The sequence below is a fragment of the Panicum virgatum genome, chromosome 2N, assembly GCF_016808335.1.
Source record: "Panicum virgatum strain AP13 chromosome 2N, P.virgatum_v5, whole genome shotgun sequence".
Classification (NCBI taxonomy): Eukaryota; Viridiplantae; Streptophyta; class Magnoliopsida; order Poales; family Poaceae; genus Panicum; species Panicum virgatum.
In genome coordinates, this window is record NC_053146.1 from 54385663 (window position 1) to 54525455 (window position 139793).

The following is a 139793-nucleotide window of genomic DNA, read 5'->3' on the forward strand; positions in this document are numbered from 1 at the left end:
GAAACCAAGAGGATCAGGAAGCTGCAAGTAATCATCGCCCCAGAGGTGGCCAACCACAAGCAAATCAAGCTCCTGGCCCTCAGCCAAACCTCAACAACAACAACCGTGGGAACAACAGGGAAGAGGTAGCCGATTCCATTGTGGACACACGGGACATCATCAACGCAAGACGCAGAGCGCAACTTGCGGACAACTCCGACCGCTTCCAAGCCCTGAGCAAGGTTTTCGACAACATCGAGTACCCGAAGGATTTCAAGCCTACGAACATCCAAAAGTATGACGGTAAGCAAGACCCTGCTCAATGGTTACGTTTATACTCGACCACTATTAGTGTTGCAGGGGAAGACACCAACACCAAGGTCCTCTACTTCCCGATAGCCCTGGAGCCCGCACCCCTCACGTGGCTCGAAAGCTTGGCGCGCGAGTCAATACACTCGTGGGAGGACCTCAAGAAGGCGTTCGTCGACAACTTCCAAGGGTCGCTACATCGAGTAGCTACTCGTCACGCCCTATCCATGATCAAGCAGGAGCAAGGCGAGTCAATCAGATCCTACATCAAGCGCTTCTTCGACACAAGAGCCACCATCCCCAACATCACCGCCGACGACGTCATCGACTACTCCCAGAGCGGCATCACCGTCTAGTCACTATACCGCGATTTTGGGCGTAATCGGCCCAAAACAGTGGTAGATCTACGTGACATGATGCAGCGCTGGGCAGATGAAGAGGAGCAAGAACGCAGTCGCTTTCCCCATCGCAATAGCAACAACAACAGGAAGCGCCACAACGACCGTGGAGGGCCCAGCAACTAGCGGGATCCTACACGTAAGCATAAGCCTGACAACACTGTCGGCACTATGGATTGCACACCGCGCGGTAAGAAGGGCAACAAACTGCATGACCAGTTCGACAAGATACTTCACAACAAAAGATGTCCAATCCACCCCAAGAGCAACCACTCGATGTGGGAGTACACGATCCTATGCAAATCCTTCCAGTCAGCACCTGCAACTGCTCCAAAGAAAGAACAAGACAAAGATGATGAAGACGACAAGAAAGACCGTGACGGTTTCCAACAGCAGCAAAACGTCGTCAACGTCATATTTGGAGGAGATTCTACCTTCTCCAAGCGAGCTCAGAAGCTCCTACTCAGAGAGATCCTCTCAGTCTAACCAGCAATTCAGAGGCCACTCAAATATAGCGAGGTCCCCATTACCTTCTCCAGGGAGGATCAGTGGACCAGCTTCTCTGAACCTGGAACATTCCCGCTAGTACTCGATCTAGTCGTTCAGGGCTCCAAGCTTACTCAAGTACTCATCGACGGCGGAAGTGGGCTCAACCTAATCTTTGCAAGCACATTGGTAAAGATGGGCCTCAACTATATGAATCTGCTTAATCCAAGCAAGGCACCGTTCTATGGCATCGTCCCCGAAAATTCCTCTACTCCAATTGGCTCAGTTACCCTCCCAGTCACATTTGGTACAGAATAGAACTTCCGGACAGAGTACATTAAATTCGAAGTAGCCAACTTCGAGTCCTCTTATCATGCTATCTTAGGAAGACCTGCACTAGCCAAGTTCATGGCAGTACCGCACTATGTCTACCTGCTCCTCAAGATGCCAGGCAACAAAGGAGTCCTTTCACTATGGGGAGACCTCCTCAAGTCCTTCGAGTGCGACAAGGAAGCAATAGATCATGCTTCCACTATCCGGGTTCCTAGCTCTGTCAGCGAAATACTTGCCGCTGCTAAAGAACTCTCACTCAAGGAGCCGATGCCTTCCAAGAAGCCAAGCCAATTATCGGTTAAACCAACCAATGGTATGGGCACCAAGACTATCCAGCTACAAGAGGGAGACGACTCCAAAACAGCGATCATCGGAGTAGGACTGGGTGACAAATAGGGACTCGAGCTCGTCAACTTCCTTAGGGCCAACCGAGACGTATTCGCGTGGAAACCAACGGATATGCCAGGGGTGCCCAAGGAGTTGATCGAGCAAGCCTTGAAGGTCGACCCTAAAGCAACACCAAAAAAACAACAGTTACGGCAGTTCTCATCGGACAAGCGAGAAGCCATCAAGAAAGAGATGGCAAAACTACTCGCAGCTGGGTTCATCAAGGAAGTCTACCACCCTGATTGGTTGGCCAACCCTGTGCTCGTCCAGAAGAAGAAGAACAACGAGTGGAGGATGTGCGTCGACTACACTGATCTAAACAAGCATTGCCCGAAGGATCCTTTTGGGCTGCCACGTATCGATCAAGTAATCGACTCGACAGCAGGATGTGTCCTGATATCCTTCCTCGACTGCTACTCAGGGTATCATCAGATCACCCTAAAAGAAGAAGACCAAATCAAGACGGCCTTCATCACCCCTTATGGGGCATACGCCTACAAGACCATGTCCTTCGGGTTGAAAAATGCTGGCGCTACTTACCAGCGTGCGATACAGCTATGCTTCTCCGATCAGCTACATCGCAATGTTGAAGCTTATGTTGATGACATCGTTGTCAAAACAAAGACCCAGGATCAATTCATTACTGACCTGGAAGAGACCTTCAACAGCCTCCGGAAATTCCACTGGAAGCTCAACCCAACCAAGTGTGTCTTTGGTGTACCCTCTGGAAAACTACTCGGATTCATCGTCAGTAACCGAGGAATTGAGGCTAATCCAGAGAAGATCAATGCCATCATGGCCATGGACGCTCCAGCTACTATCAACGATGTCCAGAAGCTTACAGGCTTCATGGCAGCCTTGAATCGATTCTTGTCCAGAATTGGCGAACGGGGTTTACCCTTCTTCAAACCCTTAAAGCGACAAGACAAATTAGAGTGGACTACAGAAGCCACGGAAGCACTCGAGAATCTCAAGTATCATCTCCAGTCACCGCCGATTCTAACAGCTCCACTACTCGGTGAGGAATTACTCCTCTACATTACTGCGACTACCCATGTAGTTAGTACGGCGATAGTAGTCGAACGCCCAGAGGAAGGCCACGCTTACGGTGTTCAGAGACCAGTCTACTTCATCAGCGAAGTACTCTCTGCATCAAAGGTTAGATACTCATCAATTCAGAAACTTCTGTATGGAATTCTAATCACCTCCAGGAAGCTCCGGCATTACTTCGACGAATACAAGATCTCAGTCATAACTGACTTCCCATTGGGGATATACTCCACAATCGGGATGCCACTGGACGAATCTCAAAGTGGGCAGTTGAACTGGGAGCTTTGGAAATCAACTTCAAGCCAAGAACAACAATCAAGTCACAGGCACTAGTCGACTTCTTGGCTGAATGGCGGAAAAATCAAATTCCAGCACCCCAGAATATTCCAAAGCATTGGGTGATGTACTTCGATGGTTCACTCAAGATCGATGGAGGCAGCGCAGGAGTTTTGTTCATCTCCCCCAAGGGAGAACAATTAAAGTATGTGTTCCAAATTTTGTTCAAGGTCTCCAACAATGAACCTGAATATGAGGCATTGCTACACGGCCTCCGACTAGCAGTATCTCTCGGCATCAAGTGACTACTCGTCTACGGCGATTCTCTACTCGTCGTTCAACAAGTCAATAAAGAATGGGACGTCAACAAGGATACAATGGACGCATACATTGCAGAAATCAGAAAGCTCAAAAACAAGTTCTCAGGATTGGAAATCCACCACGTCGATCGCAACAATAACGTGGGAGCTGATGTCCTTTCCAAACTTGGGTCCACTCGAGCAGCTGTTCCACCATGAGTTTTTGTCCATGAACTTCACCATCCTTCAGTCAAGGAACAAAGCCAACAAGCCACTGACACGGAGGCCCCGGCCACAGTCAGAGAAGTGCTAATGATTGATGAAGATTGGCGAACTCAGTTTATTGATTTCATCAAGGAATTCAAGCTTCCACCACATGTTGATCCTAAAAGCGCTGAAGCTGCCCGCATCACCAAGCGCAACAAGGGTTTCGTCCTCGTCGGCGACAACCTATACAAGCGCTCTGCTTCAGGCATCCTCATAAAGTGTTTTACCCTTGAAGAAGGCAAAGACATCCTACGAGAAATACACGAAGGAGTTTGCAGCAATCACACTGCATCAAGGACACTAGTCGGCAAGGCGTATAGGTCGGAATTCTTCTGGCCAACCGCTGTTTCGGACACAGAAGACTTGGTCAGATGGTGCCCTGGCTGCCAATTCTTTGGCAAGAAGACTCATGTCCCAGCACACAAACTTGATAACAATCCCTCCATCATTGCCGTTCTCCTGTTGGAGTTTGGATATGATCGAACCATTAATTGTCTCTCCAGGAGGATTCAATCATGTGCTGGTAGCAGTCGACAAGTTTACCAAGTGGATCGAGTACAAGCCTATTGTCAAGATCTCATCAAATAGAGCAGTGGACTTCATCTCCGACATTATCCATCGGTTTGGTTTTCCTCACACTATTATTACAGAACTTGGCTCCAACTTCACGTCATAATCATTTTGGGATTTCTGTGACAACTCCTGCATCGAGGTCAATTATGCTTCCGTGGCTCATCCTCGGGCAAATGGTCAAGTTGAGCGCATCAATGGTTTAGTACTCAACGTCTTGAAGAAAAGACTCTACGACGCCAACACCAAGAAAGGTGGCAAGTGGATTCAAGAACTACCTCATGTAGTCTGGGGGGCTGCGAACCCAGCCTAGCAAAGCAACCGGACAACCTCCTTTCTTCCTTACCTATTGGTCAGAGGCTATACTACCCGCGGATATCATGTGGAGATCCCCAAGAGTAGAAGCCTATCAAGAAGGAGAAGCAGACGAAGCTCGACAACTGGAGCTAGATTCAGTCGAAGTGGCCAGAGTCAACGCCTTAACTCAATCGGCTAGATATCTTCAAGGAGTCAGACGCTATCATGACCGCAACGTCCAGCAAAGATCCTTCAACATTGGAGATCTAGTACTTCGCCGGATTCAGGATGAAACATGACTGCACAAGTTAAATTCCAGATGGGAAGGTCCCTTCATCGTAACTAAGGTTACAAGACCAGGTTCATACAGAATCACGGATGCAGATGGCAATGAGGTACTGAATTCTTGGAACATTGAGCACTTGCGCAAGTTTTATCCTTGATCCAAGCAGACTAGTGGTGTTAGTTGATTTCTTTAATAAAGTGAGGATTCTTATCGACATATCGACTACATTAAAGGCAATCTTACAGCATCACCAGTCCAGGATAAGTTTATACAGTTTTTCATCAGAACAACTAAACAAGCCGCATCCTTTCCTTTAAAGGGCACAACCTACTCGCCTAGCTCGAGAAGGTGAATGGATACCTTTACTAGTTGTCCATCTTGGATAACTCGACGGAGTTCATCCTAACAGGTCAACTATGAGGAACTCCAGCATTGCTGTCAATGCAAAACTACTCGCTCGCTCGAGTACGTTATGGATACTACTACATTTTGTTCATTTTGGGCAACCCGACGGGGTTCGCCCTAACAGGTCAATCTTAGTAGTTACTCCAGTCTACAAGTTAGACACCTTACTCGCCTTGCTCCAGTAAGTTTTGGATATCTTTCTGGCATTTACGTCTTGGACAACCCGACGGGGTTCGTACCTAACAGTTTTGCCTTAAGGATTAGTCCAGTCCTTGATTAAAGGACACCTTACTCGCTTTGCTCGAGTAAGCCTTGGATATCCCTATGACATTTACGTCTTGGGTAGCCCGACGGGGTTTGTACCTAACAGTTTTGTCTTACGGATTACTCCAGTCCTTGGTAAGGACACACTACTCGCCTGATCGAGTAGTTCATGGGTATCTTTACAAGTTTTTTTCTATTTGGATAGTCCAAACGGGACTCATCCTAACTGATTAACTTTAAGGATTACTCCATGCGGGTATTCTACTCGATTGATCGACTAGTTCATACTTATCCTATGGTATTAGATTATGCTTCTGAAGACACACCAACAGGATACAAGCTATGAACAACGACAAGAGCTCACTGAAGGTTATAAGAGTTGTTACAAGCAGTCTACTCTGCCATGTTCTTCAGAATTTCCTCTGCAATCACTTTTGATTCCTTACAATACTCTCGGAATTTCTCATCAGAGCAACAGGGAGCTATTCCTTTAGCTATCGGAGCTAAATTAAACTGAGGCAAGTATGACTTGACAACTCCTATCATGTGGGTTAGATAATTCTAGGAAGTAGCCGTCATAACATCAAAAAAATTTCTGAGGAGCTTCTTCCAAACACTCCACCAAGGACTTGCCACTTGATGATTCTTCTTCAGTATCAACCACATCCACAAGATCTTGAGCTGCTGCTATTAGTCGAGTATGGTCTTCAGGAGAACCTGATGGGAAGATATCTCAGATATTGATATGACAAAGCAAAATCAGGACAAAAGATCAAGTGCTTACAGGCTTGAGCAGTCTGCAATTGCTTCAAAAGCCTGGAATTTTCTTCTTGAAGCTTTGATCTTTCTTCCTCACGATTCTTAATCTAGCGCATCATGTCACAAACCTCCAGATGATGCTGCTGACTTGCCTCATAAAGTTTGTTTCGAGCAGCAAGGGCTTCATCCAATTGTTTGGCAATCATGGCCTTTTGCTCCTCTAAGATCTTTCGATTGTCTATAGTCTTATATAAAGCATGAGACTTCAAGAAAGAATGATTGGCTACATCCTGAAGTATACAAGGCAAACCTGGTCAGACATCAACAACTACTCGACGAAGAAAAATAGTGGCAGAAGTCTCACCTTGGTAAATTTAAAGCTCCACTGCATACAATCTGCAAGTTTCTTCATGTTGTCTAGAGACAACAGCGGATCATCAAACAGTTCTTTTCCCAACTCTTCCTGGGTTGACTGAGGCATAGATTGGAAGGGCACCAATCGAACGGAAGGACCTTTTGACCCTTCTGCTTCACTACTCCCAGATCCACCAGCTTTGGAGGCTCTTTCAGCAGCCGCAGGAGTATCAGATTTTTCAGGGCTTGGTGCGCTTGGTTTCTCAGCTGTGTCTGCACTCGGAAAACTGGCAGTCGGAGTCTCGATCAATCCAATTATAGGAGAATCGGGGGCTGATCGACTAGTTTCTTCCGAACCACTCGACACCCAGTTGCGGAAGTCTTGGATTTGATCTTTTTCATGCGACGAAAGATGTTGGGCCCTAAGCCAAGCAAGATTCTGAATAAAAAGCTGAGGCAAATGGGATACAATCAAGAAAATATTATATACTTACTCGCCGGTATCGAGACGAGGAATTTTCCTCTGCAATATTGATCCGGGAGCCACCTTCCATTTCTTGCTATCGTCAAAATCAGCATTTGCAGAAATCGGAGGCATACAATACCAGGATTTATAATTCTTCTACAGAAATAAGTCAATACTTAGTCAGAAGATCAAAACTGGTTAACTACAAGTACTCGACATGGTATCCAAAGCACGTACCCAGGCATTCTCGGGAGGATTTTGTGCCGAGAAGAGTGTTGGAAGCGTCAAAGACTTGTCGAAGTTATCGAGTACTTTGCAACATCTCTTTATTACTTCAGACTGTGCCAATGGCTCTAAGGACATCATAGTGGGATCCTGTGTACCTTCATATCTAAAGGAAGGATGCTTTCGCAGCTGGAGAGGCTGCGTCCGACGACTGATAAATGAGAAGACCACATGATCTTCAGTGACTCCTTTTTTCTTAATAATGGAAATCGCACGAAGAATGGCTTCAACTTGCTTGCCACCAGGTCCTCTACTCGACCAGATCTCCTAGACTTGGGGGGCACCAGCAGTCCTTTCTGGAAGAGAGGATTCAAAGTTTTCAACATGGAACCAGAATTTCTTCCACTCGGCTCCTTGACCTGACGGATCATAAGCCAAGTACTCGCCTCGGTCCTTAGGGCGGAGTACCAATTCACATCCCCCGACGACGGCAGGATTGGCGGCATTAGGGATTAGAACAAGAAAGAAGAAATGTTGGAAAAGATGGAAATGGGGGAGAAGTCCAAAGAATGCCTCACAGAAATGAGTGAAAATTGAAAGATGCAAGATGGATTGGGGAGTGAGATGGTGTAACTGAATTCCCCAAAACTGAAGAAGTCTATAGAAAAATTCTGACACGGGAAGAGTGAGACTACGTTCTACAAAATCGCGAAACATAATGGTTTCAAGGGTACCTTCCATGGGGTAATCTTCTCCTTCACCAGCGCGCCAATGGCTCACGTCCTGCTCTTGGAGGAGACCCATATTCTCTAACTCCCGGACCAATGATTCAGACATCTTGCTTTTACGCCAACCTATGGACATATTGGCGACAGTTCCCTCATCAACTTTGGATTTGTTCTTCTTGGGAGTCATCTCAAAGTCACGAGTTTTGGCTCGGGAGCTTCGAGAGGGGCTTTTGGATTTTGACTGAGAAGAGGCAAATGTGAAATCTAAGTTTGACGGCGGCCAGGAGTTCAAGAGGTGAAACCCTTGGAAGTTTTCAACTGGCTTTATACGGTCTTCAGGTGTAATTTTGTGAATATTTGGGATGCCAACGGATTCTCTCCTTCTCGGGGAAGTTTTCAGTTGTTGCCACGAGTTTACATTGATTCTTAAATCTAAATGGAGGGATTTAAATTCAAGACTCGGGGGCTGCAGAATATATGTATCAGAGATTTATTTTTCAATTTTTTTGAAAAATAAAGAAGAAGAAAAAGACTGAAGTGACCCTCAACCTGATTCTACGATTCAACCTAAGGCTCGGGGGCTACTCCATATGGAGCGCGAGTACTTCACGCACCATATATGATCAAGATTTCGGGGCTTGAGCACCTCATAGCCTCAAAGCAAACGGAAGTACTTAAAGGACTACTCGACGTATCTGAAGGAAGAGTCAGAAGCAACCAGAAGGATGTTCTGACTACTCGAAGATCTCGAAGACACCCAGCCAAGTATTCGACGCCTGCAAGACTCTGCTACGAAGAGCTCGGGGGCTTGTCAGACCCGGGGCAGCAGGACTGCTTACATACATAGAATGTTCTAGAGTAAGGGATAGTTCATGGATGTACCTTACCTCTTTTGTAACTATCCGAATAGGCGTAGAACTAGCTGCAGTACAAGAAAACTACCCGATCGTGTTGTAGAAGGACTCCAACTATATTCAGCTAAGACATTCCATGTAACCCTGTCCTCCCGGATATATAAGGGCAGGCAGGGACCCCCTCGAAACACATCAACACCTAAGGCAATACAAACCACCACACAGGACGTAGGGTATTACACAACTCGCAGCCCGAACCTGTCTAAATCTTCGTGTTCCTTGCACCATCGAGTTCCAGAGCCATCGATCCCTACCTACAAACCCTACTGCTAAGGGTATCCCTGAGTAGGCTTGGTGGTAAACACCAACATAATCCTTTCTCGCTAGTTGTCCTCCCAGCTGCTACCTCTCTAAGGTATAGAGTCTCCTGTGTGTCTATGGATGGCAACAGACACATTACCCATGGGTAAGGAGCGTACAGACCCGCACCCGCAAGGCTACCCTCAAACCCGTACCCGCACCCGCGACCCACGACGAGTGAAATGCTATGCCCGTACCCGTCACCCGCGGGTACACTGTACACGCGGGTACCCGCATACCCGCAATACCTAGGAGATCCATAGGGGCGGCGGACGGCTGGGCTCAGGCGCCAGTGGCCGCTCCCTGCTCGCCTCCTCCTCACGACCGCGCCTATCCTGGGGGCTTGAGGCCTGGGGGTTGGGGGCGGGCGAGCGGTGCAGGCTTGGAGGGTGGGCTGGCGGCGGTGGCGGCATGGAGGGTGGTCGGACGCCGAAGAGCAGGCCGGCGGCGGCGGCAGCTTGGAGGAGCTCGAGACGAGGGCGGACCGAGCGACCGGAGGCGGAGACGAGGGTCGGAGACGCGGAGTCGCTGACCGCCAGAGAGCCGGAGACGGTGGTGGGGCGGTCGGGGAATCAGGACCTCGGGGAACGAGGGAGATGCGGACGAGGTTGAATCAAGGTCACGTCATCGGGCAGCTGGCGGCGGCCACCTGGGGAGGGCCAGAGGGGCGGCGGCGGCGGGGAGGGCTAGAGCGGCGGGGGAGGCCGGAGCAGTGGCGGTAGTTGGGAGGACTGGAGGGGCGGCGGCGGGGAGGGCCAGAGGGGCAGCGGCAGTTGGGAGGACCGGAGGGGCGGCGGCGGTGGGAAGTTCTACATGGGCGGTGGCGGTGGGCAGATCGGAGGGGCGGCGGCGGTGGGGAGGGCCTGGGAGGTGGCTGGAATCGTGGGGGAGGAGTGAAATGGAAGCAACTCTAGAAAACTTGATGCTTCCCCATTATATATTTAATACACGAGGTCCACATGTCAGGGATCTTAAGCGGGTTCACGGGCACGGGTAGGACATTTCTGTGCCCACCATATTTGTACCCGCGGGCACAAATTGAAACCCATACCCGTACCCGTGGGTGTAAATTGAAACCCGTATCCTCGCCCTAGCGGGTTTTTACCCGCGGGCACGCGGGTAAACTGTGCCCGTTGCCATCCATATGTGTGTCAGATGGTCATAGACTGGCCATTTATCCTATCCGTTATCTGGCTTACCCCTGCTAAATTAGTCGGTTGATAGATCTAGTAAAGGTCATCACTATAATTTATGATACACTTTACCATAGTGCTTCCCTGAGGATTTTCACGATACCCCGGAATACTCCATGGTGAAGTGCTACACCGATGATTCTGTGCGCTTGCAGAATACCTATTCAAATTGAGCATAAGAGACACCAACAGTCGTCGTGCCTCCCCTGTTGGCGCGGCTCCGCCCCGCCGCCCACCCCTGCCAGCACAACACCGGGCCGCCGTGTCACCCCCCTCCAGCGAGGCTCGGCCCCGTCGCCCTCCCCTGCCGACCTGACTCCGTGCCACCGGCCCCCCCTCCAGCGAGGCTCGGCCCCATCGCCCTCCCCGGCCGGCCTGACTCCGTGCCGTCGCTCTTCCCCTGTCGGGTGCTGCTTGCGCAGGGCGGTGGCCGGTTCCGGCGAGATGGAGGAGGAAGATTGGACGAAGAAGATGATTTGAGTATAAATATACAATATTTTGGCTAATCTGTTGGTTTACTCAACCATTTAGGTAGCTATTTAGTTTTTACCTAGTTTTTTAGCTAGGATTTTTAGGTAATCTCTTGGAGATGCTCTAATGGTTAGGCCACGGTAAATTGTCGATGGTTAGGCCATAAATATTGGGTTTTCTTATTATTTTTATTTTTTTCTATAAATAATGATAAAGGTGGGTAATATTTTATAAAATAAAATAGATCTAATGGTTACAAGTTGCGATAGCCTACAGATTTGATGGCTTGATCTTTGTAATAAATGTGAGAATTTTAGCATTTATCTTTTTTTCTAGCGCATCCGGTAAGAATTAACGTGGAACCTCCAATTAGTAATAGGCAAAGGTGGGTAATTTTTTACAAAATAAAATAGACTAATGGTTACAGGCACTACTAGAGAAAGGACCATCAGTACCGGTTGAAAATGAGCCTAGGTACCGGTTTTACAACCGGTACTATGAAATTGAGACCAAATATGGCTGTCTAGAACACCGGGTAAATCACCCGGTACATAAGGTACCCTTTGCTACCGGTTGGTTAGCAACCAGTACCAACAGCCGCCACACCCATTACTCTCGCATCTCTCCCGTTTCCTGGTATCCTCTCCCATTTCCTGGTATCCTCTCCTGTTACGATCGGATCCCTCATCGGTAGTGCCAACAATCATTCGAAGAATCAACCACAAAATACTGAATCAATTGATACAAAATCTATAGATCCCACAAAATACTCAAGAATCATTTACAAGATTGATACAATCCATACAATCCACATGCATCTCTATTTCATAGAAGTTTCAAAAAAGAAGGAAAGAATGGCTCCCGCAGCGGCGGCCCGCGCGCCCGACAGCGGCGGCCCGTGGCTAGCTGCCCGCGCGCTCACCGAGCTACCGCCGGGCTCTCTTTATCTAGGGCCCCCGCGCGGCCAGAGGAAGGCTAGCACCGGCACCCAGCGCGGCGAGGCACGGCGACGACGGGTCCGGGGAGGCCGTTGCAACGGCAGGTCGGGGGAGGCCCTCGACACCCGACGGGGCTGCAACGCGGCGCAGCTCCCGCGTTCCTGCGCCCCACGGCAGCAGCGCCGTCCAGTTGGCTGGGCTCCTACACCCACGCCCACACGGTGACGGCGGTAGCGCCCAGCTGCCCACGCACTCCAAAGATAAGGTAGAGAGATGAGAGGTAGAGAAATGAGAGCGGTAAGAGAGAGGACGGTCAGGAACTTAGAAATATCTAGAAGGGAGAGGCCGCCCACAATCTTTTGGTCCCGGGTGGTTGTTTCCACCGGTGCTGAAACTCAACTTTTAGTGCTGGTGCGTGCTACCACCCGAGACTAAAAGGTATCTCTTTCATTAGTTCCGGGTTCTGGCATAAACCGATACCAATTCTTAATCATTGGCACCGGATTGTGCCATGACCCGGTGCCAAAGGCTCCCCTGGACACCTCGGGCTATTGGTCCATATCAAAAGTACCAGCTGTCGTTGTACCCGGTACTGATGCTCGTATTAGTACCGGGTGAAACAGCAGGTGGTATTTTTGATCTAGACCGATGGCCCGTTCTCTAGTAGTGAGGTCGCAAGAGGCTATAGGTTTGATGGCTAGATCTTTCTAATAAATGTGAAATTTTGAGTATTTATCTTTTTTTAGCGCATCTAGTAAGAATTAATGTGGAGCCTCCAATTAGTAATAGTCAGAGGTGGGTAATTTTTTATAAAATAAAATAGACTAATGGTTACAGATCGTGAGAGCCTATAGATTTGATGGCTAGATCTTTCTAATTAATGTGAGATTTTTTAGCATTTATCTTTTTTTTCTAGCGCAACAGAAATAACGTAGAGTCTCCAATTAGTAATAGTAAAAAATTTCTAGCACATCTGGTAAGAATTAATGTGGAACCTTCAATTAATAATAGTAAGACGTACCCTCTATAATTGCTAGCATGTGCTCTTAAAGCTGCACTGCGATCGTTTTCCATGCCAGATGGCATAGGTAGCCCACAACTCGGGCACACAGGCCATCAACCTTTGTAGCAATGCGTGAATGAGCAAACCTTATCGTCCAAACATCCTATAGATTAGTTGGGTTGTTTTTGTTGAAACATTCTATCAATGTCTTGTGCACACTATTTTGTAGTATGCTACACCAACACTATCCATGTTACTCATGCAAAATAGAAGATCATGAGTTGTGGCATCTGCATATATATGGCTTAATTGTAACCTTTCAATCATGTAAATTATATATAACAACATTCAATAATGACACAGATAAAATATATAATCACTCCGGAAAATAACCACACATCTCGCTTGTTTTAAAGTCAAAACATTTGAAATTTATTAACTATATATAACTAATATAATTTGTATAATGTTCAATAAGTATCATAAGATTTATCTTGTGATATAATTGTAAAATAAATTTATTGTAGAGATAAAAATGTTACAGTTTTTATATATGTATAGTAAAACATTAAAAAAGTTTGAGACTCCTTCAAAGCAAGAACTGCAGTTAGCTTAGTACGTTTGGAATACATATTCAAAGGTGGCACTCCGGGTGCGAATATTGGAACAAAAACAAAAAAGGAACCTTTCACAGTAGCTTTCATTCACATCCAAATCGTCGATTGATCTTCTGTTGTGGCTCTTCTACAATTTTGTCTCGGAGTTCCCGGTAGATCTGACTATACATAGCCATTATTTCTATGTTCATACGATACAATCCAAAACGAAACGGGGCAGATGCTACAAAAGTCTACTCCGTGATCGATCACGTTTGAAAAAAAAAGCTCTCCCAAGTCACATGATGCCCGTGCCCCTGAAGTCGTAGCAGAATACTCGATAAAGTAGTATTGAGTACACACAGGGGCGGAGCCAGGCTTGTTTGTCATGGTCAGCTGACGACCATGATTTCTTTAGCAATCAGTGACAAATCGCTGTTATGCCCTATTCATCAAGGGAATTGACAACGTTTTCTAACGGAGCTGACACCGGCGACTGCATCGGCTGGCTGCGCCCCTGGGCCTCTCTCTACGCATACGCCAACCGGCTCTGGCTCTGAATCAGACTATAGAGAGAGAGAGGCAGCAAACGCAGGGAGATTGACCGAGACATCACGTGCGCAGGAAGTCCACTGCCTCCCTGGAATTTTTATGGTTATCGCGAGAGCGACCCCCAACCGTTCCACATAAGTTGATGACCGAGTAAAGCGGACTCGCACCGGCCAAGTCACGCTCGCCGCTGTTCCCGTTCAAGTCGTGATCGCTGCCCGGCTGTGAGGACCTCCTAAGCGGAGCTAGGAAGTTGATTTTTTCATTATTAGAGGGGCCAATCATACAAATTTATATAAAAATTTAATCAAAATTTAAATTTCTAATATAAATTTGGAGACTATGGGGCCAGGCCCCTGTCCGCCCTCTGTCTCCGCCCCTGAGTACACACTTGCTTGAGTTTGCCTCTTCTAAGTTCTATCAATGCACGATCAAGCCTCCCAGCAACTAGTCACCTATAAACGCTCTCCAGCCAAGCTGATCGATCCCAGGCTACCTGCATGCTCTTTTTGCCATGGGTGTGTTATTAACGCTAATAGCTACTCTGGCCATGTTCCAGCCATGCCTGCACTTCCTGCACGCCAACGCCTCGAACTCCACTGGAGGTGTGCATCTATGGTCCCAGCAAGCGGCACTCCTCCAGTGGAAGTCCACCCTACGGACCTCACCGTCGTCGCTGCTGGACTCATGGCGGCCAGGGACCAGCCCGTGCGGCAGCAACTGGACAGGCGTTGTTTGCGATGCCGTGCACCATGGTCACCATGCCATGCCCCGGGCAGTGGTCCGCATCGACCTGCCGAACGCTGGCATCAACGGCCACCTCGGTGAGCTCAACTTCTCCGCGCTCCCGTTCCTCCAGTACATCGACCTCAGCTACAACAACCTTCTTGGTGAGATCCCACGGTCCATCGCCTCCTTAGGTGAACTCTCCCACCTTGATCTCACCGGCAACCGGCTCCATGGACAGATACCATGGGAGGTGGGCAACATGGGAAGCCTTAGCGTGTTGGAGCTTTCTCTGAACAACCTCACAGGAACCATCCCTGCATCCCTTGGCAACCTAACTAGGCTGGTTCAACTAATCATCCACCAAACCTTGCTCGCAGGGTCAATTCCTGAGGAGCTTGGCAAGCTCACCAGCCTAGAGTATTTACAGCTAAGTGGCGCCTTCTTGAGCGGCCGAATACCGGAAAGCCTAGGCAACTTAACCAAACTAAGCCTCCTACGCCTTTACTATAGCCAGCTATCAGGTCCAATTCCATCTACTCTAGGTAAGCTTATTCACTTGCAGAGTCTCCAGTTGAGCAGAAACCAGCTTGTTGGCCGTATTGCACCGAGCTTTGGGAACCTTAGTAGCCTCTACGAGATTTGGATGTATGAAAACAAGCTGGTGGGCTCAATCCCAGCTGAGATTGGTAGTTTGGTGGGCCTGCAAACATTGCATTTAGCCACTAATTTAATTTCAGGTTCAATTCCTGAAACTCTCACCAACCTCACGGATTTGAATATGTTTCAAATCTTTAGTAACAAGTTGTCCGGTTCCCTACCTCTAGGATTTTCAAATCTTACAAAGCTGGCAGTACTCGATCTTGCTAACAACTCTCTGTCGGGACAATTGCCCTCTGGGTTTTGCAGTCAGGGGAACCTCAAACAATTCACTGTTTCTGTAAACATGTTCACTGGCCCTATTCCTAGAGACATCGAGACTTGCAGGAGCCTGCTTATACTTGACATGGCATCAAACCAAATATCAGGAGACATAGCAAGTTTGGGGCCATACCCACACCTTTGGTTTGCAAACCTAGAGAGGAACAAACTTCATGGCCATTTATCTAAATCCTGGGCTTCAAGCATCAATTTGACCATCTTAGATATGGCAAGCAACATGATAACTGGAAGTTTGCCGCCTGAGTTATCAAGACTAGTAAAACTGGAGGAACTTCTACTCCACAATAACAACATGACTGGCAACATACCACCAGAATTAGGCAACCTAACCCACCTGTACAGTCTGAGCTTGTCACAAAACCAATTTTCTGGTCATATACCACCAGAATTTGGGCAGATGAGAAGTTTGCAGTACCTTGATGTATATATGAATAGGCTTACTGGGTCGATACCACAAGAGCTTGGCAGTTGCACGGAGCTGCTATTCTTGCGGATCAACAACAATGATTTGACTGGATATTTGCCAACAACCCTTGGTAGTCTATGGAAGCTGCAGATTGCATTGGATGCCAGCAACAACAAACTCACAGGCGGGATACCCGCACAGCTTGGGAACTTGGTGATCTTGGAGCTCTTAAACCTCTCCCATAACAAATTCAATGGGACCATACCTTCATCTTTCTCCAGCATGGTTAGCTTGTCAATCCTTGATGTGTCATACAACAACTTGGAAGGTCCTCTTCCAAGAGGACGAATATTTTCTAATGCCTCAATGGGATGGTTCGTCCACAACAAGGGCCTTTGTGGTAATCTCTCTGGCCTTCCAACATGCTTTTCATCTCCATCTATGGGTCGTGACAATTTTAGGACTCATGTCTTGGTTCCAGCCATTAGCATTCCTTTGTGCATACTTATGATTTTCACAATAGTTGGAGTTATTGCGACTATATGTAGAAGAAAGAAACCACAAAAGAAAACGACAACAGATACAAAAGATGTGTTATCAGTGTGGAATTTTGATGGGAAACTAGCATTTGAGGATATCATTAGAGCAACAGAAAATTTCAGTGAGAGGTACGTTGTTGGGTCAGGCGGATGTGGCACTGTCTACAAAGTCCAGCTACAAGGAGGGAGATTGGTTGCAGTTAAAAAGCTTCATGAAACTGGAGAGAGATTCATGAGTGAAATCGATGTGTTGACCAGGATCAGGCATCGAAGTATTGTAAAGTTATATGGGTTTTGCTCGCATTCAAAGTATAAATTTTTAGTGTATGATTATATTGATAGAGGGAGCCTTCATGCATGCTTGGAAAATGTGGAGATCGCAAAGGAGCTGAACTGGGAGAGACGAGTTGCCATTGCAAGAGACGTGGCTCAAGCTCTGTATTACTTACACCATGAATGCACCCCGCCAATAATTCACCGAGACATAACAAGTAACAATATCTTGCTTGACAATGATTTTAAGGCTTATGTTTCAGACTTTGGCATAGCAAAGATCATAAAGCCTGATTCATCAAATTGGAGTGAACTAGCAGGAACATATGGTTATATAGCCCCAGGTATGTGGTTATGTCTCTTTGCAGCTTGCTTTATAACCATGTTCCTCATTTCATTGTAGTGTTGTTATCTTTGTTGTAGAGCTTTCACACACACCAGTGGTGACAACGAAATGTGATGTCTACAGCTTTGGTGTGGTTCTGCTGGAGATAGTGATGGGGAGGTACCCTAGTGAGCTGCAGTCCCATACTTCCCTACAAGGACATCATCACAAGCTTGCAATGGAGACTTTGGACAAGCATCCACCATCGCCAACATTGGTGGAGAGGGGAGAAATTTCTCTGCTTGTCCAAGTAGCACTTGCATGCCTGGATCCTTCGCCTATGTCTAGACCAGAAATGCAGGAGGTTTATCAGAAACTGAAAGACCACCATTATTGTTCTTTTACCACATCTCCTTGTGACCTTACACTAGAAAGGCAAAAGGATGGAGAAGTGTAAACTAGTGTTACACATATGAGAAACAAGAAGGATTTCTGCTTTATTTTCACAATGAAATAGAATGGATGGAAACAATGAAATGATGGTGGTTGAGAGCACCTAAAATAAAAGTAACTTTGAGATAAGAAAAACCGATGTAATCTATACTATAAGGATCCTAAACTTTTAAAGTCACCATCTAAAAATATTTCCGCTACCCCTTACAGTATTCCCACCTGTTGGAAAGATGGACATTGAAATTCCACAAATTCACATAACCCTCCAGCCGGCCTAATCACCTCGCCCACGCAAATCACCGCCCTCGCAAATCACGCCGCCGCTTGCTCTAGTGCCGCGCGTCGCAGACCGCTCCCTGGTTCTACCCGGCCGAATCAATCCGGCGCTCACCGCTAGGCCTAATCGATCCACCGCGGCGCCGCGGCGCTCACCGCGCGTGCCGGGCCTAGCGTGGGTGGATGGCGGTCTTGAAGATGGAGCGCCGCCGCCGCTCGCTCTTAGGGTGGCGGTGGCTCCCCGCTCCACCTGCCCCCTCCCCCCCCCCCACCCCATGTTCCTGTGGCAGCCCCGCCTAAATTAATCCGGCTTAAGTGCGCTAACCATCACCGAAACAGTAACTAGGGTTAACACGCACTTAAAACGGAGTAATCCGGCAGTGCTATCGGGTAAAATCCCGATTAAACCACTTGAAACAGGATCAACAAAGCAGTCCAGAGAATGCAACATTCCACAAATTTTATAGTACAGAGTATGAAATTGAATTAATATTACAAACCAAGTTTGAATTTATAAAAAGACAACAAAGTTCAAGTGCAGCAGAAAAATACACGATAGTCTAGCGACGATAGAAGACGTCATGATGAAGCCCATACATGACATCAATCACATCCTCAGATGTACCACCTGAAAAACAAAGCCACAAGTAAGGCTGAGTACAATAATACTCAGCAAGGCTTACCCGACTAAGAGTATACTTAGCCCTTTATCTAGACATGCAAGGCTTTTTACTTGAGGGGTTTGTTTTGCCGAAAAGCATTAAGAGTAGATCCTTAATTTCAAATTTTAGCTTTCAGGTTCTAGTTCAATTAACCATTCTAGATGAGCATCTATCCAATAGCATACATGGTGGGAAACAATTATCTTTCAACATTCAACCAACCATATTCATCATCATCATCTTTCACTTCTTACTCTATGTAGCAGAAGGGTTAAGCAGTCCCAAACCGTGAGAAGCGGACGATTCGAATCGAATTTGTTAACCTTGCAAGGCAGACCTAAACACATATCACGTGGTTACTCACAGAGTCACACATGCAACATTTCCCCTTTCTTTCCAGGTTGTGGATCAGGGTCACCGTCCTCGACTACAGAGTACGACGACTCTGCACCCGCATGTGCGCGCATGAGAAACGACGTTCAAAGAAGGTGAGGGAGAAGTCCACTCGCCGGTCCAATCAGGTACTTAAGCTTACCGATTACCATATTCTCGGCATGTGTCTAGTACGTTCAAACGCTTAACCACCACTACCACACACTGCGGCCTTATCAAATTTCACTAAACAGACGGGGCATCACAAGTACCACAGCCCCGCCCGTAGGTCTTATAGTTGTAGCAGGTAGTAAACATCCAACTCCTATAATTCTTGCGAGTGACAGGAAATCACTCGACTTCTACCGAACATTAGCATAGCCAACTAGCGACCTACACATACTAGTGTTCAAACATCGGTACCTAAGATTATGCAACTAAGGTTCCAGTCAACTCCTGTAAACTTAAATGCACAAATAGATAGGAACAATAATAGATTGCATAAATTTAAAATAGTAGGACATGCTCCGGGGCTTGCCTGGAAATAACACTAGGTCAGTGTTAGTTAGAGAAAACTCGCTCGGCGAACATCTTCCTTCGGTCGTGCACATCGGGATCCATCCGTCCATCTTCTAGACGTGTCCACCATTCATCGTCTTCCGGCTCATCTCTGATATCACGTCATTCACGCGGTTCTTCTATCGTACCTAAATGAAATGCGACAATGCATATGTATGAATGCACAGTTTCGAGTTGCTCAACAATGTAGATGTTATTATTTTTCCTTCACGATAAAGTTGTAGTCCAACATGATGTGAGTTTGGAGAGGAAACTTATCAATTAATATTTCCTGGGCAGTCATTTATAGAGTAGTTATTTAAAACAACTTAGTTCATAAAATCAAAGTGGGGTTTTCATTATATACCAAAACATACAAAAGTTATTTCTTCTAACAAAACTAAAGATAACATGCTTTGTCCAAAACTATAATTACCCATAGCTCGTGGGGTTGAAATTTTGATGCAAGGAACAAAACTAAAGTACCAACTTACAATAAAATTTTCAGCTATTTTCATGAAGCAGATTAAACATGAACAATAAGTTAAACAACTTTTGCTGGGATAAAGATCTATTTTTACAGGACAAAGTAGGAAGTTATTGATTCTCAAAATTGGCATGCATGTTTATCTACTCAGAACCAAGCTCTAGTAAAACTATGAGATTTTTATAATGAAGGAAAGTAGGGTTTTTGATTTACAAAGTTTATTCATGAATAAAACAAAAGAACTAGTTATACATTACTAAAAATTCCCAAACTTTTTATATAGCATCTAAAAACAAATATAAGACTTCTGTAAAAATTTCAGCTCAAGAAAACTGATATAGAACCCTGTGGATTTAATTCTATTTAACATAGGCATAAACCAAGATTTAATGAAACCTATAGCTAGAGTTGTCAAAATGTTCTCAAATTTTTACAGTAAGCTATTCATATAAGGTGTAGTACACTGTCCAAAAACTAGAATTAGTTCATGACTACAACAGGAGATACATTTGTGTGCTATTTAATCTAATCTTTATCCTAGATTAAAATAGAAGCATAATATGAACATGTGACTGTAACAAAAGTTGTAGTTTTTTATCTAAGGATTCCAAAAAATTTTAGTTTGTATTTTTATGATTTTTCTACGATTTTATACGAATTTTCAAAATTCACTGCTTTGGAAAAGAAAAAGGAAAAAGGATCTCTTTTTGCGCAGAGGCCCCTGAACTTCTGTTTCTTCTAACTAGAGGTCCCTGGCAGACATTGGAGAACAGAGGAGAGTTTGCGCGGTGTTTTCCGGCGAGGAGAGGCACCGGCGGTGGGGGCTAGGTTGGGGAAAAGGTAGAGGGGACTGAGCCGCACCTCTGGGTACCCGGGATTGGGGTTGGGGCGGCCTGCGTCGGCGTGCCAGCGGAGAAGCAGAGGCGGCGGTGGGTCTGGACCGCGGCGGCGGCGCTCCGGTAGGCCTGGACGGAGGCAAGCGGGCCGGGGAGCTTCGTTGGGGGTGAGGTGAAGCCGTTCCCGCGGTCGGTTGGAGCCAAGGGAAAGCGGAGGTGGGAGCTCGACGGTGGCCTATGGGCGGCGGCGGCCCTGCTCACCGACGGCGGTGTTCCGGCGCGAGGGGGCGGTGATGGATGGGCTCGGAAGCTTCACGGGAATAAGAGGGTTTTGTTCCCGGGGTCAGCTCGGGGCGTGGATGGCCGGAGGTGGGGTCTCCGCGGTGAGCCCGAGCTCCGCGGCAGCAATAGCGGCGGCCATGGTCGTGCTTCTGGGCGAACTCGGCTCGGTTTGCTGGAGCCAGAGAGGGAGGGTGGAGAGGGAGGGCGGGAACGCGTGGTGCGCGAGCTCAAGGGAGAGAAGAGGGCCGAGAGCGCAAGGGAGATGGAGAAGTGGCGCACGGCACGGCTCGACGCGTCGTCGTCGTGGCGCGTCGAGCGGCCGTCCTCGACGTGCGTGCAGGGAGGTGGCGCCGCGTGGAGGGGCCGAGAGGCTTCGGGAGAACCCAAGGACGGGGAGGGCTGGGGGCGCGACGAGGGAGCGGCGCGTGGCCGACGGCGAGACGGCGACGCCGTCACGGCGGACAACAGAGCAAGGAGATGGACTGAGGGCAAAATAGTAAATAAAATGAAGTTTCAAAACTCCAGTTTATAAACTCAATTTTTCTCCCTATTCTAAAGGTCAAATGAAAAACTTTTGAATACCAAACTTGCTCAAAATTTCGAGATCTACAACTTTCGTTTTAGGCAAAAGTTCATTTGAGGTTTCTTTTAAAAGATAAAAATTGAAACTTGAATGCATTTGGAAATGTCGTATATGCTTCGGAAATCAACTTTTTCTCCCATTTTTGTGTAGAAACTCGCAAAACTTTGAACACGAAAGTTGTTCGTCTTTTGAAAAACTAAAACTTTGGTTTTGGACAAAAATTCATTTGAGCTTTATTTTAGGAATTATTTTTAAAGCATATTTGTTTAAAATTTGCAAGATTATTTAAAACCTCGAATAATATGGTTCATTTGACCTATCATTTTATGTGCAAAAAATTTCATATACACATAAACACACATACATACACATGCATGCACACATAAATGTATTCGATTCCAATTTTCTTGGTTGATTATGCATAAAATCATATTTAATATTTCTTGCTTAGTTTTTAAAACTCTGGGATGTCACAGTTCCTCTCCCAGATCCGGTCTTGGGGATATTTAGGGTGGCGGACGACGAGGCTGGCTGAAGGCCGGCGGCGCGGGCTTGGCACACTAGCGCGTGGAGGCCGGCGGCGGCCCGAGGCACGGCCCTAACCCGGTCCTAGGCATGATCAATAGTGCTTAGTGCCGGCCTGGCACGACGGCCTTTTAGTGCTTGGGCCGCCATCTCGATCTATAGTGCCGGCCCGAAGCACGGCCCAGCAGCCCACCTTCCCTTATCTCTTTCACTCCCACATATAAAATCATCAAACTCTAATTTCTACACTCTCTTCTTTCTCCCCACCCCAAGTCCCCAGCCGCCCTCCCTCTCCTCCGCACGCACCCCCACCCCCATCCCCCTCGCCGGCCACAGCGGTGCCGCCCGCCGCGGTCCCCGCCGCCTCCGGCCCCCGCGCGCCCTGGCTGGGTGCCCCCCTCGACCGTCGCCACCTCCGCCGCCGGCTCCGGCCCCCGCGCACCCCCTAGCCGAGCACCACCCCCTCGTCGGCCGTCGCCGCCTCCGCCCCGCGCGGTCGCGCACCGCCGGCCACCGCGCCCCCCCCCCCCCCTCCGGGCGCCGACTAATGGGGCTGCGGCTGTGTCGCTGCCGCCCCCCAAGCCGGGCCGGCCAAGCATGATGGGCCGACCACGGCACGATGGGCCGGCCGTGCCACTGGGCCGGCTTGGCACGAAAAGCAGGCCTTAGTGCGGGGCCTGGGTTGTGAGTTAGGCACGACGCCCGACACGGCCCGGCACGAAAAATTTATTGAGCCGGATAGTGCCGGGCCACATCGGGCTAGAGCCGGGCTAGGGCCGGGCGACCCATTTGGAATTCTATACGCGGAGCGTAGGTGCCGTGGGTGCAGTGCAGAGGAATAGCATGAGGACGGCAGCGAGGCAGCGGCTGAGGAGGAGAGGGAGGCGGAGAAGAAGAAGGCGACGTCGGCAGCGAGCAGCGCTGCCCAAACGGTGAAGAAGGCGCCCTACCGCAGCTGGAGAACGTCGAGGAGGTAGGCAGCCGCATGACCGATGGCAGGATGGCGAAGACAAGACAACCCTTCCGGATTGCGGTTTTCTTTGGACCGCTTCTGAATTTCAATCGGATAAGATAGATTGAAGGAATTCTGAAATTTTTGTTGTTTGGATAGACGAGTTCCTACTCTGGGCTTATTTTCATGGATTGGTTACCTGTCCTGTGCTCAACTTATTTTCTGCTTACTCGAGTTTTAGAGGCATGGAGGTAATTACTGTTTGATAATATGAGGTAAGAAAAATTCGTGTATTTTTTTAATCATCCAATATATACCTAGATTTATCTGCACCTTATTAGTTATGGTCAGTTTAAATTTAGAGAACATATCTAGTGAAAACCGCAATCTTACACGACAAAAAAATCATCTAAATTTACAAAAAAAAATCACACATGTAGATGATATGATGATACACAACTTTGTAAAATATTTTGTCCAAACTCGACTTTGTTTGTGAGATATAAAACAATAAATTTCAAGCCAGAAATTTGTCTAGATTTTTTGTTAGAAATTTATTATTTTTATATCTCATAAATAAAATTCAGTTTAGACGAGATATTTTACAAGTTGTCCCTAGTTTACGTTGAAGTCACAACAGCTGCGGATAGCACCGAGGGGACGTGCACACTGTGTAGCGCGCACATGGGCTTCGCCTGGGCTTGTTGAGCTCAGAATCTCGGATCAGCGAGCACTATCGAGTCTCTACTTCTGTGCTCCATTGTTCCTCACTTGTGTCTGTGGTAGCCAAACTAATGTGCTTTGATGATGATCGTATTATTTTTCTGCGCTTTTGTTCCGTTTTCTTATTTTATAATTACACAATGTAAATCAGACACTCACAACACACGGATACCACTTCTACAAACGTACGTACACAATTTCTATCCCTATAAGCATTTTTGAATACGGAGCCAGCAAATTATCAAAATCGGTGAAGTCACCATAAAAACATCGCTGTTGGCGGAAACATAGTCATTGTAAAATTCTAAAATATTCGCTTTGTCAGACAATCGAACCCAGGATGTGAGGAACCGAGGAAGGAAGAGAACATCGAACGTTGACCTTTCTACAGAAGGTCGGCCCCGATGAGCCCAAAATGAAACGTTGGGACCAAACTTCGCAAGGCTAGGCCGGAGGAGGGAGAGAGAGGACTCGGCGTGCTTAATGGCCCATGTGACGCCCTGTAACGGGCTGAATTCAGAAAACCAATGCAAAACTTACTTACTAGCAAGCCCACGCAGGACCTCGTCATGGGCTTCTTTTCAGAAAGAAAAAAGGGAAAAAAATCGTCGTGGGCAGCTCGGGCCCGTCCTTCTCGCCCAGAACTTTCGACGGTGAGCCGCCGCCTCCCAGCCCCTCCCCTTCCTCCTACTTACGTCATGGAAAGCGCCGCCCCCGAACCCTTCCGCCGCGGCGGGGAACGGCGTCGAAGCGTCGGTGGCCGGCGGGGAGCGGCCTGAGGACGCGTCCAAGCAGAACCTGGCGCAGGTGACCAGCTCGATCCAGAAGACGTTGGGCCTGCTCCACCAGCTCAACCTCACCGTCTCCTCCTTCAACTCCGCCTCCCAGCTCCCCCTCCTCCAGCGCCTGTGAGTCCTCCGAGGTCGCCCTATCCGGTTCCGCTTCGTCCTCTGCCTCTTTTTAGGCGCGCTGCTTCTGTGTGGGATGTGCTTGTTAGGGTTTGCGTTGCCGTTGACCGCTGCGTGCGACGTGCCTCAGGAACGCGCTCGTGGCGGAGCTCGACACGATGCAGAAGCTCACCGAGGGGTGCGACATCCAGGTGCCCATGGAGGTCGTCAAGTGAGCTCCTTGATTTCTTATCTTCACCCACCCTCCGACCCAATTGCGCTCTTGACTTGCACTATGGATCTGACTTGTACTGTGATTATGAATGGTTTGTGTTCTTTTAGTTTGATTGACGACGGGAAGAACCCCGATGAGTTTACAAGGGACGTGCTCAACAGCTGCATCGCCAAGAACCAGATTACCAAGGGCAAGACTGACGCTTTCAAGGTATGGATGCGTTGTATCACTTCAATCATTGCAGAGATTGGTTAGCACGGGCATATATGATAGCTTCTCAGCTGCTATGTAGAACTAATTATGACTGGTTAACACTTAACATGGACAAACATGCGAATTTTCAGCTGCTCTGTATAATTTGAATGAGAATACACATTGACATGTGACATATACAATTATGTACTAGGAATTATAGATACACACGGGCTGTTCTGGTTGTCTGGCTTTCTCAATAAATGATGATTCTGCGCCTTGGTGTTGTTTGGCACAAGTTATGACTTTCTTTTGAGATGATTCCATACCATGGTTTCTTGTGATATAGATCAGTAGAATTGCCAAAGTATTTTTTTCCTGTCCTTGGATTCCAGTTTATATTTTATACTTGCATTTGTATAAGAAGATACAAAGTGTGAATTGAAGGGAATGTGGATATGTGTATCTTTGTCTTAGATTTAAGCAGGACAGGGCCTATCTTGTTCATAGTTTGACATCAGAACTACTGATTTTTTGCACTCCTGAGATTTGTTATGTTTACAGTTTGTCATCTGCCTTCCCTCAAAAAGAAGACACCTGGTCAAACCATTATCATTTTTTACAGCTTTTACCAGCCCTTTTCATGACTTTCTATAATCTTTTATAGTTAAAGTTAGGTGAAACAGCACCAAACTCTTCTGTTGTATTGCTCATACAGATAGCTAGCACCGTGTTATCTTGTTTATTTCAGTTGGTGATTCAGATTTCTGAGTGGCTATTTTGAAGTTGGAATAGTTAGATAGGAAATTCTTTATGCGACGCTTAGTATATCATCTATGCAAGGTCCTGTTTTTTTTCCCCATATATGGTTATCCGTGTTACAAAAGTTAGAAATTGATCATAAAATTTACCATTCTCAGTGATCAAATGGGTGCCGTTTATGTGAACGCTGCATTATCTTTAAGGGATTTGCAATTCATATTGCATTTTATTAAAAAAATATGAACTTACTTCATTGAAAGTTGGTTTGTTTCAGAGCCTACGGAAGCATCTTCTTGAGGAGCTTGAACAGGCTTTCCCCGAGGACGTAGAACAATACAGGGAGATACGTGCTTCTTCTGCTGCTGTAAGTGGAAACACAATTGTCCTTATCTGATACCCGTATGGCATCGAAGCCAATATGAACTTTACTATTTGTTGAACCTAATAAGATTGGCTTATCCTTAACAAGGGAACGTATCTGGTGCAAACCACAACCTTCGTGAAAACCCGTGCAAACCATGACAAAAAAGTCGTCTAAATTCACCAAACAAATCACACATGTAGATGATATAATGATACACAACTTTGTAAAATATCTTGTCCAAACTCGACTTCGTTTGTGAGATATAAAAATAACAAATTTCTAACAAATCATCTGGACAACTTTCTGGCTTGAAATTTGTTATTTTTATATCTCACAAACGAAGTCGAGTTTGGACAAGATATTTTACAAGATTGTATATCATCATATCATCTACATGTGTGATTTTTTTGATAAATTTAGACGACTTTTTTTGTAGTGGTTTGCATGGATTTTCACGAAATTGTGGTTTGCACTAGATATGTTCCCCCTTAACAAATGACATTTATAGTTTGATTTAGGGATGAGATTAACCAATGTATACACCTTTAACTATAAGCTGCCTATTTAAAATCTATTGTTGCTATTAAAGGGTTTAATCTAATTTACACCAAAATTTATCCTCTATATTCAACTTCTATTTTGTAAATTTACAGGCTTGTTCCTTATCAGTTCAAATATTCGATTGCATATAAGTTGTAGGCTAGGCAATACCTAGCTCTTATTCGGTGTTAGTTGTTTTATTAGGCAGACTAGTCGGGGGTGGTTGGTTCCTAGTGCCTAATCACACCAACTAGGAACCAACTAGGACTAGGAGGCCACCTTTTAGAATACTGCTGTTAGAGATTCAAGAGACAATTAAATGGCATAATTACTTTGGAACTGTACAGCTTTAAGATTAGATCATCTAGTGTCACTATCAATTGGCCTCGATTTTCTCTGCGTCTTATTCATAAGGAGCTGCCTGGGGCAGGTTCTGGCAAGTACTGCGTCGATCCTGCCCAGGCAGACCTTTTTCTTTACCCTAAATGTTCATAAACCCATAACTCAGATGGACCAGGTGGTTTCCTGCTGTTTCATGCAGGAACTGAGAGTTACATTTGCCCTTATTCGTTTTCAACTATTTAGCAACTGGTAACAAAGAAAGGTGAAAAGTAAATTGTTTCTGAGAAATATGTAGGTTTCACAAAATCCTGCTCCTATACCAAGTTTTCGGCAGGGTTTTTTCAGTGACTGCTCGTGCCTAGGCGAGGCGGCACCTCTCCACCCAGCGACTATGCGAGCCTAGGCTAGCGTGGAATGCCGCCTTGTTGAACACTAATTTTCACACATTGCTAGTGGTAAGAATAAGCCAACATTTGTATCTTGTTGCATTAATTTTGTAATTTTTCCATTTTTTATGCAGGAGGCGAAGCGGTTGGCTCAGTCCCAGAGCACTCAACGGAGATGTCAAAGTGAAAGCTGAGCACTGACAGAAGGGTGCACCTGCAGAAGGGCAAGTTTGTTTCCTGTTTTTAGTTTGGAGATGGCTTTGTTAACCAGAAACATGCATGTCTTTCTAAGCAATCGCCCTTCATATGATTGATCAATGAATCTGTACATATTGTAATAACATGTGTGGCCCAATATTTTCAACTTAACCGATAACTGAAATCAATTAGTTGATGTTGCATTGTCATAGCTTGCTCATTAGGTGTTCCTCTAGGCACTAGCTCAAGAAAATGTGAAGCAGGACAGTGCAAGTAGCTAGCTATGTTTTGGTTTATCTGAAGGTTTTTAAGCACTACCTACCTACCATCTAGGGTTGCAGGTGTGCCGCATACTTCCTTACTGTCACGATATAATGCATGTGATTGACAATAAAATAATGTAATGAACATTAACAATTCATGGGCCTGTGGGTACTTCTTTGTACTCCATTCACTTGCTAATCCAGTTGGTGGCTGCCCCTAGATTCATTCCATCAGTCTATGCCCTAATACTACACTAGAGCTAAAATTATCTTAGCGATGAGCTTGCTTTGGCGTGTGTAGGGGCACTTGTCTTGTTGCCACGTTTCGGAGTCGTCGCAATGTTGGCACATGGGATTGGCCGTCGGCGTGTCCATATATGAACACGTACGGCTGTGATGCGAGAAACGCGTAGGCACACTTTGGCTAAGGATATGTTATGTACTAGAGACGAACACATGATTAACCGATCGATCCAGCTCATGGATGGCAAGAAGGGTGGTTGCAGCTCATCGCATATGATGCTAGGCGCTATGATGCTAGGCGCAGAAGGGAGAATCGGTTGCTGCAGGTGGGTCTGCACAACTTTCTTCTTCCGCCAGGGTTCGGGGAGGGGGTTTGCGGGGGTAATGGTGTCTGCACAACTTTGAAGAGGAGGGAGAGGTTGGTAGGGAAGACCGTAAGTGGTGTCGAGTTGCGGGCATGGTGCTCGGCGGGAACGATGCCGGCTAAGGGTGGCGGCTTGACAATCGGTGGGCTAGAAACCGGACGGGGAAACTCGGATCGGAGGTGATTAGCGGCGGTGGCAGTGGAGGGCGCCGGCAGGTGCTCTTCTGCCCCGCAAATCGTAGAGCGCAATGAATAAACCCGTGTCAATGTATACTTGTAGCAAACTATATGACTTGAAGGGAAAAATGATATGATATTGCGAGTACGAGACTGATCCAGCACTTGCAAAACTTATAGTAGTCACTGTGCTTGGCTTAGTTGGCTGATGAAGTAAGCCTGATATTGACTTATAGCTTGGCTTAGTCACCGATATATATAATCTATATATAAACTTATCAAAGATGCAGATGTCTTTAAGACGTATGAATGACCCGCGACCGCGAGCAAGCGTATGACCTGGCCATTGGTTTGTTTCTGAAAGATATTCGGACGGAGTACAACCGAATATGGATAGCTCTTTTTTTTTTTGCCCCTTCTAAGATCATTCTACTACTCTGACTTGATTGTTCCGAACTCCAAGGTGCTGGAGCTTATGAACAATTCCTTCCTGGCCACTCATCAAACTTCAGGTGCTGTAGTAGTATGCCAGAAGTAAATTAAATAAATGAACCACTAATCAAATCAAAGGTGCCACTGTTTCCACTTCTAAATAAATGAGGAAAAATGTAGCCAATACTTGATCCCATGTTAAATTGTTGCGTACCATGTGCTCGTTTCTTGTGTGCTCTGTAACCTGTTTGGCGTCGACACCTATTGCTGCCAATTGACTCCCGATGGACCGGTCAAACTAATTGCTTACCAGGTATCCGAGCAATAAATAATGCGTCTTCTATAGTAGTACATGGTAGCTGTACCAAGGTATACTCCGCCACTGAGTACGTAAGTGATACTCCGGGCTGGCCACGTGTGCATCTGATGACGCCAGAAATCTTTCGTTCGATCAACAGGCTGTACAAGTGGCTCCATTTGCCGCCGGGATTAGGAATTCGATACCACTACTGATCTGGATTAAACAATTTCTCCGGCCCGCCGTGGCCTTCCCTTCCTTCCCCGATGGCGATGGGGGGCCGTCGCCTTTGACAGAGAGTGAGACAGGGACGCGCTGCCTTTTTTTTCTTGCTTATATATAATACGTGGGTCGTGAGTTGTCACGTTGAGTGGAACCCATATCGGTGAGATGGAAGCAACGCTAACCACCTCCACGATAACACGACAAGCGCCTGTGATATTCTGGAGCCATGGATGATCGCCCTCACTCACACACTCGCCAAATACTATATAATTCTTTTAGTGTTATATATAATATATCTATATCTATATCTGTATATGTACATATTTCTAAAGCGAGTAAGATTTCCATTTAAATTTTTAATTTGGTTCGTCTTGTATCATAGACAAGTGGGTCTTAGTCCATCGTGTATGCTAGCAGACCAGCCCTCCATCCACCACTCGATCATGTAGATATCTACAAGTTAACGAAAGGATAACTATACGTGTCCGATACTTATAACAACTCTATCTGTGCAATACCATTTTCTAAAATAAAGTTTTCACCTAATTTTTTGGTTTGATCCATTTTCTATCATAGACAAATAGGACTTAGTCCATCCCGTATGCGAGTCAGACCAGCTCTTCATCCATAACTCGATCATATAGATCTCTACAAATTAAAAATCGGACAACTATACGTGTCTAATACTTATACTTACTCTATTTGTAGCAATACATAGGTGTAATTACCTAGTGTTATATTATATAAACCTGGCTGAAATCCTTCTAGGGCCCTGGGGGCAGTGCTGTCATCACGGACAGACAGAGCTCGCCTTATATCTAGGATTCTACACCGTCATGGCGTGGTACAGTGACATGTCATTTTATGCCGTGGGGCCCGCGCGGCAGCAGCTGAGGGCGAGAGAGAAAGGGACCTCGGCGAATAAAACAGCTCTGGGTCGGACGCGCTGCGTTGCGTGTGTATCCCAACAAACAGCGGGTGATTTGGTCTTATGTTAATTGTTACTGGGGGTAAGTTGCTATTTCTCGAGGGCGTGATAATCTTGTGTTGGAGGCGTTATAATTGGGTCTCGTGGTGGTGACGGTGAAATCAGGATAAGTGATATGCGGGGGTGCTAAGCCTCCTCCAAGGTACTCCCTCCATCCTAAAATATAGGTATTGGAGGATTTAAAATTTATATCTAAATATAAAGTATCCTAGAGTTTTTTTACAAAAACACACTAATCTCCTTGATTTCAGTGCTAGTTTTGTAAAAAATAATTAATTGTGCTAGACTAGGGGAGTAAAAATGGCAAACTGGTCTCTTTGGTTTTAGTGCGGGCACTGAAAATTAAGCAATTGATTAACTGAACAATATGCTAACGAGAAGTACATACATCTTTTCTACCTTCATAATCTGTCTGCAAAAATCCAAGATAACCCACATTTTAGGATGAAGAGCGTACGATACCAGCTAGTACCTAGTTCTAAGCATTCTAGAAGACATTCCTTCCAATACCTAACTTTTAGATTATAGCTCGTAATACGAATGACCCCACACGCTATCCTCACGTAATTTTGAAGTGCGTGTATGAGACTATCTCTTGATCAAAAGATAGCTCTTCTCCCTCCTATTGAAATATTAAAAAAAAATTGTATGAGCCAGTTTATATGCAACCAATGGATCGGATGAGGCCTAATAATAAACAAAAACGTGTACTTGTGCCACGACTTTTTTTATAACCCGTTTTTACCACGTTTGTGTTGGTCGCTGTGGCCTTTCGCATATGAAAGCGTGAAACACTCTAGTCGCTTGTACCTAGCTAGGATAAGTCTTTCTTATTTTTCTTGCGAGGAAGCTAGGATAAGTCTTGGTAGAAACTAGAACTAGGATAAGCCAAGGATCAGATCAAAGGTCCACTTTCCATCATCATCATGTTTTGACTTCATTTCGATCTCGGTCCTAAATCTGTTTGACGCATGATCCACCATCATGAACCTGGTAGAGTCGAGCATCAGCCAGCGTACATGAATTTACTTGACATCAGTGCACTCGCTTGCTCGACGTGACGGCCTCGAACCGTAAGCTTATTCAAGTACAAGCACGCATGCTCCCATGAAGATTGTTGTCCGAGGATGAGCGCATGCCCCCGTTGATCGTTTCTTGGGGGAGTAAACAAGGAAGTGCGGTTTCAATTCCACTCAACAAGAATTGCAAACACTAACACTGGAAACGTAACTTCGGACAACTCGAAATATTTTGGCATTACCGAAGTTTTTCTTTTCACAAAATCCATCTCCATCATTTCCGCGAATAATATTCTTGGCCAAAGTCAAATCTTTTTTCACCGATACTCTTTGCCTATGATGATGATCTAGTAATTTTTTAAAGATATAGTTACTCCCTCCGTTCAAATTATAGGTCATTCTAGTTTTCTAAATACATAGTTTCTCTATGTATTTAGATATAGCATATATATATAGGTGCATATGCATATAGTCAATATTATGTATAAAAAAGCTAAAACAATCTTTAATTTGAAATAGAGCAAGCACTATGTTGCGCCCATTCAAACTCCTATTACCTTTGGATCGTTCCTTCCAGTTGTACCTTCGTTTGCCGTCGTTAACGGGAGTGCGATCCAGGCTGAACTCACTAAACAACACTAGAGATCCCGCATCAAAATTTATGACATTAGAATACGCATTTCGGCTTGACCTAAGCAGCACCTGCATAAAAGAATGGCCGCATGCATGTTACCTGTGTGATCTGTGCCACCCTGTACCCTCCCGTACTGTACCGAGCCCTGCTGTTCGATTCCCTTCCCCTCCCTCCTCTCCTGCTCCATTAAGAATCCCGATCCACGTCGGCGTCTTTTCGCTGCCCGTGCTTCCATGTTCATGTTCTCTCCACTCTACTACTAGCTGTTCATCAGCTATCTTTGGGAGAAAGAAACAACGAAACAAGTAAAGAAAGAAAGAAAGCGGCCATCGAAGAACATGGCCAATCAACTAGCTCGCATGCATGTGACCTTCTCTCTATAGGCTGGTTTTGATCCTTCTCTACATGTTCCTGGATTACATGATCTGCGACAGCAGGAGGGGGAAAAGAGAGGAAATTTTGCTTGCATGATGACGACGAGGAGAAGAAGAGACTACAGCCTGGACGTACAGATTGAACTGGTGTTTGATCATCTACTGGTGAAGCTATGTACACCGTCGCTCCGGGGCTGATCATCACCTCTACGGACTCGTGTTCTTCGACCGGCGGCTTACGTGCTCCGATAGATGTCGGAGTGGTCCGCCGCCGCTTGTGATCGTCGCACCATGCATGATCTGGCGATCATGATCTGGTGGTCACTCACTCAAGGACTCGAATTCCCACCATTGCGAGCTGCTGCAGGTCTGCTCCGTCGTCGACGACGGCCAGCAGCTCGACTGGAACTGGAACGGCTGGTGATCTGGCGGCCCCGACGTGGTGAACCCGGCGGCCGGCTGCTGCGGCGACGGCCGGAAGAGGGCGCCGGCGTCGTCGTCCGCGAAGTGCGCGAACTTGCCGCCGTCGGCAGCCTCGGAGGAGTAGAGCCCCGCCCCGGCGTCCGCGAACTCTTCCTTCATGCCGCCGACGCCCGGGCGCACGTCTTCCCCGGCGCCGGCGCCGGCATTGCCGCCGTACTCCCCCCGCGGCTCCTGCAGCATCTCGGCTAGCTTCTCCAGCTGCAAGCGCGAACCGAGCGATCGTTATGAGCAACGACCATGGACCGCATGGGAGTACGATGAACAAAAACTTATTTAGCTAGCAGCAGTGCCGTGTGCCGTGATGATGATCATCCGGCAGGCGACGGACCGACGCGCGCGCGAGAGATCGAGATGTCGAAGGATCGGAGGCAAGCAAGACTACCAACCTGCTTGAGGAGCGCGTGCTTCTCCTTCTTGAGCGACTCGTAGCTGCAGAGGAGCGCGTCGTAGTCGTCGCGGAGCGCCGAGTACTCGCGCTCGAGCTGCTTGGACTTCCAGCGCGCGCGCTTGTTCTGGAACCAGATGGCGACCTGGCGCGGCTGCAGGCCGAGCTCCCGCGCCAGCTGCAGCTTCTGGCGCGGCTCCAGCTTGGTCTGCGTCGCGAACATGGACTCGAGCGACTTGATCTGCTCCTCGCTGAAGCGCTTCTTGTTCTTGTCCAGCCCGCCGCCGCCGCCGCCGCCGCCTTTGCCCTTCCCCCCGCCGCCGCCGACCTCCATCATCCACTCCGGCACGTCATCCTCGCCCTCCATGGCCGCCGGACGATGACGACCTGGCTCACCGCCTCGCCTAGAGCTAGGCTAGCCTCCTCCAGCTCTCGCTCGCTCGCCCGATCGAACCGGCTGCCTTCCCCGCTGCTGCCGGGGAAGAGGAAGGAGGAAACAAACGGGGGGCAGCCGGATCGCAGGCGAGAAGCAAGCAAGCTGGCGAGGCCGGGCGATCGACTAGTTTAATCGGCGTGATAGCAACGGCGCGTCCAATGGAGCGCGGTGGCGTGCGCGCGCGGCCTGTCCCTCTCCCCCTCCCCTCCCCGCCTCGCGTCTCTGTAGCCCGCGAGCCCCGCTGTGCCGCCCGCGTCGCTATCGCGGGCCGGGCAGGGGCACAGAATTTGCTCCCGATCCCTATCCTCCCTCTCCCTCACTCTCTCTCTCTCTCTCTCTCTCTCTCTCTGTCTCCAGCCAGACGCAGCGCCCGGAGCCTGCGCCAGCTCGCGCGGGGGGTAGGAGGAGAGACCCTGGAAGCCGGTGGCGGCCACGTATATATCGGTGGCCGCGCGGCGATTTTTTTCTTTACCAGAGTAGCGAGTGGTGGCGTGGTGGAGGTTGTTTGACGGCGCCGCGCCGCGCGGGCGCGTGCCACCTTGGCAGCGGCGCGAGGAGGGGGCGGGCTGGACGCTGGAGTCCGGAGGAGGGCGCCGCCGCCGACCCGACCCGACGGGTGCGGGATAACGTTAACAAATCGCCCGCGTGGCTCCGGTCCGGTCCGTTGAGCTGCGCTGCGCTGCGTGCGCGTGGCTGGCTGGTTGGTTGGGAAGATGGGCAGGCTAGCCGCTAGCTAGCGGCGCCGCGCCCGGAGCGGACGTGTCGAGCGGGCAGTGCGATCACCGCCCCAAGTAGTGTGCTCGATCACGCTACCTCACCGCCGCCGCGCCCGTTCAATCCGGCGGGCGGCCGCTGCTGTTCCGTTCCTCCGAAACCAAAACCGTCGCTTGCTCGCAGCTCAGGAGTCAGCACGGAGCCATATCGCCTGGCTCATAGTACGTGCAAGCAGCGTCACCTGCATACCGTGCCCAACCCTCGTAGCAACACCGATCACCCGCGTAGTACGTTTTTGACTCGCCTTCTTCAATTCCTTTCACAATCACAAGCATCACACGGCACACATACATCACCATCTCGGCACGATACGTGGTCGCGTCTACGGCAACAGCACCCTATGAGTCACGCGCTGGCGTGTCGCGGGCGCACGGCGTTCCGGCTAGCCCCCAACACCTGGTGCCGGAACGGACAAGCTGACAGCCAATGGTGGTGGGGGAGCACCGGAGCAGAGCAGCAGACGGCGTGGCCGGATTGGGGGACGGGAGCCGGCGAGGCAGCGACGCTACCGGCCTCCCTGCGCACGTCACCCAGGTGTCCTCCTTGACGCGACGCTGCACGCCTGCCCGGCTGGCGCTCCCGAGTCCACGAGCCCCGCCTAAACTACTACTTACTCCCGGGTGATGGTTGATGCCTTCCCGGTTGCTATCTTATCACGATCCTCCCAGAATTTCGTGCCTTGATAAGCTACTTATCGTTGACTGGCAAAAGCCCGTCGCCTTTCTCTGCGATGGACTGACTGAACGCGTAGAAAATTCCGTCCAGGCGCCACGCCGGCTCGGATCGGATGTGCTCGGAGCCTCGGATCGAGCACTTGAGCTTTCCTGTTCATCGCCAGGCCGGTCTGGATTTTCCTGCCATTCAGAGCAGAGCATCCGCTTTAATGCGTGGGTTTAGATGTGCTAAATTTGGCTTAGGATGCACTTCGAACGTGGCTTTTGTCGGCATCTGTACCAAGGATACCTGCTCCTACTGCAGCAAGGTAGGACTCGCGTGGTCATCCATAACTACGTACTAAGGGGCAGAGCAGCCGGACCCCAGGGGTCAGGCTCTTACCTTACCGGGCCAACGGCCCCGGACCCGCTCCCCGCTCTGGGACGGGTCCGGTGGCGTCACGTGTCCCTGAGGAGGGGAAGCTCCGCGCCAACAGCCGAGGGCCCAGATCCCCATATGGGTCCGAGACCTCCCCGCGTCCGTCCGGGCCTCCCACGCGCGTAGAACCATTATACCGCCGGGGCGGGGTCCGAGGGCGCCACGTGTCCCGCAGGCGCAGGCACGGGCGTGAGTCTTCCGCTGGAAGACTCGCCCACCCACCGCATTCAATGCGGGTGGTTGAGGCGTGCTCTGTCGCCGTGGCACGCGGGGCAGCTTTTGTCAAGCCTCGCTGTAGACCGTATATTACCGAGGTTCACAGTGCAGCCGCATGCGCCGCATCCGCGCAGAGCCCGTCTGCCGCATTAAATGGATACGACGTCACGGCACATTTTCATCATACCGCATACGCCGCAAGCTACACGGCCCGTTCAGCTACGCGGCAGGCAACGCCGCAAGCTACGCCCTGGTGCCGTTTCGACAAGACAGGGCATGGCAATGCCGGACGGAAGATTCCCACGGGCAAAGCAAGGAAATCCAGGAATAAGAACTCCGTCGCCTGCAACGCCATGATGTCTGTACAGTATGTTATTTTATACTACATCATTAGGCCCACCTGTCGAGGACTCAACGGCCATGTACGCGCCTCCCTTGAGATATAAAAGGGAGGCGCTCGCTGCACACTCTAGACTCTCTAAGGCCAAGGGAAGGCAGACCCTGGGCTAGTCTCTCTCGCCACAACACAGGCTCGGATTCACTCCGAACAATCCCGTTCTCAACCTCTTGAGAGCACAAGCAATACAACACACAGTGGACGTAGGATATTATGATCCGGCGGCCCGAATCACTCTAAACCTACTGTGTTCATCATGTTATTGCATCTAGATTGGACTAATCCTAGCTAACCCCCGAGTACTCACCCTCTGGGTTTAGACGGGTGCACTACGCCACCCGACTGTGGGTTTGCACACCACGACAGCTTTAATTGTGCGAGACGAATTTTGTTTCAAACAGTAGCTGCTGTACCTGCCGTTCCCGCTGAGGATCCAAATTGATCGCCTTCGTTCCCCGTCGGGCGAAGCAGATAAAGCTCGGTCCGGAGCCGATCGAGGCGAGCAAGAACCTACCCGGCATTAATGGCCGCCGTGGCGGTGGCACTGTTCATGGACCCTCCCCTCCCGAGGGCAGCACCGCCGACCGATCGCCATCGGCGCCACTGGGGCGGCAATGGCATCAGGCGCGGCATGGAGAGGGAGGGGGCGGAGGGCCAGGTACGGCGCCCAACGAGAGGCGAGGAACCAGCCAGCAACGCGTGCCGCGGCTCCAGCGCCTCGGCATGGCCCTGATCGACGCCGAGCGCGGGCGCGGATTCGACAGGGGCGGGCCACCGGTGCGCACACGTACACGCATCTCGATCCCGTCCCCTGTCGGCGTCGAACAGTGCCCGGATTTGGCCTCCGCTGGCCGCTGCCGGCCGCCCCGCTGGCCCGCTCCCGCTCCCCACGCCCGCCTTTCTTCCGCTCCACCACCCACCTTGCCCTCCCCGGTTGCTCCGGACGCATGCTGCCGCTGCACATCAGCCCCCCCCCACCCCCCCCCCCACCGGCCGGAGTTGCGTGCGAGGCTGCGCTACGCCGCCGCCGGCATCTAGCTGCGTAGCTGGCTGACTAGCTACGTCCGTCGCGAGGTGCCTCTACGTGTCCCTGGAGGCGTGTCACGCACGGTGGCTAGTCTACTAGTAGTGTGGGAAATGTAATACTGTAGTTATCGCCTTTTGGGCCGTTTATGAGTTTGGGCCAGAGGCCGTATTGTTAGCTATATGTACTTCGACGGACTTCTATCGGGGCACGAAAGAAAAAGAATGGAAACAATCATATCTGCATCTCTTCTCTTCCTCCCGTGTTCTTCCTCCTCTGCGATTCCCTTCTGAGTTCTTCCGATCCCCCTCTCAATCTCTTGGGATCAGCTATCGTGGTGCTCTGATCGCCTCATCCGAGGTCAGGACACTACAATTGGTATCAGACTCAGTCCTTCCTTGGCTCTCCTCCGCCCAGTTTTCTTCCGCCGCCTCCCCTGATCGGGTCTGCTTTCCCGGCGACTCGATCCGCTCCGCCGCGAATCCTTCCGATTCCGGCGTCCACGCCCCGCCCACCGACTCCCAGTCGGCGGCGGCCACGCAAATCGCCGGTTAGCCGCTCCGGCGCCGTCGACCACCACGATATCTTGCGCCGCTTAGGGTTTAGTTGGGGATTTACTTGTTCTTCTCTCGGCGAGGCACTCGATTCATCACGGCGCCAAATCGCCAAGCCGCGCACACCCGTCAGATTTGCGCCGCCATGGATGAGATGGAGGAGCGCATACGCAAGCTCTTCGAGGAGAAGCTTACTACGGTCGTGACCAAGCTGGAGGACCTGTCCCTGCTGAAGGAGCAACTCACCGACATGAACACCAAGATGGTGGAGCAGGCGGGCCGCCTCGACCAAGTACAAACCAAGGTCGATCTGGCTATGACATCCCTGGGTTCGGTTCAGCAGGAGCAGCTGCAAGTCGCCCGTGCGCTGAAGACCTCTGCGTTGCCGAAGCTGACCATTCCGAGCCGCGATGGCTCCGGCCTGATGGGTGCTCCCCCACGATTTCCTCCCCCACCGCCTCCACAGTATCATCCCTCACACGTGGTATTTCCTCAGTCTCCTGTCCTCCCTGATTCGAATGCTATTGCGTCTGATGTCGTGGGTACTGCTGGGGATGGTCGCCAACTGATTCCTATAGGCATGGGTAGTTCTCGTACACATGGACTTCATGATGACTCTGGTTCTCGTCGCCCTTGGTTACCTAAGATGGAATTTCCTCGATTTGATGGTACTGATGCTAGAATTTGGATTGATAAATGCACTGCTTATTTTGCTATGTTTCAAATTCCTGAGGGGTTTCGTGTTACTGCTGCCACTATGTACTTGGATGGTCGGGCAGCACACTGGTTTCAAGCTTATAAGGATTCCTATGGTGTATTGAGTTGGGATCAGTTCCAGTCTGCAGTACTTGCTGAATTTGATGTTACCACCCATAGAGATAAGATTACAGAGCTCTTAACTCTTAAGCAGTTTGCCACTGTGGCCGAATATAAGCAGTCCTTTGAGCAGTTGGTCTACAGCATTCGCCTGTATGATAAGACAATTAGTGAACCATTCCTAATCTCTCAGTTCGTGCTTGGACTTAAAGAAGAATTGCGAGCAGCGGTCGAGATTCAGTTACCTGACACGGTGACTAAGGCTGCCACTTTGGCTGCAATCCAGGAGGGCCTGTTACTTAGACAGAAGACACCACCCCATAAGTTTTCATCTCCCAAAAATCTTACTGCTGGTAAACATGACTCTCCAGCACCACCTCCAGTTAGTGAGCTCTGGAAGGCTAGGCAATTAAAAGAATACAGGAAGCTCAATGGCTTGTGTTTCAAGTGTGGTGAAAAGTTCATTCTTGGTCATAAGTGCAAACAACCTGCCAGTCCCACTCTGAACTATATTGCAGTAGATGAAGGGGGGGATGGTGGTATCATTTTATCAGATGAGGTGCTGGAACAGTTGGAATCGCCGCAATCAATATATGCTCCTGACGATGTATTTGTCTCTCTAAATGCTATAACAGGAGCTGACAAAGCTAGGTTGATTAAATTCAGAGCATTGGCCAGCAATCAGGTGGTGCTCCAACTGCTTGATACTGGGAGTTCCCATACATTCTTAAACGCCGGACTCTTGAACAAGTTGCCTTGTAATATGATGGACATTGCTCCAACAGAGGTTAGGGTGGCTAATGGTCAGACAATTATGTGCACTCAGATGGTGAAGAATTTTTCCTGGTGGGTGCAAGGCCACACTTTCACAGTGGATGCTTTGGTTTTACCATTGGGAGCTTATGATATGGTGTTGGGCATGAACTGGTTGGAACAATTTCGACCTATGACATGTGATTGGCAGGATAAATGGGTGGAATTTCACTATCAGGACAAATTGGTCAAGCTGCAAGGAGTGTTATCTCTTCCTCCTCAACTCCAGGAAATCTCTGCTGAGCAGTTGTACAAGTCCAGTAAGGGCAATGATATTTGGGCTATGGCAATTGTCACCCCTGCACTAGATGTGCCCCCTCCTCCAACACCGCCAATTCCAGCCATTATCCAGCAATTAATCGATGAGCATTCCGCTGTTTTTCAGGACCCCAAAACCTTACCACCATCCAGAATCTATGACCATGTCATTCCATTGATTCCACAGGCCACACCTGTAAATTCAAGACCTTATAGGTATTCACCACTGCAAAAAGATGAGATTGAAAGGCAAGTCAGGGAGATGTTAGCAGCTGGACTTATCACTCCAAGCATGAGCCCCTTTGCTTCTCCTGTCTTATTGGTGAAAAAGAAGGACGGCTCTTGGAGATTTTGTGTTGATTACAGGAAACTCAATGATATCACTGTCAAGAACAAGTTTCCGATGCCCATCATTGATGAACTGCTGGATGAACTTGCTGGAGCTCATTATTTTGCCAAATTGGATATGAAATCTGGTTTTCACCAAATTCGAATGTTACCTGCAGATGAGTACAAAACAGCGTTCAAAACACATAATGGTCACTTCCAATTTAGGGTCATGCCTTTTGGCCTCACAAATGCTCCTGCCACATTCCAATGTCTCATGAATGCCATATTTGCTAAATATCTACGGAAGTTTGTGTTGATCTTCATGGATGATATCTTAGTTTACAGTCCCACTCTGGAGGCTCATGCTGAGCATCTGCACTTGGTCTTTGAAACTTTGAAAGAACACAATCTGGTTGCCAAATTCAGTAAGTGCACCTTTGCACAAACAAAGCTGGAATATCTGGGGCACATCATCTCTGGTCAGGGAGTTTCTACTGACCCTACTAAAACTCAAGCTATGGTGAATTGGCCAGTACCATCCAATGTCACTGAATTAAGGGGATTTCTGGGCTTGACAGGTTATTACAGGAAATTTGTCAAGAACTATGGGCTGATTGCTAAGCCACTTACACAGTTGTTAAAACTTAAGTCCTTCAGCTGGTCCTCTGATGCTCAGCAGGCTTTTGAACAGCTCAAGTATGCTATGACTTCCACTCCTGTTTTGGCACTTCCTAATTTTCAGGAGCCATTCGAAATTGAAACTGATGCTTGTGAGTCTGGAGTAGGAGCTGTCCTCTCTCAAAATGGTCATCCAGTAGCATTCTATAGCAAAGCATTGGGTGTTAATAACAGAAAACTGTCAATATATGAGAAGGAGTTCATTGCTATATTGATGGCGGTTGACAAGTGGAGATGCTATCTTCAGAGACGTCCATTCACCATTAAGACTGACCACAAAAGTTTGTGTCATCTACAAGACCAAACACTATCTACTGAGTGGCAGAAGAAAGCCATGGCCAAATTGGCTGGACTCCAATTCAGGTTGCAGTACAAGAAAGGCACTGAGAATCGTGTAGCTGATGCCTTGTCTCGGGTGGGTCATGCTTTTGAATGCTCAGCCATTTCTGGAGCTGTTCCTGTGTGGTTACAGGAAGTCCTTAATTCCTACACCAATGATTTGGCTACTCAGCAATTGCTCGCTGAATTGGCAGTGGTCAGTCCTAACTCCTCTGGATTCTCCCTCAAAAATGGCTTGGTGTACAAAAATTCACAGCTATGGGTTGGTGCTAACACTGCTCTCAAGACCAAAATTATTGCAGCATTTCATTCTTCAGCGGTAGGTGGCCATTCAGGTGTTCAAGCCTCATATCAAAGAGTAAAGAAGCTGTTCCATTGGCCTGGTATGAAAGCTGATGTCGACTCTTTTGTCAAACAATGTTCTGTATGCCAACAAGCTAAACATGAGCATTGCATGTATCCCGGCCTATTGCAACCACTACCTATTCCAGAAGAGTCTTGGCAAGATATTTCCATGGATTTCATAGAAGGTCTGCCCAAGTCTGATTCCTTCTCAGTAATTCTGGTAGTTGTAGACCGCCTCACCAAGTATGCTCACTTCCTTCCCCTTAAGCACCCGTTCACTGCTAAGAGTGTAGCTCATCTCTTCTTTGATAATGTGGTTAAACTCCATGGTGTTCCAAAGACAATTGTGTCTGACAGAGACAGAGTTTTTACTGCATCATTTTGGCAAGAGTTTTTCAAGTTGCTTGACACTAAGCTTCACATGAGTTCAGCATACCACCCCCAAACCGATGGCCAGACCGAAAGGGTCAACCAATGTCTTGAGATGTTCCTTAGATGTGTGGTCTCTGATTCTCCAAAACTTTGGCACAAGTGGTTGTCCTCTGCTGAGCTATGGTACAACTCCACATATCACACAGCCCTTCAGTGCACTCCATTTAAGGCACTGTATGGTGTCGATCCTAATCCTGGAGCTGTTCCTGTCTTGCAAAATGAAAGTGACACTGAGGCCTCTACATTTTTGCAACACCGACAGGATTTGCTGGACAGATTGAAGGAGCATCTTGCCCGTGCTCAGAACAAAATGAAGACCTATGCTGATAAGAACAGATCTCTTCGTCAGTTCCAAGTGGGAGATTCGGTGTATCTAAAGCTGCAGCCCTATGCTCAGTCGTCTGTTGCTAACAGACCCTTTCCTAAATTGGCTTTCAAGTTCTTCGGCCCTTACAAGGTGGTTGAGAAGGTCGGTCAAGTAGCTTACAAACTTGCCCTTCCTCCTGGTGCTCAAATTCATCCTGTCTTCCATGTTTCCCAATTGAAATCATCCATACCAGACTTCACACCAGTGTTCGCAGATGTCACTGCTATTCCTCACCTGGATACCCTGGAGGTTATTCCGGAGCTTATTCTTGACCGTCGCCTGGTGAAGAAAGGAGACTCTGCCATCACATAGGTACATATCAAATGGAGTGGACTGCCTGTTACCATGGCGACCTGGGAGGACTACTACGTTCTGAAGGAGAGATTTCCCACTGCACCAGCCTGGGGACTGGCTGGTACTCAAGGCGGCGGCAATGTCACGCACGGTGGCTAGTCTACTAGTAGTGTGGGAAATGTAATACTGTAGTTATCGCCTTTTGGGCCGTTTATGAGTTTGGGCCGGAGGCCGTATTGTTAGCTATATGTACTTCGACGGACTTCTATCGGGGCACGAAAGAAAAAGAATGGAAACAATCCTATCTGCATCTCTTCTCTTTCTCCCGTGTTCTTCCTCCTCTGCGATTCCCTTCTGAGTTCTTCCGATCCCCCTCTCAATCTCTTGGGATCAGCTATCGTGGTGCTCTGATCGCCTCATCCGAGGTCAGGACACTACAAGGCGGGACCTGCTCTGCGCCCGGCCGCCCGCCATGCTGCTCGCCGTAGCTAGGAGCACTGTAGCTGGCGAACATCCGGTCCCTGGTCTTCACTGAACTGTACCGTACGTGGTTCGTGCAGTTTGTCTGAACGACGAATTGGTGGCGAGGTAAATCTTGCTACCGTATTGTGTTACTGCGTGTGCGTGGTGGAAGAGCGAGCTTTGCTTCGTTTGGGGGTGGACGAATCGAACGTCGTGATCCTCCCCGACAGGCGCGGATGGTTTCTTCGACCAGGACAAGCCCGCCCGGGGATGAACAGCATTACAGCAACAGTCAACCGCGGGCCGGGGGCTCCGCCCCGCACAGACGGGTCGACGGCGACAACCGGTGGTTGACTCGTCCGCGACCTCATCATCTCGAGAGCGTTGAGCCTCCAGACTCGAGAGAGGATCACGGTGATCGATCGACAAGCAGTGCCACAGCGCATGGTGCTTGCATTATTGCACCTGCGAAATCTGAAACCTCGTCCGTGGCCAACGCCGGTCGCCGACCAACCTAGGATCCGTGGTGCGTCGAAACTGATGATTAAAGCACAGCGTCGAGAACTCGAGATCCGAGGAGAGTAAGCACTGCTAGCGACGAACAAGAAAAGGGAGCAGGAGCTAGTAAGTACAGTACAGCAGTAGTTCTCGTACGAACCCCCAAGCGTTTCTGGTAGCTCGCTCGTCACGGTCAGGCACTGTCTGTGCATCGACGCACGATCCATCATCCTGGTGGCAACCAGATAGAGAGATACGGATTCAATTCAAGAGCGAGACAGTAATCTCTCTTTTTTTTAGAAAAGACGGCGACGACGACGGAGGAGGAGGAGGAGCCTTTTCATGCTGGGATCCTGAGGAGAAATTTCTTTCGGCGCGTTTTATAAGAGGGAGCGCGACTCGAGCGTGACTCGACTGGACTGTACCCGGCCAACGCACACGCACCGTGTGTTTGGTTGAAGGGTAGGGTCCAACCCAGATGGGTTGAACCCCCTTTTCGGATGTTTGGATGGAGGTTGGAGAGGGTTGGGTTCGACCCGAAGGGGAATATTCGGCTGAGGTGCGGGTTGTACTCGTCCGTCAAAATCCAGCGGACGAGTCCAACCCCCGTTTCCTCCGTCTGGGTCCGTCTTCACTCGCGTCGCCGCCTCCCTCCTCACGCTCCCCCCATGGCGTCCCTCCTCCCGCTCCCCGCGCTCGCGCTCTCCAACCCTAGCACCTCTGGGCGCTGCGGCGGCGGCGGGTGGGCGGAGGCGGGGCCGGCCGCGGTGGCGGCGGGCGGAGGAGGCCGGGCCGGCCACCCGGCGCCCTCCCGGAGCGAGCCAGAGCCAAGGCCAAGGCCGGGCCGGCCACGGCGGCGGCCGCAGGGCAAGGCGGAGGGGCCCGCGTCGGGGGCGGCGGGCGGAGCTTGGTCGGGGGCGCGCGGGCCCGCGTCGGGGGTGGCGGGCGGAGCTTGGTCGGGGGCGCGCGGGCCCGCGTCGGGGGCGGCGAGGGCGGAGCCGCGTCGGGGGCGCGCCGGCCCGCGTCGGGGGCGGCGGGCGGAGCTTGGTCGGGGGCGCGCGGGCCCGCGTCGGGGGCGGCGAGGGCGGAGCTGCGTCGCGGGCGTGCGGGCCTGCGTCGGGGGCGGCGGGCGGAGCCGCGTCGTGGGCGCGCGTCAACGGCTGTGGGGGGCGGCGGGGGCGACGAGTCCGGCAGCGGGGGCGGTGGCGGGGTGGCGGGAGCGGGGCGGCGGGGGGCGGTCCGGCAGTAGGAAGAAGAAAGGAGAGGGAGAGAGAAGACTGACATGTGGGGCCCACTAACGGAGTGAGTCTTGCCATCCATCCCGAATTCCCAATTCCCTCAACCAAACACGTAATGGGTTGACTCCATCCCTAAAATCAGAGCTACAACCAAACAATGAATGGGTTGGCTCCGTTCTCAAAATGAGGGTTGGATCCAACCCAACCCACTCATCCCGCAACCAAACACACGGGCACAGATGTACAAAGCACAACGTCCGGTCCGGACGATGACGTAACAGGCCAAGGTGGGCTGGCAGGGCTGCGCATGCATGCGGGTGGGCTCTGGCTGCATCCTACGACGGGCCATAACATTCGGTAATCAGCTCAGCCCGGGCATTAGCGAAGGAGCGCAGACATGACCGTGTGATCTGGTAACGGGTGCGTGCGTGTGGTGTGTGAGTGTGAGTGGCCTTCCCCTAGACTCTAGAGGCTAGGCAGCCGAGCGGCGCGGACGCAGGCGGCACCAGTCAGCTGACGCGAGACATGTGCCTGGAATATCCGACGCCGGGACGCCTTTTCGCTGGAAAGGCGCTCTGCCAGCAGCCTCGCGTCGCGCACGCGGGACCGGTGCCCATCCGCGCGGCGCCCGTCACACCGGATCGCGAGTGTGAAGTGTGATGCTAGACACCCACCCCTCAAGTCTGCCTGCGGATGGAAGCGAGACAGTAACATCCGGTGTTTTGATCTCGAGGGGACATTCGAATGAATGGTCAGAACTTACAAGCCAGAGCATATGCAGAGACGCAAAACCTGGCTTCCTACGTCGACCAAATCAACTTTTTTTTTCTTCATCTTGTATTGCGACAAACAAAACCTGCACTGCAGAGCTAGACATACGCAGCAGCAGCACCCACGTTGTCGAATGCGGTAACCAACAACCTCATGCTTCGGTTCCACATGGCGGAAAAAGTTCGAAAGTAAAATACCAGTTTAAGATGAAAACCCAGGCAAGCTGATTTCAGGGTAACACATGGAACCCGGTACCAGAATACCAGATTGTACACGAGAAAAAGCTGAAACCAGCATCTCGCAGCCAAGTTTATTCTTGTCCTGGAGGTTCTGCTCCCTTAGTTCTCGATCTCCCAGCGACAGTAGCGCCGGTAGCTGTCAACGGTCTCCTGCGTAACATTAGGGCAGTCCGACAAATTCACTCTCCTAAGCTCTGGCAAGGATGATGTGGCCAAGATACGCAGAACATTGTCGGTGATCAAGGGGCATCCCATTAGATTAAGCTCCTCAAGGTGCTCAAATCCTGCAACCATGAGGCTCTCGATGTCGCTGTTGTTGATTTGAACACGATTTAAGCCCAGCTTGATCAGATTGGGGCACTGCGCTCTGAGAAACACCGTAAAGTTGCCTGAGATCTTTGGGCATTCGTCCAGGATGAGTTCCGGCAGAGCTTCCAGGGAGGATCGTGCAATAATGCAAACATGCATGTCTGTAACATGGCAGGACCTCATTTCAATCTTTGCGATCCTATTGCGGTGCAGGATGCTGCTTAGACAGCTTGCGATACGAACAGGTGCTGGAGATCCAATGAGCCTAATCTCCTTCAGCCCACGGCAGGCTTTGTCGACCCATGACAAGAAGAGGTACATAATTTTCTCACAGTGCTCCATTCTGAAGACCCTCAGCTTCGGACACCACCGGGCCACAGCTCCATCAAGATGAAGTGGCGTCATTATGCCAAAATCACATGAATCCAGAATTATTGATTCAATTGTTTCGCAGACCAAGGACATTACTTTCATTGCAGCTGCAGCTGTAAAAAATTGGAACCTGGCAAGTTTAATGATCTTAAGCTTCATGGGATTCATGGCATCACCCACCAGCCATATCAGGCCCCTGTCTGTCACTCTGCAGTCATCAATCACCAAATGCCGTAGCATTCGGAAGTGAATTCTGGCAAACTTGAGCATGCCCAGGTCCTGTAAACCTGGGCACTTCACCAGGATGAGACTAGAGAGCTGTCTAGCAAACTTGAGCATGCCCAGGTCCTGTAAACCTGGGCACTTCACCAGGATGAGACTAGAGAGCTGGCAAAACAAGCGACAATGCCTATTGAGGGCCGATGATTGTCTTGCACCAATCCAATGTGACTCGCCAGCCATCATGCCCTTGAGCTCAAGCTTGTCTAGATAAGGTTGGTTCATCAGTAAGGACAAGACGGCGTCTTCTCGAATTTGAGGACAGCTTCCCAGAGCAAGAGACTCAAGTCTCTTGGAATCCTGCACTAGGGCTCTTAGTGATGCCTCAGTGATGGACAAGCTCCCTTCAATACGGAGGGACTTTAAGTTTGTGCATTGCTTAGCAACCTGTGAAAGACCATCATCACTGATTGAAGACTGTAAAATCACGAGATTTTCTAATGCAGGGCAGTTTGAAGCAATGATCCATGCAGCTTTGTTTGTGAGAGATAAGCAGTTGACGAGACAAACAGACTTCAGGTTACGGCATGCAGTGGTTACAAAACGAATAGCACTATCAGTGAGCTGAGGAGCACCAGCAAAAATAGCCTCACGTGGTCCATTACGAAGATCAAGATCAGTCACCACATCCCTTGAATGTATAGCAACAACAGCTGCCACAAGCTTGGCATCATCAGCATCAGACAGGTGAAAGCAACGGTGAACAGCTTGATGAACACTGAAGGGGCTCCAAAAGTCTGGTCCCTGAGACCAATATGTCGGCCCATCTCCAACAGACAGAGGCGCATGATTCCCGATCTCTACAGTTTTCCAGATGTCTGAATATTTCAGCTATGCAAGCTTCTGGTAGCGTGTTTATCAAATCCTGCTGAAGAACTCTTGACTGATGATACATGGACGGACCTAGTGGTACCTTCTGACAAGATTGAAAAGCAGTTCCAAGACAGCTCGATTGCTTCATGTCTCCCACCCTACAAACAAATTAGACAAGATTTGGAACCACGAAGAAATAATGAAACTGATTATGAACCGAGTTGGAAACAATTCTATAAAATATTAACATGTAAAGAACTCATCCAAACTAAGTAATATACATTTGTACTGCAATATATTTCTTTGTTAATACAAATGCATCATGAAAGATAACCAAAAGAAACTCACAAGGTAAATTCCAATCCCTAGAAAACAGTTTAACAATCCTAAGAAAGTATTTTTATATTTGCATAAGTAGCATGTAACAGCTACTGCGAATGTATAGATTTTATTTTCTGTGTGCTAGATACTATAGAAATACAGCAAATTATGGGCGCCATGAGTTGTGTTTCCAAGCACATTATGGCAAGCAGAATTAACTTGACAATATTATGGAAGAAGATTTCAATGTTATTTTCAACTGCCCAGTATAGAAGTTTGTTTACATATATCAAAGCTTGGAAACTTCAATTGTGCAAATCCATCTTGTAGTGATACATAATGTGAACATTACATTTCAAGAAACAATTTTGGAATATATATACCTTATTAAGAAATTAACAAAATTGTAATCTAAGGCAAGTTCTTGGCCCATGAATCTTTGGCAGGCAACCTCTTTGTAAAAAGAGCTAGGCAGGAGGCAAAGTACATAGTGGTGGATCCAGAATTTTTGAGTTTGGTATTCTCAAGCCAAAAAGGAAAGTATTCAATCCAAATATATGAAAAGTTCACAATAACATGCCTGTTATGCTGTTTCTCTGGGGAATTGGGGGGATTGCCACCTCCTCTCTTCTGGCTGTTTTCACTGAGGCTTGCCCAGTTCCCAATTGTTGCCGCCTGCCGCGCACCTGCCTTGCGCCCTTGCTGGCCTGCCGTGTGAGCAACCTACCAGCAGGGATGGTCCTGCTGCCTGCCAGCGCTTGGTGGTCACGACCAGCGTTCTGTATGGCCTTGTCTAGGACTCTAGGGTTTCCACTTGGGCGATGCAGGGGAGAATGGAAGGGGGACTATGCACTAGAGTCTACAAGAGGAGAGGAGGAAAAACTGAAATACCGAGTCTCAGATCTGGGCAGAAAGATGAGAGCTAGGTGAATGGTGTAAATAACTGAAGAGGAGTGGCGGAGAGGTGAGCCGTATCACGTGGCTCACCATGCACCTGGTCACACAACATGTCTTGGTGCCGGGACACGCATGGCTGGGCCAGCATGCAATGGAGAACAAACTAGCGGAAGCGGCGGCGGCAGCTAGAGGCTGGAGGATAAGTGGCGGCTTGTGGGAAGTGCAAAAGAGAAATCCTAAAGGGCTTAAAAACGGGACAGGTCATGTGCAGGACCATACCCAGGCCAAACAAGACCAAGTACACAGCCATCCTATTTGATTGGCCGATTAGACACCCAAACTATGCAGAAGTTAAAATAGGTTAAACCCTTACATAGGACCTCGTATTCCACTGGCATATGTAGCATCTCATGAATACGCATCACAACTAGTCGCCACCCATTTCAGTCATCTTCATATTGTTCCCTCCTCCATGGAATCTGCCTTCTTCTGGAAATACGCCGCCACTGTCTCAATGCAATCCACATTTTCCTTCAAAGAGTGTTGTTTCCCTTGCTCATCTGCTTGACCCTAAGTGAGAGCAAACTGGGAAAGCGTTTCTTCAGCACAATGTAGTCTTTCCAGGTAGCCATGGTTGCTTGCAAGGAGTGCCATCTCAGCAGGATTGCAAGGTAACTGAATTTCCTTTCTTAAGCAAGAGGCAATCCAGTATTTCTTCAGGAAAATCATAACTTGCTCCAGTTCTTGTACAGCAGGGACATCAGCAAAGACCAACGGAAAATCTGGAACACAGGATGTTTCAATTCAACTGAAACACATGAAAGACCAGGCGGCTGAGATTAGTGTTTTGTAAATCCAGTTCGCAAGCTGCAGTCCAGTGCATTCTAATGTGGTGAAGTCTAATGTGAAGGGGCCAATGCACTAGAATGTCAAATTGGGTAATGGATGGTGGCCAACCAAAGATTGAGCATAAGGGTGAAGCTTGAGACAAAACCTTCCCTCAATCTTGGAAGTGACTGCTCAGACCTGCTTTGGCCCTTGAACAACTGTTCCTTCAAGTCTGGAAACTGCTTTTGTTCGTGTAGCATTTTCAGCCGTGCATTTGTGCGTGTTTTGGAAAAAAAAAGAATAGGAACAGTCCCTTGTGTCACCACACAATGCCTTGAAAAGTGAACTCCTAAGTGCAGAGCAAAACTCAGCTAAAGCCATACACTACATCTGTTCTGGGGGTGAATAACCAATGCAGCACAAGGAATCACTGATTGACGCAAACAGTATGGTTATTAACAAAAGGGCTGTAAGCAGTACTGAGCTGAAGTTTAGAGTCATGGAACTTGAAGAATTCAGTCCACAAAGCACTGGTAAAGATCTTATCTCTATCAGTTGGGCACTCCCTGCAGTTTGACAATATTATTCAGAAACAGCTTGACTACTTGTGGGGCCAGGGAATGGATGCTTCAGTGAATGAGAGTATGCATATTTAGAAAACCCTTGTGTCCCAGCTTCGATTGGACCGATCCTGTGGCACAGTATGTTAGTGAATGCTAGAAATCAGAGAGAATTTGTGTCATGATGAAGAACATCAAAAGGTAAAGGAGAGAGAAGGCTTGGGAGGAAGAAGGGATCATTTTTGTTTGATAGTTATCCCATAGTAGAGGGCACACAATTGCAGAGCAAAAAGGATACGATGTCCACACAGTAAATTGCAATTTTACAAAGAAATTGTGTAAGCGCATGTGTAAGGCCTCCTGAGGCGCCGGTGCGTAATGGGGTTCTTGAGCGGGTCGATAATGTAAAGAGGGGTAGAGGTAGACCTAAACTGACGTGGGATGAGTTGGTTAAAAGAGACTAAGTATTGGAATATCTCTAAAGAGATAGCTTTGGATAGGAGCGCTTGGAGACTAGCTATCAATGTGCCTGAACCTTGAACTTATTTCTTTCGGGTTTCATCTCTAGCCTACCCCAACTTGCTTGGGAAAAAAGGCTATGTTGTTGTTGTTGTTGTTGTTGTTGTTGTTGTTGTTGTTGTTGCATGTATCTTGAACACCTTGTAATTCATTATATAACTATAATCTGGATTTGTCATCTTAGACATACAACAAAAGAACAACAAAGAGACAAAATCCAGACTAAGCTGATATCCTCATACATTTCTATCGACCGGCACAGTCGCACGTAGAACATCATCATCTGAATGAATAAACAATCAATTTATTTTCCGATTTTCAGCACGCAGAACAGAATACACCTACTGAATGATGGAAAACAAACATGTTTCACTTCATCCGTAAGGATTGCGTTAGCCAAACTCGCAGCAGTTCGACAGTAAATATCTGACACCACGTAATTCGAGAAACAACCAAGTAAAAACACACGCCCGTCCAGACGCGCAGCTAATTGGAAACGGGGAAGTAGCAGTAACTGTAGCCGTAAACCCTAGTACCCTCGCGACCCGAGGGGAGGGGGGTATAGTGAGTCCCCCCTCTCAGATGAGCTTGAAGGGGAGGGGCCAGGGTGTGGAGCGGGGCACCTCGATGCGGTCCTTAATGCGCTCGATCTTCTTCTCCCGCTTGGGCCGCGCGTTGCCGTAGGAGCCCTTGAACCGCTTCCCGCGCTTGGTCTTCTTGTCCCCGCGCCCGCACGTGACCGCCTCCGCCTCCGCCGCAGGAGCCGCCGCCGCCGGGATGGGGATGGGCGGGTGCGCTGGCGCCAGGCGCCGCATGAACGCCGCCGCCGCCAACCGCATCGCCATGCTGCAAAGCTCCGTGCCCGCCCGCCCGCCGCCGCCGCTGAATCGCCTGCTTGTTGAACCGTGAAGGAGACGAGCAAGGGAAGTGAGTGGAAGCAAGCAGCAGGGTTCCAAGGCCAAAGACAAATTTACCAAGGCCCTGTTTAGTTTTTTACATGTAAACGCAAAAAAACCGTAAACGCATTAAAGTGAAATGGTATCTTACTAAATTGAAGTACTAAATGAAGTCTATTTATAAAATTTTTTGCATGGATGAGCTGTAAATCGCGAGACGATTCTAATGAGCCTACTTAATCCATGATTTGTAACAGTGATGCTACAGTAACCATCCGCTAATTATTCATTAAACATGGATTAACTAGCATCATTAGATTCGTCTCGCGATTTATAACCCATCTATACAAAAAGTTTTGCAAATAGACTTCATTTAATACTTCAAATGCCCTGTTTACATCTTTACACATTTTTGCAAAATAAACTAAACACACCCCAAAGCCCATCCAGAATAAACTGAGGAAAGCCTTTTTATATTTTTTTAAAAAAAAATTACATAAATATATTTTTGGTTTCACATTTTACAGTTTTTATACACTTACCGTCCGGCAGGGGTGGCAGGGACCTACATGTAAATAAATATAAATTTTTTTGCGCGGAGGCCCCTGGCGGGAGCTTGCCGCCCCACTGCCGGGTGGCAGGCAGCCTGCCCGCCCGGCAGAGGGGCGGCAGGCTCGCCCCCCAAATATAAAATCTGAGCCCCATCCCTGGCACCCTCATTTTCTGCCCACGAGATTCAGAGAGGGGAGAGGGAGAGAGGAGGGGTGAGGGAGGTAATTCCACCGGCGAAACCCTGCCGGATTTTGGATCCGGACTGCAGGTAACCAATATTTCTCAACTTTCTCATTGAAATTTTTTTGTATGTTTAATTCTATGATTAATATTTTTTATTATTGCAAGCACTTATGGTTCGGATTAGTGGTTATAATTGAAGCCATAGCCGTTCTCGGCCCAATAGAAGCCCGCTCCTCCTCCTCGTCCACTCTCCTCGTCTCCCGAGAAAATTGAAATTTTGCACCTATCAAAACTGGGTTTCGTTGAAATGCCATTTAAATTATGGACTTCGCCGGAATACCCTTATGAACATTGTCCTTCATGCTATAATGTCATTTCAGCTCTAACGGGGGTATAAACCCGGGACCCCTAACGGGCCCGACTCGTGCAAAGGAAAGCCCAGCGAGTTCGCTAGGCCGAGAACGGGACGGCCCACTAACCAGTGCGGGGAGCTGCCTTCGTTCCTAAGCCAGCGAGTCCGGGAGCCCGACCTCCCGGGACACGTGGCGATCCCCCGACCTGACGCCCCGGGTCGGGGCCATGCCGATGACCCGGGACGTGCGCTCCAAGAACACCGCGCCTTCTAACAGGCGTGCCGACCAAGACAGGCCCCGCACAGGCTTCCCGACGCCAGCTCTCCTTATCTTGCGAGAAGGGCTTAAGCCACAGGACCATCTGATAAGGGGACAGCGCCGCTCGCGCGGGCCCCGCGACGCAACGGGAGGGGGCGTCGACAGGTGCTGCCTCCCCCCACCGTAATGATGGTAGCCCCTGCGCACCATTTCATTACGCCAGCGAGTGTGACCGGACGCCCCCGGCCAGACCTCGGTAAGACACCCCTCACCGGGCGCGTCGTCTGGCTGACAAGGGCTACGCAAGAGAGGCACGCAATAGCCCCACAGGCAAGGAACTTAGGCTCAGACGGACAAGACCGGAGGTGACCCCCGAGCGACCATCCGGGTGGTCGTGCCGCCCCGACTGAGTCAGGATGGGACAGCACCGGGGGAACGCGTTGCCCAAGAAGATCGCCAGGATCATCCTTTGCCTGAGAAGATCGCCAGGATCAAGTCTGCCCACTCCCGACCGACCGAGTGGGCCCCGACGACTGACAAGGACGAAGCGCACCCCGACGGTGCCAAGACACAGCGCTAGATATATGTAAACAGGGGCCCCACCTTGGACTATAAAATGAAAAGCCCCCACGTAAGAAAGGGTTGGACTCCCAGAGGTTCAACACTGTTTGATTAGCTTGTAACCTCCCCTCTGAACTTTGAGCACTAGGGCTCGAGAGCAATAGAGTAAGAACACCACTCCCCATACTGGATGTAGGGCACATTCGGCCCGAACCAGTCTAAATTCTCGAGTCTTTGCGTGCTAGACCATATCCGATCAAGCGCACAACAAACGAGCAATCGAGTAGTTTAGTAGTCGCCCATTTCCCGCAGCGACAGTTTGGCGCCGTCCGTGGGGAGCGCTTTGTGCGTTCACTGCTTCGGCGATCGGATGGTTTCGATCACCCCATTCACCGCCCCGGCGGCGAGCCGCGGCGAGACGGCCCGCTTCGGCTCCCTGGAGCTCCCCGCGATGGGACGTGGGCACCTCCGCCACTCTCGCCTTCCCAGACCTTTCGCTTCGGAAGTCTGGAGGTCGTCACCGACCAGCTCGGTGCACTGCACCTCCACGAGGAGGAAGCCGCTCCGACGGTCGCAGAGGAGCCCGTTTCTCTTCCCAAGCCTCGCAATCTGAGGCGTCGGCGATCGGTTCGCTGGCTCATTAAGAAGCGCAGGCCATCACAACCAACACGTGCGGTGCTCCGGCGCATCGCACTCATGATGGCCTCCAACCCCGCTGTCGAGGACATCAAACTGGTCCTCTTCTCTCTGGCCAACGTCTCTCGACAGCTCGCGAGCGGACCTCCGCTCCCGACACCCTGCTCGTTCTCGGAGCGACTTCCGTTCGGTCTATACAATGCCGCGAGCGTCTACGCTCGAGATGCGCACAAGGTCGCCCAAAGGTTCCAGCCCACGCCCCAGTTCATGGGCGTGACGGAGAGCTACCCCGACTCCGTCCACGACCTCCTGTGCTTCGAGGATCCCCTGAGTGATTCCTCCAGCACGGGAGACAACCGCCTGGAGGGAACATCCGCGCTGCCGCGCATGTGCGCTATGGCCGACAACGAGCCACCACCGGAGGTGGTGCCGTCCGAGCAGACGCACACCCCAGCGAACCACCGTGAGCGCGCGCTCGCCAACGCGCTGGCCCACGGCGAAGATCTTCGCCGTCGCCAACAGACGCCTCCGCTCGTGGACTAGCCTTCACAGGCTCCCTCTGGGTCGAAAGGGATAAACCCCGCGAGTTCTGCGTGTCAGCGCGCACGCAGGGTCAACCACGACATCATCAACGACGCACGCATGCAACTCCCGCAAGAGTTCCGTGCAGGCCAGAACATCGCAGCGGCTGCGATCCTTCTGCAGACTCTGCCGGAGCCGGAGGATCCGGCCCAGAGGAACCTCCACCGCCAGGTGAGAAACCTGGTGGAACTCGCCGCTGTCCAGCAGGCGGAGAGCTCCTCGCTGCACCGCCGACAGGCCGCTGCCTCGTGTCCAGCTGGCGGCGCGAGCCACCGTGGACGGGAACCATTCGAGGTGCAGCACCCGCCACCAGCACGGCAGGCCAACGTGGGTGGCGTGCCTGCCCCGGCGGCGACATCCGCCCCTCTCCCGCCGAGGCCACCGGTTCACGACCGCGCCGGTCCTAACTACGACGCACGCAGCGTGATCCAAGGCCGGTAGCAAGCTAGGCCCCAACGCTTTCGTCCGCCGGCAAACGTAGTGAAATACACCGGGGATACGAACCCCGGCGTGTGGCTGGAGGACTATCGGCTTGCATGCCGGGCCGGAGGAGCAATCGACGACCGCTTTATCATCTAGTATCTCCCGTTATGCTTGGGAGAGAACGTCCGCGCCTGGCTAGAGTTCTTGCTCGCCGACTCCATCGGCAGCTGGGCAGATCTCCGGAAAGTGTTCATCGGCAACTTTCAGGGCACATACGTACGCCCTGGCAATTCTTGGGACCTCAAGAACTGCAAGCAGGAGCCCGGTGAGTCCTTGCACGACTACATCCGGCGCTTCTCCATGCAGTGTAACTCGCTCCCAGGCGTTGTTGATGCCGATGTCATCGGCGCGTTCCTCAGCGGGACACACTGCGAGACCCTGGTCCACAAGCTGGGATGCCAGAAGCCGCGCACTATGCATAAGCTCCTGGAGATCACCACCAACCACGCCTCCGGCGAGGAGGCGGTCGGGGCCGTCTTCGAGCGCGACCAGCACGCGGCAAAGGCGAAGCGACACGACCGTGATATGCCTTCCTGAAGCAGCGAGGACAGGAAGAACAAGAAGAATCGTCGACCTCCCGCCGCCGGCGAGATCGCGGCAACCGAGCTCCAAGATAAGCGCCCCCAAGAAACGACCACTTCAACCAACTCCTAGAGAAGCCATGCACCAACCATGGCTATCCGGTGAACCACAAGTTTAAGGATTGTGACATGATGAAGCGCCTCCTCCGCAGGACAGCCAAGACCGATGGTGATGGCCACGACAAGTGGCCCGACACCGACCAGGACAAAGGGAAGTCGGCGGAGGGGGAGTTCCCGGATGTAGATCGGTGCTTGGTGATCATCGGCGGCCTGGAGGACGAGTGTTCCAGGCGACTGTAGAAGGTTCAGCTTCGCGAGGTATGTGCTGCCGCAAGTTCCATTCCTAGAAAGTTGAAGTGGGCGTCCACACCCATCATTTTCGATCAGGATGACCATCTGGTCAGCATTCCTCAGCCTAGGAGCTACCCTCTCGTCGTCGACCCTGTCGTCAGCAACATGCGTCTGTCCAAAGCGCTGATGGACGGGGGCAGCAGCCTCAATATCCTATAAATCGACACCCTAGAAGCCATGGGAATCCCGCGAGCCCGCTTGCGGGAGTCCCTGTTTCCCTTCTACGGCATCCTGCCGGGCATGAAGGCGTATCCGATCGGCAACATCGACTTGCCGGTCACGTTCGGCAGCAAAGCCAACTTCCGCACCGAGACCCTCACGTTTGAGGTGGTGGACTGGAAGGGGGCATACCATGCCATTCTCGGGGGCCCCGCCTATGCCAAGTTCATGGCGGTGCCCAACTACACCTACCTCAAGCTCAAGCTGCCATGCCCGAACGGGATTATCACCGTGAGCGGCTCCTTCGAACAGGCCTACGTCAGCAGCTGCGAGTACTTCGACCTCGCCACCACTGCAGCGAACTCGGCTGAGCTTGGCCAGCTTCGCGCCATCACTCCCGGGTGCCGCCCTGACCCTGGCAAGCCCAGCCAGACATCGGCCTTTGTCTCAACCAATGAGACCAAGCCGGTCGTGGTCGACAACGTAGATCCATCCAAGATGGTGCGGGTCGGCTCCCAGCTGTCGGCCAAATAGGAACACGCGCTCGTCGACTTCCTCTGCGCCAACAAGGACACTTTTTCCTGGAAGCCGTCCGACATGCCATGCATCCCAAGGGAGGTCACCGAGCACGAGCTCCGCATTTTGCCGGGATCTAAGCCCGTCCAGCAACGATTACGACGCTTCGACGACGAGAGGCGCAGGGCCATAGGAGAGGAAATAGCTAAGCTATTAGCTGCTGGCTTCATAAAAGAAGTCTACCACTCCGACTGGCTCTCTAACCCAGTCCTTGTAAAAAAAGAAAACTGGTCAATGGAGGATGTGTGTTGATTACACCAGTCTGAACAAGGCTTGCCCCAAAGACCCTTTTCCTTTACCTAGAATAGATCAGATAATCGACTCCACCTCTGAATGCGAAATCTTATCCTTTCTAGATGCTTACTCAAGCTATCACCAGATAGCGATGAAGGAATTCGACCAGCTCGCGACATCATTCATCACGAAGTTCGGCTCGTACTGTTACGTTTCAATGTCATTCGGTCTCAAGAACGCATGAGCAACATACCAGCGATACATGCAAGCCTGCTTCTCCGACCAGATAAACCCGCCGATCAACCCCGACCGGCGTGACCCACCTCGGGCGACGGTCGCGGTCACGGGTACATGGTGTCCGAGCGTGGCATTGAAGCCAACCGCGACAAAAATCGCGGCCATCACCAACATGGGACCCATGCGCGGCGTCAAGGGCGTCCAGAGGTTAACCGGGTGCCTAGCAGTGCTGAGCCGGTTCATCGCCCGGCTGGGAGAGCGAGGCTTGCTGCTATACAAACTCCTCAAGAAATCCGACACCTTTGTCTGGACGGAGGAGGCACAGGCAGCCCTCGACCGCCTCAAGGCTCTCTTATCCTCTCCACCGGTGCTCGTGGCACCGGATCCCTGCGAACCCCTTTTGCTTTACCTGGTAGCCACTAACCACGTGGTCAGCGCCGCTCTGGTGGTCGAAAGGGAAGAACAGGGACATGCCCTTAAGGTCCAATGCCCCGTGTATTTTGTGAGCGAGGTACTGACTGACACCAAGTCCCGGTACCCGCAAACACAAGAACTCCTCTACGCCGTCATCTTGGTGGTCAAGAAGCTGCAACACTACTTCACCGAGCACGAGGTGTCTGTTGTCACCTCATTCCCACTCGGCAAAGTGGTTCGCAACCGCAACGCCGTGGGACGGATATCCAAATGGGCAGTCGAGCTGATGGGCTACGATATCAAGTTCGTGCCACACACGGCGATAATGTCTCAGGCCCTGACCGACTTCATCGCCGAGTGGACGGAAATCCAAGCTCCGACCCCGTAAATCTCTCATGAGTACTGGACCCTCTACTTCGACGGGTCAGTCATGGGACCCGGCGCAGGGACCAGGGTCGTCCTGGTAGAAGGAGGCAAGTTCCAGTACACAATCTACCTCCACTTCCCCGCATCCAACAACATTGCAGAGTATGAGGCGCTCATTAGCGGCCTCCACATAGCCATCGACATCGGGGGAACCCGCCTGTACGTCTATGGCGACTCCAAGTGGTAATCGACCAGATCATGAAGAAATCCAATTGCGAAAGCCCTCTCATGGACACATACTGCTAGGAAGTCCGCAAGCTAGAAGGAAGATTCCAGGGTCTGGAGCTCCACCACATCCCACGGAAGCAAAACCCCAATGCGGACGCTCTCGCAAAGATGGCCGCCGAGCGCAAGCCGGCACCCAACGACGTTTTTGTCAACGACCTAAACACGCTGTCAGCGCAAGAGAAGCAGCCGGCCGCAGACAAGACAAAAAAAGGGGAAACAGAGCATGCAGAGAAAACAGAGCACGCTCCCTCCGACCCAGCCCCCGACCAGGTACCCGGGGGCCCAACCTGTCTCGCTACGGGACAATCCGACCTAGGCCAGGCAGACAACGCAGATTGGAGAGCCGACCTATTGGCTTATCTCTTCCACGAAGTCCTCCTCGAGGAACGCAACGTAGCCCATCGGGTAGCTGGACGAGCCAAAACCTTCGCTGTAGTTGACGGCGAGCTCTGCAAACGCAACCCCTCAGAAACTGGCATTCTCATGAAGTGCATCCCCATTGCCCTGGGCAAGGAGCTTCTTCTCGAGATACACGCCGGGATCTGCAGACACCACGCTGCACCACGCTCCTTGGTTGGAAAGGCTTTCTGATAAGGATTTTACTGGTCAACAGCAATGCGCAACGCGGAAGGAATCGTCCGTACATGCAAAGGCTGCCATTTTTACGCCAAACAAACCCACCTGCCAGCCCAAGCCCTTCAGACCATTCCCATAACATGGCCATTCGCCGTGTGGGGTCTAGACATGGTCGGACCACTCAAGAAGGCACCAGGAGGGTTCGCCCACTTACTTGTCGCAATCGACAAGTTCACAAAATGGATAGAGGCAAAACCAATAACCACGATCGACTCCAAGGAGGCCGTCAAGTTCTTCTTGGACATTGTTTACAGATTCGACGTACCCAACTCCATCATCACCGACAACGGGACCAACTTCACAGGTCACTACTTCCAAGATTTCGCGGAAAGATACAGGATCCGGATCGACTGGGCATCGGTCAGACACCCGCACACAAATAGGCAAGTAGAAAGAGCTAACGGCCTAATCCTCCAAGGACTCAAACCGCGCATTTTTGACATGCTCAAAAAGTTCGCGGGTCGCTGGGTGGAAGAGCTGCCAGCAATGCTCTGGAGCTTGCGAACCACACCTAACCGGTCCACAGGACTAACACCTTTCTTCCTAACATACGGCTCCGAGGCCGTGCTCCCCTCCGATCTGGACTACGGCGCACCTAGAGTCAAAGCATTTGACCCAGAAACAACATCCGAAGCCCAGAGGGATGCCATGGAAGTCTTAGAGGAAGCAAGGCTGGCAACGCTACACCGATCGGCTCACTACCAACAAACTTTACGCAGGTACCACGAGAGACACATACGGGAGAGGACACTGCAGGTCAGAGATCTGGTCTTGCGACGAGCCATGTCGACGAAGGACAAGCACAAGCTATCGCTGCCATGGGAAGGCCCCTTCAGCATCGTAGAGGTCATACGCCCAGGCACCTACAAGCTAAAAGACTATGACGGTAACATTCAGACCAACTCTTGGAATATAGAACAGTTACGACGTTTCTTCCCGTAAGAAGCACTAGTGGCTTAGTCCAAGTGCCCCGACCCGGCCACTTCCGGCTCGGAGCACTCGGGGGCCCGACACCTGTCGATTTTTCTCCCCACACAAAACAGTGCACTCGCCCGGCATCCCGACCCGGCCACTCCTGGCCCGGAATCACTCGGGGGCCGGACACCTGCATTTTTTTACATGCTCACACACACACACACACACACACACACACACACACACACACACACACACACACACACACACACACACACACACACGAGTCTTCTGGTTTCTAGCACCCCGACCCAACCACATTTGGCTCGGCACGCTCAGGGGCCAGACCATGGTCTTCGACCATCCCACTTTCTGTTGTTTCTCGCCTATACAGCCCCTTGCCCTGAGCACTCTCAGGCCACGGCGCTCGGGGGCCAGACCATGGTCTTCGACCATCCCACTTTCTGTTGTTTCTCGCCTATACAGCCCCTTGCCCTGAGCACTCTCAGGCCACGGCGCTCGGGGGCCTCACTAGGACGGACTGTGTAGCACGCGCACACCGATTTCTCCTGCCATACAATACACAGAAACTCCCATAACCAAATCAAAAAGCAAACGCTAGAACCTTTTTGAAAAAACAAAACCCGGGCGAGACGGAAAATGGAGCGAAAGCATGAGAAGCGAACACGAAATTAAACATAGTTAGGGGAGCCACACACACGGTGAACGTCCCAGATGTTCACCCAAGCCGCACGAATGGCTTGGGGGTACAACACTTACATACATTTCATAATTAAACAAAATAAAAAGTTGGCCGCCGGCCGGCACCATGCTCCATCGCCATCACACCGGGCCCCTACGGGCCGTCCAGCTCCGGTTCCACGCCGCGTCGCAGGTGGTCGTCAACGTCCATCTCCGCCGCAACGACCCGTCCGAACCCGGCGAAGTTCAGCATTGCCTGCCGACGAACCGCTGCGCTGGAGGTGTCCGGGAAGCCGGGGTCGATTCCCCCGAGGTGCACCCCAGTGCGCAGCGGTGGCGCCACGACGGATCCCCAGCCTCACCGACGAGCGGATGATCTCAGGGAGGGCATGGAGCTGATCCACCCGCATGGGCGCCTGCGGCTCCACCACACGGAAGACAGCGAGCGCACCGTCCTCCAGGGCCTCGCGCTGGTCCTCCACCTCACCGAGACGGCGCTGCAAGTCCGTCACCTTGCGGCGGACGGCCTCCAACTCCTCCTCCAGCACTACGGGTAAAAAGTATGAGATGCAGGGAAAACAGGGGATGGAAGGCACGATCAAGAACAGAACTCACCAAAGGCACGAGCCTAGGCATCCGCGGCAGCATCCCTCGCCGCGCGCAACTCCTCCTCGGCAGCACCCGCCGATGCTCGATCTCGACCGAGGCGGCCGAGTAGCGCCCATGCGCCAAATCACACTCCCGCTGCGGCACTGGTATGTCCGGGTGGACTTCTGCAGGGTCGGACTCAGAGGATGTGGCGGACGCTACAGGCGAATCCGGCACGGGCAAGCCTGGCGCGGGCAGGCCCGACCGAACGGCGGCAACAACCAACGGCGCCGCAACGACCGGCACCGGGGGCGCGACGGAGGATGACGCCGAACCACCGGTAGCAGCAGCAGACGTTCCAGCGCCGCCCAGCGCCGGAGGTCCGCCAGACGAAGAGGAGCTGGAGGCAATGGGGCCGCCCGATGGCCCAACGCCACCTTGCCCCGCGATCCATGCTCCAGAACCCGTCGACGGCACCCTACCACTGCACAGGTATCATCACAAGCACATCAAAGTGAAATGTAGGGACAGATGAACGAGGACGGCGTCGAAAAATACCTTCCCCGGAAGAGCTCGCTGCAGACCGCGCGGCGGAGCACTGGACCCCTCATTATGGGGACGCTTGCCGTCGGCCATCAGGAGAAGATCAACGACGACGATGAAGGCGGTTAGCACCCCTCCCCCTTCTCCTTTCCTTGCACCTTTCCTCTCCCTCTCTCTGTTTTCCTCCGAGAACTGGCAGGCGACGATGTCGACGGAGATGAGGCGACGGGAGGCAGGGGGTTAAATAGGCCATCATCATCATCACTGCACGGTGGTTCCCGAGCGAAGCAATGCCTCGCGACACGAACCGATATAGATGGACCTCTCCGCGGCAACCGACACGACGCATCGGCTCCACGGGTGCGTATTCCACAGTTTCAATTAAACTCCCGTCGTCAATTCATTTCCGATTGCAGGGAAGACGGTGAATTGTTTCCATGCCTCAAATGAATCGCAACCGCACGATTTGATCTCAAGGTTCGAAGGCCAGTCTGCCAAGGGTTCCGCGCTGCCTTGACTCAAAAAGCCAGGGAAGAAAAACCGAGATGAGCACCAAGCGGCCCAAGCCCGACCTTCGTCGGCTGCAGTTGGGTCGTCTCAAATTTTCTTGTGCGATCCAGCCTCTAGTGTCCCACGGAATCCTCTCCAGGGGGGAGGCCAACTAGGCCCCCCGAGCTGGCTGACGGCTCGGGTATCTGACTGGGACACGGGTTGTAGAGCAGTGGAATGCTCCCAATGGGGCTCCGTCAACCCGGTCGTCCGCGCAGGGTCGGACTTCACTCGGATTGTCCTTAAATGGGCATACTCGCTATCGAGCTCACTATTGACGCTCACTAACGACCATTTCCAGGCGTCAACTTGATCAGAAAATTATGAGAGTTTGCATTTCTTACACGCATCCATATCCAATAAAGTTCCTAAATCACACTTTACCTTTTAGAATATGCAGGTTGTGTTTTCAAGCTAATATGCAGGTTACAAGCACACTTTGGCCTGACACAAAATCACAAAAAAATATCAGAGTACCGATTCAGGCTCAAATGGACCAAGTGAAGCCTAAGAACTGAAGCAAACCAAGCTGGGGCAGGCCGTGCCTCAACTTTAGGATAAGAGGAGACCAAGACAAGTCCACTCTAGGAAGTTGGGGGCGGTTGGCGGCCCGGGCAGGCCGACCGACCTACCTGGTCGGCCGGCCAGGCCCGTGGGCCCCACCGCCTCAACCAAGGCATGTGGCACTTCCCTGTTGGCTCACAACGTCGGTTTGAGGTGCTGCAGCTGGTGTGTTGACATTCACTAACGCCCCCGATTTGTATTCCGCAAGCGCACGGTTCGTGGTAGCTTTTCCCTTAGAGTATTCCCCCAAGGTTTATCAATCCGTGGATCGACAATGAACTTACTAGGGTTTTCCATCTAATCTAACGGATCTATCCTAACATGAAGCATTAATTGCATATAAAAGGTGAACCTTTGATAGATATGAGTGATGTACAAAGGTTGATCTCATCCATGAACATCGGTAAGGATAAAGCATGACCGAAGGCATGACTAAACCTATCACACGCATTCTAGTTGTAGTTCTAGCTAAACGAGTAAGCTCAACATGCATCTCATCCAAAGCCTCTTTAAATCAAAACCTCCAATCCGATCCCTCGATACTCAACCTACTCTGTGGAGACGGCCTGTCACGACGCCCCCCTTTTCAACGGGATACCCTGAAGCAAGTCGAACCCCCTTTGGGTAGATCCGGTATGAACTCCTAGCCACCATAGCTACAAGAACACCCCATGCAATCTATCTCGAGAATAGATCTAGGAATAAGCGCACCCAAAGCAAGAACGAAATCGAAAGAGGAGAGACATGATCGCTAAATAGATCGGATGACATGAAGACATTACTCACATAATAGATTCGTTTGGATCGCCACCACCGCGTATACACCATTGACGACTCCATCTAGCTCATGAACTCCACCATGACACAACCACGCAGGGAGGCCATGGCGGCTAGGGATGGCCTAAGCCATCTCCTAGACAACTTCGAAGACTTGCGGCGGCCGTCGTCTCCCTCCGGTCTTGGCCCTAGGTTTTCGTCGAGTTCTGGTTGGATGGATGCCTCGAGTTGAATAAGGTGGGAGCTATTTATAAGCTGAGGAAGCCACCGGTCGAAGGGGAGGCCAAACCGACTTGAAAACGGGCTGGGCCGGCCGGCCTCATAGGCCTAGGCCGGCCGGCCTACCACTTTTCGGGCTCGCCTCGGTCTCATTTTTCACGTGTAGACTCCTCGCATCTTCTAGAGTTTTTGTCCTTCACAATTGCACCCCTTTGGACGTCGTTATCTTGGAGATATCTTCGAGGAAAGGATAGGATAAGGAATCATTCCTTAAATCTTCATTTGCTTTGCTTAATCCCGAAGTATCTTGATCTCATCTTCGTGGGCTTGATCCTTTGGGCTCTCTTGGAGGATGGATGTGCGTGAATGGGCTTCGAATCAACATGGGCTTTGGTCCTTCCTTTGGGCTTTGGCCTTCGTCTTTCTCCGTGTTAGTACTCGATCACGGGCCTCGTCATTTCATGCTTCAAAATAGGCCAAAAACCTGCAAAAACGAAGTTCCTCCAAAATAAATGTGCAAGTGTGAAAATGACCAATAATTAGGCCGGGGTTAGGACGGTTAGTGATTTTGATATTAAATTCATGCCATTATCAAGGATAAACAAGGGATAAAAGGTGTACTTAAGGAGCGCCAGCATGGTGGCTCCCTGCTATAAATAGAAGGGGGTAGAGAATAGGACACACACACACTCACACACTACACACCTCTTTCTCTCTTGCATAGTCTTTAGGCTTAGTGAAATTTAGGAGAAGTCTAGGAGTCATCGAGACGCCGGAGTTGCTCGAGAGTCTGGTATGGGTTCATCTCTAGCTCTCTCTTGTAATATTCGGTCGTTTGTAATAGAATTAGACTATGGTTATCGATATCTACTTGAAGTATATTCTGAGTTATCAAGTATATGCTTCTTGTCATGGTTGCGTTATTATTCAATGCTTGCATTGCATGATCGCCCTGTGCTGGAGATGGTTAGTCTTTTGTTCTTAGAACTCTATCAACTGCTCCAGTATTTGTATGATTTCTCTAGTGTGATATCTGTCCATCCGGAGGGTGGGGGCTCCGCGCGGGACACTAGAGTATCCCTTACTAGTGTAGACATGGTGTCTAGATTAGCTAAGAGTTGCTGGATGTCAACTATACCCACGGTTTGTAGAGGTAACCAGCAGGTGGTGACAGCCCTGTCCGTGCCTTTTAGTAATCCTCCACGTTCGGTATGGGGGGTAGGAGGTACATAAAGTCGCCGGGGTGTACGTGCTCCTCCAGTTACTTCGATAGCGATCTCCCTGTTGTGTAGTTTAATCTCTTACGAGCTCACTAATGAGAAAGTGTAGATATAGCTAGCCTAGCACAGATGACTCGAGCTCTGACTTTTACCTTGCTCCCGGCCTAAAGTAACCTTTTATTCTGTTATCCAAGAGAGTAGTTTATGTGTGTGTCACACTACCTCCAACAATGTTATTATCTTACCCCTGTTTATGCATGAGAATATCCAATCTAGATAGAGCTCACCAACTGATCTATATATTCTCTCACTCATCGCCTTCCCTGTGGAAATATAAATGATACCCCGGTATACTCCCGGATAAAATGCTACAGCGGTATTCCGTGCGCTTGCAGATCTACTCGTGGTTCATGAAATACTGTCGTCCCAAATTGGCGTCTACGGGCGTCATCGCTAGGTGACGTTGGTAGGCGCCAACACTCACCGAACCCGCCATTCCAGGCCATCAAGGTCAAGTGGTAGGGTTCACCTCCTCCGATCGCTACCGGTCACAGTGGAGTCATTCATCATTGAGGCACGAAAACGAAAAGACAGTGCGGTAAAATAAACAAACAAGAACGCCCCAGGGCTAACTTGATTTCATCAATCATCTCCTTACAACAATCGGCTAGAAGTCGTTACAATAAATGAAAGCTAGCTGTTCTCAACTCAGGGAAACAATGGATACAATGGATCAAATCCATTCACTCCCACTAAGGGAGCAACAAAAGGGGCTAAGACAATGGCTGCTACCTGGCAAGCTAGAGGACATGGCCAAAGAACATCGCAAGACTTCTTGTAGCACCTCGCAAGCCTTCTTCCAACACCAGCCGTGCCAAGAGCCCCCCGGCGGAGTTAGAGGCAGACGATGCTGACGAGGGGGAGTTTAATGGGGCTGAGGTTAGCCCAAACTCCCCGCCGTCGCCGCTTCTGGGTATCTTCCTCAGGCACTGGAAGACGCGCCATGATCTCCTTCTGTTGGCCACAGTGCCTTCCAGTCGCACCACTCTAACTGCCCGCCTCCAGAGGGAGGCGCGGAGACCCATCCTGGCTGCAAGACCACCATGCCTGATGAGAGAGGAGCCCGTGACCGTCCCCTGCTGCCGTGAAGCACAGCACCGAGCTGTGCGGCCTTCCAGCTGTAGCTAGAAGATGAGGCAGCGGATCCGCGGCTCCGCGTCGACGACGCATGAGGTGCCCACCCGAGATCTCGGGGGAGGGGGGCGGCAGCCGCAAAAAGGACGTAGAGGGGCGAACCCCATGGCAGGGAAGGTCCACACCACCACCAGGTCTCCGAGCCGGCGCCGAGAGGAGTCTAAGGAGGCCACCAGAAGAGTCCCCCTCGTCGATTGGCAAGGGAGCTGGCAGACCAGTGGCCTGGTTTGCCTAACTCCAGCAGCAAGCCCTCGGACCTGTCGGCGCCGAGCAGCGGTTGGCGGGATGAACTCGTTGGCGAGTTCATGCCTGAGGAAGATCCCCCGCCGTTCGCAAGCATTCCTCTAGCACCAGAGACATGAGCCATGCCCACTCTCATCTGGAGGACAGGTGTGGGGTGCGAGGAAGAGAGCTACCAAAGGGATTTCCATGATCTGTTTTCTTGTGTGGAACTATGTGTCCACAATACCCCTATTTATAGGCAAACATGGGCGCAAACGGCCCCATCGTTCAGCGGGCCAACCAAAATGGGGCACACCAAGAGCCCTCACCTAATCAAGCTCCCTCTTAAATGCCGACGGGACGGCGCCAGTTCGCTAAGCAACCACCACGCCACTCGGGGCACGATCGCCGCACAATCCACCAATGGGAGGCGGCCCCGAACGGGGGAAAACGAGGCGTCCGCGGCACAACGATAAGACGCGACGACTGGCTTCAAGATTCCACGGCGCCTCAGCAGCCCATCAAGACAGGCCAGACCCCGTCACGCCATCGCTGGCGCACGCCAAAGGCTGAGAGCGCGGGCAGTTGGATGGGACGCCCCGGTCAGGGGTCATCCAGACCGAGTCCAGCGGCTCCATGATTATTAAAATCGCAGAGCCGCTCGGGTTCTCTGACGGGGGTATAAACCCGGGACCCCTGACGGGCCCGACTCGTGCAAAGGGAAGCCCAGCGAGTTCGTTGGGCCGAGAACGGGACGGCCCACTAACCAGTGCGGGGAGCTGCCTTCGTTCCTAAGCCAACGAGTCCGGGAGCCCGACCTCTCGGGACACGTGGCGGTCCCCCGACCTGACACCCCGGGTCGGGGCCATGCCGATGACCGGGGACGTGCGCTCCAAAAACACCGCGCCTTCTGACAGGCGTGACGGCCAAGACAGGCCCTGCACGAGCTTCCCGACGCCAGCTCTCCTTATCTTGCGGGAAGGGCTTAGGCCACAGGACCCTCTGACAAGGGGACAGCGTCGCTCGTGCGGGCCCCACGACACAACGGGAGGGGGCGTCGACAGGCGCTGCCTCCCCCACCGTGATGATGGTAGCCCATGCGCACCATTTCATTACACCAGCGAGTGTGATCGGATGCCCCCGGCCAGACCTCGATAAGACACCCCTCACCGGGCGCGCCGTCCGGCTGATAGGGGCTACGCAAAAGAGTTACGCAATAGCCCCGCAGGTAAGGAACGTAGGCTCAGGCGGACAAGACCGGAGGTGACCCCCGAGCGACCATCCGGGTGGTCGCGCCGCCCCGACTGAGCCAGTATGGGACAGCACCGGGGGTACGCATTGCCCAAGAAGATCGCCAGGATCATCCTTTGTCCGAGAAGATCGCCAGGATCAAGCCTGCCCACTTCCGACCGACCGAGTGGGCCCCAACGACTGACAAGGACGAAGCGCACCCCGACGGCGCCAAGACACAGTGCTAGATATACATAAACAGGGGCCCCACCTTGGACTATAAAAGGAAAGGTCCCCCACGTAGGAAAGGGTTGGACTCCCAGAGGTTCAACACTGCTTTACTAGCTTGTAAGCTCCCCTCTGAACTTTGAGCACCCGGGCTCGAGAGCAATAGAGTAAGAACACCACCCCCCATACTGAACGTAGGGCACATTCGGCCTCAACCAGTCTAAATCCTCGAGTCTTTGCGTGCTAGACCATATCCGATCAAGCGCACAACAAACGAGCAATCGAGTAGTTTAGTAGTCGCCCATTTCCCGCAGCGACAAGCTCATTTAATCATTTCACAAAACTAGGAGCTCATTTTTTTACATGGATGGACACTTTTGCCCCTGCCTCGTCTCTCTTATCCTCTTCTCATCCGTCTGTTCACAGCCTCACGGGAGCGCCACCCGTCGTCGAGGCCCCGTTGCAGCAGCGCCGCCGGCTGCCGGAGCACTGTCGCCCGTCGGAGTTCGCGATCCACGCGTCCTGTTCGACGGCGCCACTGCTGCTCCAAGGTCTCCGTGTTGGCGCGTCATGCGATGCTTGGAGGCTCGGCACCGTGACGCCGCCACGGGAGGCGGCGGCAGCGGCGTGCAGGGCTGACCAAGTCGATAGGGGCCACCACGGTGAACGCACGCCCGCACTCCGCGAGGGCCTCGTCGGACTGCCGTGCGTAGAGGAGCGCAGAGGCCAGCGTGGTGGTGACCCTGGCTATGAATCGCCGATACTCCAAAATAGGTATCGTACCCGTATCCGATACGGCTCGATACGGCGATACGTCCCGATATGGCCCGATACGTGTATCGAGAAGTATTGAGAAATTATGATTTAAAAATAAAAAATTTAATTTCCGATACTCCGTTCGATACTTCTCGATACTCCGTCCGATACTTTTGGGCCAATAACACCTCGTTTGAAAGACCATTAGGAGCCCACCAACGTAGGACCATCCTGGTTGAACTAATCATTTAACTATTTCTGGTTGAACTTGAACATTTGCTACGTATGTTAGTCCTTTGAAAACATAATGTTTATTATCTATTTTGTTCTCTAGAATAATTTGGTAATTTACTTTTTTAGAAATATATATATTTGTCGTATCGGTGTATCTTTATTTTTATGAAATCGCCGTATCACCGTATCGCCGTATCCGTACCCGTATCGGCGTATCGCGGTGATATTTAGAATCCTGGGGCACCGCAGGGCGAGTTCCGCGGGCGGCGGCGGCGCTCCGACAGCGGGGCTCCGGCAGCGGGTGGCGGTTCAACGAAACCCACTTTAATGGTATTCCCGCGAAAACCACTTCTCATAAAAACAAAATTCCAATTTTCTCCTACCGGCCGGGTCCCCGTGATCGCCGAGATCCGGCCGCCGGCAATTCCCGATTTCCCCGGTCTTTGTCACGGGAACTTGCGCGACAAATCTGCGAGGCAAATCGTCCACAGGTAGCATCTGAAATTCTGAATGCTCCTTCAGTCCTTCTTGCCCATCTATCATTTTTTGCGTCCGATATCCGATCCCCGTCGCTTTCGTGGTGGTTGTTGAAACGGAACGTTCCGATCGTGGTCCGGCCACCCGGTGGGGCGCATCGGCGCGGCGTCCTGCCGGCCGTCGCCCTCCGAGTGAAGCGAGAACGAGGACAAGGCCGTCAAGCGTCGCCACAAGAACGCGGCCTCGTTGTGCCGTGTGTTCATGTGGTTCAGGGGGGGCTCGTGTGCACGAGTGATGCTGATCGCGTTCTGATCAGTTTGGCGTGGCCTCAATCACGCAAGCAAAAAAGAAAACTCAGGACGGGCTTGCAGCTGTGAGCCTGTGAGTTGCTCTCACTCTCACCTTCCTAGCACGCACGGGTCACGGCGGCGATGAGATGGCTCTTGTCGACGGCAGCCCATGCACCCGGCGCACGGAGGCGCGATGCTGGCCGCGGCCGGAAGGCAGGCAGGTGGAAGTGGAAAAGAAAAGGCATGGAAGACGGCGGCTATTGGCGGCAGAGGCAGAGCAGCCAAGCAATTGATTCGGAGCCACACCCCCAAAATCCCGCTGCTTTTCCATTCTGAGGCGGACGTCTCTCGCGGGCCCACCCCCGCCTGAATCCCCACATCCAAAACCCAACAAACTCCCACCAAACGATCAACTCCTAGTACAAGCAGCAGATCTCTTGGTCCCACTGCGTCTGACCCCACCTGTCGGTGAAAGGCCATGGCTGTCTCCTCTGTAGCTGAAGCAGCCCTGGAGAATCAAATAGTTTTGGGGGGCCCTCGACTTCAGAGTTGCGTGCTCCCGGTTCATAGACGCGCCCACACAAGTCGCTCGTCGCCCGCTGTGGCTCTGCTGGCTGGTGCGTAGACCGGGTCTAGGAACGTCGCGAACTACGATGGCTCGAGAAGCGCGGGGTCCAGCACCGTGGCAGGGGCCAGGGCAGCCCTCGACGGCCCACCACCACCACATCCAAATGGCCAAATCAAATAGTAATAGCTTCCGCCGTGTCGTCCTCGCGAGGCTCGCGCAGTCGCTGCCACATCTCTCCTCGTCCAACCTCGTGTGTGGCTTGCTTCTGTTGCGCTGCCGCATCCTCGTCCACATCTCTCCCCGCCGCCAGGGCCGCCGTCCGCCGCGGCCGCAGCGCTGGGAGGGGATCGCCGGGCAGCGGCGCGAGGCGGGGGAGAAGGAGCCGCGGGTTCGTCGCCCGGATGGCGGCGGGGCGATGACGCGGGCGGCGGGAGCAGGGTGTTGAGATGCGGACGATCTGCGATGTGTGCGAGAGCGCGCCGGCGGTGCTCTTCTGCGCGGCCGACGAGGCCGCGCTCTGCCGGGCCTGCGACGAGAAGGTGATCTCCGCTCCCCCCTTATCCGTTGGTGAGCTCTTCGTCTCTCTCGAAGATCGGGCGAGAGCGCTGCTCCATTGGAGTGGCGCACGGCGCGATGGTTCGTGTTATCGGTCGGCTGGGCACTGAGATCTCGGGGATTTGCTACTTGACTGCGAGCTCACGTGGTGGATGACTGGATGTCAGGGGTGGGATGGCCCAGCTGTGTGACGATCCTACTTTTATTTCGGTCCCATTTTGGTAGCAGAGAAATCACAGGGCATGGCATGAGGATGGCACTAGCCCTGTAGTCCTAATAGACTAAGTTTCTGACTGAGGAATACAACGGAAACGTTCTAGCAGGACTCTGGTGTGCATTGATAGTGATAAACTTGTTTGTCTAGTTAATTCAGGAATTCAGAAAGGTGTGTACCTATAGGCTTGGGGTGGATCAGATTCCCTTGGGTTGCTTCTATCCCCACTTAAAATCGACCCATATCCTATTTTTCAGAATGCAAAGCTTGTTATATTTTCTTTTATGGGACAAGGCATTCTCTGCATCATACTTAGTCGATCCAGAGATTCATAAGGTCTACTTAGTTGCTGCATAGGTGATTTGTACACAACTTTTGACCCTATCTTGGGGTTCTGTTACTAGGTGGATTGTCGACATCACCAGCATGCATGGCTATTTGTGGAGATGAGTTTGCCATGTGTTTGGTGGTAATTACAGTTGACCTTATTGGCTGCCTTTTTTATACTTGGTGATCAAACCTGATGCCACGCCCAGGGTTTTCCAACCCAGGATTGCAACTATGTGTGGCTCAGTAGTTAAGCTGTTCATGATTCTTTAAAATCTATGTGCAGTTGCTGAAAGGAATACATGTAAGGAACAAAATGTACTAGTATAGTAGTATGTCACAACCGCGAGGTAGTGCCCGGATCAGGTCTGCCCATGGTGGTGGTGTTGATTTTGGTGAGGTGCCAAGCAACAGGGAGGTGAGAAAGAGAAAGGGAGATGAGTAATAGATTGATTTCTTGCTTGCCACATACAGGGCTATGGCTACCACAAATGTAGGCTGCCAACATTACATCAAGCTCTTATTGGCTGTAGCCACTCTTTCTAAACTTCCTGAAACTAACAACCCAAACCCATGCTAACCAATCATATCAAATCCAAACTAGCCATACTTATCTTTAGAGCAGATTTTCATCAAACCCAATTATTCCTTACTCCTTGCGTCTCTTCCTCTGTTACTACTTGCCCCACATAACATAGTATTTATTGACCGTGCCTGATGCTACTTAAGTTATCAACATGTTATGGCAGTCTTTTTTTTTCTTGGGAACACAAAATTGCAATCTGGTTTAAAACCACGATTCTTTATCAGGGGGGACTGCTGATGTGGTTGGACTTGGTGTCATACTGATATCAATTTATGAAGCAATTGAGAAATCTCATTATGCAATAAATATATTTAATTGAAACTTAGAAAAAGCAAATTAATGGAGTGTGATATTAAATTAGACAAATTAAGTGTTTTATCGTGATTCATCAATACCCCTGAGAAAATAAAATTCCTTCAAGAAAATCTCTGCTTACTGCACAATTTTCTTGTCTATTCTGTGTTTACTGCGGTGTGCAGTGAGTTGTTAAATTTCCTTTCAAGAATGTTTGACTACCGTATCTTGTTCAGTGTCAGTGGTCTTCATCTTTTAGATTTCCTTGTTGTCTTATGCAAAAACCTGTTTAGAAAGTTATGTCTATCAGCAGTAATATTTTTCAGAATTACGATATGCTAGTTGCATGCTTACTTCTTTTATGAATCTGATCATTGAGCGAAAAATAATTTAGCAGTGGTTTGTTAGCTAGGCTGTTGTGTTTGGTATGCTACACCAGTGCTTATCCTACGGACTGCTGCCAATAGAAGGCTATGCCTGTTTTTTTCAGGAAATACTTTCAAAAGCACTCATTGTGAGGTAAGTTTAGACAAGTAAATGGGGAGTGCGAGAGCAATAGTAGATTTTGCAACATCCACTGTTCTTGATTATCTGTTGCGCTACATGCCCATCCAACCAGAAGATTGGGAACATCCAAGTTATATGTCTTCTTTGGATTGAGGAAGACCCACTGTAGCCCTTTGGATTGGAGGAAAAAGAATGAATTATTCTAGCCAATCATACCAGGGGTGAAGCTATGTTGACTTACCCTGGTCCATATGCAGAAGGGTAAAAAAAAAAACTAGTAGTTGACTCGATATGACCATGTACTGCTTCTAAAATTATATAAGTTTCTTTATATACAATTGAGTGTGCACCAGGGTCATTTCTAATTTAGCTACGCCCAACAGGGTTGAGTTCTTTTTTATCCAAAGAAACCATATGGGATTACAATTTGAAATCTGGTCTAGTGGGGCAGTGGATGATTAAAATCATCTTTATAATTCATTTCTCCTACTTTTTTTAGATAAAGGATAAAGCGCCCTCTAGATCCAATTGGTGTTTCCCTACTTTAAACATATATACTTAAGCAAAAGTATGACTTTGATAAGCTTGTGATGATAGCAGTTGTAATGTACTATTCCATTGTGAAAGCATATTTAGATCCTTCTGCAATCTTTTGTGTCAAGAAAAGTTCCCAGATTACCAGGCTTCATCGCTTGTTGCATGTTAGTCCATATTTCAGAATGGTTTACTTTTCTGCTAAGCAGTGTGTATTGGACCTCGTCCAGGGCTGCAAAGGAGCCTCGAGAATGATGAGGGAACCTTAATTTTGTTTGACTCGGTATCTGATATTGTTGTTATGTTGTGAAATATGCACCATCAGATGGGCTGCATTTGTATTCTTATCTTTTTTTTGTAATTTTCATCTTCTTCCTTTTTTATTTCTTGGAATTGGAATTATTTCTTTCAAATGTTGTTCAGGAAACTGATGTCAGTCCCCCATTTTATTTTACTTTTTTGTTTTGAGGAAACCATGTCCTCTTCTTAAAACAGTTTACATCTTATTGCAAAATGTATCATTGAGTAATTCTTTTTCAGTAACCTGACTTGGCCGTCATGGAGAAAAGTCTGCTTTTGTAGTTAGTGTTGCATGCATCCAGGATTTCCTTCTGACAGTGTTATTTGAGGTTCATGTCCTGCTTAGAATAACACATGTAGTGTGGCGATTTCTCAGATGCTGATGACAAATTAGCACACGTATGTGAACATTTATATGTATGTATTATTTTGTCACTTCAACTATCAGATGCATGTGGAGAAGTTAGGTTTGACTCAGTAGTTGCATTTCGTTTTTATCAGCAGGATACTCCTCCAAAAACTAACCTTTGAAGGACGGAAAACTAGCTAGTTTAATTCACTATTAAACTGATGAAATTTGGAATTAGTCTTTACATTTGGATTCGCCTATGTTATTAAATAGTAGTTACCATTTACCAAATTTGGTGTCAGTAGCAATACTCCTCATATTCATCACGTCAGTTCATAACACCTTGATTGTGAAACAGACCACCCTAATGTTACTACTGCTGAGATCTCTTCCATGTTGCGATGCAGGTACACATGTGTAACAAGCTTGCTAGTCGGCATGTGAGAGTTGGACTTGCAAACTCTAATAAACTTGCCCGTTGTGATATATGTGAAAGTTTTCCTGGTACTCCTTTTGATTCACGAATCTCCTTTTTTTTACGATTAGTCAACTAAATCTTGAATTCTTGATTTGCCTGGGTATATAGCTTTCTTCCACTGTGATATAGATGGCGCCTCACTTTGCCTGAGCTGTGACATGACTGTTCATGTTGGTGGCAAACGAAGCCATGGAAGATACCTGCTCCTAAGGCAAAGTGTTGAAGTAAGTTTATACTCAACAGCCTTAGATTGAAATTTCACGTAATTCTCTAGTTCTCAAATTAGGGAACTATGATTAGTTTCCAGGAGATAAACTAGGCCATATGGATGATGACGTGGCAATGCAAAGCAAAGATCCTGAAAACCAGATAGATCAGACGAAGCCTTCTCATTCAGCAACAAAAGAGCAAAGGGCAAACCATAATAATAGCTCTGATGATCCAGCATCTGATGGAAACTGCGATGACCAGGGTAACATTAATTCGAAAATGATTGACCTTAATATGCGACCGGCTCGTACCGATGGACAAGGATCAAATTCCCAGGTGTGTCATATTTGTTCACTATGGTTGAAGCGTTGCTATATCTATAGTGCACTTTTCATTTGGCACTTGCAGTTTTCTCTATAGTAACAGTTGTCCCTTGTGATGGCAGATCCAGACTCACGGGGTGGTTCTTAGCGTGAACAACCATGACTCACCTGGGGTAGTGCCGACAAGTAATTACGAAGGAGATGCCAACAAGTAAGCACTGGAAGTTCGGAATGTACATTTCTTCATCTACATATATACTGCTCTATAGCAGCTCAGGAGCGCAGAACACGGGGGGTTTAGCATTGGCATCTCTGTTACTATTGCCATAGTAGTACATTTCTGGCAGAGTTGGAGCTAACAACTGCATCTCGATCAATTCGGCTTGTCGTGCCCAAGATCTATTTACTGTCAGGTCAATTCTCGTCGCGATTGTCAGAACTCATGTAACTTGCCGCATTGCTGCTGTTATAGAGGCTGTGTTTATCCCCAACTCCTCCAAATTTTCCAAACTTTCTATCACATCGAAACATTAAATATAGCAAATGACCCATGCATGAAGTACTAAATGTAGGTAAATAAAAAAACTAATTGCATAATTTTGATGTACGTTGCGAGACGAATCTTTTGAGTCTAGTTAGCATATGATAGGACAATATTTACCACATACAAACGAAAAGTGTTATAGTATTTTTCGCAAACATTTTTCGCATTTTTTTTTGCAACTAAACACAGCCAGAAGCGCAGTGGCTGTCACTTGTGCTTTGGAGTTGGAGTGATGTACTATGCCATTAGAAAAAACTGTACAAAAAGATGAATAGACCGCTCATTTTTCTGTGTTGGCATATGTTCAGCTCGGTTCAGTCGCTGGTTGGCACGTGGCAACAACAAAGGTCTTTATCATAGAAATTGATTCGACACGTTTCATGCAATACGCAGTGCTTGTGAGCGAGTTGGTCAAACCGTCGTGTTCAAGTATATTATTCAGTCAAAACATGGCTGCATCAAAAGGCTCTTCGATGTCTTCCAGAACTGGAGTTTTTATTCAACTCACCCCTTCTTGTTTAGTTGCTAAGTTCAAATTTCTAAAAAAAAATTCTGGCACGTGCATGTAGAATTAAATTTAGATGAAATAAAAAAAATACATTGCACAATTTGCCTGTAAATCGCGAGACGAATCTAATGAACTTAATTAGACCGTAATTAGACGCTAAATTGCTACAGTAACAACATCTAATGATGGATTAATTAGGCTCATTAGATTCGTCTCGCGATTTACAGACGAGTTCTGTAATTTATTTTATGATTAGTCTATATTTAGTATTTCAAATGTAGAAAAATACTTTTTTAAAAATTTTACACAGCGCAACTAAATAAGACTCCAAGCCACTCCCCTCACCAAGCACCAACTACGAGGTTAATCCTCTGCCGAGCAGCGGGAGCCGCGCGCAATCGCACACCGCCGCGCGTGTAGTCTCGGAGAGGCGCGAGCAGAAACAAATGACCAGCCGCCACACGCACCCGCTGCCCTCCCAGCAGGGGCACGACACCGGGCGCGCGCCAGGACACGGGGCCGGGGGGTAGCCCGCGCAGGGCGGCCGGAAACCCACGCGACGCGCGGGCGCCCGTCTCGCTCGCCGCCCGCTCCCAGGTCGCGCGACAGGGCACGGTCACGTAGGCCGGCAGCCCGGCGCGTCGAACTCCGCCGCCCGGGGGCCGCCCCCGCTCCGCGCGCGGGGCACGACGCTCGTGAGTCGTGCCCCGCGAGGACCGGCGCGCCCTTTGCCGGGCACGGCGGCCGCGCTGTCGAGCCAGGGCCCGGCACCGCGGGGACCAGCGGCTGCCGCGGGCTGCGAGACACGGACACGGGCGGCAGGGGGGAGGAAGGAGAGGAGGAGGAGGAGGCCGAGTTGGCTTCGTGCGGTGCGGGCACGTCGTTGCTTGCTGCTGCCCCGGCGGCGTCCGCGTGCATGCACATACGCCGCGGCTCGGGTCTTCCAGCGCCACGGAGGAACATGCACGTATACCCGGCTCGCCCGCGCCCACTTGCGGGGCGGCTGTCCCCTACCCCCTCGCCAGAATCCGGATCTACTGCGGCGGCTGAAATTCATCGAACGGTGCCTGGCCCCTGGCCACAGCAATGACGCCATACGCGATTCCGGGCAGCCACGAAGGCAGGCACGCTGCTACGAGAGAGAGGCAGGAGACCAGGGCGTCTACCTGGCAGCAGCCGGTCGGCCCCACGGAGGACACCGTGCCATGGCTGAGGCCGGCAGGCCTGCGGTGCCGGCCCGCACCCAACCCAGCCGCCGGCGCTCCCGCCAGGCTCCGCAGCTGTGCGCCTGTGCGGCTGTTCCCGGCCCCCAACGACCCCACCGGAAACCGGATCCTCTGCAACCGCAGCTAGCCACGGTGCCCGCCGCCGCTTCGTATCGTCCTGGCTGGCAGCGGCATGGTGCCACCCGCTCCCTCCCCCGGGCCCGCCGCAGAGGATCTCGTGCCCCGGACGGCCTGCCGCGCCGCACCAACGGTATATATACGGGCCAGAGTCGCAGCTAGATGATCAGTCCACCGCAACCGCGTTCACGCCTCACGCAGCTCCACCTCCTCGAGTCCTCATCAGACCGCAGCTCGCCACCGCCTTCTCCCTGCAGGCTGCAGCCTGCAGCCTCCGTTCGTCGTCGACGCGCAGGCCGGTGCTTGACTGGGACGATCGACGGGCGAAGCCGACGCGCATGGCGGGCTACGGCAACGACGGCGTCGACCTCACCGAGCTCACGCTGGGGCCGCCGGGCGTCAGCGCGCGCAAGGCGAGGCGAGCCAGGAAGAACGGGCAGCCGTCGTCGTCGTCCGCCAGCATGCAGGCGTTCGTGAAGGTGAGCATGGACGGGACGCCGTACCTGAGGAAGGTGGACGTCGCGGCGTACGACGACTACGGCGAGCTTGTGGAGGCGCTCAACGAGATGTTCTGCTGCTGCTCCATCGGTAAGCTAGCTGCTGGCTGCTGCCCTTGAGCCTGCCTCGGCAAAAAAAACAAACAACTGAAGAAAAAGACCTGAAGAAATTGCGCATTCCGTTTGCGTCGTGCAGGGCTGATGGACGGGTACGGCGAGTGGGAGCACGCCGTGGTGTACGAGGACGGCGACGGCGACTGGATGCTCGTCGGCGACGTGCCGTGGGAGTAAGCACCCCGCCCCCCGATAGCACTGCCTGTGCTTTGGCTTTTGGCAATGGTCAATGGAGTGTCGGGGCTCTAACAGATGGCGAATGCTCGCGTTTTGGTTTTGTAGGATGTTCGTGTCCTCGTGCAAGAGGATGCGGGTGATGCGATCGTGCGAGGCGAGAGGGCTGAGCTCGAACGCGTGACAGGGATACCGACCGCGCCGCACGACATCGAGATCAGAACGGCAGGTGAGGGGACAATGTTCAGAAACACACATAGAATTCAGAACATTGCCCGGCAGTAACTGACGGGCAGTCTATTTGGTTTCTGATTCAGAACGTGCAGGCATCAAGCAGCATCTGAACTGAACTCTCACTGTTGCACATAGCTCAAGTGGCCGGCCACCAAGCTGACGAAGGCGATGACGCAAATCTGCGCGAAGCAATGCAAGTACGATTCCATCTACAGAAAGAAAGACTGCAAGTGGAGAATAAATGTTAGTTGACGCCGCCAGAACCGTACGATCTCCTCCTCGCATGAGCCGGATACGGTTGACTTCCCTGCGATCCAAGTATTTTAGCAGCTCTGAATCTGATAATGCTCCTGCCTACGGATCACTCCTAACAAACACCTACTGCCATTCAAGCTTGTCTGACATTGCTGTTCTTGTTTCCTTTTTGGGTCGTCTCGGCTGTACCTGTATGTGTCACATGTACATTAATCAAGGGTCGTACTGACCTCCAAATTTTGATACGAGTTGCCTACTTGCCTCCGGAATGGAAGATATCGGATTCAGATTCAGCTCGGAAGTTCAGAGCTGTTCTGTCTAGCATTCTACTGCTTGTGCTAGCAGTTTAGGCGACCGGATCAGCTGGTCAGCGTACTTCGCTATTTGCAAGTGTGTGTAGCTCGGTTAAGGTGTCCGGATGTCGCGCGACAATGGCTGCATTTGGAGGTTTGCGTGTAGGTAGAGCTGAGAACACTGGGCATCCAACAAATCTTTTTTTCCAAGATGATTCTGACAGATATAGCGAGCCTGGCAAGTGGCCGTGTAGGTTAAGATCAGGCTAAGATCATGGCAATCGCACAAAATAAATCGGATCAAATGAACAAGGAGTCTAGAAATTAATGTAGGTTGTATTGTATAGTCAGGTTGTCAGGAATGATCAGGAGTTTCAGTTTGTTTTTTAGAGGAAAAAGAGAAAATGAATTTTTTACGGACGAGTTCCGAGTTACTCCCTCCGTCTCAAAAAACAAGTCACTCTAGAATTCAAAATTTGTCCCAAAAAAACAAGTCCTACTCTATTTAGAAAGTGCATGTGCATGCAAGAATTTATTAGTGCTAAATATGAATAATAAATAAGGGCAAACATGATTATTTTACTTTTTTTTTTTAATTTGTTTTAGAATTTCTAGAATGACTTGTTTTTTAGACGGAGGGAGTAGACATGTTAGAACGGGCCGACTGGACCGGTGAAACACCGGAATGTTGTCGACCCAAAAGACTGGGAGGGCCGGGCCTCACCCCCAGCGGCCCGAAGGCCGGAGAACACGAGAAGCTCATCACGGCGGTTTTTTTATTTTTTTTATTTCTGTTTTTACAAAAATATATTTTCGAGTTGGAAATTAACAGAAATATACCCCGGCCGCCCCGCTGCCGGGCGGCCGGGACCTGGCCACCCGGCTGCCGGGCGGCAGGGGCTAAACTACAAAAAAAAAGAGGAAACAAAATTGCGGCCAGGTCCCTGGGAACCGGCCGCCCGGCAGCCGGGCGGCCGGCCTCCCAGGCCGCCCGGCTGGGGGGCGGGCGGCCCCCACCCCTATATAAGGGTGTTGGCTGCCCCTCCCCCTCATTTGCCTTGCTAAAAATCCAGAAAAAAAAAGAAAAGAGAGGGAGGGAGGGAGAGGAGGGGTGAGGGAGAGGCAAAGCGGCGAAGCCCTATTGGATTTTAAAGCCGGCGACTTTAGATAACTAAAATTTTCCACATTTTATAAATAGATTATGTTGTAATTATTTTGTTGAAACAGTAAATTACCAATCGGTTCAATTATTGTTAGGAGTGATTAGTGGTACATTTAGGTGCATTTACTTATAGTGATGAGCGTTGATATAGTACATTAAGTGTTAGATTTAGTATTAGAAAATATTAGAAAATTGTTAGAGAAGTATTAGAAAATGTAAGATAATATTAGAAAATTATAGAAAATGTTAGAAAATTGTAAAAAATTGTAAAAAATATTAAAAAATTGTAGAAAATTATAGAAAATTGTAGAGAATGTTAGAAAATTGTAGAGAATGTTAGAAAATTATAAAATATTATAGAAACTATTTTGTTGAAACAGTAGATTAGTAATCATTTTAATTATTATTAGGACTGATTAGTGGTACATTTAGGTATAGTTAATTGTAGTGATTAGCGTTGATATAGTACATTAGCAATCTAATTAATTAATCTTAAAAATTGCAAGATAATATTAGAAAATTTCTAAAATGTTACAAAATATTAGAAATTATTATTAATGCTTCGAAAATCTTATAAATTATTTAGGAAATATAAGGAAATATTAGAAATATTTAGATGTGTGTGATTGTATTGTATTGTTTTGATCTTACGTGGTAGGTATGGCCGGGGTTACTCCTGTGTTGCTGGACCCAACAATAGACTCGGGTCACCGGTCCTTCCTTGCGAAGGTTCAGCACCAAGAACTAAACGTGCTGCGTCCACGTGCACCTGCAGAGTTGGTTGCTGTAGACCCACGATGGGTGCCCAGGTGATATGTCGTATATTTTCTGTTTTTATCCATTATACATTTCGTTATATAATGTATTAACATTTGAGCACTGTATGATACAGGTTGAGCGAGCAGGTCTTCTCACAGTGGCTCGTCTTGCTGAGAGTGCTTTGGTGAAGCTAGACAGGTCTCTACTTTCAGCTCTCGTTGACAGATGGAGACCTGAGACACACACGTTCCACCTCCCTTGTGGGGAGATGGCACCGACCCTGTAGGACGTTGCGATGCTTCTTGGTCTTCCTATCACCGGAGACGCTGTCGGGCCCCACGTGGTACCTTCTACGTGGCTGGAGGATCTTGAGGAACGTTTTGCAGGTGCTGCCACCACGATTGATCCTGAAGATTTCAATGAGCACCCACAGTCGAAAGGCCCTTCCAAGTCATGGCTCCTACAGTTTCGGGTACAATTTCGTACAAAATGATGTGTTGATGTATTTTATGGCTTTGAAATAACTAATGTGTTTCTTATTCTCAATGTTCGTACTTCATTGCAGCCGGATCTGTTGGCAGCCGATGCTGATGACTACAGCGTGACTAGATCACTCGAGGCGTACGTGCTGTGGTTATTTGGGTACATCCTGTTCAACAACTCACACGGGCACTGTGTGGATAGGGTGCTTCTGCCATACGCACAGGAGATCGCCGATGCAGATGAGGATGCCATACCCTTATATAGTTGGGGTTTAGCGGCTCTTGCATGCATATATCGTGGACTCTGCAAGGCATCACGGCAGAATGATAGGAATGCTGTCCTAACGGGGTGCCCAATTCTGCTACAGCTTTGGTCTTACGAGAGGATTGCGATCGGTCATCCCATGATTGACTAGTCACCGTACACGCCGGATATGTACGGTGACATGGAGGACGACAGACCCACCATGGGGACTCTCTGGTACTCTCGACAGGTATGGGACACGATAAAAATTTATATTCTATGCGTACTATGGTCATACATTGTTCCCTCAATACCTTTCTTATGGACACATAATTTTTATTTTTGCAGAAAACATGGGCACATCTACAGAAACGTGGCACCACCGGAACATCATAGCTACTCTACAGATCACGTACACGCACAACGTAAGAGAGGTCGGAATGGTAGGGGTCGTTAGTTGTTTGCACTTGTTTCTTCGGCGGCATTGTGGACTGTTTCGACTGTTCGGATTATGATTGTTTATGATTGTGGTAGTTTACTTGTCATTTATTTATATAGATATTATTGATGTGAACTTGTTATGTTTGGGGGTTCCATAATGCTCGTGAAATAAGGGAATCTCTTGCGAATTTTTTCCGTGATTTAATGAAGGACAAGTTAGTTGCGGGAGGAGTTAGCGGCCGAGATCCCGCCGACGATGACGACGACTACCGCATACAGAGTAAACTTCGTGACAGGCTCGTATAGCTCAAAATAGGGACCATAGTGTATCTATATGCGAGTACGAGATCACGGGTTTCGCATATGTCGCATTGTTTGCCCAGACAAATGTGACAAAAGTCGACAGCCCAATAGTAGTGCCCTTTCACCATTTCGAAAAGATGTGACAACACGGCAACCACACCAGCTCATATTCAAAGCAGTCTCTCGGGCGAGGACGACGGAACTGTCACTCTACAGCGAAGGTCTGTGGCGTGTAGTGGGGAAGGTGGCATCTAGGCACGATCGACCGAGCGGTAGCGATGCAGTGCTGTGAGTCTGCATGCACTTAGATGCTCTGCATGCACAGAGATGCATCGAGTAGTCAGTTCGATAATTGAATCTAGCATTTTCAGTGTTCGGTCAGCTAGCCTCTTCACTGTGTTGTCATGTAGGCTTTTCAGGTCCATTTACACTCCACACTCCGGGTATCAGACATTTGTGCGCCTATAAATACTCCGAAGTTTGTGAACTCCCAGTAGCACTCAAACAACAAAGCTCATTGTATACCCAATGTCTGGAGGTGGGTCCAGCGGGAAGAATTACTATGGTTTTGGGAAAGGAAAAGGGGGAAGAAAGGGAGACCCCATAATATGGGAGGGGCCTCTTGGACCTGATTCCTTTCCGGAACCAGTGTTTGAGTTTCCGCCACAGCACAAGAGTGATTTTACCAATGAAACTCCTCTACGACAATACGATAACCGTAGAGAACCGTGGCCAAAATGCAGACATGGTGAGGACTGTTTAGTGCAGATGTGCACCGACGGGATGGATGGCGGTCGGCGTTTCTTCAAATGCCCACACGCATGGGTAATACTTGGTTATTTTATTTCTTTATCTTCGTTGAGATACCTTACATGAAATTTATTTTGCAGTTTTCAGATGCTCCAGAAAACTGTGGTTTTACCAGATGGGTCGATCCTGCACCAATTGATTCAGTTCAGGAGTTCATCGAGTACCTCCAGATAAAGATCTTTGATCTGGAATGCAAGGTAAACTATTACGAGGAATTGAGCGAGGGTAACAAAGACGACGAAGATGATGATATCAGCAATGCTGCCGCTTCACAGAATGAACCATGCACTATTCCTTACTGCAACTGCCCTTGTCACAAGAAGAAGGGCCCTGCCCCTCCGGCACCACCGCCTGCACCACCTGCAATGGGTGGATACTGCGGAGAAGGCTTAACGCAGTTTGCTACGTGGGGGTACGGCCACTAGGACTATCTATTGCTAGTCACATACTGCATCGTTGTGTTTGTTGTGTTTTTCTAAATTACTTAAGGCATGTTAGCTTAGTTCAGAATCTGTTTACCGTAGTTGTAACGGGTTCTGCCATGCCACTGCATGTTTGATGTGTGTTTCATTAACGTTGTATTATGATGTAATTCTTATGGTTTATATTGTGTAATGTAGTTTTTAATTTTTAATTCTTACCGTTATATTTTATGTGTGGTTCACAGTATTCTAGTCCCCTGAAAATGTCCGAAAATATTAAATGCAAGTTCAAAGATTCACTAGATTGCTTGTGCGTGCGTGACACCTCGGCGCCGTGATCTGTGGCGTCAAGACGTGTTATCTCGGCGCCACATATTACAGCGCCCACCCCTAGGGTCTATTTCTGCAAAAAGTTACAAAAAAGACACATATATTCAATTATTTTGCGAAAAGGGCTAAATTGCAAAAAAAAATCCGGCCGCCCCCAGCCGGGCGGCCTGGGAGGCCGGCCGCCCGGCTGCCGGGCGGCCGGTTGCCAGGGACCTGGCCGCAATTTTGTTTCCTCTTTTTTTTGCAGTTTAGCCCCTGCCGCCCGGCAGCCGGGCGGCCAGGTCCCGGCCGTCCGGCAGCGGGGCGGCCGGGGTATATTTCTGTTAATTTCCAACTCGAAAATATATTTTTGTAAAAAACAGAAATAAAAAATAAAAAAACCGCCTCATCACGTCCTCATGGAAACGGCCCAACAGTTGGGGCCTGGGGATCGCAGGCACCCCGCGCACCGGCGCGCCGCGCCAGGGCGCAACTACCACCGGCCAGGCGGCCACGCCACGCGCCACCACCGTCACCGTCGCTCTTGCGCGCGCGGCGCGTGCCGCGAATTCATTCCGCCGTGACCTGACGCATGGATCTCCGGCTCCGCGTCCGAGCGCCGCGGCGCCGCCCTCCTGTGCGGTGCGCGCGGTGGTTCACCCACTCACCGGAAGCGCCGGCGGGTCGGGGGGTTGGGTTTTGGCTCGGCGCGCCGCTAAACGCTGGCTGCCGCGCCGCGCGCGCCGTCCGCCAACGCCGTTGCTCCGTGTCACGCCACGACCGCGAGCGCTCCAAAGTGCCGCACGGCTTTCCGTCGTGGACTTCTTCCGCCACGAACAGTTTACCGGCACGTACGGGCCGGGGGCCGAACCGAACCCCTGGCGAGGAAAACACCACGCCCCTTCCCGTGACCTACCTATCTCTGTCGGTGGCGAACTGTGCCGTCTGTGACAGCGTTTAACACCGGCGTTTCGCACCGATTGCCTTATTCTCTTGGCTCGACTTTCCTCTCGACCGTCAGCAGGAGGATCGCAGCCTTTGGACTCGCGCACGCAAAGGAGCCGCGCTGGAGCGCCACGCATGGTGTCTCGCAAAATCGAGGCCCGGTGATGTTCCCTTTTCTGCTTACGTGAGAAAGCGCTTCGATCCATCCATCCACTAGCTATCAGCCTTTCTTTCTTTCTTTTTTTAAGGGAGATCTACCAGGATTGCAACCTTTGATGATCCTGCATGTAAATGTTCTAAGTGTTGCTTATGAGTAGATGAACTGCGTCCATTTACCAGCCACATCACCTGAAAGTCTGAAAAAAAACCCCAAGAGACAAAAAACGCTGTACTGTAGTTTTGGTTTTCTGAGGTTTCAGGCACGACGTCTCATGTCAGTGACTGCAAACCATACTCTCTGAAAACTTCATTGTCCAAATCCGTTTCAAAGGGCGAACTAAAAAAAATAAATTGAATTGCTAGTATTATACCTGTGCTTTGGTGAAATGGCTGCGTTCCTGTCTTCCTGAACGACACGGACCGGGGTCCCCATCGCCATCGGCAACCAGCATTCCTCCTCTGCGTCCCGTTCCTCTTCATGCCAGTGGCAACAACGTCGGACGGACAAGGACTTTGCTGGCCTCCCGTTTCGACAACCTTAACGGCCATCCTTTTCCCGGCAAACGTCGCACCTTTGCCGTATCCATGCGTGGTCGGCTGCTACGTGTCCCGATCGTCGGAATTCGTCCGTATCGATCTCCAACGAGAAGCAGGCTGTCGCGCCTCATCGCTTCGGGCTAACTAGCGTTTTCGCTCGGATCAGCAGGGTCTCGGCGTTGTCCTCTTGCCGGAATGGAGGCTGCCATGGGGATGGCGTTGCTGCGGTTGAGTGGAGGCATGGAAGTCCGAGTTGGACTTGATGCTGGCGAGACACAGACGCAAGGGATGAAGTCAACAGGGGGCAAAAAATGCAATGAGAATTGTTGGGTTCTTAGCTAATGCTATGGTAGGCTCAAAATCCGTATATTCATATCTAACACAAAATCAGCCGAATGTTGAGGTAGGCTCAAAATCCGTATCTAAAATAAAAGGGAAAAGTTCAAAATTTTCAACCCTGAACTATCACTATCATCCGATTTTGGTCCCTAAACTATGAAATCGGACATCATATATCTCCAACTACCGAAACCGTTCAAAAAACGACCCTGGCCTCAACCTAAGATGGTTTTGCTACAATATAATTTCCGAATTTCTAGGATTTTACACCTCTCTCAATTAAATAATTGAGAAAACATAGTTACTATTGTCTAAAAATCGTAATATTTGCTGTGAGGTAGCACAAGAGACAAGAAATCTATTTTGGATAGGTGGGTTACATTAGACATAAAGGAATTTGAATTATAAAATTTTAAAAATGGGTAGAATTCAAAATTCCTTTAATTTTAGGCCAGCTAAATCTTTGCTAAAAATGCATTAAAAATATGATAATTCATACTTTTTTATTTAGTTTAATAATATATTTTTTATTGGTCCAAGTTTTGTTGAATTTTTTGAATTCCTTCACAACGCTCAAATTTGAATCAAATTTCATTATTTCCTCAAAATTCTAATTTGAGAATTTAGTATAAAATTTGGTCCAATAAAAATATTTTATTAAACTATATAAAAAGTACAAATTATCATGTTTTTAATGCATTTTTATCAAAGGTTTAGCAAGCCTAAAGATTCAAGTAATTTTGAATCTATCCATTTTTAAAATTGTATAGTTCAAAATTTTTTTATGTCTAATGTAGAGCATCTAGCCAAAATAGATTCATGTCTCTTGTGCCATCTCCGAGAAAATGTCATGATTTTTAGACAATATTAACTATGTTTTCTCTGTTATTTAATTTAGAGAAGTTTAAAATCCTAGAAATACGAAAATTATACTGTAGCAAAACCACCTTAGGTTGAGGTCAGTGTTGTTTTTCTAACAGTTTTGGTAGTTGGAGATGTAGGATGTTTGGTTTCGTAGTTCAAGGACTAAAATCAGACGATTGTGATAGTTTAGGGTTGAAAATAGACTTTTCCCAAAATAAAATCAGTGTTTTCCTCTTACTTGACATTGGAAGTTTGGAACCTATAATAGGTATCTTTTTTTTGCGAATGTGCCTGAGCACGTATTTTATTAAAAAAAAGCAATATGATCAACACAAACCTTAATAGGCAGAGAAATAATAGCTATCTTGATTTTAGATTTTCCTAAAAGTGGTGTGCACTCGAGGTCTCTATGCATCATTTATGATTTTGACGAAAAGGACAGTGTCCTTCATGCATGTGAATGCTGAAAACAATGCTACTCCATATGGACTTAGTAGCGCCATCGAGTGCGAAAGCCCCTGCCCCTGCTTGGAAGTTGAGTTTTATGGTTCAAATCCATAGGATTCGTACAAATTTGAAACTTATCAGAAAACCATGGAATGAAGTAAAACCCAATGTCTGCTGCTGCATACATCAACAGTGCCAAATTTAGGATCTAACCAGGATGGTCCTACGTGGACTCTTCCATCTTGCATGTGACCACAATGAGGCCAGTAGCTGCTGGTTGCCCGTGTCGGCCATCAAGAACCCTAAAGAATCCTTTGGCCTCACCTCTTCTTACCACCACTCCCGTGATCCCCAACCTTTGTCCTTTAACTACCCCGCACATTCCCTACCAGAAATCCAAGAAAAAACCAGACCCTGAGTCCCTGAGTATACAAGCCCTGCAGGCATTCATCACCAGCGGTTTCTACTTAATATACCGAGTGAGTGAAGCCATGCTCATAGTACAAAATGGTCAGGACCATGTCAGTATGTTGTATGTACGCAGCAGTTGAGCAGTATACGTATAGCTCACCCATACTGAAATTTCCCTATTTTTTCTGAAAATCATACTGTATTTTTCTTTCGAAAGAGAGCTCAATAGTACTGAATTTACCAGCGTCCATCGCCATGGATAAAGAGAGCACTGTATGACAGTTTTTGTCAGTGTGAGCATGTGCATTGTGACATGTTGCTGCCTATAAAAACGCGCCAAAACAGCAGCGACATGCTCCAGTGACAGTGTGAGCAGCGGCGAGCTCGAAATGGCGCCTCGCGTCGCTCCCCGTCCGTCCTCCATCCACCGCTTGTGCGTGCGCATCCTACTAGCGTCCTTCCTGGCGGCGCACCGGCTCGTGCCGTCCTGCTCGGCCTCGTTCCTCGGCTTCCCCGCGGCCGCCAAGCGGCACGACTACCGTGACGCGCTGGCCAAGTCCATCCTCTTCTTCGAGGGCCAGCGCTCGGGGCGGCTCCCGCCGGGCCAGCGCGCGTCGTGGCGCGGGGACTCCGGCGTGTCGGACGGCGCCGCGGCCGGGGTCGACCTCGAGGGCGGGTACTACGACGCCGGCGACAACGTCAAGTTCGGCTTCCCCATGGCGTTCACCACCACCATGCTGGCCTGGAGCGTCATCGAGTTCGGCGGCGACATGCCGCGCGACGAGCGCCGCCACGCCGCCGGCGCCGTCCGCTGGGCCACCGACTACCTCCTCAAGACCCTCGCCCACCCCAGCGTCATCTTCCTGCAGGCAAGCGCGCCGCACCGCAGCACCGTCGCGTTCGTTCGTGTCGCGGAAACACTGAGATCGAGTGCTGCGCACGGGCAATGCAGGTGGGCGATCCGTGGAAGGATCACGACTGCTGGGAGAGGCCGGAGGACATGGACACGGAGCGCACGGTGTACAACGTCAGCGCGGGGCGGCCGGGCTCGGACATCGCGGGGGAAACGGCGGCGGCATTGGCGGCGGCGTCCATGGTGTTCCGCGACGACGACCCGGAGTACGCCGAGACGCTGCTCGCGAGCGCGAGGAAGGCGTTCGAGTTCGCGGACACGTACAAGGGCGCGTACAGCGACGACCCAGACCTCAGGGCAGGGGGCTGCCCGTTCTACTGCGACTTCAATGGCTACCAGGTCAGATGCTTGTCTCGTTTCCCTGCCTCTGCCAGCAGATAGCGACATGATCTCTGCAGCTCTGCCTCGTCACAAGTTAACAAGAAGGCACAGAGGAGCTTACCCTGTGTCTCGCAGTTGCGGTGATGTTACTTTGGCAATTGGTACTTCATAGTTCTCCAAATATTACCCTGTCTGTCTGTAGAGACACACACATCTGTAGCTTACGGGTTAATGGAACATTGTTACATTGCTACCTTGCATCATACCTGGCTCATAGCAGATACTACTACACATATGTAGCAAGAATACCAATGCAAATAGTGCTAGAATTGCAGTCCACAGCGACTGCCATTTCAACAGAGCAACAAAATCAGTACTAGTTTCTATTCCTGAACTTCCAGGACTCCAACATTTAGCAATTTAGATCCTTTCGAGAAAAAAAAAACATTTAGCAATTTAGGTGGACCAACCTCCAGACACTCGCTGCACACTGGCTCAATACTCATGCATCACGTGTCGGCCCAAATGGTAGGACATCACATAGGTGAATTGCATTTCTAAGTGCCAACAGAGCAAAGAGCAAACAACATTTGAGTTTACATTGCTAAACTTCAAAAGATTTTGATTTTGATTTTAGTGTAGTAACTGTGAGCCAAAAACCAAACTTTTCGACTTCGAATACACTCTTATAAAACTGAAGAGAATTAAAGGCTGCTTCTACAGATTCCACACAATCAAAACATTCAGTAAAACAGAAGTTCAGAACTTAGTCAGGCCGGTACCTTAAAGCACATACTGAAAATTCTTGGCAGGATGAGCTACTCTGGGGGGCGGCATGGCTAAGGAGAGCCTCCAAGGATGACACGTTCCTCCAGTACATTCAGAACAACGGCAAGACCCTCGGTGCAGAAGACAGCAGCAACGAGTTCGGGTGGGACAACAAGCATGCTGGCCTCAATGTTCTTGTCTCCAAGGTCGGGCTGCTTACATCGATCTCCTTCAATTCCTGAATGCAAATAATGCTGAAAAATCAGCAGCACGAAGCTGATTGGCACAAGAAAATAAGGAATATAATTGCTCTGCAGGAGTTCATAGAAGGCGAGGTGCTATCTTTGCAGTCCTACAAGGAGTTTGCGGACAGCTTCATTTGCACGCTCATTCCAGAGTCCTCTTCACCGCACATCACGTACACCCCCGGGGGCATGCTCTACAAGCCTGGAGGCAGCAACATGCAGCATGTCACCTCCATCTCCTTCCTTCTCCTGACATATGCCAAGTACCTCTCCAAGTCATCTCACTCTGTCGACTGTGGAGACATTTCAGTTGGCCCTGCAACTCTTCAGCGGCAAGCCAAAAAGCAGGTAGGCACATCTCACACACTCCTCACAATCTGCACTTGTCTCCCTGCTGACAGCCAATTCAGGAACATCCAAAGATTGCCCTCTGAACTTGCATCTGCAGGTTGATTATCTGTTAGGAGATAACCCAATGAAGATGTCATACATGATTGGGTACGGCGACCGATACCCCCAACGGATCCATCACCGAGGATCTTCGTTGCCTTCGATCAAGGACCATCCGCAGCGGATCGCGTGCAAAGAAGGCACGCCGTATTACAATTCGTCTGGCGCAAACCCTAACCCGTTGATCGGAGCGGTTGTCGGAGGGCCAGGGGAGGATGATGCCTATGAGGATGACCGTGCGGATTTCAGGAAATCTGAACCCACCACCTACATCAACGCTCCGTTGGTAGGAGTGCTGGCATTCCTCGTTGGCAACCCTAACCCTGGCCGTATCAGACATTATTGAGCTTCAGAAGTCAGTACATCGGCATGAAGTGATGTAGATATATAAGAGCAGGCGAAGTTATAAACAGGTGGAACAAGCAAGTAGGATTGTGACACTGTGTTTAGACGGAATTACATATTTATAGGAGTGGAGTTTCAGCGACAACAAGAGTTTGTCTTGCACGTTCCTTTTGCCTTTGTTGTTGGATTTACAAAGTTTGTGTGGATTTGTGCAAGTGGCATTTTTCACTGCACTTGCATAGCCATAAGTGAAAAGTTTGAACTTTTGTATTTGACATGAAAGGCTATCAAAATACTCATATCGAAAAGTGCTTGAATGTTTCAAAATTGGGCAGCATAGTTTTAAGGGCAGTCCTAACCTATACTGTCAATAGCTGGTGTTTTTTTGAACCCGTGCTCATGCTTTATTCACCCATAACCGGATCAGCAAGGTCGCGATCCAACACAGTCTGTACAAAGTTCGGGAGGGGATCAGACCATATTACAGGTTGATCCGGGTCCCTTTGTAGACCATAACGAGCTAGTTCATGAGCACACTGATTACTAAAGCGAGACACATATGAAATGCTTAAAGGTATAAAATACATAGCCAACAGCATGCGCAGATCCTTGTAGATGACTCCTCCTGGCGCCTGATCAAATTTGTCTGAAGTGAGGGCAATCACAAGGTTTGATGAATCAGTCTCAACTGCAACACGAGAAATTCCAAAGTCCATTGCTGCCTTCAGCGCAGCTAAAACAGCCTCTCCTTCAGCTGCAAGTGCATCATGCACAACATTTAAATGGCCAGCTCCCGCCAAGATTCCATGGCCCTGACAATCTCTGATCACGAAGCCCCAAGCTCCATCTTTTTCTGCATTCCGGAAAGCCCCATCAGTGTTAATCTTCAGAACATCTGGTGGAGGTGGTACCCATCTCTCCTTTGCTTTTCTTCCCTGACCAGCTATCTGCATTGGTTTATCCTCCGAGAGGTAAGTGTTATCTGCAAAGATAATAGCTCTCCGGGTGACTTCCTCCACAGTTGATATTGTCTCCCCTGCATTAGCTTTGTTTCGATTCATCCACCAGGCCCACATCAGGCAAATCACCTGTCGCCCCTTCTCTTTTTCCATCTGCAAGATATTCTCAACTACATCTCGAGCAGAATTGGCCCTGAGCAGCTGTAATCTTTCAGCTTCAAAATGGAGAAGTTGCCAACATTTTTTCACTTGTTTACACTTCAGGAAACAATGTTCCCCATCCTCATCGAGTCGACCACACACTGGGCATCTTGTATCTATATCCATTCCTCTTCTTGCAATATTCATTCGCAGAGGAAGGCTATTATGAGCCAATCGCCAGAGAAATTGTTTTATCTTTGGAATACAGTCTAACTTCCACACCTTCCCCCAGAGAAACTCATCTCTTTCATTACCATTCGCACTAGAAGAGCCACCCTGCACTTTCTTCTTTTGTTCACGTTTATCCTCCAAAACATGATATGCAGATTTTACAGAGAAACTACCCCTGGGATCATAGTGCTATGCCACAGTGTCTTCATAGTCAGGCTTAACAGGAATGGATAGTATGTCCTGTACATCCTCATCCCAAAAAACATCACGGATGAGTTGCTCATCCCATGTACCAGTGATGGGGGAGATTAGGTCTGACACTTTGCTTAAGACAGTTCTTCCTCTCGGTGTCCTTGGTCTTCTTGTGACCTTGTTTGGAATCCAAGCATCACTCCATATATTAATTCTGGTGCCATCCCCTACCCTCCAAATTAGGCCCTCCTTCAGTGCTTCAAAACCTCGGAGTATGCTTCTCCAGGAATAAGAAATACCAGGTTTTTCACTCGCTACATGAGGATCCCCATCCGGGTAGTACTTGGCCCGCAGCACTTGAGCACACAGGGATTCAGGATGGATCCATAATCAGACGCCAACCTTGCCGAGTCAACATTGCCACTTCCTGCGACATAAACATTCCCAAGAGAGCCAATGCATTTTATTTTCTTTGTCCTGCCGAGCCCACCAAAACCTACAGATCACTCTTCCAATATCATCGCACAATGTCTTTGTTAAATCAAAGCAGGACATTGCATATGTTGGGATCGCCTAAGCTACAGCTTTAATGAGAACACCTTTTCCTGCTCCAGACAACAGCTTCTCCTTCCATCCCTGAATTCTCTTCCACACCCTTTCTTTCAAATATGCAAAGGTCTGTGTTTTAGATTTACCCATGTACACAGGAAACCCAAGGTACTTCTCAGTTCTAGCTTCTGTCCCAATCTCCAGTGCTGCCATAAGGCTAACTTTTGTTTCAGCTACTGTGTTCTGACTAAACATAATAGATGACTTGTCTTTGTTAATTGTCTGCCCCGAGCAATCCTCGTACAATGAAAGAATATTCCGCAAATGCTCTGCACTCCCATTCTCAATTTTGAAGAGTAGCAGAGAATCATCCGCAAACAAAAGATGATTAATACTCGGTGCACCTCGACAAACCCAGACTCCCACTGTTCTACCATCTTTTTCAGCCGCATTCCGCAAGCATGAGAACGCCCCAGCACAAATTAAGAACAAATAGGGGGAGAGAGGATCCCCCTGCCTTAGTCCCCATTGGGGAATAATCTCATCAGTTAGCTCACCATTAACTCGAATTCGGTAGCGGACAGTTGTCACAAAATTCATCAGTTTGTCCACCCAACCATTGTGGAAGCCCAACTTGCACAGCATCCTCCGCAAGAACTCCCATTCCACCCGATCATACGCTTTACTCATATCGAGTTTGAGTGCCGCGAAACTATCAGCCCCTCTTTTCTTGGTCTGCATAAAGTGGGTTAGTTCATAGGCCAGCAACACATTGTCTGTAATTAGGCGACCCAGCACAAATGCGCTCTGATTTAGAGAAATAACATCAGGGAGGACCTTTTTCAAGCGATTTGCTAGTACCTTTGAGGCGATTTTGTACACTACATTGCACAAACTAATTGGGCGCAGGTCTTTCAGCTTATCTGGATTGTTGACTTTTGGGATAAGAACCACCACTGTGTCATTCCACCCACTCTGCATTGGCCCACCATTCAGAAGATCAATGACCTCTCTCGACACATCATTTCCCACTATATCCCAGTATTTCTTGTAGAAGAGGGCCGGCATGCCATCAGGGCCGGGAGCTTTCAGATCCCCCGTGCTGTCAAGAGCACTTTTAATTTCCTCCTCTGTGTATGCCTTCGCCAGCTCCTCATTCATCATGGTTGTGACTCGTATCGGTACACACTGCAGCAGTTCCTCAAATCTCGAAGCTGCATTGGATTGAAAAAGAGAGGTATAAAAGTTAGTCACCAGGGCATGGATGCCCTCTGCATCATGCACCACAACTCCATCATCCCTCACTAATCGAGTTATTTTGTTCTGTCTCCTTTTCTCAGAAGCAGACTTATGAAAGAAGCTGGTATTACGATCACCATGCTTCAGCCAATGAGTGGTTGCATGCTGCTTTCAGTATAGTTCCCGTTGGTTCTCCAACTTCTCCAAACGATACTTCCATATCTCTTCTTTTGCAACACTATCTCGGGATATCACACCTCTCCTACATGCCTCCAATGCCTTCTTTGCACGCTTAATTCGCTTCTCTAAATCTCCCAAGAAATTACGACTCCAATCATTTAGTTCAGACGCCACCTCACGCACCGCGTCACCCACCTTCCCTTCCCTCGCCTCCATATTAGTAACAAACTACACTCTACAACCTAATAATAAGGGGTGCGGTTATATGTCACCGGAGATGATAGTTTCACCAACTATATTTAATGGGCTGTCAGCCCAATAGGCTGGTGCATAGGTTGTTTGTGCGTGCAGTGCACTCCGCGATAAAAAGATCTATCCATCATACCGTAATCATACCCCACATGCAGCGGAAGCGATGCATTAGCAAAGTAAAAAATATATAAAATCATGTGAAGAAATATTCAACATAAAAAGTCATAAATCCCAAACCAAGTATCTAAATTAAATTTCAATTTCACCATAACATTTCTTATGATGAGATCTTCAAATCAAGACTACACTTAACTATTTTCGGAATAATTTTTTAAAAAAATACAAGATAGTTAATTTTGACTATTGCAACCAAATAGTTTGACGATTAGAACAAATGATAGCTTCTTCAATGAGACGAACAAAAGACTATTTCCACCAAATAATTTAACGACTAGAACAAAGGATAGCTTCTTCAACAAGACGAACAAAAATGTTGCACATGGCAAACATTTGACCACTAAATATCACGAACCAATGCGTTCACGTCACAGAACAATTTAGTCTACAAATTTAACAAATAATTTAATATCACAAATAAATTATTCTAAAAATGGATAAAATATTTTTTACATGCTGAACAAATGTACCCACAACAAGAATAAATTAGGCTCTATGAACAAATTATTCTTAAAGACAAACAAAAGAAAAAATGATGAAAAATAGAAACGTATACAAATATTTATGAAAACTAAATAAATGAATATAAAAGTAGCAAACTGAAATATAATAAAGCAGGTAGTATGCAAAAGAAAAGAAAAGGGAAAAGCAAGGAAAATAAGAAAGGAATGAAGAAGGGAGAATTACTAAAAAATTACAAATAAAAGTAGAGCGAAAATAAAAAAAATTCAAAAGTTGTATCACCAAAATAGAAAAATAAAATAGATGAAATTTAATTTTAGCAAAAAATAGAAAATAAACAAAAACAAGAAAAGGTAAATCAAAATTTTTAAAAATAAAAAATGTAAAATAATCAGATAAATATAAAGAATAAATATTAAAAATAATAAAAAAATAAGTTTTATAAATGGGAAAATAAAATAAATTTAAAAATAAAATTTAAAAGAATAAATTAAAATCTCAAAGAGAAAAGTAAATATAAAATAAAAAGAGAAAAATAGAATAATAATTAAAAATAATGTAAAAGTGATGTAGAAGGCAAAACGGAAAAACGGAAAGAAAAAGGAAAAAATTAGAAATGGACCACAAGCAGGCTGCGTCCCTCACCACACATAAAAAGATAAACAATCTACTAATGGAATGAATTTAATTTAACTCTGCGTGTTCTTTTCGTCCTAGCCGAAAGCTGAATGGGCCACATTAGTTCTTCACGTGATTGGTGGGCTAATTTATCCCACGCGCGATATACAGCTTTTCCAAATAATATGAGCAAGTCTCTTTGCCGCAGTGCAGATGATTTTTTTCGTCGAATTTAATAAATGCGACCTAATAAAAAAACAGAATCCAACCTAATCCAGCCGGACTCGGGGCAAAAGTGCAGAGGAATCTTTTCCGGACTAAACGGAATCATGAGTTGTCCAATTTAATAAATACGACCTAATAAAAAAATCGAACCTAATCCAGCCGGACTCGTGCAAAAATTTGACCCGCCATAGGGTTCTTGCCTCTCGGGCCTGAAAGCAAAAGGAAAGGCTACGGAGTACGGACAAGAGGGGATTTCGGACTTCCACCAATCGTGAGACTTCACAGTCGAATTTTGTCGCCTCGTTTGGTTAGCGTTGCGCTACTCGCGCTACAAATAGAATCTTGCATGTATGAAGTACTAAACGATATTTATTTGAAAAATCTTTTTACGGATGGATGTAATTTTTCGTGACGAATCTAATAACGGTAATTAATCGATGATTAGCTACAGTAATGCTACAATGCCAACCTCGGATTGTGCGATCAAAGACGTCATTAGATTCGTCTCGCGAAGTAGTGCAAGGCTGTAAAGTTAATTTTGTAAACTGACTTTATTTAATACTTGTTATTATTAGTCAAAATTTATACTACTCCCTTGCACACACAAACCAAACGGGGCCATGACTTCTCTGTTGAATCCAACCGGATGAAGTCACATCATAGAGGAATAGTCGAATAGACGATAGGAAACAAACAAAATTGCAGTGGTTGCCCGGCAGCCACTAGCCGGCGGCTAGATATTCAACAGTTCAGCGCTCAGTTACCCAGAAAGATTTTTTTTAGACACCGAGTAAATCCGTTTTTTTTTAACGTTGCAATGTTCTCTACAAGCTGAGCAGTTTCCAATCTTCTCCATCTGTGAGTAGTCAGCGGAGCAGGAGAAGATGTCTCCTTACGTGCTTGCCGCCGTCGGCGCCGTGCTTATCGTCTTCCTCTATGTCGTCGAGAACCGCCAGCGCGGTAAGCTCCCACCGTCTCCCCCGTCGCTGCCGCTGATTGGCCACCTCCACCTCATCGGCCGCCTCGCGCACCGCTCCTTGCACGACTTGCAACTTCGATACGGCGGCGGCGGCGGCCTCCTCTTCCTGCAGCTCGGGCGCAGGCGGACGCTGGTCGTGTCCACGGCCGCGGCCGCCGCGGACCTGTTCAGGAACCACGACCTCGCCTTCGCCTCCCGCCCGCGCAGCGTGGCAGCGGAGAAGCTGTCGTACGGCTGCCTCAACGTGTCGTTCGCGCCGTACGGCGAGAACTGGCGCCGGACCAAGAAGATCGCCGTGGTCCACCTCCTCTCCCCGCGCCGCGTGGAGTCGTTCGCGCCCGTGCGCGCCGCCGAGGTGGCCGCGCTCGTCGCCCGGACCCGCCGCGCCGCGGAGGCGGGGGAGGCCGTGGAGCTGAGGGAGCTCCTGTACGGCTACGCGAACGCGGTGATCACCCGCGCGGCGACCGGTGCCGCCGGGGCAACAGCCGAGAAGATGAAGCAGCTGATGGGGAACTCCGAGGCGCTGATGGCGGGCTTCCAGCCGGAGGACGTGCTGCCGGACGCGCCGGCGAGGTTCGTGAGATGGGCGACGGGCTTCGACAGGAAGGTCGACGACATGGCCGAGGCGTGGGACAAGTTCCTGTCCGAGATAGTGGCGGCACACAAGGAGAAGGGGGGCGACGGTGCAGGCGAGGAGGATGAGGACTTCTTGGACGTCCTGCTGCGGCTGAGGGAAGAAGGCGCCGACGGGCTCGAGCTCACAGACGATCGTATCAAATCCATCATCGAGGTCATCCTCGCAGAAATGCTCTTCTCATTTCTCGAGAAATTTCTACTGATCTTGTTCTCCTGATCCGTGCTCGATTGTTGCGTGTGCAGGACATGATAGCCGCGGCAACTGAAACATCGTCGCAGACGCTGGAATGGTCCATGGCAGAGCTCGTCGCCAACCCGCGGGTGATGGCGAAGCTCCAAGACGAGATCGCGCGCGTCGCCACCGCCGATCAGCCGGCCATCGCGGAACCGGACCTGAACAGGCTGGAGTACCTGAAGGCGGTGTTCAAAGAGGTGCTGCGGCTCCACGCGCCGGCGCCGCTCCTCGTCCCGCACGAATCGACGACGCCGGCGGTCGTGCAGGGGTACGAGATCCCGGCCAAGACCGCGCTCTTCATCAACGCGTGGGCGATCGGGCGGGACCCCGCGGCGTGGGACGCGCCGGAGGAGTTCCGGCCGGAGCGGTTCGTGGGCGGCGGCGCCCCCGCGGACTTCAGAGGGACCGAGTACCAGCTCATCCCGTTCGGCGCCGGCCGGAGGATCTGCCCCGGCATCAACTTCGCGCTGCCGGTCTTGGAGCTCGCGCTCGCCAGCCTCCTGCGCCACTTCGACTGGGAGCTCCCCGGCGGCATGCGCCCGGCGGACCTCGATATGGGCGAGGCGCCGGGGCTGACGACGCCGCGGCGGGTTCCCCTTGTCCTAGTCCCCAAGACCAAGACGCTCGCCTAGCCATCACTCTAGTAGGAATCGGTGTGCTGCCACCAGCACCAAATCGGCATCCTTCCATGGGAATTGGGCACCGTGGTTTGTGCATGAACTATGAAGTAGTTGTCTTGTGGATCAAAACTCTTCTCTCGTGAATCTATCTGATGTGTAACAATTTGATTCATCTATTGCAATACGCATGTTCCCAAGTCGAAATTTTCCACGAGCTTTTGTGATGCAGCGTTCCACGGCAAGGTGATGGCGCTAGTGACTAGTGGCCCTGTGCTCCTGTTTTCTCCAGTGTCCTCCCTAGTTTCCTTCATTGCTAGTTGATCCGTCGCTTGCTTGGACGACTCTGCTGTTTTCTTCCATGAATTTTTGCTGCCTTGATGGTCTTTTCTTTTCTTTTCTTTTTGAGATTTTGGATGGACTTCTCTAGTTTTCTACCTGTGTGCATGAATGCACCGTTGAAACTTGAAAAGGTTTTCTCCAGAGCCTGCCTAACGGGCTTTGCAAGATTAATGGGCCTATTTGGGCTACGGGGCTGATCGTGCCTCGTGCAGGCCCGTCTCGTAATAAATGCCTCCAGGGCCGTACCTCTGCTCATCGTTGGGCCAAGCCACGTCTCATCCCGACTGTGCATAATGGGCCGTGGCGAGCCAGGCCGTGCCGCCCGTTGGGTCAGGTCTACCATGTCGGCTAGAGTTCCTTTCCGAGCGCGAGCGAGGAACCAAGCCGTGAAGGCGAACGGTCCCACACGGCAGTCAGCGCTGTTTTCCCATTGGACAGCTAATCTCGTCACGGAGGCAGGAGAGGGGAGGGAGGGGGAGAAGACCAAAAGAGAGATGGGGGAGGCATCGCCGGAGCCCGGCAGCTCGACGGCCGGAGGCAGTCCGGCGCCGCCGCGGAAGGGCAAGTCCTGCAAGGGCTGCCTATACTACTCGTCGGCGCTCAAGTCCCGCGGCTACAACCCCATCTGCGTCGGGATCCCCCGCTCCATCTCCCAAGGTCACAAACCCTAACCCGACGCGCTGCGAATCTGCAGTCTATTCGACCGATATTCGCTACCCAACCCACAAATTATGCCTGCGAATTTGTTTATTTGAAAGAAGAAAACAAAAACTCTGGTTTGAGTTACGCCTGATCTGAATATCTCATGAGGCTATTGATGATTTGGTCTGTTAGTTCCGAACTACGTGGTGGATGAGCCTAAGGAGGAGGCGATGGCGCAGGGGCATGATCTGAGGCAGTTCAGGTACGGGTGCGCAGGTTACTCCATGTACGTGGACAACAGGGACGGCCAAGGTGCCGAGAGCGAGGGCAAGACGTTGTTGCCGTATTGCCGGGGCCTCGAGGTTGGTTTTCCTAACTTGTTTGCAGTCTAAAGCTCTTAAATTAGCTGTTTATGTATTTTTGCCAATAACCCGATGCAGCTGCTGGCATGTGTCTATGTTCTCTTTATGTTAATTTACATGTATAGGAAACATACCACAGCATAGGTAGTTAGTTAGTATAACATAATCGGGGTCACAAACTTCTTCGCACTTTTGATGTAGCAGATACTCGTCAGGCAGCCAATGTGTATTTTTTCTTCATCCTCCCCTTGATATCCTGACAAATCAGTAATCCACATACCGTGTAGGAATAGAATTTATAGCTTTGAAAAGTTATGTGAGCACTAATTCCCCATCAACTGCATCTTGCCAATTAATCACATTGATGCACAAAAGTGCTAGATATGATTTACTGTTGCCATTAGAATTGCTATTCAACAAGGAGAAACAGTATTTTCTTACCTACCTAGGAGGTAAGTTTCATTTCATTGTAGTGGATATTGCTGATTGTCCTTTTTCCTGACGCTGCTAACCGTTTTGTATTGACCATTTGATGCCTTGACCTCCTTTTGAGTGTTTTCTTTTTCTGCCTACCACCAGCAACCATTGTCGGTACCCTAGGACTGGGGTACCCCTTCTTGCTGTGTCTAGGCAAGAAGAGCTTGTAGTTATCATTAACTACGTCCAGCAGCCGAACCCCTGCGGTCCGGAAGCCCTGTTCACCCGACAACGGTCCCGGACCCGTCCTCCGGATTGGGAAGGGTCCGGGAGCACCACGTGTTCCGGAAGAAGCAGGCACTCAGCCCGAACAGCCGGGGACTCCGGAGTCCGGACCTCCCGTGGAGGTCCGGATCCCCGCGGTATCCCGGACCCCCCTTTTGGGGTCTCGGACCCCCGGAATAGTAACCGGACCCCTCACCAAGGGAAGGAATCGACACTCCGCCTCGGGGTGGTCCGGAGCCGCCACGTGTCTGCAAGCACAGACACGTATATAAAGCCGCTTGGTCTCCATATTAAGATTCACCTACCGCTGTATTCATTGCGGTAGGAGGACGTCCGCATTGATGTAGCGGAAGCCGAGGTGACTCTTTGACCAGGGGGCACTATTGATCGCGTATTACCAAGATGCATAGTGGGGCTACTGGCGCCGCCCACGCCGCGCCTGTTAGTCTGCCATAACAGATGGATACGACGGCTCGGCTTCACCCATTATGACGCCTACATAATAGCCTCAACAGGTCACGCCGCAAGCTACGCTCCACCAACGGGCTCCTTGCTGACGGGACAAGAGAAAACCTCCCTTCGTCAGAGGGTCAGCAGGGGATGGAATCATATCGGAGGAAAGATTCATAACCACTGTAGCCATTTGAGTACTCTGCGCAATATGCTGCACAGTCACGTTGGGCCTACTTGTCGGGGCCCCAACGTCCTATGTATCCGCTCCCCTTGGTCTATAAAAGGGGGCGCCCGCTAGAAGAAAAACTTAGGCTGGGTAAAAGCCAAGACCCAGCAGAGGATAGATTCATACACAACAGAGATCAAAACCTCTCCCAGTGGACGTAGGGTATTACGCTCCGGCGGCCCGAACCACTCTAGATCGTGTGTTCTTGTGTGCTTGTCTCAGAGCTAGATTAGCCCAATCGCCTAGTACCTTCCCGAGCACTCCCTCTCTGGGAATAGGCGGGTGCGTTCCGCCACCCGGCTGTGGGTACCCTAGAAACCCCGCGACAACCATCATCACATATGATGATCCCAGTCTTGAGCTAACCGTGTAAATTGTAATATGATCACACTTTTGACTACTTTGATTCCCAACCATCATCACATATGAGGATCCCAGTCCTGCATTACTTTCATGGGCGGGATATTGTTAGGAGACAGTAGGAGACATCAACCCCTATGATTCATGCGAATCTTTGTGTCTCAGTCCCACTGGATATCAAGGAATGGTAGCATAATTTTCCTCTCTAGGCTTCTCTGTCAAACTCTGTTCCGGAGTATAGTATGCTCTCTGAATGCAATCAACTGATTTCTGCCTCCCAATAGGCCAATAATATATTTTACTTTTAGGATGCGCTATTGGACTATGCTTATGTACATTTTTCTAGTTGTTGAAGTTCTGTATATGGTCCTAATAGAAGCGAGAAATGTCCCTGCAGCTATTGGCAGACAGCAGATTGGTCGAGAAAAAACCATCTACTGCTGAACTAGCTCCAGCACATGTTTCAAATGATGGTATGTGAAGTTTTCTTCTTGGTGTTATATATCCAGTGGTTCATCCTCATTTAAATTTTACCAAGCACATTAGTTGGGACATGGATGTACTTTGGAAGCACAGTCAGCTGCAGTGCTGTATTCAAAATCCAATATACGTATATGATCCTTTCTTTTTTCTTTTGAATAAATTATAGCGTGGCATGAGCTAGTTGAATTCATGCTATGCTATTATGCCATATTGTCATTATGATTATGTTTAGGTTTGTCCTGTCTCTTGTATTCTTTATTCAGCAAATCATATCTGTCATTGATCATTCATATTAATTCTGGTAATGTCTTCATGTTTCTTTTTGCAGCAGCTGCTACAGCCCGCTCTCACCAGCAGGGACAACAGAGACCCGCACATTTGGCAAGACAGGAATTCTTGGGGAGGAAAGCTACATTCCATATCTCACTCTTCTTGGTCCCCACTTTTTTATGTTGACTTGCTGATGAATAAGGATGGTGCAGGTTTAAGAGGAGCGCTGGACTGGTTGCCTCAGGTGTTGCCAAGAACCTAAACAAAACAGCCAATTATATCAAGGAAAATATCCAGGACATAGTTTACCCTGATCGTCGCCCACCGAAATAGCAACCGTGCTGAGGGATCATCTATGCTCAGGTTGAGAGCTGGAGAAAATGCTTCATGATGGAAACATTACCAAAGGCCTACCTGACGATTCATCGTTTTACCGTCTCAGCAAAAAGCAGCTCCAGTTTCATTGCTTGAAAGAAAATGGTGTCTTTCTGGGATACCAAATATCTGCAGAACTTGCATGACTTTGTAATTTGCGGCTACATACAAGACCAATGGTGTACATTCAAATAATATGCTGCTTGGTTGAAGTGAAAATCTGATTTCGGTTGCTGTACTGTTGAGTAATTTCAACCGGTCACAGTGGAACTCAATTTCTTTCATTCTTCCATTGTTAAATGTTAACAGAGAGAGACACTTTTTTCTGTCACGTTTGGGATCGCATCTCTTTTCCCTTGTTAGATACTGGGGTAGTGTGAAAATAAAATTAAAAACACTCTTGTAGATACGCCCCCTGTGCACCTTTTTACTCGGATCTGCTCTGCTCTGTTGCTGCCCTCGTTGAAAATCATTCAGAGTTGAACGGTCGTCTGCGCTACGGCTGCCGGTGCCAGAACCCACGCACACCCACATGCCCTCCGGCCACTGTACTTCGTTCAGAGCCCTCATCTCGTCTCATCGCAGGCGCGGAGTGAGACCGGTTGCACCTGCACCGGATCTGGTCCACCGGCTACAGCTGCAGAACGCCTTGAAACAAACCAGTGCGGCGGCGGGTGCTCTGTGCGGTGTGGTCGTCGTCGTCGTGGCGATTCAAACTTGGGTGATGGTGGGGGCAACGGGCGCCCGGCGCCGGCCGGACGGCGAGCCTGACATCACATCAGTCGCATGAAAGATCCGTGCCCAGTAGTGGTCTCCAACTCTACTGCCTGCCACGGCCCTCCCTCTCCATGCCAGCCTCCCACTGCTCCGTCACGGCTGAAACGCCGAGCTCGAACGTTGCTCAGCCATTGCCCGGCGCTCTGAATTTTCTGAATTCTGTCCAGGAAAACACTACTACGATACGAATGCTGGGTGCTGGCTGGTGTCATGCCATACCACTGTACTTTCATTTTGAAAAGTGTTCGCTCATCAGGCGTTGCTGCATTGCTATGAAGCATTGACCTGAACCTGAAGCAGGCCATGATGCACATGCACCGTATGTACTTGAGGCTGCAATCAAAAAAGAAAGGAGAGGAAATATTCCAAATGATTTGCTCAAAAGGTGCGAATTATTTGGCCGTTGTCAGTCGGCACTCAGCCGCACTGCAGCCAGAGCCATTGCCCCAACCCAAGGAAAGCTGCCGGTCTTCCAAATTGTGAGGCGGTCGGTGATCTCATCTCACCCCCTTTCCCCAGCTCCCCTCCCCCAGTTCCTGGCGGCGCACTGTGCCTGCCGGCACACGCTCCTGCCCTGCCACCCACCAGCGCTCGGCAAAGGCATGGATGGCATCACGAGTTCACGACCCGACGCCATTGAAGGGACCTGCGGCTTTGAACATCGAAAAGGGGCGCAAGATCTAGCGGCGAGTGCTGCTGTAAAGCTCAAAAGGAGAAAGCAGGGGGCCCGTCGTTATCTAAAAGAAAATCAAAGCAGACGGGCATGGACTTGAAAGTTTGAAACCAAAGCAGAAAGCACCCACTGATCATATATAGCATCAAAAGATGAAAGAGGCGCCCACTGCTGCTCAAGTCCACTCCTAGGTCAACGGGGTTGTCTTGTCTCTTTACTAGCTTAGTGCGTCTGTGCTGTTTTTTACTTAATCCGAAGTTACCAAATGTGTTGGTGAGCATCCAAGTGGTGCGCTGGAATGTTCCTTCTTGAAATTGTATCTTAGAGCCAGTGGTGTACCGACAAGGAGGTTGTTTCGTTTAGTTTAACCTCAGCTCATCCAGATCCTGATCCTGATCCTCTGCGGTTATGCGGACGCAAGCAGTTATTCGTGCTTCTGCTTCTCCATAAAAAAACCACAAGGCACAAGTTCATAGCTCTCCTGGCTAGCTTGCCTTTTCTAACTATCCACTGGATTTTCCTTCTTTACAAAAAAAAAGTACACACACTAGTGTTAGGACCGCATGTTTGGAGCCTTGTGTTCCTTCCAAGGCAAAGCTCGAGGAGAAGCGCCAAACGGGGAGGCAACGATCACGCGTGTGGTCCGCGCTCACCAAGCGATGGTCCTACACCCACCCCGTCCATGTGTCGAGGGGCTTGTCAGGCACATCCCCGCCTTCATGCCGGGAAGCAAGATCCCCAGAGCACCCAAACCCTAAACTAAACTTGCCAGCAAGATGGCCAGGGCACAAGGCACTCAACCCCACACACCATCACGAGAATGCGGAGAAAGCAACCCGAGAAGGAACAGAAACCCTCCACCACCGAGTGAGCACTGAGCACCGAGGAAGCATGGGGAAGCACTTTGGCGTTCCGGCCACGAGCACGACGCGTTCGGCCGAACGCCACACCAACACCGCACCGGGGGCGGGGCGCGCACGCAGAGAGCACACGCGCAGAGAGGGAGAGGCGGGCGACAGGGCACCGGGCGGTCAGTCACTGAGCGGGCATCTCCATTAAAGAAAGCCGAGGCCGAGGAGGATAATGCGTAAACAAACCAATCCGCGCCGCAACAGTGCGGTGGCATTTGGCCATCTCGAGTGGCCGAATCTTCATCCGATATGGCATCTTGAGAAGTCGAGGCAACTATTAAAGAATACGAATCCAAATCATAAAAAAAAGAGAATACAAATCCTGACAGAGAGAAAGAAGTCGACTCATACTTGAGAATTGATTTATCGCTAATTAAAAATTGCGCATACGAATAGAAGCTGTGGTGGTAGCAGCTGATTGGATGGATAATATCTCGACGCCAATTAAAAATTGCACATGCGAATAGTAGCTGTGGTGGTAGCAATTAAAAACTACACACTCTGATATATTTTTCAATAGTTAAGTATCAATGTTGCAACTATTGTTTTCTGCATTTTCATAGTAAATGTTACGTGAAACATGATGTTGCGGCAAGAATTTTCTATGCTGAAATCGAAAATATAGGCCCCGTTTAATTGCGCTTTGTAAAATTTTTAAAAAGACATCTTTCTACATTTGAAGTACTAAACATAGAATAATCACAAAAATAATTACAGAACTCGTCTGTAAATCGCGAGACGAATCTAATGAGCCTAATTAAATCGTCATTAGATGTTGGTTACTGTAGCAATTTAGCATCTGATTACGGCCTAATTAGGTTCATTAGATTCGTCTCGCGATTTACAGGCAGCAGTCGCAATGTGTTTTTTATTTCATTTAGATTTAAATCTCCATACAGGTGCCGGAATTTTTTTTGGAATTTTGATTTTTTAACTAAACAGGGCAATAGTTATTTTTTAAGTATTATTTTTTATGTTGCAAATGGTGACAGCCGATGTTTCGTTAGAGCGTTTAATAGAATTTTTTTCTCATCGAACGTCCAGATGCTAGCAACACCGTTTATTTACTCTACATGCACCGATAGATTGTTCCTTAAGTCTACTCTCATAATTTTTCAATCACCATTCTGGTATGCTCAGCACGGGATTTTGAATCCAAGTTCCAGTCCACAGCTGAGAGTTGAGAAGGCCGCCTTGTTTACACTGTAGAGCGAGGAGGGGAGGCCAGAGCCCAGAGGCCAGAGGCCACGGCCGGGCCATCCACACACGACACACCAACCACCCTGCCTCCTCCTCCCCCTCCCTTTCAAACCACTCCGCTCCGGTTCCCATCTGCGACAGCTTCGTCTTTGCTTCCAGCTACCGGCGAGCTGCCGGCGAGCTCGCACGCGGTGGCCATGGCCGCCCTGCTCGGCTTCTTCCTGCTGCTGCTTCAGCTCGGCCCCTCTTCTTGCAGCAATGTGAGTGAGCCTGACCGGCCGGAGTCCTGTGGTTCAGCTTCCCAATCCCCGGGCGCTTCTTGAGCTGCTTTCCGTTTCCTGCAGGTGTACATTGTGTACATGGGGGAGAGGAGCCCCGAGCTGCACCCGGCGCTGGTCCGGGACGCGCACCACGGCATGCTCGCCGCCGTCCTCGGCAGGTGAGTGAGCTCACCATTGATCTGCTTGATTCCTGTGGATTACGACTCACGGCGGCGCGCTTTGCAGCGAGCCGGCGGCCAAGGACGCCATCCTCTACAGCTACCGGCACGGCTTCTCCGGGTTCGCCGCCGTGCTCACGGACAGCCAGGCGGCGCGGCTCGCCGGTGAGCTCACATTTTCGCTGACCTCCTCTTCTGCTCAGACCTTCGGATTCCGTGTGTGATCCTGACGAAGCCACTCCTGCTTCCTTGTGCCATTGGGCTCCAATGGAATTGCGGTGTCGAAGATTGGCCTGGGGTCGTGCGGGTGGTGCGGAATCGTGTTCTTGACCTGCACACCACCAGGAGCTGGGATTTCATGCGAGTGAAACCGGCGCCCTCTGTTGGAATCCTCTCGGAGAGTAGATTTGGGGAGGATTCCATCATCGGCGTGCTAGATACTGGTGAGACTGACTTTTCTCAATATCTGCTGTAGATAGCAATTGGGGTTATGACTGGCATTGCAACGCTAAAGATTGATCTGTCCTGGTGGTATGCACTTTGCAGGGATATGGCCGGAGTCGGCCAGTTTTAGAGACGACGGCATCGGCGAGGTTCCACGGCGGTGGAAAGGGCGGTGTATAGCCGGAGACAGATTCAACGCTTCTAACTGCAACAGGTTGGCCTGCACTTAAGTTTCACCTTACTGCTTGCCTGTAAGAGATTTTATCACTTCTTGAATTCTACTGGCTGTCCTGGTAGTGACTTCAAATTCATGATAGGATAGGAAAATAATAGGTGCGAAATGGTACATAAAAGGGTACGAAGCTGAGTATGGCAAGATGAACACAACGGACATCTACGAGTTCATGTCCGCGAGAGATGCTGTCGGGCATGGCACGCACACGGCGTCCACTGCTGCCGGTGCTCTGGTAGCTAATGCAAACTTCAGGGGCCTTGCCAGTGGTGTTGCAAGGGGAGGGGCCCCGAGGGCTAGGCTGGCCGTTTACAAAGTGTGTTGGGCCACCGGAGATTGCACTTCTGCAGATATACTTGCAGCTTTCGACGAGGCTATACATGATGGTGTTGATGTGCTTTCAGTGTCCCTGGGGCAAGCACCACCCCTTCCTGCTTATGTTGATGATGTCTTGTCCATTGGATCCTTCCATGCTGTCGCAAAAGGGATTGTTGTGGTCTGCTCTGCAGGAAACTCTGGACCTTATTCAGAGACGGTGATAAACTCAGCACCCTGGATTGTGACTGTTGCTGCTGGCACACTTGATAGGACTTTTCTCACAAAGATCACCCTTGGAAACAACAGCACCTATGTGGTAAGAGTTTCATCTGAATTTTTGGGTGGAGACTTGATGCTGTAATGCAAGCACATGATATGCCAATATTTTTGCCTCACATTCTCATGTCTGATGGTGCAGGGGCAAACATTGTACTCCGGAAAGCATCCTGCCAAAAGTATGCGTGTAGTCTATGCTGAAGATATTGCATCTAATAATGCAGATGATACAGATGCAAGGTAAGCTTTGTCGTCCTCAGCCTCTTCTTCTGATAATTCCTTGAGTTCAACTTCCATATTGGCTCATGTCTTTGCAGAAGCTGTACTGCAGGATCTCTGAACTCTACTCTAGTGAAGGGAAATGTGGTGCTTTGCTTCCAAACACGAGCACAGAGATCAGCATCAGTGGCTGTAGAGACTGTCAAGAAAGCTCGTGGTGTTGGAGTCATCTTCGCCCAGTTCTTAACCAAGGACATCGCATCTTCATTTGACATTCCCTGTGTTCAAGTAGACTATCAAGTTGGAACAGCAATACTGGCATACACTACTAGCATGAGGTATGCAAACAGTGTCATATATTCCAACAGTTGTTACAATCTGGCAACATGCTCTATTGATGGCAAGTTTCCAATAATTTCTCTGCTATACACAGAAACCCAACAGTTCAGTTTGGCTCAGCGAAAACTATTTTCGGAGAACTAATAGGCCCAGAAGTTGCATATTTCTCATCTCGGGGCCCTAGTTCTCTATCCCCCTCTGTCCTGAAGGTAAAACATCAGATCCAGTAGCCCAGTTGATCAAACTTCATCCTTAAATCTCTCTTCTCTCTATAATAGTGCCTGTCCTAGTTGGTTTCAAAAACTCTGCACCTTCTGCAGCCAGACATCGCCGCCCCCGGTGTCAACATTTTGGCTGCATGGACACCTGCTGCTGCCATATCATCTGCCATTGGATCTGTGAACTTCAAGATTGATTCAGGAACCTCGATGTCCTGCCCACATATTTCAGGCGTGGTTGCTCTCCTCAAATCAATGCATCCTAATTGGAGTCCTGCTGCAGTAAAATCAGCACTAGTCACAACAGGTAATGACTCATCTGCTTCTCTAGTCAAAGATGTGTTTGACCCTAACAATTTAACGCCTTGCAGCCAATGTCCATGACAATTATGGGTTTGAAATTGTATCTGAGGCAGCACCCTACAATCAGGCAAACCCATTTGATTATGGAGGTGGTCATGTGGATCCAAGCAAGGCTGCACACCCCGGTCTTGTGTATGACATGGGAACATCTGACTATGTGCGCTTCCTTTGTTCCATGGGCTACAACAGCTCGGCCATCAGCTCCATGACTCAACAGCATGCGACATGTCAGCACACGCCGAAGACTCAGCTAAACCTGAATCTGCCATCCATAACCATTCCCGAACTGAGGGGCAAACTTACGGTGTCAAGAACAGTCACGAATGTTGGCTCAGCCATGTCGAAGTACAGAGCTCATGTCCAACCTCCACCAGGTGTGGGTGTGGCCGTGAGCCCCTCACTCCTGGTCTTCAACTCGACCGTGAGAAGGTTGACATTCAAGGTGACATTCCAGGCCAAACTGAAGGTGCAAGGGAGGTACAACTTCGGTAGCCTGACATGGGAGGATGGCACCCACACGGTGAGGATCCCTCTTGTGGTTCGGACAATGATCAGTAAGTTCTACGTCAATGCATGAGCTAATGTGTGTGTTAGCTTCCGTTCACCATCGGTGATGGTGAGACGGACAACATGTAACTCACTAATTTCTCCTGATTCTAATGGCGTTGGTGATTGGTTGGGGTTCCTGATTGGATTGAATTCAACTACTGATTGCGACTTACAAATAAATAAAATGCTCAGAGAAATTGAATCTTTCCTTTGATTGCTAATAATCCAATGTACACATGGCAATTTGGTAGCGCCATATCTGACGCTGAAGAGAAGGCCAGTAATCCAATTCAATTGGGAACGGAAGAGGGCATACACATGGCACGCGCATCAGGGCTTAGCGCCGTCGCTGGGCTTGGTGTCAGCGGAGGAGTCCTTGCCACCGGAGCCTGAGGCGGCCGCGTGGGCGGCGAGGGCCTTGTCGTACGCGTCGAGCTCGTCGAAGTAGATGTCCCAGACGCAGCGCACGCAGCCGCTGCCGCAGCAGTCGCCCGGGAGCGGCTTCTCGGGCGGCTGCGGCATCGGCGCGGGCGAGGGCGCGGCGTCGGGCTTGTTGGCGCCGCCGCCGTCGCGGGAGCCGGCCGAGGCCATGGGCGTCCCAGGCGGCAGGCAGTCACTGCGGCAGCGGCGGAGGACGAGGAGAGGGCGCGTCGGCGCGGGGAGCAGAGGCGGCGGGATCGGGGCCGGGACGCGGAGGACGGCGCCCAGCATAAGCCGAGAGCCCGAGCGGTGGCGTCGTCGAAAGGGGAAGGGACGCGGAGGAGGAGGCTGCGTGATTGGGTCGGCCGGTCGGGAGATCGGAGGGTCAGAGTCCAGCTGCCACAAGCCAGCGCGGACGAACGAACCGACGCACGGCACGTCGCGTTTGGCCTGTTCCCTCTGCTCATGGAAGAAGAGCCGAGTCTCTATCGGAATGACCTTATTTTCAACGAAGGTTCGTAGAGCCGAATCAACATCTGAGATCATACAAGTTCCTTTTTTTTTTGAAAGAAGATCATACAAGTTCCGTGTTGCATTACAGTTTTCAGCAGACAGACACAAACCCAGAAAACTTGATTATCACAAAGTGAATACTGAACAGGGAAACTAGAATGCGTGCCATTCAGGATACGCACACGCGCTACACTGTAATCACGCCACGCGTTGCCTCCTGGCTCTACATCGTTCTTTTTTTTAGATATAGAGTAGACAACTGCCGTTTCTGCTCAGTTTCTGAGCCCCATTGTGATCAGGAACCAGCATCAGGTGTACCTCAACTGAAAGGCATACTCTTTAAGCATGCACGAAAAAGAACAAAACAGGTTTCAGGTCCTCGTGTGCAAAAAAAAAAGAACGATGGACCTTTAAGCCACAGGTGGCAAATTATGCTCGACGCGAACAAAACCTGAACCTTGTAAGGCCTCGTTCTGTTAGCTCGGATTGGCCCATTCCAGGTGGATTGCTTCGGCCCGTTTTGAAGCCAGGTGTCGATTGAAAAGCCTGTTCGGTTTAACTTAGCCTGGAAAGAACACTGGCCCGGCTTACACTCCACGGCCCGGAACGAAGCCGCACCAACAATCCTCCTGAATGAAGCCTGTCCAGGAATGAGTGTAGGAAGATGATCCACATGAATACTTGATCCTATCCTGGAACTGTTCAAGGACAGGGACCAAACCTCAGCAACCGAATGAGGCCTAAATGGGCCACAAGACCTTAATCGATGGTCCTTGGAGCACTTTAACAACTTCCTCTTCTCTAGATTGTATCCCTTTTAGAAACTCGGCAAGAACACGTTGATGATAAGAACCACATTCTTGTAAAACAGAAAAAATAAAAGATGGGGAAAGGGCTGAAGATTCTCATGACAAGGCCCTGTACTTTGAAGAACTTAGAAGTTTGTGAATTAAGAGACTCGATTTTCTTATTAAAGAGCCGCATAAACTTTGTCCGGTGAAATATCTCTTTTTCCAATTGTAAGTCCATGAACTAGCGCTTTGTTCCACTCATTCTCAGGAGCTGCATTGCACCATCTGTTAGATATGAGAACTAGTAAAGAAAGAGAGAGAATATATGAGCAGCAACCCAGACCTTTTATTGCAGATCTAAGAAACTTTTCAGGAACTACAACTTGCCCCCTTGAAAGAGGAAAAAAAAAGGTACTCAGGACAAAAATGAAAGAGTAAATGTTCCCCGACATCTCTAATTGAACATCCTCAAGTAATGCATAAAGAAAGACTACGTTTGTAAGTATAATTATGCTTGTGGAGAAATGTGGAAGTATATAACTGCAACACCTTTTGCATCATAGCTTGAAGCTTGGTTTATCACCATCTTGTTTACCCAATACATATGTAAATATATTACAAATCATATGAAAAATGAAATTTGCCAATGTTGGGAACAATACACAACTTGCTAGCATAAAGGCAGAAAATAACACTTACTAAGCACTAACTTCTGAAAAAAAATCCCTCATCAAGCTGCCCCTCTTGTTCACTGCCTGTGCTATGGCCCACGGGTATAAGAGCCAGGATCCAAGGGGCTGCATGGCATGCACCAGCCTGCCACAGTTAGGATAAAGTGAAGCACCTAGAAAGGCGACCAGAGGGGGGTGAATGAGAGCCGATAAAAAATTATCGCAACTGGAAGCTCGGCTTAAGATCCCAAGTACACACCCAACCCTAAAATTCTAGGTGAAGTGTGGAGTAGCTATGGATGAGCTACAGCAACACAAAACAGCCCTAGGAACAAGTCGCGGAGGCAAGCACGAAAAACAGCACGGTATAACTCACCGGTTGATCCGACGTATGAGTCTGAGTATGTCGGTTGAACCGATGAGTCTGAGCCGGCAGCAGCGAAAAACGATCACCGGTTGATCCGACGTTCAGGTTTGAACACCGTCGGTTCAACCGGCGATATTGCACCGGATGATCCGACAAATTCCAAATGCAACGTCGGTGCAGTTGTCCAGAGCGACCCCAAAATGGACAAACAGAACACCGGATGAACCGACGAGATCGTTCACGGGCACCGGTGCAGTTGTCCAGAGGAACACCAAATCAAAAAGTGCTAAGCACCGGTTAAACCAACGTTAAGGAAACTCTACACGCCGGTTGAACGGGCAAAACAGCAAGCACCGTGGTAACGCCGGTTGATCCGATGCACGTAGATACTAATGCACCGGTGCAACCGAAAATCTAGGTCGAAAACCCCAATTGAACACCGGTTGAATCATTGGCAACGCCGGTTCAACCGGTGATAGGAAAAATTCAGCCCGACGCAGAAACTCTGTTTTTGCTCTCGGTTCGATCCAAGACTTGACGATTTGAGGATCAAAACAAGTCCAAACCTAACCTAATTTTGCAGGCACGATCACAAAGACCTTGTGAACATACCCACCAAAGGAATCGACGAATTCCCGAGCAAGAACGGGGTTTTCTCAAGAACGCGAAAATCTCCAATAGAAGGAACTCGTGATTCCGGGGAATTTAGCACTAGGCTAGATGGATTAGAAGCACCCCAAGGAGTCACAAAATCATCTAGAAACCGCCCTCAATCTCATGCACAAAGAACAAAACAGGAGAACCAAAATTCATCACACAAAAGACATTCAAAGTACAAGATTGATACAAATTCAAAAGCTCCGAGGGCACAAGGAGGAGAGGGCCTCCTTTCCCGGTCAATCTTAGTACAAGGTCTCAAGAATCCATGGATGAAATTCTACCCGAGAGAGAGGAAGAGGGAGGAACAGAGAGAGAGAGAGAGGAGGCGCACGGAGGAGAGGTCTCCAGAAAAGAAAAGTGCAACCCTTGCTGCTGCCCTCCTCTCCCTTTTAATCTCCTAACCTCCTGGCTAAAGACTAAACTACCCCTAAGAGCTAAAATTAAACTAGAAGGCCCGTAGGGGCAAAACCGAAAAAAGATACAAGGACCCATCCGACGGCCAAGGTTCTTTCTTCGAGTCGAAGTCTTCTCCGCGATGCCGCCGTTGGGATGAAGATCCGGTCCGCGGTTTTGGAGGGTCCGCGAAACCCGGGTAGGTGGCCGGTTTTGAGAAAACCGCCAAAACTCCATGCACGGGAAGATTCCCACCTCCACGCCGTGGCTCTGGACGCCGTTCCCGCCTCGGCCTTCTGACGGCCCTAGACGCCGCCCGTCACCTCGCCCGCAGCGAGGCCCTAGATGCCGTCGACGCCCGTTCCTCCGCCAGTCCCGAGACCGACGCCCGTGCCTCCACGACTTGGCGTCTTCAACCGCCGTTCGCCAGACTTAGTTTTGTGGCGCAAACCAAGAAACCCGCCATCCACCGGTGCTTGCGCCCTCGATCCAGGAGTGGACGCCATAGCTGCCGCCCGGCCCGAGCTCCGGTCCGGCTGCCCTTCACCGCCGTCTACCGCACGGTCCATCGGCCACAGCACCTCCACGGCAGCTCTCCGTCGACACTCGACGCCCGTGTACCTGCAACCAAAGACCAAGCACACGATCACACTGCACGGTTGACAATTCACTCATCACAACCAGGAGTGAGTACTCCACATTCCTCATAAAGCCTTTAAGTCAGTTACTTAGATAAGGTTTATTCGCTTCACATCAAGCCATAGGCACCTGTAATATATGAGGACTTATGCATAATGGACAATGGTTCTTACACCAGTCCTGCGGACAAGCCAGTCAACAATTGCAAAGTTACATTCATCGACAAAGATAATTAATTACATACATAGGAAGGCAAATAGTATTCATACGTGAAATCATGCTTTATCATAATCTGATTTGCAGAGGGTCAATTTATACCTGTCAGCTGAACTAAGAAACCTGCATCGAACACCAGAACATTTTCAGCCACTATTTGCTCAAGCTGTTTACAGGCAAGGTGTATTAATAATTTAATCAGGTGGGTTCATTATGGCAAAAGAAACAATAAAACAAGCGAGGATTTTCCCAATTGATTTAACAGAGAGATTAGTCCAATATAGTTACACATTTAGGTAAATTTGAAACACTATCGAAGCATGTAGAACAGGATAGTAAGCAAACTAAAATCAACCCATTAATTTATAAGTCAATTGTCAAGTAGCTGCTATAGTTCAAAAGTAGTTGATCAAACTTAGATCCAATGATAAAATTCATCAATCGTTTCTTAGTTTGCTTCTACAAGTAATTAAAGGATGCAAGGTCAAACTTAGGCACTTAGCATAATGCAGACTAGTAAATTGGATGAAATCAATAGAGTGAATTCAGAATTGCAACATAGTATGGTAATAACTGGTAATGTGATCTAATTATATGGCCACTGATCAGCCAGATATACATCACATTTGCCTCACTAGGATTTGCATCTCGGAGCCTATCAGCAGTGCATGACAAAGTGCTCCTGTTTAATCACTCATAAGCTGTTGATTATAAATATTCAAGTGCCATGCTACAGAATTAGAAATAGAAGTTCAAGATAGAAAGCTGTAATCCTAGATCCTAATAACAGCAGAGTAGCAGTAACACTAATCATACGACTGCATCAGTAGCCCAGAGCTATCGCCCCCAATCTTTCAAACAGTAGTCATGCTAAGCGACCGGTTACACTGCCAGGATCACAATTTAATACTGAGAAAACTTAAAAAAATCATACAATGACGGTTCTACTGGAGTATTTATCTTTTGTTCAGTATTCAGTTATAATTTCTCCAATTCGTTAAACCTGTTAATCAATATGACAAATGCCAAGCAAGGCTAAGGAGATAACCCCGAGACAGAATCGAAGAGATGAGTAAAACGACGTCACTTCTAAGGCAGAAGCAGCAACCAGGCAACCAAACGAAGTAAATGACTAATGAAACTAAAAGCAGAGATCAGGCACGGAAGACGAACTGCCTCCACCGCTCCACAAGTAACACACTCCCGGAGGACCGCCGACAGGGCAAACTCTGGTGAGCATTAGCGCGAAGCCGCGATATGTTAAAGGACGCCGAGGTTGAGAAACACGATTTCGTTGGGGAAACAAATCGTGGTGAATAGGGTGAATAGTCTAAACGGGAAGCTAGGCAGGGACGGATAGGTCGGCTGGAGCGACGTGGAGGTGCCGCGGCGGCCGTCGTCATGGCCGGATGAAGAGGGAAGTGGGGTGGAGGGGGAAAGGGGAGTGCGCGCATGCGCCGACGTGCGGTGTGCTCCACAGCCCATAGGCAGCTGCTGCAATTCTGCCTCTGCAGTCTGCGCACACCAAGGTTTACGCTTCCTACACGGAGTAGCAGAAGCAAGTTTCCGCCACTCTCCATTGTATGCGGAAACTTGAGTTACACGCAGTGACGCAGCCTTTATTTCTCTTCTTTGAATAGCAAATAGGCATATGTGGTACCACACCATAGGAATATATTATTATATTATAACGTTATACATGGTTTCTGAATATATTGTGAATCATACCTAATATGTTATTTTTTGATAAATAATAATAATAATAATAATAATAGTTTCCACAGTTATGGTTTAAGCGCAAGATATGAGCATCTTAACGAAAACACCAAATATTTTATATAGATTTTTCTCCACAGCTTTCAGTACTCTTATCGTTGTTAACTATTTTATTATGACATGTTAGCTAAAAAATTGCCTGTCCAACGAAATTAACTTGCTATTCTACTACAGTCCAAAGCCTTGAAAAAAACATGCTTAGGATCTCTTGCACAAAACTTTTATAGGTGAAAAGACGACTGAAACAATACATACTAGAAAAGTAGCAACAGCGCAATGTTGTAGATTCTTATTACGACCATATAAGAGAAATTTAATTTACAGGAGAAGAAGAATCTTATGCAGGGGCGGATTTAGACCTAGGCCCACTAGGCGTGGTCCAAAATCCCCTTGTATCCTACTTAAATTTTCCTGACCCGATTCTGGTTAGTATTTGAACTGGCCCAAATCAAGCAAGGGCCGAGCAACAAGGAGAAAGGCCCAATACTGCACGCAGGGCCCAATACTACACGCATGTCCATGTGGTGACCTATGTGTATGTTTTTTTTTGGGTTACCCATGTGTATGTTTTTGTACTAATAGAATGCTTTCGCGTCCATAGGTCCGCTATTTTTTAACAAGCAGTGCCTCGAGGCTTCTCAAGTCGCAGCCACTCTCACGTTGCTCACCGTTTTTACCCACCAGTATATAGCTCTTTCATATAGCCACTTCTATGTAGTTCTTTTCTTAATAGTATGTGTGTGTATTTCTCGATAAAAATAAGGTACAAATACTTGTACAAACACATAGATGCACAGTAAGGGATATAGGGCGTGTTTGGTTGCCAGCCCAAACACACCACGTCTAACCGTGGCAGCCATAGAAAAAAAAGCTGACGTTTGGTTCTCATCTAAAGTTAAGCTACTACAGTAATTTATCTTGTCGCTTTACTCTTCATGTTTGTCATCTAGTGTGTGGCAGGCTGTGGCGGGAGTGTGGCGGAGCTTTTGGCCGCCGTGGCTGTGGCGAGCGTGGGTGTGGTGTGACCAAATCTGACCTCAAACCAAACATCCCCATAGAGACACATGTCCCGGCCAAACTTCACCAAGAATTCTAAAGAAAAGAAAGATTTCAACCAACTCCCTGAGCCTTCCAAAAATCCCGCAGCCTGCTTTGCAGCCATGAAGCAAAAAACCGGTAACATCGTTGCGTGCCGGAGACAACAATGCACCAAGCGTAGATGGCTCATCCTAACTCCTCTACTGGCTCCTTATCGGTATCGAAGCGGAACACCAACGGGCAGGGTTGAAGCTAGGTAATTAGGGGGTACATTTAAAAATAAAAAACAATGATTATATTCAAATTTTCAGCAATTTGCACCGTTCATAATTTAACTCTATGCACCCACATGACAAAACGTACCTCCTCTGATTTGCTCTAGTTTCGCCACTGGCAACGGATTGAAGATGAACTAAAGTGACTTATTTCACGACATCGCGATTCCGGTGCCTCGCCGGTGATGTCCGGGAAACCAAATCCGCCGCTGCCGACGAAGAAGCGTGTAGCCGGAACAGCACACTCACAATTGGGGATAACTACGAACTCCAACCCTCTGGCAAAAAGGCAGGGCAAAACTAACCTGACGAGAGTGCTGCCGAAGACCATCCTCGTCAGAAACAACTCGAGGACCAAAAGCTCACACGGCCACCGTGGGCACAGCTCGTAGGAAAGCTACCTACTCAAGAAAAAAGGGTTTTTTTGATTCATGCCATTACAATTTTTTAACTTCTGAGATATGCCATTACAATTCACCTATTTTGAAACTTGCCATTACTATTATTCACTTCTTTGAACCATGCCATTTTATACGTCTTTGATGCTCTTGGACCCACTCGCAGACCCGCATATTTTCGTATGGCCTAAAATACCCTGCTGCTTCTCTCCCTTCACTCACAGACACGTGGGTCCCACATGTCAGCTTCTTCTTCAACCTCCGGTGCTTCTTTTTCATTCTAGCTCAACATTGCAGATCTAGTGCGGGCACGGGAGGGGCGACCTTGGGTGACGCCGTGAGCTTGGGGCGGTGCCGTGAAGCTTGGGCGACGCGAGTGGAGTGGAGCTCGGGCGGCGCGGGGACCTCGGACTGGTGTTCGGCGGGACGGTCCGGAGCTCCGGTGGTCGAACGGAACGGCGGGGGCGCAATAGCGGCGGCCCCACGCGAGGCCAGGCGAGTCCGCGGTGCCGGCGAGCCCGCTAGAGGGCGTGGCAGCGCGAGCCCGCACGAGGGTGCGGCAGCGGGAGGGGCTCTCCCAGCGAGGTGAGGAGCTTGCTCGGCGGGAGGAGCAAGCCGGCGGCGGCGTGGGGGTCGGGGGGCGGAGGTGAGCAGCGGGTGGTGGTGGAGAGAAGGAGGTTGAAGGAGGCTGGAGGTTGGAGGAGAAACTGACATATGGGCCCCACATGTCTGTGAGTGAAGGGAAAGAAGCAGCAGGGGTATTTTAGGCCATACGAAAATACGCGGGTCTGCGAATGGGTCCAAGAACATAAAAAACGTATAAAATATTATGGTTCAAAAAAGTGAATAATAGTAATGATAAGTTTCAAAATAGTGAATTGTACTGGCATATTTTAAAAATTAAAAAATTATAATAGCATGAATTCAAAAAATCTTAAAAAAAAGCAAAGATAGGCCGCCGGAGGCCAGCCCGCCATCCTCCCCCAACGCCGGCAAGGGCGTCGGAGGATTTGGGCCGGCCAGATCGGCGCCTGAACGGACTCGCCCTACTTCTACATACTACAATACTTGTGACATGTACTCGTATATGACATGCACCATTGTACCTCATACTTCGTGAGTGTGCAACCATTCAATTACTCCGGGACAAAGAAGCAGCACCTCTGGACTCAACTCTGGAGAGCACAGAGCAGCCTAGGCAGGCTACCAGCGGATGGAGGCATGCACAGCAGCAGCTGCGGCTGGTGCAATCGCGTGGTTGCAGCGTGTGCCTCCGGGCCTTCGCGAATTCCCGAAGCTTCCCTTCCATCGTCCCTGTTTGCCTTGCGAGGTTGCCATGCCCATAACCTAGCCGGCTAGCCCGTGTTTGGCTTGGGCTCGCGAAATTTTTTCGAATATTTGATTACTAATTTAAAATATTAAATAAAATTTAATTATAAAACTATCTACAGGACCTCTGATAAATTCGCGAGACTAATTTAATAAAGTCTTTGATCGTATGATCAGAGAATAATTACTGTAGCATCATTGTAGCAAATCGTAGATTAATTACTGTCATTAAATTCGTCCTGAAAAATTACATTATTTCATGAAAAAATTTCACAAATAAATTTCATTTAGTATTCTATTCATACAATCGTCAGTAAAAAAATTTTCATATTCTCGACCAAACACGGCATGCCCCCATCCATAAGTACGCCTAGGGTTGGAAGGCCGATGGCTCGTGGCTCGTGGCTACAGGGACAGGCAAGGCGGCTGCGGGCTGTGTCTCCTGTGCCCTGGAGCTCCACAGCCCCCACAGGCCACAGGAGACACAGCAGTCACGTTGAGGAGACACAGTCACGTCGCGAAGAACTGAAGCAGGGCCATGTTTGGTTAGGAGTCAAATTACAATTGCACAAAAAGATGAATGTCCGCATAAAAAATTAAATGAAATCTATTTATAAAATTTTTTGAGGGATGTGTGTATTTTTCGAGACGAATCTAATGACTCAAGTTCCATCATGATTGGCTATAGTGATGCTACAGTGATCGCGCTCAATTATTCCCTAATCGTGCGGTCAAATGTCTCATTAGTTAAAGCAACTACTACAGTACTATAGTCGTGGAAGTAATTTTATAATTAGACTTTATTTAATATCCTTAATCAGTGATCAAACCATCAAAAAATTTTCCTCGAACTTTTCACAAGTAACCAAACACGGCACAGGCAATGGCTATTGTCCTCGACAGCGTTCCTACATTGGGCGACGGGGATTGAAGAGACAGGCATTTGCAGAGAGATGGCGATGGAGAGAGAGAGGGGAAGGGCAATGGACTGATGGCTGATTGATAAGAGACGGAGGAAAGCAAAATGGTAACGTCCCATTAATGGCAAGCGCAAGCATAGCACGGTCGATCGTCAGAGCTACGCGAACACGTCCGCCCGGGCACGAGTACGGGGCAGTGGGGCACCCAGCCGGAACAACTCTTGTACTTCCGACCTATTCAAAAGTTTGCGGGACTCGTTTTGTTGTGGATACACTCGTATAGTCGTATTTTTTTCTACTTTTTTCGCGACCGTGCCTGAGCACGTTTTTCATTAAGAAGAAGAAAGAAAGTAGCTACAAAAGGAACCAGTCACAGTTGGGACCGGTCCTAAGCGTTCTCCTCGGTCCCTATTATAAGGCCAAATTTTCGCGACCTGGCACACCTAAAACACATCTAGAAATATTTTTTATTGATAACACTCGTATTTCTATTGGTAACCGAGACAACTTAACACATCTAGAAATGCTTTTTTTTCTTCAGAAAAGCTATACCTTACTCGGCATTTTCGAGAGCTTTCACACCCGAATTTTGTTTCCTCTTGCCTTTTTCTCCCATCTCTTGTTCGGGGTTGGGGGTCAGGGTTATGACGAGCTTCTCAATTGCTAACCTTGGAGGACGATCGGGGTGGTAGGATGGTCCGGCGGAGCTGGCGGACACAGTGCAGTGAGCCTGCAGCGTTGGCGCCACCGGCCGGCCGATGAAGAAGGGCGGTTAGGCCGGGCTTAGAGCGGGGGCGACATGGCCATGGTGGCGGTGGGAGGATCCGACGCGATGATGGCCATGGCGGCGGCGGGAGGGGGCCGACGAAGGAGCCGCAGGCGCGGGGAGATCTTATCCACCGATCCAAAATTCAGGTGTGGGGGAAAAAAAATCCAAATATGATATAGACGACCCCATTTTTCTATGCAAGGCAAACCACCATATAAAAGGCAACACTTATACCAGATCAAACAGCAAAACCTCACTAAATTGAGTGCATCAGTAATTACCACGTTTACCTACAAATGCATATGTGAAACCGTAGCATAAACTAACTTTTTATACAAATCAATTCGCTTGCATCATTTTCACATGCATAACTCTACGCGTACAGCAGATCCAAGTTTAGGCTCTCCGCACTCGTCACTCTCCAAATTCACTCTCTAAAAAGAGTATTCTTGCCTCGTCATCGAGATTCTCTTCTCTATATTCAGTTTCTCCGCGTTCATTCACTCTCTATATCTACTCTCTATACCAACTACCAGACGTAGGACCCACACGTCAGATTTTTTATCTATTTCTTTTTACCATTTCCATTCTCTCTCCTCCCGTTCTCTCTCTCCCCGCATCTGGACCTCGGCGCCTCTGGCGACCTCGCTGCGGAGCAGGGGCCCTGCCCCCCAGCGGCGCCCGCCCTGCCCCCCGGCCGGGGCTCTCGCCGCGGGGCGCCCCTCCCCTGGCGAGCAGGCGGCGCGGCCGGCCGAGCGGGCCCTCCCCTGCGAGCGGCGCCGGGGGCAAGGGCCCCTGCAGCAGGGAGCTCGTGGCCACGGCGCGGCGAGCGGCCCGGGCAGGCGGCGGCCGAGACGGGGGTGGCCCGCGCGAGATGGCGATGGGGGCCTGCACCCTCCCTTGGCGGCCATGGCGCGCGGTCCGAAGGAGCTGGAGCATGCCGAGCCGAGCAGCAGAGGGCGCCAAGGCAGGGGGCGGCGGGCTGTGCGGCGACGGCGCGCCGAACGGCCGGGGTGGGGGCGGCGGAGCAATGGTTGGCAAGCCGCGAGCGCCGTGCGCTCGGGATCGCGGCAGCCAGCCGTGGCCCCACGGAGCTCGGGGCGGCGCCGTCCTCCGCCCATGCCCCCTCCCCCCTCTCTCCCCGACTGGATGGCGGCGAGGGCGCGGGGTGGCGGCGGGCCTGCAGGGTGCGAGAGGTGAGGGAAGGGGCCGCCCACAGGAGGAAGAAGCACAGGCTCCTCGCGGTGCCTCCCCGGAGCTTGTCGCCGCCCCCGCGGCGGCCTCGCGGCGGAACGGCCGTGGCGGGGTGGCCCCGTGCCGGGTGGCCTCACGGCGGGGCTGCAGCTCGCGGCGGCCGTGGCGGAGCTCAAGCCTCCGTCGGCCGTGGGGCTCCAGCGCCGCCGCCCACGTGCGTCTCTGAAGCGTCCCCTCATAAGAGAAGACTTAAATGTGATACAAAACATCAGTCCCAGGAGGCTGATGCCACATTTATTACATCAGATGGTTCAAAACCTTACAAACCTTGGCGGACACTCGATACAGATGATAATAATAATTAACCAGGCTACGACATAACACCAGACCGCGAACCACATAGGGTCCACTACGGGCTCAGAGTACTGCGACAGCGGAGGCATCTCAACAGGGCCGGTTCCACAGGCAAGGTTGGGTGTAGAACGATAACCCTACTCGGCGTCGTCTGGTACGAAGTCCGGGTCTTCTTCTGTAAAAAGTAAGAGTGGGGTGAGTATAAACGTACTCAGCAAGTCCAACCACACCCACGGAGGGGGTTATAACAGAATAATATGCATAGGTAAATCAAGGATAAGGTTACGGTTTAATTTGCCGAAAAGCGATACTTTATGCGGGGGTTTACTTTATAGAAAACCATTTAGAAATCAGTTTTTGGCATTAACACAGAGTTCAGGTTTTAAAACTGCTACCGGACTCCCCGTCCGACGTAGCACACGGCACAACTGCCGGGACCAATTCCAAAACAACTCACACCAGCCCATCCCAGAGAAACACTAGTTATGTGACCACACCGTAACTCGCCCAATACCGTGGGCACGGACTATTCGAATAGATTCTTAACTCTGCAGAGGTGTGCAACTTTACCCACAAGTAGGATACCACAACTCGAACACCGTCGTGTCGGTGTAGATCCCAACATAGCCATTACCCACCATAGCTAAGCCTGACTAGCCATCACGGGATGTACCAAGGGGTCATCGACCGCTCACTCAGGTATAACCGGGCATAAGTCACTCGGGGCTTATCCCTTTTCCTTAGTCACCCGTTGCTCTCAGCTCTCCTGATGGCTATCACACCAACTAGTGGGATTTATGCTACGCCGTTGCCCATTCAACGGTCGAGTGGTTTGCACGATAGTGGAGTTAGGTGAGATGACACACCAACTCGGTCCTTAGACACGACAAGATGGATATCTCCCTTCTTTGCCCTGCCACACAGGCATAAGCACACCAATCGGCAGTTCACACAGAAATGCCGTCCATCCCGTCCATACTCATCTTTCGAAAATCCACGTTTTATCCCTTCCCACACGCACACATTTTCTTTATAAATCAAATAGTATTATGAGTAAAGTCCTAAGCATTCTAATATCGATTAACGTCCAAACAAAATCAGACATTAATCTAGGTGGTCAAGGAATGGTCATCACAAATCAAGGGGTGGCTATCCAACCGTGTTTTCATGCAAGTAAAACATATGCAATTTATAAAACAGGCCATTGGGTTGTGTTCATAAATACTAGGACAGAAACATGCATCAAAGGATGGGATTGAACTTGCCGTTTTCAAAGCCTTCGGGGAAGTCCTGTCCTTCGGGCTCGGGGTCGTGGAATTTGTCCTCGTTCTCCTGCTCACAGCACGGCTCGTTGACGGGTTCTCATTCGTTCACTCCGTGGTCTACAGCGCACACAAACAAGCACACAATCAAAACAAGGATTTGTCGTCGAGCTCGAAACGGGAACACATGAAATATAGAGCATAGAGTATTATTTTTGGATGGTTTCTGAATGGTATGGCCAAAGCTGAGTTAGGAGAGGCGGGGTAAAATTTTAGGTTAAGCCGGGGTCGTTAGGCACATAAAAGGATAGGTCAGGGAAGCGTTTAGGCCCTAAACAGGGGTCTAGGGACCTAGTTGTAATTAGGATTAAGTAAGCAGGGGCTTTGTTTAAATTTTAAAAGTTTCTTGGGTTAATCTAAAAGAGTCAGGGTTTTATTTGTAATTATGTTTATATAATGGGGTTTATTTTGGGAATATAGTAAAAAAAAGGGGGGTTAATCTTAAAAGGATGGGGTTTCTTTACTGATTAGAGGAAAGGGGGAGGGGCTTTTGGCAAAATTGCCATCCCCTTCCTCCCCTCGCACTGGAAAACAGGGGAGGGGAAGGGCTCGCCGGCGGCGGCCGTGAGCCGTTGGCCTGGGGCTCGGGGTGGTCCCGGGGTAGGGGAAAGGGGAGAGGAAGGCGGGCGGGCTCGATTCCCGGCCGTGGCCCAGACCGGGGTGGCCCGGGGCGGCTGGGCCGCGGGGGCGAACGGCGGCGAGCGGGGGCGGCCGTGGTGGCGCCGCTGCGAGACTCGATGGCGGCCAGGGGAATGGATGGGAGTGAGAGGGGACCTAGGGGGTGCTACCTTGGCCCTTGATTTGGGTGGGGAGGGAGTGAGGCACTCCGGCGACGGGAGCGGGTGGTGACGAGCACCAGAGAGCACGGCGGCGGCGTTAGCGGTGGGGAGGCGCTGGGCTGGGCGGCGTTGCGAGTCGTGGGGCGCCGGGGTGCTCCTCGGTCCTCTTTATAGGTGAAGTAGGTCGGTGGAGGGGCGGGGCCGCGGTGTGGCCGGCGAGGCTTGTGATGCGACTTCGCTGCGGGCGCTGTAGAGGGGTCGCCGGCGCCGTGCGCGCACAGGGCGGCGGCGTGCGCTGCGAGGCGACGTGACACCACGGCCTGGCGGCGACCGCTGCAGGCGGCTCTGTGCCGCGGTCGACGCTGCTGTGCAGCGTCCACGCCGGTCGGCCGTGGCGTGGGCGCGCGCTCGGCTCGGGCAGGCGCGTGTGTGTGCGCGCCGCGGCAGTGCAGGAGGAGGCAGCAGCGGCGCGCGCGAGAGCGGGGTTCCGGGGCGTGCGTGAGCGCGGGCGCTCGTGTGGGCACGGCCCGGGGGCGGTGTGCGCGGCAAGCTGGGTGCCGGGCTGAGCGGCGCGCGGGTGGGCCGAGCGGGGCGCGAGCGCGAGGGGGAAACGGGGCAGGGCAGGCCGTGGTGCGCGTGGCCGTGGGCGAGGTCGGGGGCGAGCCTGGTGCGCGCGGCGAGCGGCGTGCGGGGCGTGCTCGGGAGCGGGCCAGCGCAGAGGGGGGGGGGCAGGAGGAGAAGGCGCGGGCCAGGCGCGAGCGGCAGAGAAGAAAGGAAGAGGAGAGAGAAAAGGGAAGGGGAGAAGAAAAGAAAAGAGAAAGAAAATGGGAAAAAGAAAAAAGAAAAAGAAAAGGAGGGGAGAGAAATAAAGAGAGAGAGGGGGTGAACGCGTCGGCGCTGATCGCGGCCGCGGTCGGCCACGCGTGTGTCGGCCGCGTGCGACGCGCAGGCCGAGGGCCAAACAGGGATGGGACAGCGGAAGATTTGGGTGCCGGCTCGGTTCCTCGGGGTATCGGGAAGTCAGGCGGAAGATGAAACAAGAAGGGATCGAGCTCAACGACAAAACAAGGATTAGCGCGTGATTTAATTTTGTTAGATTTTTGGGATGTTACAGTCTCCGGCCGCGGGCTCGAGCTCGGACGTCCAGATCCGCGGGAGGCGCGGCACCTCGAGCTCCCCTTCCTCTCTGTCCATCCACGGCGACGCACTGCGGAGCTAGCAGCTCTATGGCGGAGCTCGCGAGCGAGGGCCGGGAGGAGGCCGCGGCGGCCCCGGCACCCCTCCTCCCCTGCTCGGTCGGGCGGAGGCCGCGGCGACCGGGCGCGCATGGCCGGCGAGAGCTCGAGCTCGACACCCTCTCTCCCTCCCCGTTCTCTCTCTCTGTCCCTCCCCTCCTACGGATGTCCCTCCCCTGCTCCCTCCCGCAGGCACGCCTCCCCCTCCCCAGCGCCCTCTCCCCTCCAGCCGCGAGCAGGGGCCCCATCCCCAGCTCCGGGCCTCGCGGCGGAGCAGCGGGGTGGCCTGCCCGCGGGACGGCGGAGCGGTGCGGACGGCGGCGGCCCGCACAGGGAATCGAGCAGGGGCCTCTCGGCGGTGGCGGCGAGCGCATGGCACCGCGGCCGGCGAGCAGGGCGCGCGGGGCCGCGGCGGGCGAGCGGGGACATGGCGGGCGGCGGGCGAGCTCCTCCCTCCCGGCGGCGTAGGCTATAAAAAATTTATAAATAAACGTTATTTAATACTTTATACATATGAAAAAATTTTTAAAAACCGTGCACGCTAGTTTTGAAGAACGACAAACAAGCCCAAAGGCTAGTGCGAACGCCGGAGAGTTTGTACCTGCTGCTATTTCATGTGACCGCAGGAACCAACCCGGAAGCCCTAGACTGGATTGGCAGTTGTGCAAAAAAGAAAAGAGGAACTTTGCAGGCCTGCTCCATATACCATAATCTTTAATTTGGCTGTAATTTACTCTTATCTGGCGTCAGAAAAACAAAAGGGCAAGCAAGCATGTTTACGAAACGACAGGATATGAACGTGTCCGGTTACGTTTGAATACGTACACGACACATGGGGTACACGACACAAAATCCTTGAAACATCGCACACAAATCTCGTACTCTCTCCGTGCTGGTAAAAGAAATCGTTTTGGATATATTTTGGGTCAAATTTTGGGCATATAAATCATCAATAATTTTTAAATTATTAATTTTGCAAATGTGAAAATTATATAAATAGATTTGTTTTGAAAAAATATTTTCATAAATATATATATCTCACTTTTCTTTAAATATTTTTATAATAATAAAGGGTCAAAATTATATTGTGGAGACCATATCATTGCTCTAAACGACTTTTTCACCGTCAAGGAGGGAGAGAGTACAGACCGACGACCCATGCGTACGACCGACGATGTGGAACATGAATTTGGAAAAGGGGTAGTTCTCGGTTTAGGGAACAGCAGGCGGAATGATCACATATCCGGCCGCTTCATTTAATGCACAAGATTTGCTTGGGCGGTGGGGCTCCGATGTCTGGCCAGTCGCTAGAGTCTTTGGGCTTGTGTGGTTGTGTTCTAGAGATTTTATAAGGAAGTTTCACTATTAATTACAGTGTCAAATAAAATTAATTTATAAAACTAATTTCTATAAAACTAATTCTAGTAATTCTGCGCTAGGAACCCTGAAAAATCTAATGAGATTTTTGACAGCGTGATTAGAGAATAGTTACTGTAGTATCACTGTAGCTAATTATCGATTAATTACTACTATTAGATTCGTCACGAAAAGTTATACGCACTTCTAGAAAAATTTTGTAAATAAATTTCATTTAGCATTCTATGCATATGATATTTTTTTGGAAGCGTGTGTTCAAGGAATTCTAGAATGGGGGTGGTAACCAAACAAACAAGGCCTTTCTCCGTCTCTCTCTGAACTTGAATCCAGTAGCAGTAGCAACGAGCCAACGAGCTCGGCTCGCCGCAGAAGATTCCACCCTAGTAGCAGTAGCAGCAGCATTTAGTGCATTTGACTGAGATGGAATCCAGTGGCATAGCTAGATTTAGTAGTCAAGCATGAAGCAATTACTGTTCGCGTGAGCTGGATAAGACCACAAGATTTTCTGCGAGAACTTCTCGATATCGGCATTGAAATGATTATATACATGTATTATATTTTTCTAGAGAGCTTGATCTGTATAGGAACCGAAACGTACATATCGACGGCAACTTAAATAAAATTACTAAATGACGAAATTCTAGTTTTAAAATAGAATAGAACTACTATTAAAAGAGAATATGAAGGGACAACAAAGGGAGAAAGTCTTTGTTTGGCAATTGATCGATGGCCATAGACTCGCAGGCATCTTTGCTCGCTGAATCAAGCCAGTGACACCAAATAGTAGTTATAAAAACAAAAAAAAATTCTGACACCTAGTACGTATACGTTTCCTGTTTCTACACTTCCGTTCGTTCTGTGTGACATGTCTATGGTTGAGCATCTTTCGCCCTGGGCAACCGTTTAATGTTTCTCGATGCATTGGGAAGGAACCACCTCCCAAGATACAGCCGCAGTGAGTAATCATGAAGATACTACTGCACCAGCTATCCCTCTCGTCAGTACTCCTAGCAGCTCAGTACTCGATTAATTTTACTGATGTATGGAGACCCATCAGATTGATCGAGATCGATATGATGGGTTGGCACGGTCCAATCCGAACTAGCAGTATCATCGGTGATTTGGCACACTCTATCCTTTGTCTGTTGCGGCTGAAGATTATTGTGATACAATGGCTGTGTTTAGTTAAAAAAATATGCGAAAAATATTTACGAAAAGTATTGTAGTATTTTTCGTTTGTATGTGATAAATATTGTCATATCATAGACTAATTAGTCTCAAAAGATTCGTCTCGCAATTTACATCAAAACTATACAATTAGTTTTTTTTATTTACTTACATTTAGTACTCCATGCATGAGTTATTTGCTATATTTAATGTTTCGATGTGATTTTGATGTGATGAAAAGTTTGGAAAATTTGAAAGAGTTAAAGGAACTAAACACAAGCAATAACATTTGCATCATCGGACTCCTATATAAGAAACCTCCGCAGGTGACATATTTTCATTAACTAAAAATACTTGTTTTTTTTTTGCCAAAGTAGTGCTCCCTGACGGGCTCTGAACCTGCCAGCACCATCTTTGGCCCTAGGCCCCAGACTCGAAGCTCATTTGATCGGCAGGATCCAGCGCGAACTGAAGGCAGCACCAGGGCTTGTTTGGTTTTGTGGAATGTTAGGAATACCCTAAACCCTGAATACCACTACTTTAACTATTAATTATAGTGTCAAATAAAATTAATTTACAAAACCAATTTCAGACTCCCCGCGCTAATGACTCTAAAAAATCTAATGAAATATTTGACCGCGCTAGTAGACGATGATTACTATAGTATCACTGTAGCAAATTATCGATTAATTACTGTTATTAGATTCGTCGCGAAAAACTACATTCATCTCTAAAAAAATTTAAAAATAAAATTTATTCAGTTTTTCATGCTGAAAAGATTCTCTTCTAACGCTAATGCTAGGTCCCGCGAGATCACCGAAGAGATCTGCGTCGGCCGGCGGGGACTGGGCGAGCCGGAGGGAACTCCACAACCATGATGCGACCGAGCCGCGGTCGGCGAGGGACACGCCGCAACACGGCCGCCGTGCAGACAAAGGCCGGCCCGGGCGGCGCGCGGCGCGGGCGAGACAGCGACGTACGCGCCCGCTCCCGGCCGGACAGAGCCGGCGAAAGGAGAGGCAGGGACCGACAAGAACCGGGAGACTCCCGTCGAATCTGGTCGCGTTTTGCCGTTTGGGCCCGACGGGCCGCGTACGGCGGTCGCAGGGTCGCCGCACGGCACAGGGCCGTCGTTCTCTACGGCCGGTCTCGCCGTCGTGGGCACGAGGCCCGCACCCGGGGTCAGCTCCCCTTGTGTACTCGCGAATGGAGCGAGGGCGCCGCGCGGCCGGGCGCACGACGGCGCTGCCGGCCGCCGTGTGGGTGAGGTGGGCATGCAGTTCGGCGCGCGAGGAGCACCAATTGCAAAGTCGATGCCTGCTGGGCGCCGGTGCCGCCGTATGTCTGAACGTGTCTACTATCACAAGCGTGCACTTGTTGACCAATGAAGGTGCCATGCATGCTGTCGAAACTTGCAGGAGATGAGTCGACGTCGACCGTGCCGCCCTACCTCTACGCAAGTGCAAACCCACACCCACTGGGAAGCAACGTCAGAAAACGAAGTGACGGTGCATCCTGCGTGCCTTGCCGCCGGCATTGGGTGCATCTCTTCCGACCAGCGAATGGGCCAATAGCACCGTGCCAAAATCGAGGGCAGAAAGGTCCTGGCCCGACGTGCCGTGCTGCAGGGTCAATGGGCTCTGAAGCCATCATTTTGCCGCTGGCCGTGCCAGAGCTTCCACCGCTCAACCACAAACGGGGGGGGGGGGGGGGGGGGGGGAGACGGGGGATACTTGCAGCACAGTATACTCTGTCCCGTCCCCTTGGCTTCGAGATCCGTGCGCGCGCTCTGCGCAGTGCGTAGCGGTGTGTATCCCGTCCCTTGTATTTTTTTCACCCTGAACCTATCCCGTCCCTGGTATCCATTATCTAGAATAGTGGAAGGATGAACGATTAATTATTACTCATTCCACTCTATTGTAGATCATTTTAAGTACTTAAGTTTTCTATGTACCTAGAAAGAGTGCTATGTTTAGGTACATAATAAAAATTATACTTGCTAAATTACGGAACAAAAATGAGTATTGAGGTGCTCATGTTTGGTTGCGTTGAAGTCAGGTACTAAAATTTAACATATATTAGCACTTATATCTTTGCTAGAGTTTTCAATTCTTAACTGAAGTTTAGTCCTATATATTTATATGAACTACTGCTAATCTTAGCATTTGTGGACATTAGCGGTTGGATCCAAATAGCCATGTATATCACGGTATAGGATCTCTAACAGTATCAGGACCGTGCATTTTTTTTTGTCTAAGGCACTTCGCCCACACCTCATCACCTGTAAAAGGAACGGGGCAGGAATGGTACATGCCTACAAGTACGCTTACGATGATCGCCATCCACATGCTTCTTGTTCCACCTGTAGCAGGATGATGAAGCTGGCATCGGCAGGCACACGCTAGATTTCGAGCGTGCAGAGACTCCTGCAGCAAATGCACACGAGCGTGAAGCTGAAGCTCCGGAAATCCTGAAGCACGACGCCCCATGCATGGGGTAGCTCGCTTGGCGGTTCGCTAGCGGCTTTCTCGTAAATGGATCTATGGCCATGACCGTTCACAATCCCAAACGGGATCACTACCGGAAAACCAATAGTTTCCGAGTGTCTTGGTCTTTGCCTAGTGCCAGACCATAGGCACTCGGTAAAAATGTGATTTGCCGAGTGTCAGACCGCGGGCACTCGGCAGAAATCTGGCACACAGCATGTTTGGGCATTGCCGAGTGCAGGCTGTCGGCAAATCAAGGCACTCGGCAACATGTCTCCTTTGCCGAGTGCTGGCCGGGCGGCACTCGGCAAAGGCCGAGCCCGTGCCCAGCACGCGTGCCCGCCATGCGCCGCCCGTCAGGGGGGCTGACGGCGTCAACTCTTTGCCGAGTCCCTCCAGCTGGCACTCGGCAAAGGTGAAATATTGCCGAGTGTCTCCAGCTGGCACTCGGTAAAGTAGAAATGTTGCTGAGTGCGCTGGCGTGGCTCTCGGCAAAGCTTCTCTTTATCGAGTGCTGGTGCCCAGGCACTCGGCAAACTTGGTTAAAAAAAAATTTTGGGCCTTCAATTTTTTTTTGTCTCCACTTAAATTTGATAATGTAATTCCTAGTTACTATTTTCCTTTCATTTTTTTATTTGCGGGGAATAATCCGTCGAAGTAAATTTAAAATTAAAAGTGGGTCGAAATTTCGAAATCAATGAATGGAAATTTGATATTTATGTACCTGAATCAAAACTGTTGCCGTATGCGCGAAAGAACTTAAAAGTTGAAACATCTTTATCAATAAACTTGATCACAAGCGTGTGCACGGACGTTCGGAAAAAACCAAAAATAGCATGCAATGTCTGAAAATCATGGGAATTGTGCAAATCTCTTGGTTTCATGCGAGGATAGAGTTGAAAAAAATTGACAGCGTTTCGGACACGTGACAATGTACGCCACTTATAAGCCGGAGAATCTCCGAAGAAGTTTCGGAGAGATGTGTAGTATCCGGTTGGATTTGTGGTTGAAATGAAAGTCGCATATGATTTTCAATGTGAAACTTTTTATACAGAGAAATAACTACAAAACATGTGTCTTGTGAAAATTTGGTTAATTTTTGAATTTGTTATCTATATATTAAATTATTTTTGGCACACATTGAAAATCATTATATTTAGTTTTAAGTTGATCTTTAAACGCATGAAATAATAGGTCTTTTTGCATGAGTCCACCTGAGCGTCGATCGAACTCAAAGCTTACATGCAATCCACATGAAGGTGAGTCCAGAGAGTACAACATTTCACAAATACATTACATTACATAGTCTTAACTTTTTTTATTACAAACCAAGTTCGAAATCTCAGAAAGGTACTTGGAGTTCAAATTGAAAGTAGTTCAGAGTTCAACTGCAGCGGAAATAAAGCGAGTTCTAAACGACGATACAAGATGTCATGATAAAGCCCGTACATGACATCACTCGGCATTGTCATCGTTGGTCGGAGTCGTATCCCACTCCACCGACCAACCAGGAGGTAAAGTACACGGTCAAGTCAAGTTAGCTATATCATCTTCAAACGTATCATCTGAAAACAAAGTTGAGGCACAAGCAAGGCTGAGTATACTAATACTCAGAAAGGCTTACCCGACTAGGATATACTTAGCCCTCTAACTAGACATGCAAGGCTTTTGGCTTGAGGGGTTTGTTTTTGCCGAAAAAGCATCAAAGAGTAAGTCCTTATTTTCAGATTTTAGCTTTCAAGTTCTAGTTCGATTAACCATTCTACATTAGCATCTATCCAAAAGCATACATGGTGAAAAACAATTATTTTTCGTCATTCAACCATATTCCTCATCATCATTGTTCCACTTCTTACTCTATATGGCAAAAGGGTTAAGCAGTCTCAATATCCGTGAGAAACGGACGACTCGAATCGAATTTGTTAACCTGGCCAGGCAGACCTAAACACACGCATGGGGAATGAAATCACCAACGCGACTTTTCCTCTTTTTCCCCGGGCATGGAACAGGCCCGCCGCCCTAGGGTGCCCTACACCCGTGCGTGACCAAAGACCAGACATGGGGGAGTATGTTCCACGGCCGGTTCCATCAGGTACTTAAGCTTACCGATTGCCATATTCTCGGCATGTTGTTAGTACGTTCAAACGCTTAACCACCACTACTACACACTGCGGCTTTATCCATTTTCACTAAACCGACGGGGTATCACAAGTACAACAACCCCGCCCGTAAACCTTATATTGCAGTGTGTAGTAAGCATTCAACTCCTATGAGCTCGCGAGTGACAGGAAATCACTCAACTTCTACCGAACCATTAGCATAGCCAACTAGCGACCTATACATGCTAGTATTCAAACATCGGTACTTAAGATTATGCAACTAGGGTTCCAAACAATTCCTACAAACTTAAATGCAAAAGTAGATAGGAATATAAGCAGTTGCATAAATTTAAAATAGATAGGACATTCTCCGGGGCGTGCCTTCCTGAGCGGAGCTAGCCTTGGGCTCTTCTGAACTTTGGTTCAGATCTTCTGTAATTTCAGTTAGATTAACTTCAGCTTCACACTGCTCACTCTCGGACTCCGGCACCAACTCGTACGTACCGTCAGTGAGAGTAGTCAAATCTACATGAATGCATATGCGTGAGTTATTTTAGTGGTAATGTTTTATTCATTTCTTCACTATAGAGTTGTAATCCAACAAAACCCAACTTTGAAAACAACCATTTTCAAAATTATCTCACAGGGCAATCATTTATCGTGTATTATCTAACATGATTTAGTTCACAGGGAACCGGGGTGGTTTTCCCAAAACACTACTCAACCAAGCAACTCAAAATACTTTATTTACACTAGTTATCCATGTATAAATCAAAATCTATAGTTTCCTACACTCCCTGGTCATGAAATGTTTACACAGCAGGAAATTCATGATATGAAATCTACCATAAAAAATTCAGTCCATTTCCTGCAGCAGAAACACCATGAAAAATCTTTTACCTAGCTTCTGCTGAAAATAAGATGAATTTGTACAGGGAAAAATATGCATGTTCTGGTAATGAAATTTTTACTATATGTTTTTTTACCTAAATATGAGCATGCTGAAAATTTTCACATTTAATTAAGCATCACACAGGTCATGAAAAATAGAACAATGTACAACTACAGTAAAGAAAAATAATTTCCACTGGTAGTTCTTCTAAGTTACAGAGGCTCATATTTTTTTCAGAAATATACAGTACACAAATGCCATCTCTGATAAAAATATAAGATTTTCTAGGTACAGAAACTATTTTTCATGATTTAATGTATTTCTCCTTAGCAAAAATCATTTGGTCCAGTTGGGTTTAACTAAAAATTCTCAAACTTTTTCTATAGAATCTGGGAATTAAACTAAAGGTATTGTAAAATTTTAAACGTATGAATTATATCATAACAACTTGGATAAATAAAATTATTTTTCCTAGGCATACATCAAGTCCTAAATAAAACATATATCTAGGAGTGTGAAATGGACCTCAAATTTTTACGGAGTCCTAAACTTGCAGTCTATAAAAATCTGTCCAAAAATCACCTACAGCTCATGGCTAGAACTTGAGATCTAAATAAAGGACTAATAACTTTGTATTTAATCAAGAACAAAAACCCGTGAGCAAATGCAAAATATCATGTAATGAAACTTGTATATCTAGTAACAAGGAACTCAGATCAATTGATTTTGTATTTTTCGTATTTTCTACTAATTTATATCAATTTTACAAGTTTGCTGTTTTAGAAAACAAAAGAAAAAAAACGAAATCTTGTATCTAGGCCCCTGGAATGATTTGGGGGCTTGCAAATGTGCCCCTGGCCGGAGCCAGGAATAGAGGAGGCGGCGAGGGGGAAGTGGGGGAATGGCTAGAGGAGATCGAGAGCTACCCAAAGGTGGTCTTGGACGGCGTCGGGGGTGACTAGACGGAGCTCGCCGCGGTAGCAGTAGGGGCGGCGGCAGGAGTCGACGGCGGCGGCGGCGCTCCGGTGCGGGAGGGAGGGTGAGGACCGGCCGAGGAGGTTCAGTGGACCACGAGGAAGCTATCTTGGGGGTCGATTTGGGTCGAGGAGGGGCGAAGCAGGGGCTCGACGGTGAGCTTGAGCGGCGGGCGGCAATGGCGGGGCAGTGGCACCGTGGGCGTGCGCCGGGTCTTGGGCGCGGCAATGGAGGGCCGCAGGCCCTTTTATATGCGAGCCAGGGAGGGGAGGGGAGGTCGGGCACAGCAGAGGGCGAGGCGAGCTGCAGTGGTGGCGAGCACGCGCACGGCAGGACTCGCTTGTCGCCACGGCGGCGTCGCGGTACGCCATCGAAGCCGAGCAGGGGCGCAGCATGGAGGAGACGTGTTGCATCGGCGATGGGACGGGGCAAAGGTCAACGGGGCGTGCAAGAGATGCACTCATGGCCGGTAGTGGCCGCAGCGACGGCACAGGCAGTGGCAGGGCTCATCGAGCTGCTCTGCCATGGCCGAAGCAGAGGAGCAGAGTGAGGGGAGAGAGAAGAGAGAGAAAGAAAGAGAGAGAGCAAGGATTGACCAAAATTTTCTCAAAATTTTCAACTGAAACTCGAAAAACTTTGAATACGAAAGTTGTTCATCATTTGAAACCCTACCACTTTGGTTTTAGGAAAAAAATTATTTGAGCAAAGGTTTGAAAGTTATTTTAAATTTTCTAAAACTATTATTCAAAAATACTTGTCATTTTATGAGGAGTCATCATTATTTTTGATCATGATGTCAACTAGGCTTTTGTAGACCCTGTTAAAAGAGATGTGTAGATGCATTTTACTAGCCAATTTTGAGTTGTTTATAAAATGTTACCAAGGCACACTATACTTGCACAAATACACATATACACATACATACACATTTGTAAACATACAAGAAATGTATTATTTAGTTTAATCTTGATGATTATGCATGATGATATGGTTAAAGACCTTGCTAATTATTTTTAAACACCTGAGGTGTTACACTATATTTACCTACTAGAGTCTAAGCCGAACGTCTACATGCATTTAAATTTGATAGTAGTCGCTGACATCTTGGAAGATGGATGACCGTGAGTGGATGTACACCGGCCGGGTAACTCGAGCTAGCATGACCAATGAATGGATTGAGAAGACTAACGAGTTCTTGGAAGGGGCATGGGCGCAAGCTGAAGGGTCGAGGTTTATGTGGTGTCCCTGCAAGAGTTGTGGAAACCAGAAACGGAAGACAAAGAATGTCATGGGAGAACATCTTGTCAATTATGGATTTACGCCAGACTATACCCAGTGGATCTTTCACGGTGAAGCCCATCGTATGAGGGACGAGGTTGTGAGGCAACGCATCGATGAATGTGATGTTGCTGGTGGGCTTGGAGACATGTTAGACGACTATGAAGAGGCACATTTCGGTGAAGGACCGCAGGAGGAGGAGCCAGAGGCAAGTACAAAGGCGTTTTACGAGATGTTGGAGGTAGAATAGAAACCTCTTCATGCCCAAACAAAGGTTTCTTAGTTGGACGGCATTGGACGCCTTATGGCCTTAAAGTCCCAGTTTGGCCTGAGTCGAGACGCCTTTGATAGTATGTTGACCGTTTTTTGGAGCATGCTTCCGGAAGATCACATTCTGCCCAAGACAATGTATCAGGCGACGAAAATCCTTAGTGCATTGAAGATGCCATATGAGCTGATACATTCTTGTCCTAAAGGGTGCATCTTATTTAGGAAATTGCACGAGGCTGAAACTTACTGTCCAAAATGCAAAGCCTCAAGATTCCTGGAGGTGGATGCTGGTGACGGTCAGCCTAAGAGGCAGCTCACGATTCCTGTGAAAATTGTACGTTACCTTCCGTTCATTCATAGGATCCAAAGACTCTATATGACCGAGGAAACCGCGAAACAGATGACATGGCACAAAAAAGGTGTTCGATACAACCCAGATAAGATGGTGCATCCCTCCGACAGTGAGTCATGGACTCATTTTGATGAGATTCATCATGAGAAAGCTAAAGAAGCTCGTAATGTACGTGTTGCGCTGGCAACCCGATGGGTTCAATCCTTATGGTATGATGGCTGCATCGTACTCATGTTGGCCCGTGTTCGTTATTCCCTTGAATCTCCCCCCCCCAGCGTTCTCTTTCAACGACAAACCATATTTGTGTCGTTGATTATTCCTGAGCACCCAGGGAATAAAATGAGTGTTTACATGGAGCCTCTAATCGATGAGTTGATCAAAGCTTGGGAGGAGGGGGTGTGGATGTACGACCGAGCGACAAAGACAAACTTCAGAATGTATGTGTGGTACCACTACTCTCTGCATGACCTCCCAGCGTATGGCATTTTCTGTGGGTGGTGTACTCATGGAAAGTTCCCATGCCCAACATGCAAGGCAACTCTGCAGTTCATTTGGTTGAGATAGGGGGGCAAGTATTCGTCGTTTGACAAACATCGACAATTCCTTCCTGCAGACCATCCATTTAGAAGAGACATTAAGAACTTCACGAAAGGTGTCGTATTTACACAATCTGCACCACAGATGCTGACGGGTGTCGTGCTTCATGCTCAGATAGATGCTCTCTAGGTCAATGATGCAGGTGGTTTTGTGGGATATGGCGAAGAACATTCCAGGACTCAGGTCTCTGGCTTGTGGAGGCTTCCCTATATTAATGATCTCCTCCTTCCACACAATATTGATGCCATGCACACTGAAAAGAATTGGGGCGAGGCTCTTTTTGGAACTGTCATGGACATTCCTGATAAGACAAAGGACAATGTTAAGGCTCGAGTGCATCTGGCAATGTTGTGCGATGGACCAAGATACGAAATGAAGACTCCGAGACCAGGGAAACAATGGAGGAAGACTCCGGCGGATTTCGTCCTAACGAGACCCCAAAAAAAGGAAGCACTAGAGTGGATCCAAAAGTTACAATTTCCAGATGGGTATGCAGCGAATCTGAGGAGGGGAGTTAATTTGATTACGATGCGAATCAACGGGCTGAAGAGTTATGACTACCACATATGGATTGAGCGGCTTCTTTCTGTGATGGTTCGAGGCTATCTCCTTGATAATATATGGCGAGTGTTGGCAGAGTTGAGCAATTTCTTCCACCAGCTGTGTGCTAAGAAGTTATCTCGGGTCGTCATTTCGGACATGGAAAAAGTGGCCCCTGTGTTGCTATGTAAGCTGGAGAAGATCTTTCCACCCGCCTTCTCAATCCGATGCAGCATTTGCTTCTACATCGTCTGTACGAGGCACGAATGGGGGGCCTGTGCAATACCATTGGTGCTTTCCAATTGAGAGATGTCAGAAGGTCCTTCGAACGAAGTGCAAAAATAAATGTAAAATTGAAGCTTCTATTGCAGAGTCATATATTCTGGAGGAGGTGTCAAACTTCACAACCAAATACTATAGTGACAATCTTCCCAACGTGCATAATCCACCCCTCGTTACAATGCTGGCGATAATGAATCGAGTCTCAGCATCTTCCGAGGATAACTTGGAAGTACAAGTGATGCGAGGTACAATACCTTGAACCATGAAGAGTGGCACCGTATCATGCTATACGTGTTGACCAATCTTTCCGAGGTGGAGCCATATATTGCGTAAGTACTCAACATTGTGCCTAATTCACGAGTTTCCGTTTCACAAGTTTCCACTATTTAGCATCCAACCCCCTTTGTCATTTTTGATACAGGGAATTTCAACAACTATTTTGGCGTCGCTCAAGGGCTCCAACCCCGACGGAAATGGAGAGTCTTCTTAAAAATGGCGTGGGAAATTCACAACCCAATTTCATTATTGGTTTCAACAGAAGGTAGTCTTGAATTCATAGTTCTATTCCATTTTGTTGTCCTCGAACTATATGACATACTATCCTGCATACGCTTGCAGGGCCAAACTGATTCGTCCATGAGTGCCGAGTTGAGACAGGTTGCCGATGGTTTTAGCTACAGGGTCAAGTCGTTTAATGTTTATGACGTGAACGGATATCGCTTCCACACAATGACATACGAGCAGAATCGACCCAATCGAAGAACCACTAATACCGGCGTTTTTACGCTAGGTCAAGACGGAGTCGAGTATTACGGAAGAGTTGAAAAAATATACAAAATCAAGTTTCATGGTTTTGTACCGCTCACTCTAGTCATTTTCAAATGCCATTGGTTTGATCCAACATTAACAAGACATACCCCTAGTGTTGGCCTAGTCGAAATTCGACAGGATTCAACGTTACAAGGCGAAGATGTGTACATTGTGGCTCAACAAGCCATACAAGTTTATTATCTCTCATACCCGTGCCAAACCAACCACCGTCTTCGGGGTTGGGATGTTGTGTATAAAGTATCGCCACACGGCAAACTACCTCTCCCAAACAACGAAGATTACAACAATGATAGAGAGTTTTTTCAAGAAGAGGGGCTACAAGGGATTTTTGAGATAGACTTATCCGACGAGATTGGAATGGAAGTCGATAATGAAAGGGAAGTTGACGAGGAAGGTGGAGATGAGGTTCAAAATATTCAGGACTTACAATTACTAGAGTGATTACATTTAGTCAGAGACAGTGAAGACGACATTCCTCCTTCGGATTCTGCTGGTTATGTTGACATAGCTGATAGTGATGATGAGGATTACGATCCAGTTAATCCCGATTATGATGACTATTTCTAAAACATGTAGGACTCGCAATATTTAATATATATTATGTTAATTTGTAGTTATATTTTCTTTATTTTCATTTATTTGCAAATATTGTTTATCCTGACTAATTCGTTCACTCCTTTTGATTTCAGATAACTAAACAAA

At 49.3% G+C, this 139793-nt stretch overlaps 14 protein-coding genes and 1 pseudogene across 17 annotated transcripts; 10 read left to right on the top strand and 5 right to left on the bottom strand.

Annotated features, from left to right (window-relative positions):
- The first annotated feature begins 14477 nt into the window (after positions 1-14477).
- Positions 14478-17850, top strand: LOC120661330 (MDIS1-interacting receptor like kinase 2-like). Of its 2 annotated transcripts, none has more exons than XM_039940153.1 (2): positions 14478-17332; positions 17412-17850. In XM_039940153.1, the coding sequence occupies exons 1-2, from the start codon at positions 14617-14619 to the stop codon at positions 17768-17770; spliced, it is 3075 nt and encodes a 1024-aa protein (XP_039796087.1). In that variant the 5' UTR covers positions 14478-14616; the 3' UTR covers positions 17771-17850. The 2 variants fall into 2 exon arrangements, with proteins under 2 accessions (XP_039796087.1, XP_039796088.1); XM_039940154.1 differs by having other exon boundaries at positions 17458-17635.
- A 6829-nt stretch (positions 17851-24679) lies between these two features.
- On the top strand, positions 24680-28137 carry LOC120661333 (annotated as a pseudogene).
- Positions 28138-32883: 4746 nt separating this feature from the next.
- LOC120661334 (homeobox-leucine zipper protein HOX6-like) lies at positions 32884-34594 on the bottom strand. The gene is made up of 2 exons (XM_039940155.1): positions 33815-34594; positions 32884-33626 (listed from the first exon to the last, which is right to left on the bottom strand). Exons 1-2 carry the CDS (start codon positions 34178-34180, stop codon positions 33267-33269), a joined length of 726 nt encoding a protein of 241 aa, XP_039796089.1. The 5' UTR covers positions 34181-34594; the 3' UTR covers positions 32884-33266.
- An 11387-nt stretch (positions 34595-45981) lies between these two features.
- LOC120662776 (EIN3-binding F-box protein 1-like) lies at positions 45982-48107 on the bottom strand. Its single transcript, XM_039941855.1, has 3 exons — positions 48060-48107; positions 47224-47977; positions 45982-47154 (listed from the first exon to the last, which is right to left on the bottom strand). The coding sequence occupies exons 1-3, from the start codon at positions 48105-48107 to the stop codon at positions 46286-46288; spliced, it is 1671 nt and encodes a 556-aa protein (XP_039797789.1). The 3' UTR covers positions 45982-46285.
- A 3200-nt stretch (positions 48108-51307) lies between these two features.
- Positions 51308-52044, bottom strand: LOC120661335 (30S ribosomal protein S31, mitochondrial-like). The gene has a single exon (XM_039940156.1). It carries the CDS (start codon positions 51927-51929, stop codon positions 51663-51665), a length of 267 nt encoding a protein of 88 aa, XP_039796090.1. The 5' UTR covers positions 51930-52044; the 3' UTR covers positions 51308-51662.
- A 4653-nt stretch (positions 52045-56697) lies between these two features.
- Positions 56698-57213, top strand: LOC120662777. The gene is made up of 2 exons (XM_039941856.1): positions 56698-56913; positions 56992-57213. Exons 1-2 carry the CDS (start codon positions 56698-56700, stop codon positions 57211-57213), a joined length of 438 nt encoding a protein of 145 aa, XP_039797790.1.
- A 13689-nt stretch (positions 57214-70902) lies between these two features.
- On the top strand, positions 70903-75874 carry LOC120661337 (B-box zinc finger protein 19-like). 2 transcript variants are annotated; one of them, XM_039940158.1, is made up of 5 exons: positions 70903-71245; positions 74780-74876; positions 74959-75074; positions 75151-75396; positions 75506-75874. In XM_039940158.1, exons 1-5 carry the CDS (start codon positions 71153-71155, stop codon positions 75596-75598), a joined length of 645 nt encoding a protein of 214 aa, XP_039796092.1. In that variant the 5' UTR covers positions 70903-71152; the 3' UTR covers positions 75599-75874. The 2 variants fall into 2 exon arrangements, with proteins under 2 accessions (XP_039796092.1, XP_039796093.1); XM_039940159.1 differs by having other exon boundaries at positions 70910-71245; positions 74980-75074.
- A 2168-nt stretch (positions 75875-78042) lies between these two features.
- On the top strand, positions 78043-78747 carry LOC120661340 (auxin-responsive protein IAA26-like). Its single transcript, XM_039940161.1, has 3 exons — positions 78043-78366; positions 78472-78562; positions 78672-78747. The coding sequence occupies exons 1-3, from the start codon at positions 78117-78119 to the stop codon at positions 78745-78747; spliced, it is 417 nt and encodes a 138-aa protein (XP_039796095.1). The 5' UTR covers positions 78043-78116.
- A 2716-nt stretch (positions 78748-81463) lies between these two features.
- LOC120661338 (protein MAIN-LIKE 1-like) lies at positions 81464-82226 on the top strand. Its single transcript, XM_039940160.1, has 2 exons — positions 81464-81738; positions 81832-82226. The coding sequence occupies exons 1-2, from the start codon at positions 81562-81564 to the stop codon at positions 82162-82164; spliced, it is 510 nt and encodes a 169-aa protein (XP_039796094.1). The 5' UTR covers positions 81464-81561; the 3' UTR covers positions 82165-82226.
- Positions 82227-88330: 6104 nt separating this feature from the next.
- On the top strand, positions 88331-91329 carry LOC120661336 (endoglucanase 23-like). The gene is made up of 5 exons (XM_039940157.1): positions 88331-88848; positions 88932-89231; positions 90026-90187; positions 90299-90574; positions 90675-91329. The coding sequence occupies exons 1-5, from the start codon at positions 88369-88371 to the stop codon at positions 91020-91022; spliced, it is 1566 nt and encodes a 521-aa protein (XP_039796091.1). The 5' UTR covers positions 88331-88368; the 3' UTR covers positions 91023-91329.
- Positions 91330-91425: 96 nt separating this feature from the next.
- LOC120662778 lies at positions 91426-92097 on the bottom strand. The gene has a single exon (XM_039941857.1). It carries the CDS (start codon positions 92095-92097, stop codon positions 91426-91428), a length of 672 nt encoding a protein of 223 aa, XP_039797791.1.
- Positions 92098-96951: 4854 nt separating this feature from the next.
- On the top strand, positions 96952-98927 carry LOC120661341 (cytochrome P450 71A1-like). Its single transcript, XM_039940162.1, has 2 exons — positions 96952-98015; positions 98105-98927. The coding sequence occupies exons 1-2, from the start codon at positions 97131-97133 to the stop codon at positions 98726-98728; spliced, it is 1509 nt and encodes a 502-aa protein (XP_039796096.1). The 5' UTR covers positions 96952-97130; the 3' UTR covers positions 98729-98927.
- A 514-nt stretch (positions 98928-99441) lies between these two features.
- Positions 99442-103254, top strand: LOC120661343. 2 transcript variants are annotated; one of them, XM_039940165.1, is made up of 5 exons: positions 99442-99712; positions 99890-100059; positions 102198-102273; positions 102612-102687; positions 102766-103254. In XM_039940165.1, the coding sequence occupies exons 1-5, from the start codon at positions 99550-99552 to the stop codon at positions 102884-102886; spliced, it is 606 nt and encodes a 201-aa protein (XP_039796099.1). In that variant the 5' UTR covers positions 99442-99549; the 3' UTR covers positions 102887-103254. The 2 variants fall into 2 exon arrangements, with proteins under 2 accessions (XP_039796099.1, XP_039796100.1); XM_039940166.1 differs by having other exon boundaries at positions 102615-102687.
- Positions 103255-106516: 3262 nt separating this feature from the next.
- Positions 106517-110026, top strand: LOC120661342 (subtilisin-like protease SBT3.6). Its single transcript, XM_039940163.1, has 11 exons — positions 106517-106749; positions 106834-106928; positions 106996-107093; positions 107216-107371; positions 107475-107586; positions 107695-108238; positions 108341-108438; positions 108516-108755; positions 108851-108965; positions 109077-109281; positions 109346-110026. The coding sequence occupies exons 1-11, from the start codon at positions 106687-106689 to the stop codon at positions 109912-109914; spliced, it is 2295 nt and encodes a 764-aa protein (XP_039796097.1). The 5' UTR covers positions 106517-106686; the 3' UTR covers positions 109915-110026.
- Positions 110027-110079: 53 nt separating this feature from the next.
- On the bottom strand, positions 110080-110742 carry LOC120661344 (oxidoreductase-like domain-containing protein 1). The gene has a single exon (XM_039940167.1). It carries the CDS (start codon positions 110595-110597, stop codon positions 110217-110219), a length of 381 nt encoding a protein of 126 aa, XP_039796101.1. The 5' UTR covers positions 110598-110742; the 3' UTR covers positions 110080-110216.
- Positions 110743-139793: the final 29051 nt, after the last annotated feature.

Bases quoted from the DNA above. Each gene is read 5' to 3' on its own strand.
- LOC120661330 (XM_039940153.1), top strand. From the start codon at position 14,617: ATGGGTGTGTTATTAACGCTAATAGCTACTCTGGCCATGTTCCAGCCA. The intron at 17,333-17,411 runs GTATGTGGTTAT...TCTTTGTTGTAG, and splicing joins ATATGGTTATATAGCCCCAG to AGCTTTCACACACACCAGTG.
- LOC120661334 (XM_039940155.1), bottom strand. From the start codon at position 34,180: ATGGAGGGCGAGGATGACGTGCCGGAGTGGATGATGGAGGTCGGCGGC. The intron at 33,627-33,814 runs GTTGGTAGTCTT...TCGCGCTTGCAG, and splicing joins AGCACGCGCTCCTCAAGCAG to CTGGAGAAGCTAGCCGAGAT.
- LOC120662776 (XM_039941855.1), bottom strand. From the start codon at position 48,107: ATGAAGCAATCGAGCTGTCTTGGAACTGCTTTTCAATCTTGTCAGAAG. The intron at 47,978-48,059 runs GTACCACTAGGT...AAGCTTGCATAG, and splicing joins CTTTTCAATCTTGTCAGAAG to CTGAAATATTCAGACATCTG. The intron at 47,155-47,223 runs GTTTACAGGACC...TGAAGTGCCCAG, and splicing joins CATCCTGGTGAAGTGCCCAG to GTTTACAGGACCTGGGCATG.
- LOC120661335 (XM_039940156.1), bottom strand. From the start codon at position 51,929: ATGGCGATGCGGTTGGCGGCGGCGGCGTTCATGCGGCGCCTGGCGCCA.
- LOC120662777 (XM_039941856.1), top strand. From the start codon at position 56,698: ATGGGAATCCCGCGAGCCCGCTTGCGGGAGTCCCTGTTTCCCTTCTAC. The intron at 56,914-56,991 runs GTGCCCAACTAC...TCCTTCGAACAG, and splicing joins CCTATGCCAAGTTCATGGCG to GCCTACGTCAGCAGCTGCGA.
- LOC120661337 (XM_039940158.1), top strand. From the start codon at position 71,153: ATGCGGACGATCTGCGATGTGTGCGAGAGCGCGCCGGCGGTGCTCTTC. The intron at 75,075-75,150 runs GTAAGTTTATAC...AACTATGATTAG, and splicing joins TCCTAAGGCAAAGTGTTGAA to TTTCCAGGAGATAAACTAGG. The intron at 75,397-75,505 runs GTGTGTCATATT...TTGTGATGGCAG, and splicing joins GACAAGGATCAAATTCCCAG to ATCCAGACTCACGGGGTGGT.
- LOC120661340 (XM_039940161.1), top strand. From the start codon at position 78,117: ATGGCGGGCTACGGCAACGACGGCGTCGACCTCACCGAGCTCACGCTG. The intron at 78,367-78,471 runs GTAAGCTAGCTG...TGCGTCGTGCAG, and splicing joins GTTCTGCTGCTGCTCCATCG to GGCTGATGGACGGGTACGGC. The intron at 78,563-78,671 runs GTAAGCACCCCG...TTGGTTTTGTAG, and splicing joins GTCGGCGACGTGCCGTGGGA to GATGTTCGTGTCCTCGTGCA.
- LOC120661338 (XM_039940160.1), top strand. From the start codon at position 81,562: ATGCTTCTTGGTCTTCCTATCACCGGAGACGCTGTCGGGCCCCACGTG. The intron at 81,739-81,831 runs GTACAATTTCGT...ACTTCATTGCAG, and splicing joins CATGGCTCCTACAGTTTCGG to CCGGATCTGTTGGCAGCCGA.
- LOC120661336 (XM_039940157.1), top strand. From the start codon at position 88,369: ATGGCGCCTCGCGTCGCTCCCCGTCCGTCCTCCATCCACCGCTTGTGC. The intron at 88,849-88,931 runs GCAAGCGCGCCG...CGGGCAATGCAG, and splicing joins CCAGCGTCATCTTCCTGCAG to GTGGGCGATCCGTGGAAGGA. The intron at 90,575-90,674 runs GTAGGCACATCT...TTGCATCTGCAG, and splicing joins AGCGGCAAGCCAAAAAGCAG to GTTGATTATCTGTTAGGAGA.
- LOC120662778 (XM_039941857.1), bottom strand. From the start codon at position 92,097: ATGTGGGCCTGGTGGATGAATCGAAACAAAGCTAATGCAGGGGAGACA.
- LOC120661341 (XM_039940162.1), top strand. From the start codon at position 97,131: ATGTCTCCTTACGTGCTTGCCGCCGTCGGCGCCGTGCTTATCGTCTTC. The intron at 98,016-98,104 runs GTCATCCTCGCA...TTGCGTGTGCAG, and splicing joins GTATCAAATCCATCATCGAG to GACATGATAGCCGCGGCAAC.
- LOC120661343 (XM_039940165.1), top strand. From the start codon at position 99,550: ATGGGGGAGGCATCGCCGGAGCCCGGCAGCTCGACGGCCGGAGGCAGT. The intron at 102,274-102,611 runs GTATGTGAAGTT...TTCTTTTTGCAG, and splicing joins AGCACATGTTTCAAATGATG to CAGCTGCTACAGCCCGCTCT. The intron at 102,688-102,765 runs GAAAGCTACATT...AGGATGGTGCAG, and splicing joins AGACAGGAATTCTTGGGGAG to GTTTAAGAGGAGCGCTGGAC.
- LOC120661342 (XM_039940163.1), top strand. From the start codon at position 106,687: ATGGCCGCCCTGCTCGGCTTCTTCCTGCTGCTGCTTCAGCTCGGCCCC. The intron at 108,756-108,850 runs GTATGCAAACAG...TGCTATACACAG, and splicing joins GCATACACTACTAGCATGAG to AAACCCAACAGTTCAGTTTG. The intron at 108,966-109,076 runs GTAAAACATCAG...CACCTTCTGCAG, and splicing joins TATCCCCCTCTGTCCTGAAG to CCAGACATCGCCGCCCCCGG.
- LOC120661344 (XM_039940167.1), bottom strand. From the start codon at position 110,597: ATGCTGGGCGCCGTCCTCCGCGTCCCGGCCCCGATCCCGCCGCCTCTG.